Source organism: Pseudopipra pipra, chromosome 3 (assembly GCF_036250125.1).
Source record: "Pseudopipra pipra isolate bDixPip1 chromosome 3, bDixPip1.hap1, whole genome shotgun sequence".
In the NCBI taxonomy this organism is placed as follows: Eukaryota; Metazoa; Chordata; class Aves; order Passeriformes; family Pipridae; genus Pseudopipra; species Pseudopipra pipra.
In genome coordinates this window covers 16353537-16497715 of record NC_087551.1, presented here as the reverse complement: position 1 = coordinate 16497715, position 144179 = coordinate 16353537, and the positions used below count along the sequence as shown (strand labels likewise).

The following is a 144179-nucleotide window of genomic DNA, read 5'->3' as shown; positions in this document are numbered from 1 at the left end:
CTGTTAGCTTGCTGGCTGATCTGGTTTGACAAGCAGGGCTTGGTGACCCTGCCTTCAGACAAATTCCCAGCATTATAAGGTTACCAGGTGTGATAGGACAAGAGGAGATAGCCTCAATTTGTGCCAGAGGAGGTTTAGGTTGAATATTAGGAACAATTTTTTCACACACAAGGTTGCCAAGCGTTGGAACAGGCTGCCCAGGGAAGTGATGGAGTCACCATCCTGGGAAGTATTTCAAAGATGTGTAGATGTGGTGCTTAGGGACATGGTTTAGTGGTGGTCTTGGCAGGGCTGGGTAAATGTTTGGACTGGATGATCTTAAAGGTCTTTTCCAACCTTAACAATTCCATGATTCCAGGATTGTGATATCCCTTCAAACTGGCAAGGCAGAAATAGAAGTGAAGAACAGTTTTGTTTCAGCTAAAATGCATGCAGAGATGAGACCTGGTCATCATGTGCCTATAAAACCCTTCTCCTCAGCACCTGATACACCTTGAGAAGGTACTTGCTCTGCAGTGATGGGGACTCCTCTGACCAGAGCAAAGTGGGTATCCAATCATTGGAAATTAAATGTGTCAAATTGAGCTAGGGATGGATCTGAAGAGTTGAGAGAGGGGAAGGTGGGCCCAGCCCCTGCATCCTTTGTTGGTGTCTCCATATCACCCCAAGAGTTAATTGAGATGCAGTAAAAATTCTTTGATGTCCAGAGGTGAGAGTGACATTACAAGGGAAATGGAGCATGTGCTGATGTGAGATCATTTGCTAGATTGTTTGGAGCATTTTTTTTTTCTTTTTTTTTTTGACTGGTCAATGAACAGGACTGTTAAGGTGGAATAAACTACTTTCTGTTAGTTAATAACTGTGGGAAATCAATAGCTGTACGTGTTTCTGATCATTTGTGCTTGGGAAGTTATGCTGGCTCACCTTTTGTAGCTAAACTTCATTTAAAAGTCACTTGGTTACTGACAGGCCAGAAAGCAGAACAAGTCTGATCTTTGCTTATGCTGCGCCCTGGCTTGCTGCTGTGGCAGGTGACAGGGGAGAAGGCATCTACCTGAATGCTGGCCTTGGCTTTCCAAGCTGGAAAAGGGTCAGCCCAGCCCAGTGCAGCATCCATGCAGGCAAGGATGCTTGGATTTTTCCTTCAGCAGCATGCACTGGCCTTTCTCCAGATTCTTGGTAATCTCCGTGTCCAGGACCTGGTTTCCCCTTACCCTAAATTTGCTCAAAGCCTGGGTGTAATCCCTTGTTGGGGTAGGAGAGCATAATTCTATTTATTGAACTACTTTTCCATAATTGCATTTGCCAATGGTTAGCACTTTAATCTGCCTTTTCCCAAATCTCACACAATCATGCTGGAATCCGTTTATGGCTGCATGTGCAGGGAGGGGCCGGAGGAGGCAGCTGGGCACACGTGTGTGTTTGTGCCCATGCACATGTTTCCATGGAGGAAAGCAGAGCACTTGGCATGGCTAGTCCTGGGCAGTGACTGCCTCCAGCAGTTGCTGGGCTATGTCTTGCCTCCACCTGCCAGTGGCTCCCATCCCAAGCAATTATGTGGAGCTGCCGTGTGCCAGAGTCATCCATTCTGCTTCAAAAAAGGCTGGGCAAATGCCTGTCTGCACTATTTGTTCATACCTACCTCCCAGGGTGAGGTAAACAAACAGGATAAAAGGTAAAGCAAGACCAGATGATGGCTGTTCTGTCCTGCTCCATAACACCAGAATCTCCATTGCACTGGCAGGACACACTTGCAGAAGCTGGCTGCGCCTTCAGTCAAGGGTGCAGCCATTTGGCTTCACCAGTTCCAGTAGGGGAGGTCCAACTGTGGCTTGGGAATCTCTATCCCTTGCCCTGCCCACGTGTCCGACCACCTTCTGCCTCTGCCCCACGTGCAGGGCGCGAGGATGCTCTGCTGTGCGAGCTGAGTGCATGCTCCACGCTGGTGGGCATCCCATTCCCGGTTTAGCTGTGCTTCAGGCAGGGAAGTCAACCCAGGAAAGCTCCTCAGGGGTTATTTTTCCTGGGAGGTCTTTCATCTATTCCTGGAGTAACCCCAAAGATATTTTGCACAAGAGCACACAGCCCTTGACCGTGCAGTTTTCCTTGGATTGTGATGATGTTGAACAAAGATCACTGCAGTGCTCTGCTGGTCCCCCCCTCTGCGCCTCCCACAGTGACTGTTTCTTCCATCCTGAAGAGATCTGCTCCTGCTCTCCCTCTCTATCTGCAGCCCCATCAGTCCAAGAGCAAACACACCAGAAAGCTTGATATGAACTTGCTTGCAAGAACAATATCCTGCAGGGATGGGGCTTTGGTTGCTGGTATATAATGTTTGACTTCACAGATGGGTTTTTTTGTTTGTTTATTTGTTTTCTTCTCTTTTTTTTTTTTCCAAGAAAACCAGAGGGACAAGGGAAAAAGGGCTCTCAGCATAAAACTTGTTGGAAGCATTATAGTAAGCAGCCCTCCAACACTAGAGTTGAATCATAAACTGTGTTTAGAGGGAAAAGAAAAAGCACAGAAAACCCCCCCCAGTATTTTCAGAATGAAATGTTTCTGCTTATAAATTTGTGCTTCCTTAAATCACGTTTTTAAATGTATTTAGAAAACAAAGTCAGAATCAAAGCAAAGTAAGACAGATGATGTAATAAAGTTTTCAGAGTCTCTCTAGATGAGAAATTTGGACATTATCATATTCTAATTTGACAGACAAATTTTGTATGCCTGCAATTCTATGGGGACTTATCTTCTCATACTTTGCTTAACTCTTCTTGAAGGATGAGAGAGACACAGTGTGCAGAGTGAGCAGCTGCCATAAGGAACTGGTGGTTACGTGCCCTGTTTTAAAGGGGTTGGGGGTGTTAGAGATTTTTCTAGCGCACAGGAATCCAAAATGTGAAATTATCACCATAATAGAGCAAAGCATGGCTGTGAGAGGCTGAAGGCTTTGAGGGCCAGATGGGTGCTGGGGAAAGATCCCATAGCCTTGCTTTGTGGGGACACTTTCTGTTTGTCAGAAGGGAGCAACTCACCTGTGCAGCCTGGCTCTCTCACATCACCTGAGCCCTTTCAGCTTAAACTCCCTCCTGGCCTGCAAGCAGGAGAGCAAAAATGATGGAAAGGGTTCTCAGCAGTCCTTGTCTCAATCCACCATGGCTGTAGTGAGATGTATTCCGTGGCTTCATGCCTACACATGCTACAGCTAAGCGTTACTCCTTTTCCTGCAAAGGAAGATGAATGATCATGGAATCATAGAATTGTTAAGGTTGGAAAAGACCTGTAAGAGCATTGATTCCAACCACTAAATACTCACCCATCCATTGCAAAAACTACTTCTCCTTCCCCTCTGATGATTTGCAATCTAAACAGTAAATAGCATTTTAAGCAGCTTTCACTCTGTGAGGAGGATCTAACAACCTTTGCCCTGAAACGTGCCAGAGTGTTTTTGAACAGCATAATGAAAATCCTCTGAAGAACAAGGCAGAGCCTTGTTACATATGGAAGAGCCGGTGTTACACATGCCCTGAGACCCAGCTAGCTTAACTTCTTTATTGATCTTCCCTGGGAGCAAAGCGCTACAGCAGAGAGGGTAAGGGAAATAGATAATAAACATGAGAGACTTTGAACACATGAAAACTGAGATGACAGTTTTAGGGAAGATATCTCAATGGAAACACAGTGCCCAACTCCCCAAGCCTTCCCAGTAGATTAGCTAACAAGCATTAGTCACCATACACTAAACCCACTCTTTTGGCATCCAATCAGGTGGTCGAAGTGCAGCTCCTGCTTGTCCCTGCAGAAAGGGGCACATCAGGCAGCAGTTAGAGTGGGAGGGAGGAGGTGCATGTGGGTGCCAGACAGGACAGTCAGGGCTGGACTGGGCAGCTCTTGAGAGTTTGGGTCCTTAGGCAAGGCAGACCACTTAGCATCAGACTTTCACATTAACTCTGGTCTACGCTAGACTGGGACTAGTTTTGTGTGTGTCATTTGTTTCCAAAACCAGACTTTAAAATTCTAAAAAAAATTGACCATTGTGCTCTGCCGAGATACCAAACCGTGCCAGTCCCAGGTCAGAGGTGTGTGCCACTGCCCAGGGGAAGCAGGCAAGGACAGACCCAAGCCCCAGTGCTTTCCTTCTGCTGCTTGTCCTCTGTCTCTGGATCCTCAAGGCTTTTCCGAGGCAAGTGGTGGCATGTCTTTGCTCCAGAAATCTAGAAGTAACGCTGAGCTAACAGTGCCAGGAAAATACACTGCACCCCTCCTTTTGAATTGCACAGCTGCAGCTCTGCATTTTTGAAGGTTTAGTACCTAGAGAATGAGAAATGTCAGTTTTACCATATAGTTTTCCTGGGGTGATATGAAATCCTCCAGCTGTCAGGTTAATTTAAAGCCAAAAAAGAAATCAAGTTTAATCACAATTTTGTGATAATTTTTGCCTCTCACTGGAAAAGATCCCCTGGCTATGCTAAAAAGATGTTAGATGTTTCAAGGACATTGATTTGTTAGAGAATAACTTGCATTCCTTGATCTGAACATCTCCCTGAGCAAGGGAGAAGGGGATGTCCCAGGATCAGGTGCCAGGTTCTGCTTGAAATACGTGCATTTTAAATTTCTATTTTAGACCAAGAAACTGCTCTTGGCTTTCTGGTGGCCTTCAGACAAGCTAATGATCACCCTTGGGAAATGCACTTCCTGAAATCACCTCCAAGCCACCCCAACTTCTACAGGCAGTGACTCAGTGTAGATCAGCACCTGCCTTAGGGTTCTAGAACCTCTCCAAAGGCACCATCACCCATCATTCCCACCATGGCTTCTCCTTTGCAACCCATCTGGAGCCCTTGGGCACCAGGCCCAGGAAAGGGCTTTCCATTCCCCATTCCCATTTGAAGGGGAGGGACAAGGAGATTTGAAACAGAGAAGGGAGAGAAGATGCTTGAAAGGGCAACAGCCAGAAGAAATTGCAAGGACCTGTGAGATTTAGAGGGCCAAAGACCCCAGTCATCATTAACAAGAGGAATCCATTGCACTACTGTGGGGCAGAGGCAGGGCTATGAGTTTGCAGGGTGGAGGGCAAGGGAATGGAAAGGACTGGGAGAGGACATTAATTTTCTTAGAGGAAAAAGTGAGCAAGAATGACCTCAATGGAAAAATATTTTCTCTCTCTCTCCCTTTCTGTCTCACGGACAAATATAGCCCTACACGTTATGCAAAGGCAGTGTTCAAGCATGTTTGGAATGAGCAACTTGGGAGGCAAATTGCTACCACTTGTCCTCACCCTTGTTTTTGGCTTTTATTTCTTCTTTTCCCTTTGTCTTCTCCCTTCCAGCATGGTCCAGCCTTGACAGCTGTCACAAAACCACCTCAGAGCAATCCCCTGCCTCGAGAGGACAGGGGCGTGCCTGGGTGGAAGCTGCCAGCAAATGCAGTGAGAATCACCACTGGTTTTCACAAAATGACCTGAAAGGAAAAATGGATATTTTTCCTGGGGCTGTCTGGGTTAAAAAGGGAAAAATGGTTGGGCTGAATATTAGAAAGGTCTTTCCGACAGTAAGGAAATGCTGGACTAGGCTGCCTGGAGATTTCACCAACACCTATCCTGGGGCACCCTTAGGACCATCAATACCTATCCAGAAAGGCACAGGTACAGGCAGTCATTCCCCCTGACAGGCTCACTGCTCAGCAGCAGACCAGAACATTCTCTTACTATCCGATTTCTGCAAAATTTCTTCCTCTTTTGCTATGAACTTTACAGAACATTTTTGCTGGGAGTCGAAAGACTGCCGAGTGCCTTTAGCTGTTTCCATCATCTCCTGTTTCCCCAGTCCCAGCTGCGTTTTCCTGAAGGCTGCAGCTCCCGTGGACCTGCTCTACTTCAGTGGCTTCATGGCTGCTTGTCCTGGGTTTGGTCCCCAGCAGGACCCAGCTCGGAGGGGCTGGAGGGACCCTGCGACTTGCACTGCCCTGCAGACGGTGCAAACCACAGCTGGCACCAGCATTTCATGGGGAGAGCAGCAGAGGAAACACCCTGGGGCCACCTCTGAGCAAGGCTCCCATCCTGTGGTTACCCCTGCTTGTGTTTTACTCGTGGGACTGAAAATTTCAGCTTTGAGATTGCTCAGAAAAAATCCAAATGCAGAGGTGAGCGGCTGCAAGCCCATGGTTGCTCCAGGGGAAGGAGAAGGAAGACCCAAGCTTGGATGCAAAGCAGAAATCCTGCTTTTAATTGCCAGCAGTAACCAAATCCTGCCCTGTCCTTCTCCTCTAGGACTGCTAGAAACAGCTCCCAGCCCTTGAAGCCAACTCTGCAACCAGACCTGGGGCTGAGCAAATCAGGACAGCGCTCCTGCTCGCCCTACACTACTCCCAAGGGCCCAGATGGACTTTGCAGCCCAGGGTCTCCCAGGACAGGATGGCAGGGCTGGGAAGATCCAGAACTAAGTTGCCAAAGGGCCCTGGAAGAAAGCTGGAGAGGGATTTTTTACAAGGGCATGTAATGATAGGACGAGGAGGAATGTCTTTAAACTGAGAGTAAGTTTAGATTAGATATTAGAAGGAAATTTTTCTCTATGAGAGCGGTGAGGCACTGGAACAGGCTGCTCATAGAATCCATGGATGTCTCATCCCTGGAAGTGTTCAAAGGCAGGTTGGATGGGACTTTGAGTAACCTGGTGTAGTGAAAGGTGTCTCTGCCTACAGCAGGGGTGTTGGAACTAGATGATCCTTAAGGTCTCTTCCTACCCAAACCATTCTGTGATTCTTTGATATGATTCTACCTGCAGAATAAACCATTGGGTTAGTCTTTTTTATCCAAGGTGGCTGTACTCATGTTTCACATTTCTTTGTCACTTGCCTTGGCCAGGAGACCGCAGCTCCTGCCCATGCTCTTTTCTGACAGCTCTCCTCTGGCACTCACCTCAAATCCAGGACAATTTGGCTCTGCTCCCTGGCACTCCTGCAGGCTGTGAGCACTGGGGCAGTGCTGCCCTATCCTTGGGCTGCACAGACACCCAACACCTGCCAGGGGCATCATCTGGCTTGTCCTCTTACTCAACAAGTAATAAGTAGAAGTAGCAATACAAATATCAATAATAACAGCAACAGCAACTGCAATGCTTCCCTTCCAAATGCCAGAATAATCCCCATGTTGTATGAGAAAAAAATAAAATAATTAAGAATTCAGATGTCTTCCTCAAACTCAAACCATGAGAGAGCTGGAAACTGGCACAGATATACTTAATCCTACCACTCAGCACAGCCCCTGTGTAAAGAAGTTAGACAATATCTACAGAGCTATCTCTAGGAAGTGTTGCCCCTCCCAAGAAAAAAGTGGGAAGAAGCAGAACTGAAGGAGCTCTAGTCACCCCCCCATGGCTAATGCCATGTCCAGCACAGATGGTGAGGGCTGATGGTCTGGCAGAGCAGAAGTAAGAGCAGCCGCTGCCTTCCATTACCCCAGGGTTGCATTTCCCTCTTTTCTTGAAGGAGCATGATGGCAAGAGCAGTGGAAGAGGTCTGTCCTCCACAAAGTTAGTTGTGTCTGATTTCCAGGAAATCAATCAAGTGGGACAAAACTAAAGCAAACAGATTAATCTGCAAACAGAGAAACTTTTCTCAGTCTTTCATAAGCAAAAAAAAAAAAAAAAAAAAAAAAAGGAACAATTCCCTTCCCTTAAAAAAACAACCCACAAATGTCATCTGCCAGCACTGTTATTTCCACTCCTGGTGGGGAGGCAGACTGGTGCTGCTCCCAGATTTTCTGTGAATGGTCTGGGAAGCAAAGCAATTAGGCAGAAAATAATATACCATTCATCCCAACACAACAGCCAGCAGAAGTGCAGTTGTAAACAAGTCAAGCTTTCTTACCTCTTCACTGCTTTGATCACTCAGTGGTTTTTTGAGAAAAGCTGTGAGCAGTGGGAGGGGAGGTGCCACCCAGCCCCCCACTCAGCCCCCACTCGTGATCACCAAGCCAGACTCCTCAGGGAAGGTTCTGTGCCTGTTGAGAAGCATAAGGTGGTATTTGCCCACCTAAGGAGTCATTTGTGTTTGCAAAACATTAAAAATACTAAAATTCTCCAATCTTCATATGGAGTTTTTGTACTTGTAGCCTGCAAGAAGAATTGGTCTGATGCTGGTGGCTGGGGTCAAGCCAGTTTGCAAACCACCTTAGATTTCCAGTCCTTGCTGGTGCAATGCCTGTGCTACCTTCGCACTGTTAAGACAGAAGATAAACTCTTCCTTGTCATGACTCTGGGACTGGTAAAACCAACCTTCACCCCAGCTCTTAAAGAAATGTTTCCCAAACACTCTGGTGCAGCAGGCTCAAGGTGGGAGGCAGAGGAGAATCAAGGAGGATCCTGCCAGGACCCAAACCCTTCCTGGTGGCCTCATGTTGGAGACCTGCTGGTGGCCAAGGCTGCATTGGAAGCAAGGAAGGCTGCATCCTTCCTTGCTCTTGCTGCTCAGCGGGAGGAGAGAGAGACCTGCCACTGCCAGGTGGATGCAGGCTTGGCCAGAGAGGAGCCATTCAGGCATGATGGCTGCACCTCCAAGGGGTTCATATGTATTGGTACAACTTCCCAAGGGATAACAAATCTGTTGTTATCTACCACATTGTTTCCACTCATTGAGTGTTCTGGTGGAAAAGCTGCATTTTTCACAGAAATGCCACCTCTTTGGCAAAGAAAAATGATGTTTGCTGAGAAGTCAGTTTTCAGCCAAAAATATTGCATTGGGAGAGAAAATGCTCCCATGTGAGCAGTCCAACTACCCCTACTTGAACCATACAGCCTTGGGCCTAGGGCAGCCGTGGGAGTGGTGCAGAGGTACCACTACAGATGCTCCCTCAAAGAAGTGACTTGACCAAATGGGAGAGGACAGGATGGGAAGGAAATAATATATGAAATTTTGTAATATCCAAAAGAAAGATAGAACAAATTTATAGGAAAAAAAAAAAAAAAGAGAGAGGGGGAGACATTCTCCATTTATGAGCTTTAAAATAAGTGATGGGCAAGGGATGAGCAGAGAAGAGTTGTGCTACTCAGGTGTATGACACTGAAGAGGCTTTTTAAAAGCCTGCCACAGCCTCTCCTAGGCACATGTCTTAAAGGAGACAACAGTAATTTTGTTTAGTTTGGCACTTTCACTGCACCTGACAAGCAGGCATCTAGAAAGACTCTTTTGATTTTTGCTCCATAAACACAGGCTTCACAGGAGGAAATTTCTATGTGATGATAATCCCTGAAAAATATCAAAAAAGCAGATGCCAGAAGAGGCTGCTTCAGGGCAAGAGTTAACTCTTTGGCCACTGGGGCTGACTGCCCCTCTGGCATCAGATCTTGGGGATGCACATCTGAGCGACTTGGGAAAAAGCACCACCAATTTGGTATGCTCATTTTCCAAGTTCTGTACAATTTATTGTCAAATAAATAAAGTCTTGAAGTATTTTTTTTTTCTGTGAGCAAATAAAGTATAAAACATGGTGTTGAGTGAAAAGCCTGAAGCCAAACAGTGACGGATACCTTTTTACCACCATCAATCATGTGGAAGAGCTGTTTGGAGACTGCTGTCTCTAAATAACATCCCACGTGTTTGGAAAGTGATGTATACAGTCGTTCCATCTGTCTTTGGGAAGACAAAAGCCTTCAGATCAGTCTCCTTACAGATTTCTTCATCTGCATCTCCTCACCTGATGATGGGAAACCTGGGATACAAATCTCTTCTGGCTCTTTTAAAACACTTCGTTGCAGAGTTGGCAGTGCCATATGGATGAAACTTGACAGCAATATTTTTTATTTATTATGTATTACTTTATTTGCTTATTTATTTATTATGGTTGGCCCCTCTTAGATTTTGGAATTATTGGGACATGCATGGGTTTCCTGGCTGAGCCAGGGGACTCTTTTCCCTTTATAATGCACAGATGTGTAGACCTTCCACCTCTCCCAAACCACTTAGGGCATTGTCTGCTCATGAATGATGGCATGGACGGCATGGACATTTGCTAAGTGCCCAATCTTCTCATCCCATATAGCACAAGAAGATACTGGCCCAAGTCTGTAAGCAGGTGGCCCTTATCTCCATCCTTCTCTGAGCAAGGGCAAGTGGCTGACTGAGGTGGTCCTGGCCTCTCCCAGGACTGCCCTCTCCCTCTCTCTTACCCTGGTAATGCAGATTCTGGCCCATTAATGTCTTGCTGTCCCTTCCCTCTTCCGGGCTGTCTCATAGCTTCTTGCTTCTCTCCTTGAACCATACACAGCGTCACCAGAAGTATTTCATCATCTTCCATTGATCTATGTAGGACAAGCAGAGGGCTAAGCAGGCAGAAATGCATAGTCCAGTACTTTTGGAAGGATCTGCTGAATGATGGTAATTCCCCATCTCTAATTCAGCTTCCCCTGATTTGAACTATTGTTTTTTATTCCCAAAAGATATTCCAGCTGATGTTCACCACAGGTGACGGAGAGCCCATCATGACCTTAGAAGAGATGCCAGAGACAAAGCTCCCCATGTCAGCTTGGGATTGCCTTTCTCAGCCTTACCAGGACAAGCTAATGGAGGAGTCTGAGGAGCTTTGCTTTTCCTACAAGACCTGTTCTGCCTAATTTGTACATGTGCTGACTGGAGTAGGGCCCTCAGACACCCTCCTCTGAGAGCTGCCCTGGTTCCTTTGTGCCCTGTGGCTTTCAGGAACTACCCCCTGTGACCTGCAGCAGAGGGGGCTGAACAGAGCTGTCCAAAAGGCCGAGCATTTCATGCTAATTGAATTAATGTCTTCCATTAAGGTTCCTGTGTAGTAAAGTGCTAATTTGCTTTCCGAGCCTGAGGACCAATTTTCCAAAGCAAGGAATGTGAGCTCCTTACAAGCTACATCTAGCATCTTACCTGGGTCCTCACAGTAAGTGAACTGAGACATATTTAGCAGACACCTACTCTGACATCGGTAGATTCTGACCATTTGGCCATCAGCAGAGACTGAATCCTCAACCATCACTGTAAAGACATTTTTCTGCTCAATGTAAAGAATCACACCCTTAAGCAAGAAGGATGTTGCAGGCTTTTGCCATGTCACATTGTGTACAGAGATTTAATGTGACTGTGAACAAGGATTTAGTCTTGCTGTACTGCAGATGAACCACAGAACAGCTAATGGGTTGGTCAGCTCTGCAGGTACCTGGTCTGCACAAAAATTAGGCCTGTGGATTTCCCTGTAGCACTGATGTGCTGTCATGCTGTGAAAAAATCAGATTTGTTCACAGCTGCTTCGTGTCCAAAAACATTGTACCTTTGACAAACTAGCACAAAAATCAAGAAGGATAGCTTGAGACAAAATCACTTAAAGGTATCTTCTTGTCTCCTCGAGTCTATATTACACAAAACAATTACAATAACTACAAAATTAAGTACTATCAAGACTCTAAAAACAAGCTGTGCGTATTGGTGCCCCTGAGCAAGATAGTGCCTGGGATGAGGGCTCTCAGAGGAGATAATCACAGTCTCTTCCCCTCTGTGCACACACAAAACAATGATCTCATCATTCTGATGTCATGGCACGTCCAACAGATGAAAAAAAGCAACTAAACCCACCACAAATCTCACAGACGCATCAGAGGAGTGCAGCCAGTGGACGAAGCCAGCACACATATTACATCAGCCTGCATTGGGTTGCTATGCGACCGGGAAATCTGCACGTGTTGCCATGACAATGTCACTTCATCATCATTCAGTGCACAGTTCAAAGGAGTGCAGCGAGTCCTCACCGCGCACATACCGGGACACAGAAATGTGGGATCAAGCAAGAGCATCGCAGTGTGGTGGGCACGGGGGGTGCTGCTGTCAGAGCCTCTCACTTGGGTAAAGCGCACAGGGATGCTGGGAGAGGTCTTTAACCTTTTCGTTTTAACACGTTGTGGGTCAGCATTTTCCCCTGGCATTTCCCAGCTGATGCCATGTCTGCGACAGCCATGGACAGCATACAGATGGGCAGCCCATTCTATGTGAGGTGGCAGCATCCTCCTCCCCTCGCCACTCCCAGGGAATGGCAGCAGCCAGGGGAAGCTCATAACGGAGAGTAAATACTCCAGTTGGGAAGAGAGGGAGCTGCTTGTGTGCGGCTGACAACCCACGTTGCTTCACAAGCTCTCACGGCAATAGTATGATTGCTGCAGTGTATGATGGCCACAGTGAGTAGCACCAAAAATAATAAGGTGACAGTGTTAAAGACCAACTGGAATGCCACATACTGCCACAGTTACCCAGGAAGCATGAGTAAGCCGGAGCTTGTGTAGGTAACCTCAGCTTGGCATCACTGCCTAGATTTGGTTTGGGATCTTTAAGGTCCCTTCCAACCCAAATCATTCTATGATTCTATGATCCTGTAGTGTTGAACTTTGACTGGAAAGGAGGCATATTGTTAACCAAGCCTCAATATTGAGCCCACAGATCAGCAAAAGCCGACACCAACAACCATATTGCAGCATGCAGAAAGGGATGCTAGTGAACATAATCTCTGCCCCACCACGGAAAATCACTGTGTCCATCAACCCCCTCTACTACCCTCCTCCACACTCACCTTTTGCCATGTGGACCACTGTTCATTTGCAAAAATACATCAGCTGTCAGTGCCTCCAAGCACTGAAAATTATGGAAAGGTTTTAGAGAAGAAAATCTTGCCAGGTAGGTGGAGTAGTCAATTCTGGCCCTAAACGCAGTGGGGAGATTGCAAGTGGTCTGTAACCACCAAGCAGATGACATGACAGATGATCACAAGTTGTCAGGTGAGTTATTCACAGCTGACATTGGACTGGCCCTGTCAGATAAAACATAATGGCGGAGAGGGAGAAGTCCTACATGAAGACATAGCTGGAGAGGAGGATCTGAAACAAGTCACTCTGAGGAGCTAATCAAAAATAAGATTGCAGCCCAGTGTGATGTAAGAAGGGGCAACTGTTGTTGAACATTATGGGAAATGCTCCCTCTGCACTGGGATGCAAGGGAGAATGTGAGCCCTCAGGTGGTGGTGGCTGGGCTGGGACAGTCTGATGGTTCCTCTCTGCAATGTCCATCACCTCACCAGGGCTGGTGGACTGATTTCAAGACTGACTTTTCTGGTTTGAGTACCAAAAAGCCCTTTTCTTTCCTCTTCTCATACAAGGTCTATGCATTGCTGAATCCCATCTAAACTCAACAAGATTAATAACCAGAAACTGGACATACAGGAGTTTCCTATGAACTCAGGTGTGAAGGCTGTCTGGATTTCTCCAGAAACCCTGCCAGCCTCTTGCCTGCCTGCTCTGGCTGTCTGCGCTTGGGGCCGACTCATCAAAGTCACCAGGAATCATTAGAGGCTTCTCAGCCAGGTTTGGACACCACCAGGCACATTTCCTTCTCTGAGTACTAAGCATCTGCTCCAGGGTTGTACTCGGGGTGGAAGAGCTGAAACACTGAAAGTGGAAACAATGTGGGATACACTGCATCCCGGTCCTGCTCATTGTTACTCTTATTCTGGAGGCAGATGGACTGGCGATGAAATATCACTTCCAGCTGTTGCTCTGTCAGTATGTGTTTTGCCTGGATACCTGGCAAAATGCTTGTTCTTTTGCTTTTTCCCTTTTTTTAATGTAAGGTTGCAGCGCCTGCCTATGTGGTAAACACATCCATAGGAACAATATTAAGAAAATGGAAAAATTCAGATCATTTTCCAGTCTGTTCATGCTTGGAGCAGCACCCGGGGTTTGGGTTTGAAAATAACCTTTACATTTCATTTAATAACTGCTATCAAAACCCTATCTGAACACTAATGCAATTATTTTTTCTCCTTCCCGCTTTCCACATCCATCTAGTCTGAGGAAGGAATGACAAAATATTGTCATTATGTGTCCTTCATGTCTCTGTACAACTCTTTGTAATTTAGCTGGTATTTGACTCAGCCATTTGAAAGAACAGATCGTAACACCGCACATCCATGCAGCTCCTTTCTCAGCAAAGGGAAGGAAAATTGCTGGCATCACACAAAAGCTTCTGTATTTTGCTTTCTGTGTATATTTTTCCTTTTGTGTTCTGTGGCTTTTCAAAACTACCAGGCTTGCCCAACCAACACAAATCTATTTCTTTCTATTTTCTTCTTCTACTTCCCCACCCCCCCCCAGAGGTTGTGTTTGTATTTCCATCAAATGCCCTCTGGGGCTGATTGCAAGGGGAAGCAAGTGTTTGTGCCTGATCCATGCCACAAATGTCAAACTCTACATTTGATCCAGGGGCACTTACTGTGTAGAGCTGCAGTTGTGGTACCCCTACCCTTTTCCATAGGGAAAGGTAATGCTGTTCCTGCTTTGCAGTTAACTGTGAGGAAAGATGTGGAGAAAAACCCCTTTTGTATCAAGCCTAACATTTAGGTCATGGTTATGTTCGGGCAACATGGACTTTACCCAGCAAAAGTCTGCAGGATGATCTTGACAGTGATTTTATCGCATTTCTTGTTTCATAGTCACAATAGAGGTGGAAAAATAGCCAGTGGTCTTATGGAAGGATTGTTTGGTTTCCACATCAGGCCAGATAGAAGCTGGTCAGATCAAAGGTCTGCACAGCCCATTACCTGGAAAGGGGCTATTAGGAGAAGAATCAAATTAGGGCAAAACCAGAAGGGTTCTTGCTCACAAACCCTACACATCTCCAGCAGCATGTTGCTGAGGAGCTTGGCTCCAGAGTTGTCTTCTGGGCATTAACAAGTTCTCCAAAAGGCCTTCTTCTGCCAGTGTGCCTGCCCTTCCCTTGGACCCCTATGATAAGGTTTTTTGTGCCCTCAGCATCCTGGGGCCAAGCACTCCTCTGCTTTTTTGCTCACTACACAAAGACCCAGCTATTGTTGCTGCGGCCTCACAACCACAAGCAATGCATGGAGCCCACCTCATGTTGGAGGGACATGGGGTGAGCCTTGCCACACACACTGTTCCCACTGCTCCCCCTCCTCATCTCCTGCCAGCCCCCATCTGTACAGGATTCCTTCCTGGCCTCAAAGTAACATCAGAGTGGAGTGGTAGCTTCCTATTTCTTTGCTGTTCAGGTCCCAAGTGATCGAGTGGGCAACGAAATGGTAACTGTGGGATAGTGGGCAAAGGTATGGAGAGGGAGCCATAGAAATGGCTTTCAACAGCTGGCAGGGAATAAAAATAGCTTTGCTGGTGCATGGGTATAAAAAGGTTTATATGCTACACTTTGAAGGAGAAAATTGACTCCATTACAGTCAAGTGGCTTGGTGCCTTCAGCTCTGTCTGGACACTTGTGATTCTCAAGGAATATTACTTTGATACCTTTTGTTGTGCTCTTTTAGCAGAGCTATGCAACCGATGTGCTCAGTCACCTGCTCTTCACACCACTGCCCTCCCTGTTGCCCACTGGGCCCAGGGCATGCAGGAATAACTGCGTACAAAGTCTCCAATCTTCCCTTGGTCCTGCTAATGTTTTCCCAGCTACTTTTAAACCCATGTTCCCTCCTGTCATAGAATCTTCTCTCTCTCGGATGATGAGAGCGTCTTTTGCATGTGCTACGCTGGATTTCTGACTGCAGATCCCCCTGGCAGGCAGCAAAGAGCATTCATACTATCGATTGCTGGGGTTTGAATTTACACCCCCAGCAGAGATCCTCCTCCTCACCTCCATTTTTTCACAGCATCCCCTGTACCCCCAGGGGATGCTCAACTTCTCTGGTTTCTGAGATGCAAGAATCATGCCTCTTTGGGACTGTGCTCATGCTCCCAGTTGGGACCAGTGGTGCCATGCACCATTTTGCTCTGGAAACACCCATGTGGGTGAGGACCCTCTCATCAACTGTGCTGTAGGGTTGTGATTTTCATGGTGGTTTTCCCCAGCCTTGATGTATCCACTTCTCTGATGAGCTCTGGGGGCATCAGCCAAGTGCCACATCTCTCCAGCCAGCCCACATGCACCAATGGCAACCCTGCTCGGGCATTGCTGTTGCTGAATCTCGACATCTGTGAGCCAGAAAAAGAAAAAATATTTAGCAGAATTTGTCAGATTAGACTTGGGATGGGGGCTTCAACTTCCAAGGACATTGAGCTGAAGCCAGCAGGGCTACATGAGTTAATTGCAGCAGAGAATTTGGCCAGATGTTCAAGTCTCATATGAAAGCTCAGAATTTTGAAGTGATTTCTGGCTTCGAAATATCCTGTGTGTTGGCTGTTTCTGACTCTTGTTTTTTTACAAATAACTTGTTTTTTTACTTTCACATATGTTTTAGATACATGGGCCCTTCTGGCATACCTGTATTCCCTGAAACCCATATGCTGATTTTCCCCTGTGTGGGCACAGCCTATCAAGCAGCTAACGGGGCTCAATGGGTGGTGGAGAATGAAGTTTTCATCCTCTTTTCAGAGCAGCAGCCCCAGCAAGCAGATGTAGCCAAGTGACGCTGACATTTAAAGCAACTACCGAGATTACATTACGGAGATTATATTTAATATGGATGGCCAAATCTTTCAAACAAAATCAATGTTCTTTTACTTAATAATACCCTTGCCACATCTTAATGAAGGCTCCTCCAGCCCAAGGCCCTATTTTTCTGCCGTCATTTCGTTGCGTGACATCGTTGACTGCATCAGATGGTACATAATGCTATTTTCATCCGTTTCTATTGGATTTTATGCGTTCCCATCCTTGATTTGTCAATTGCCAGATCAATTAATCAAGGGACTCTTAGGGGAGAAACATTTTTATTACTGAGAAGGAAGGGGAATTCATTTAAATTCTGCATCTTCCTGCAGCATCCAGCATCTATTATTAACTCTCCCCACCAGGCACAGACAGGAGGACGACAAAGGATCTACAGAGTGGTCTATGGCCATCTGAGTTATTTGTAGAAATAAAAACCATGCTGAGCTGATCCCTGGTCTGTCCCTCAGTTCTCACACTAGGACAGGCACCCAGGCAGTACCCCTGAGCCCGGCCAGCCCCAGGGAAATCCAGGGCTCCTGCAGCAGGTCCCTGCACAAGGCTGAGCCTGCCATGGGCACAGCCCAAGGACCGAACAGGCTGTGCTGGAGCCTGGGCAGCAGTCACAACATCTGTGGGTGAGAGGAGAAAGACACTTGTCATCCCAGTAAATTCAATTTAATTAGCGATGCCTGAAGAAATCTAGTCGAGACAGGAGCTGTACTAAAACTTTGTGCAATTACAGAGCCCAGCATCAGCTTTTGTGAAAGCTGGGGGTGAAACCACTTAATTTATGTGTCAGCCGGTGCCTGTCTCAGGGTGAAGTGTGCCCCAGCAGGGACTCCTGAGCATCCTTGTCAAGCTTTAAATTTGCTGCAGGCCCAGGTCTAGTGTATACCAGAAAGCAGATTCCTGGCCCCCAAACAACCACCAATGACTACACTTTCTCCTGTCACCCCAGCATGGACATGATTCCTGCCTGTAAGCATGCTCCCATCACTGGGTTCACTGTAATGTTTCAAATTGGGATTCCCTCTTTGCATGTACCAATCTTTGCATGTTCTCTTCCAAAACGCAACGTGGCCTTTCCACTGGGAGACTCTGCAGCAAGTTTTGTGGCTGAAGAAACCAGCTGGGAGCTTGTCCCAGAAGCTTAACACATTGAGTCCAAACACTTTTGAATGCTTGGGTATTTAGGAACAAATCAGAGTGGGATTTGCTCTGGACAAATCAATATCCCTGCATGATCCATCCCTCTCCCCAAATCTTCTCTAAAAGCAGCCTTGTCTGGAGGTCAGACTCAAATTTCCCATGGACACCTCCTCACACCCAGCTGACAGAGGGCTGGTGGTCCTCCTGCTCTGAAGACATCCTCCCTCAGAGTGTGTGCTACAGAGATTAAAAACAGATTAAAAAAATGATTATTTCAATAATGTATCCAAAGAGGATAATGAAATTGCATGGACCATAATGCAGTTTCCCACTTTTCTGTCCCAATAACCCCCTTTAATTTTTTGTCAGTATAAAATCTGGCAGAGCTGGGGTGAACTCAGTCCTTGCAGCCACCTGCCCACACCTTGCAGTCAAAAGGCACAAACTCACCATTTCTCCTGACAGCCCTTCTCCCCGCTCCACAAGGAAAAGACCCCCTGTATTTTGCAGCCACAGAGAGCTGGGACAACTGTTGGCACACCAGGGATCCAGATCCCCCCCGTCTTTGGTGCCTGTCAGGTTCATTTGATGATCAGTGGTTACTTAATGAGGATGTGTGGAGCTGCTGAGACTGCAGGCAAATGATAAAGGTAGGGCTTTTGTGTCCTGGGATTTAAAAATAAAAAGCAATTTCAGCAGCCACTGCAGGAGAGGAATGTGCCTTGTGAGTCTGTCCAGGAGATGTGGGGCTGGGGGAGGAGGAGCTGCTGTGGCAGCTGAGTTATCTGCAGTGAAGACTGATGGGAGCAGAAAAATGTACGCAAAGTTCTCTGCCAGGACCACCTCTTCCAAATAAATTTCCTTTCTCAGGAAATAAGCAGTGGGCAGACCAGCCCCACAGCTATATTTTAAACAATCCTTTTCCTAGTTTGCTGTGGGACTCACTCCAGAGAGGCCAGGGATGCTGACCAATGCATCCATGTGGTGGTGCTGGGTTGGGTCTCTGAGCCTCAACCAGTGACATTGCTGGGAGCAGAGAGGAGATGACACTCAAGTGTTTTGTCAGGAAGAGCCCAGAATGACTGATCCAGCGCCACCAGTGGCATGGGTGGACTTTGCAGTGACCACAGAGACCCCATAGACAAGAAGAAGTAAAACTGCCAAGGTTTAACACTGAAGGCACCTTATCCAGTGCCCCAGGCCTACAGCATGGATGTGGCCACTGGTGTTGACCTCCCCATCCTTCTCCAGAGGTCTGTCCTCCCCGTCAGGGCTGCCAGCATCTCCAGGCATGGGAGATGTGCATGACACCTGCAGAGCTCCACATGGAGCACCTACACAGTGCCTGCAGCTGCCTGCATTCCTCTGTCCTGGGCAATCCCTGAACTGCTGAACCCTCCTCTTCCTCTGACCTCTTGCTGTACTGCCCCCAAGACACTGCTGCTCCTCAACCCCCAGCTCAGCAGGATCCTCCTTTCAAGCTGGAGCAGTCAGGAAGCTCTACCGTTCCCCTAGCTAACCTACACCCTGACATTCATGGGAGAGAGCTGGCTTCAGAAAGACACAAAAATAGCAACGAGAGAGCACTTTGTGATCAAGCTTTTACAAACCATAACAAAGCATGGAAGCTCCAGGTGGATGAAAGTGAGCCCCTGGGACTGAAGTACTTGAATCAGTACCAGTACTCTGCAAATGCCACTGAGAGGATCAGCCTTGGCTGCAATGGGTCACTAACTCAGCACCTCTGTGCAATTTACCCCTCTACAGTTTTATTGTTTGCCAAGTGGTGGGCACGGATTAGAGCCACACGAGCCCATCCATGGTGGCCTGGCCCTTGCATGGGGCAGGCTGCTGAACTGTGAGAAGCCAAGGACCAAAACATTAGTGGGGATGTGACAGGAATGCACAGCCATGGGAGCGATGGGGCAGGCGGTGTGTGGCCAGGCTCTTCTCTCTGCCTTGGGCAGGCAGGTCCACCAGCTGGTCTGCAGGAAGGCAGAATTTGGTCCAGGGCACAGTATTTAAGATCTTAAAAAGGTAAATGATGTGTGTAGAAACTGCACAAACACAACATGGGGCCTATGGGGCAAGGACCACTGTTTGCCTATGCTGCTCTGAGTAAACCAGGGCACTGAGCTGTGCTTTTCAGCACCACAGGCAAACAAGTTCACTTATAACAATAGAAACCAAGAAAACAAAAGTCTATCTGTCATTTCCTTCCACCCGCTCCAGTTTCCTAAAAATAGCTTTCATTAACCATCTTTATTCATGCAAGACAGCATAAACCCCCCTCCAGCTAGCCGCTCACCTCAGTGCCTCCACCCTGATGTGGGGTGACCATGAACCACTGCTGATGTGCTGGAGCTTCCCCTCTATGATGACAGCTTAAGGAGTGTGAGGTGACACAGTTGCTCCTGAAGGCTGGGCACTGAGCATGAAGGAGACAAACCTGCCCCCAGTTTCCCCAGTGGAGAGGAGGAGGCACAAAGCACATGTACCACTAGCACCAATAGCAGGGCTCAGCACAGGTAGTACACACCAGCCTCCACATTTGGTACTAGCCAAGGACTACCCTGATCCTGAATGAAATCAAGCATTTATAGTGGTTCTATGCCCCATAAAGGAGGATAAATCCCATATGTGTTCAGGTTTCACCCCTCAGGCTCACAGGGAGAATGGTGCAAAAAGGAGGTTGACTTTACAATACAGTGGTTATGGCACGGACCTTTCTCCTCCTTTAGGCACAGTTCAACAACCAACACCACAACAGAAGTTTGAAAGGAGGCTTAGCACAACGTGGATCCTACGTTTTCTGAGGCAATGAGCATCTGAGCATAGCACAACCCCAGCCGGAGCTGGAAGGGCACATCGGGGCCTCCTGACCTTGGCTCCCTCAGCAACTCAATGATGCCCTTCTGCAGCCGAGTTGTATTTTTAGGTCCTTCTCCCCGCTGATTCATTAGGGGAGCTAATGTTCTTCAAACTGCTGGGCTTCTGACCCTCGAGGTGTGTGCGCCATGCACTCCTGATAAATATAGACCACTTCAATTACATAACCTGTCTAATAAGCAGTGCCTGTCCTCCCTGCGGGCACGTGGGGAACCAGGAACTGAAATGCCTCTGCCAAGGGTGTGAATGGATGCCTCGCCCTTCATTTTATTTCCACTGTCTTCCATTCCCGATGACTTCCTGCTGTACCATCTTAACGAGTGACTCAGTGAGGTTGGATGGTCTTGGAAGTACTCCAGGTTCAGGGTGACCTCTCTGGTCTGCCCACTGCCACCAGTGTGCGGGGTAAGGTCCCCCTTTCTAATCCTCCCCTTTGCTCAGGGAGACATGGCAGAGTGGGATGGGATGATTAGGATTCAAAAAGACTGAGCCAAAAGATGGATTCATTTCCTAACTGTATGGTGTCAGAGCATTTGGCAGGCTAGAGGTAACCAAAGGACTTCATACCTAGGGGTACAATGGTCTGTCACTGGAAAAGGCACCTGGCTTGGTTAACAGAGCAACGAAAGCACCTACCTGTGTACTGTTTCAGTACAGAAGGCTTAAAAAGTCCATGTGCTTGGTAATAAAGACATCTTGGTATTGAGTAATGAGTCATCAGTGGAGTCAGGCTGTGACCTTACAAGATAAATGTCTGATAACTTTAGGACCTGGATGTAACTGAAACAGCTGAGTTGCAAAATGCAGAGTAATTATTTTAAAAAAAGCATTCAAAGTACAGTGTGAAGCACATTATTAATAGACTTGACAAATGCATGCACAAGTGGGGGGATTTTTTTAATTTTTTTTTTTTGTGCAGTGGTTTTTAACCCCTGATCTCTGGTTCCTTGTGGCTCTTGCAGCAAGAGCCCCATGGAGAGGACCTAGGGAAACCAGATCTGCCCCACAACAGGAAGTTTCTTCCCTTGAGAATGCAAACCTTGTATTATTATTCATAGAGAGAAGTAGCTGTTCTCATAAAATGCCCCCCCCTGCTCGCCATGGGTTTGGCATTGCCCCACCAGACTGGCTGTGAGCAGCATCATGATGGCAGAGGGCTGTCAAAAGGGCTTGAGTGATATTTATGACAAGGACCATTCTACCTATATTTGTTGTTCCTGCTGTGCCAGCATTCCAGCATGTCCTGTAATAACTTTAATAGCTTTTATGCAATGGCTAGGAATGATGAAGCTAATTCAAGATTAGGTATTTAACCTCCCTGTTTTTATTCCTGTCTTTATCTGAGAACCAACAATCTGATCCCTTTCAGCTTCCCTTGCTCCCAGATTCAGCCTGAAGTGGGGCAGAGGGCGGGTCCCAAAGTGGGGGGCTCTGCTCTGACCTTCACATAAGCAAATAGCTGTGCTTTTGCTCCTGGACTGCCTCTCTTCTGATATGCCATGGCCTGCCACTGGGCACCACCTGAGGGAAGGTGACAACTGTGACCATATTCTCATGGGGCTGGAGCCCCTTTTCACCCACAAAAAGGGTCTGTGGCACAGTGTGGTGTGTGTCCCCAAGCAGCAGCATACCCCCAGGAGATGTCTCCAGTCCTGCTGAACCACCTGGGATGCAGGATGTGCATGACACACACCACTGGACAGTGGCAGACCCAACAGTACAGCCCAAAGTCTTTGCCCCAAGGTCTGCAGTGACAGAATCACAGAATATTCTGAGTTGGAAAGGACCACAAGGATCATCGAGTCCAGCTCTTAAGTGAATGGCCCATATGGGGATCAAACCCCCAACCTTGGTGTTGTTAGCTCCATGCTCCAACCAAGGTAACCTCAGGGTCCACCCGTGGGGCCACAGGTTTGGGGTCTGTCCCAGCCTGCAGCAGAGGACACCATGCCCCATCACTCCTTGCCTGCAGTGCCCTCCTCTACCTCCCGTCCTTAAATGATGTGCAAAGTCTGCTAAGGACTTTCCTGCTGGAAGAACTCAGCAGGAAACAGCTAATGCAACCTCTCTTGTTCATCTGCAGTACTTGTGTCCAATGGGTAATAAAACCACAGGCTCCTTTCTCATTAATCCCTAATTAGGTTCTCTCTCACTCACATAGCACTTTCTGTCATTAGTGTTGGAAAGCTGAAAGCCTGCCTTTAACCTTCACGTGTTGTGAGGAGGTAGACCCGAACACCTTGCTGTGATCTTGCATAAAACATCTCCTTGTGCTGGCTCTCAGGGGCTGCTGGAAAAGAACCTCCCTTTCCCCAGCATGGGCAGAACCCAAAACCTCTAGGGGAGTGCAGCATCTGCAGTGAGGAGGCTGGAAACGTCCACTGGGTGTGACACTTGACCACTGAGTGACCACAAGGTCAGGTTTGCCCTTGTACCTCTGCAAGAGCCCAAATGATGGACTGCAGAGGCCTGAGCCAGCTGCCCTGCTGGTAGCTCATGGCAGTGTGGGAATAGAGAAGGCAGGCACACTTCTCCTACAGCTTCAGCATCTTAATTTAAAGCCTGGCTGATCATGAAGGTATGTGGGCTGAGGCACTCCATGTTCTGAGACCGTGCAAGCGTCCTTCACATGGTGTAGGAGCAGGAACTGCAAGAGGAGAGCAGAGATCACAGCTGAACATCAGCCCTTCTCCCAGTTGTGTCAGAAAAACCCCCACCAAATTATTAGGATGAACAGTCTGGGGTGGGTGTGCTGAGCACATGTCAGGGCTGGCAACTGAGTTAGTGTATCTGGAATGTATGTGCCAGCCCTCACTGCTGCTGGCAATGTGGCACTTGTTGCTGTTATCCTGGCAGCTGTGGGGCAGCTGCATCCTGTGCTGTCCTGCCCATGATGGTGGGACTTACACCCAGCTAAGGCCTCAGGGGCCAGGAATAATACCTGTCCCACATGGACATGCAGCAAACCCATTAGGTGAGTGTTAGAGCCTGATGCCAGGCACATCCCTGGCTTGCAGTAAGTGGTGCCTGTTCTCTGTCCTTACCCTTAGCCCACATTACTCACAGCATCCTTGATAAGACCACCGAGGACACCTGAGGGCTATCAGTCAGCAGGTCCCTTCCCAAGCAGCTGCATCTTTCCCAAGTGCTCCTCTCCAGCTTCCCAGCTGCTGGCTGAAGCACTGGGGAGCTGTAGGATGATGCTCCATGTCCCACTGTCCTTGTGTTGGCCATGAGGATCTCACATTGTTCACGCAGTAACCCAGCAAGATGAACCAGCTGGCCTGTGCTCACACAAGAGACGAGCAGTGGGTGAGGAACTGGATCCAGTCCCTCTCTTTGTGGGTCTCTCCAGAGACAGACAAATGCAAGGAGCTTACAGTGTTGAGCAGTCCTCAACTCCTGCCTTGTGAACCTGCCTGGCACAGCTCAATCCACACAGGACAGTGGCTTCAGCATCATGTTCTGCTTTAAGCAACTGTAGCACAGGTGGTGTCCCAAAACTTTCTCCTCTCTTTCTCCTGGGAGGGAGAGGAGAAGGAAGGCACAGAGCAAGAAAGGAATCAGAAGAGTTATGTTTGCTGCTAAAAGGGATTGTTTAGAACATTAAATGGCTGGTTCTGCTCCTGTAGGGATTGGTGTTAAGGCCTGTTAGAAGCAGCATGACTTCACCTCCTGACCTCCCCATGTCCAAGACTGTGCATGGTATTCTGATCCAACCGGACTCCAAGTGTTGGAAGGGGATATCCTCCTGCTTTTTCAGCAGAGGAAAGGTTTCCTCTCCATGACCTTGAGACTGACCCACTGACTCTGATGATTTGTGCCCATCACAAAGCAACAAGGAAAGCCCCTGGCAAAGTCGGGAACTTTGCTTAGGTAGCTATAAAAAGGGCAGTTCTCAAGTGAAAGAGTTCAGAGATGAAGCTTCAGAGAGCTCTTCAAATAGCATTGGCAGGGAGTGCAAAGCTGTAGGAAGCAAACCCGGGGATCTACCAGCACGCACAACATTTCCACTTGAATCATTTCAGTGGATAATCTGGAAATAAAACTAACTGCAGCGGTGGTGAGGGGGATGATGAGGCAGCTGCTTGCCAGCAAGGTGAGGGAGCACCTAGCTGCCAGGCAAAGCATGGATTGCATAAAGCAGCACTGTGTTACAAGCGATTTTGCAAGCTTCCCTGGAAAGGTGGGTAGCTTCCCAGCCTGCTGGTGGGAATCTTACTGACAGTGAGGGATTATTCTATCCTTAAAGAACTCAGGGTCTTGTACAGCTGCCAGGAAAAGGAACAGGAGGAGCTGTTTGAATGTCCTGAAACACAGGACATCAAGTGAGAAACCTGAGCACAGAAAGAGAGGAGGTATCACCCCGACTATCTACAGGCACACACAGGCAATGCCAGCATTGGTGGGCAGCCTGTCAGGTAAGAACAGAAAGAGGCTGTTTACCCACTAACTGGACCAGTTAGTGGGTAAAGCTGTGAACCACCCCATGGAGGATGTTATTTTCTCCCCACTTTATCTAAAGATGTCTAAGAAGAGAAGTATTTTAAAACACAGACCTTTTCTTTCAGACTCTGAAGCAGGATGACATGCTCCCAACAGCTGTACCCAGTCAACACCTTCCGTAGCACTTCTGTTATCCGTAACATTCCCCACCTCTATCCTGTTATCCCTAACATTTCTCTTCCCTTTGGGTTCAGTGTCCATCAACATACATTTCTCTCACTCAATACCCAGGAGTTCAAAGAGCAGAGCAAGCAACGAAGGCAGACGAAGAAATAGTGCAGGGGAGCAGAGGGCAAAACCCGGCAGTGATGTCAGTGCCAGGTTACAGATCTGCTGTAACCTGCACTGCCTCCTACTCCTCCCACAGCATTGCCTTGTGCTCTTGCACCCTGCACAGCTTATCCTTCTCTGCTAGGTGTCCTGGGGATGCAGAAGCAATGCTGAGGCCTGAGCCCCTCTAGCTCTTCCCTCTGGTAAGGCTGAAGGTGCTTCTCTGCTGCCTGCAGATGAGGGTGAAAGGGCTCTTGCCTTACGTCTCACACGAGCAAGAGGACAGAGAAATCTAGGGAAGAGGCTGCTGACCACCAAAACTATTACACCAGCACCTGCACACCTGCCTCTCTCATGCAGCCCAGCATGAAGTATTTCAAACACCCTTCCCTCTTCTCCTGAGAGCAGCTATGATGGTGGAGTTTTGCTCAAATGCCTCCTGTCAGTCTTCTGCATATCCCACCACCAGAGAAAACAGTTACTCCAGATGAAGACCTCCAGAAAAAGGGATGACAAACCATATGGAGGCCCTACTCTAATAGAACAAAGACATCTACTTAAAAACTCAGGGCCTTAAATCCACTCCTGATAAAGATGCCTGGACTTTTGAGAGGCCCAGCAAGAACAGAGGCAAGCGCTCTCTGCCTCTTGTGTGTCTCAGCAGAAACCCTCTCTAGAATGAGAGTCACCCAACCACGTTACATGCACAGACCATCCTCCCCACTCCCAGGAGCAATTGAGATAGCTTGTGGTCTGATCCAAAGTCCTCAGAAAATCAGACCTTTTTCCTGTTGTATGGAACTGCAAAGGAGGTGTTTAGGGCAGCTGAAGGGTGAAAGCTTTGGCCTCCATTACTATTATTTTCTGTAATGACAAGAAAGATAAATACATTTTTTCATTGCATACTTGAGTTCTGAGGAAACCAACAGGAAGGGACAACCATCTTCCCAGAGTGACAAGCCATTCATTTTGACTTCGAGGGACTGATTTGAATGCTCTGAGTATACACAGACATGGAAAACATCCTCTCTAGCTGCAGAAACTGCTACCAGAGTTTCTGTTTCTTGTGGTCTTTCTGACACATGCTACCTGCTGGAGCTGCAGCTGTTTTGCTAGGGTTGTCACAGCAAGGCTATTCCCCATCAGGTAACGAGGAGCTGAGAAACACAGCCCTTGTACTTCCACACCGGATTAGCATTCAAGCAATGGAGAGAGAAATCAAGGAGCCTGTGACCTGAAATTACATTAAAGACAGGTCCTCTAAGAACAGGAACCTTGCCATAGATAATTTCTTGTGTCACCAGTTCCACAGACAGTAAAAGGATATAGCTACAATGGAGGACTTACCCAAGGATCACTACATAACACAGCTTACTCTTTAGCAATCCTGGTTAAGCAGCACAGCAAGGCTAAAGCTGAGCTGTACTTCTTGCATGCTCTCAGGTTTCTGCACCCCTTTACAGGAAGAAGTTTGAGTAAGGGTACAGTCCCCTTTCCAACTTCCCAAGGAGAGAAGGGGAGTTCTCCCCTCGAATAGTCACAAAACGTGGGTTGAGCATCCAACTGGACACCAGTCTGCCCAATACAGCCAACTATGCGACTGAAGACAAGGTTTGTTCCTTTACAGGTGCAGTAGAAAGGAAACAGCAAAATTAAACACATGCAATGCTCCAGGTCTTTATTGTTGCTGTTGAGTAACTGGTACATGGTTAAAACATTCTAATAATATTATCAGTGAAATCTGAAAACTAAGGCTTTCTGTAGGTTTGTAGTATCCTGGTGTTTCCTTTCACATAGTGCACATATAAAATCAAGTTATAAAAACACGGATCTTTTTTAAACAACACCGATTGATGCAATGCACAAAACTAAGAACTACATTTCGTATGACACCTTACAGACCAGCTTTGGGCCTTGCAGCTTTGAAGTGAAGAGACTTGGTCTGAAATCCTGCTACCCAAGTGAGCTTGATGACACACACAGATGGCAGAATTTCAAACCTTCTGTTCTGAGCAGAGAGAAAGAAACCCCCCAATGCTGAAGAGGAAACATCTGATTGAGCAAATGGGAGCAGCATCCTTAAAGCACGTCACTGATCTCAAATAATGTAAACAAGACCTACCCAGACCTGTAGGTCCCACAGACAGAGCAGTTGCTGCTCAGCAGTGCAGCTCCTGGGACTACAGGAGAAGGTGAGCTGTGACAAACCTAACAATGAGTGAGATGAGTCTTGGTGCCAATACGTGTCCCATGAAAGAAGAGTGGGTGATTCCTGGAGTACTAGCACCTTTAATCTAACAGCACTGAAAACATTTCAAAGTGATTTACCCAGCAGAGAATCATAGAATAATTTAGGTGAGAAAAGACCTTTAAGACCTTCGAGTCCAACATAAACCCAGAACTGCCAAGATTGAGACTAAACTATGTCTCTAAGTGCCATCTTAGTGTTCTTTAAATAGGAAAACAGGGTAGGAATAAAGAAGCCTCCAAGAAATCTGTATATTAGAATCTTTTCAGTAAAAAGCTACATTTTGACCAAAGAGAAAAAAAAACATTCACAGAACAATCTTCCCTCAGTTCCTTAACCACTTTTTAAACAAAGAAGCTTCTATATCCACAAAGCTTTTAGTTTTCATTCAGTTTTTCCCTGTCTTGCATTTCTAATTGAGCTGAAAAATGATGCACAGAATCTGAAAATTTACATGAGACACAAAGCCAACACCTCCCCTGGGAGAGGAGGATTCTTCACTGACCACTTACTCCACATCGTGGAGTTGGGCATTGCAAAAGTGACATTAGCAGCTGACAAGAATATTATTCTTTCTCTTTGATCCGAACACATGAGAGAGGAGGATGAATTACAGATTTGCAGGATGTTTTTACCACATTACAATAGGTTACATGTTTGGCTCCTGCTGGGAGAAAACCCCTTGAAAGGGTCGATGATGGATTGCATTTGACTTCACTTTCAAAGCCCAACTTGAATCACACACAGATGTAAATCTTTTACTGCTCCATGACCAAGACTCACACTGATGCTTCTGATACATTTGATGACACCACAAAGTTCTCTGAACGACTGAGAAAAGCACAGCTGGTATTTATGTCACCAACACATAGAACCTGTTCTTTGAATTCACTCCTGAAGATGATGTTAAGGCTATTGGAGTAGGCTGGCCATGGTTACTCCTGGCATGAAAGCACTTTGTCCTAAGCCATGGCTTAGGACAGACTAGAAGAAGCCTTTTAGGTCTCCTCTGCATTAACCATAAATGCAGTTTTTAGGTTTTCCCTTGCAGTGGATTACCTGGATGTGCAGGGAACTGCACCAAAGTAGAGCATTAGGTGAAGAAAAACCAGGCTATGTAGATTTAAGCTGCAACCATGCCTGTGATATTACAGAATTGTGTTAAAAAAAGACCTCGAGGTGCAGAAATGACCTCCTTCCACTCGTGACAATGAAACACCAGTTGTCAGTCGTCAGGTACTCAAATACAAATATGAAAAAATCATTAAGAAACAGAACCCTAAATATAAACCTAGTTTTATTTATTTATTTTTAAGAAAAAAGGGATTAAAAAAATTGGAGTAAACCAGATGGCTTCAAGTACTTTCCGCATAATAAACAATTAGTTATTATAAGCATAGATTAAAAAAGACCTGTCACCTTGCAAGGGACAGTTGAATAGAGGCTGGTGATTTGTTAAAAAAATGGTCTTTGAAACAAACACATAAGACAACATGCTTAGTCGTAATTTAAAAGCAAACAGGTGTGTCCACCATGCCAACCCAACGCTTGAGACACCCAGCACAGTACAAGATACATTTTGCACTCTGTACTTTCACATTTCATGGCAATGCCACTCAAGACACGGAGCCAGGCCATCTCAGTCTGGCTCAAACAAGCTGTCATGCAATAAACACAAATATTTAGTAAGTCAGGAAGGTTTTGCAGCATTAGAATTGATCAGGTTGTTTAAAATTTTTGAGGTTGCAGAACAATCTAACCTGAAGACCTGAACTGTCTCCTAAGTGCTGGCAATGTTTTTGTCTTTTTCTGTGTGAATATAACATTACTTTTACCGTATATGACAAGGAATACACTTGAAAGTGCCTTGTCTAAGCTTAAGCCTTCGGATTTTCTGAATGTCATGAAAAAAAGTGAACGTGTTATAGTGGGAGCCCCAAGAGAACCTCCCAGAAACTGTGAAGGAGGTTAAAAAGGTAATGATGTCATCAAGAAATCAAAGCCAATACAGCAAAGGGAAGATGTAGCTCTTCCCTGTGCTGTGATAAGTCTAAAACCCAAACCCATCTCTTGTGCCAATAAGGAGACAACCACTGCATCAAGTGCATTTCAACAGGTCTGTCTGACATGCCTGGAACAAGCAGTCTTCCAGCTTATCTATAGGGACACGTGAAATGCCAAAAGAAGCAATGTGAAAACCAAAATTAATGCTTAAAAAAGAAAAAAGATATCTTGCCTACTCTGAAAATTAACTAAAATGTTTTCAATCCAAGAAGGTCTACAAGGAAACTGTTTTGAAAAACAGCTTCCAGCTATTTGGAGACAGACACTTTTGCCTCTGTGAGAAAAAAACACCACTAAACCAACAAAAAAACTCAGTTCCCCTATCCCACAGCTCTGCATACTACAGTGGGAACAACTCTCCCAGAGCTAACAGGGAGACTGAAACAGTATGAAACAGTGAGAAATCAAAACTTAGCTGCACGGGTCTATTAAATAATCAGCAAAGACTTAAGTGGAGGCAGAGCCAGCACTGTTCTCTGTACTATGACACAAGACTACAAGGCTTAAAAAACCCTCGGAGTGACCAAGCCAGAATGGCTGAACAGTGGTAGGTTCAGTAGTGTTTGAAAAAGCTTATGCAAAAATATTATTTTAAAATAAGTTTGAGTATTTGAAATATAAAAAAGAAACAGAACAACTTCTTCTCCAACTTCCACCTACCATCAAAACATCACTAAACTTACCAGCTTTCCAAATCCGACGCTTACTTCACAACAATGTGATTATACAGAAATCATACATCTGTCTCTCTTAGCTGAACAGTTTGGGTTTCTACATGAAAGTCCAGTGCATGTCACATTTATTACCGTCTTTATGATTGTTCAATAATCCAGCAATTTGTTTCTTAATGACAGCAGAATGCAGTTGCTAGCTGCTTGCAAGAGCAATGTTGAAATTACATTCAGAGATTAAAAAACTATCATTTTCACATGTAGGAATAACTAACATTTTTCTTTCTCTTCACAGAATCATGTGCAAATGGCTAACAATGGCGATAGTAAAAGACAATTCTCATGCAAAAATTGTTCCCTGTGCATAAAATTCGCAGGGCATCTCAAACCCCTCCCCTTTCTCTACACCAGAGCTAATCGTTTTTTATTTTCGTGTCGTGAAATTTCTGGTGCTTTTTAAAATATCGATGACAAGCAAGTTCAATTAGTTCCAGCCCACCAAATATCTTTTGCTGCACAACAAAAAAGATGACCATGGCTGCAAAATACCACTGAGCAAAGCTGTACAGGTACAGCAGTGAGAGCATACCCAGTGGGAACACTGTCCAGTACAGGAGTGAGATGCACTTCACCACGAGGACCCTGAGCTCGGATTTACAGGGGGGAACAATGCCTTTCCCTGTTGCACTGAAGCATTTTCCACCTTCGTAGAAGTGTCGGAGTCTCTCCTCTTTCTCTTCCCAACGCTTCCGGCACCAAAGCTGCAGCTCCTCCTTAGAAGTTGGCACTGTCTCTATCGGATATCTCTGGACGTGGAAGTGAATCTCCTTTGGGAAGTTTCCATTCAAAAGGTGCTTCTCTGTCTGAGGAATGTTTTGGGGGTATGCCACAGTTATGTCATGGATAGCATCGAGATTGTCACCTAGAAGAAAGGTTTGTGGGAAAAAAGATCAATACAGATCATGCAATGGTCAGAACACTAATTTGCTTCAAGGTGTGATTGAAAACTGTCCAAATTGTGGCAGAAATCCCAGAGATACATTAGCTATGCAGAGCATGTTTAATCTGCTAGAATCTTTTAAGGCTGAAAGGTCAAACTTTTCCCAACCATTATCTTTTCAGAAACTGAACAAAAAACTTTGTGAACAAGATTATACACAGTACAAACCAAAGCACAATAACAACAATGAGCAAGAGATTAAAATCAAATTTAAAGGAGAGAAGGCGCACATCTGGTCTTGGATAAAGAGCACAGTATGTGAGTCTAATGTTCAGTTACTCCTAGCTGTGCTGCACGCTGAAATTGCTTTTCACTAATGAAATACAACTTAGTCTATGTTCCTGTGAACACTGAAATAGATTCAGGTTGATCTGGAGCAAGCAGCATTCACAATCCTAATTCACTGAAGACTGAGAAAACATAAGTGAAACATATACCAGCTAAATCTCACAAACTCATTAAATCTAGGGTATCTCACAAAGGATGAGGAGTAGCTCTGCAGCTCAGCCAGCTTTGCAGAGCACTCCAGTTAACACAATTTCTTTAGACCTGAGCAGCCAGTACTGTAAGGAGGTGAGCTGCTGTTCGCTGCACTCCACATCTGGGAAAGACAAAGTGCAGCCTAAGTGGGGGTTGAAGCCCAGCATTAAGTAAACCACATACAGTTAGATATTTGGGTAAAGTGAGTGTAACCATTTAAAAGGCAATTGCAGATTAGAAATTCAGGGGAATATTGATGAAAAAACCCCCTGCTCTTCATTAGTATGTCTGATTGAGCCAATGCTCTTGAAAGGATATCAGTATTGCCAAAGTGGGGCTTGCTAGTGCGTCTTTGTACTAAGTATTTTTATATTTTGCACTTCCTAAATACCTTCTTTATGCCCCGGCCCCTGACCAGACATTCTTTTTAGATTTCATAAAGTAAATTCTCCTAGTGTAAAACTGATCTAAAAATAGGCATGTGGTGCACTGGACGTTGCATAACTGTTAAGTTCTGCCAGCAGTGATTTATGTCGCTGTTTTTATTTGGCTGGCTGGCTGAGGGCAAAATAGAATTGGAGACTAAAAGCTGTCTCCTGTTGCAGCAACTGAAGACTTTTGTTCTCACAGATGATGCCACTTCTTGCAAAGATGATCAAAACCTACTGTTTAGCCCCATTCTTCGTTTTTATTTGCTCCCCTTCCCCTGGCATTTTGGCTCTCTTTTAGAGGTCTAAAAATGACAGGGCAAGAATAGAAAGTTACTTTAAAAGGCCATGTTCAAAATGATGTATCTAAAGTTCAATTCCAAATATCACAAGAGGGGGAAAAGCCCTATTCAGCCTCTCAGAGTATTTTATAACTGTTCTGCCTTATAACGATCTCTCTTGGGCAGCAGCAGATTACTCGGGTTTTTAAAGAGCTATATATGGCTCCTAGGAGGTCTATCAGAATGAAACTCAATATTCCATCTTTTCTCTAGCTATGGTATCACATCCTGTATAAGCAGAGAATCCTTGTATTCTGCACAGGTAAAACCTTTCAGATCTCCTATCAAGAGATGCCAAAATTGAACATGCGTTAGAAACCCAGCCCCTACAAAGGGAAACGATGGCCAGCCTGCTGCACCTGATCACAAAACATTTTCATTTTGGGAACAGCTCGCATTTTCTCCCCACTATTCTAAATATTTCTGCCATCAGAAGGAATTACAGTCATCCTACAAGACAGATATCCCACAGTTCCTGGCCCAGCCAGGGCAAGAGCTGTTACACATACCTCCAAGAGATGTCCATCTCCTGATGGACAATCTGTCTTCCTCCTGATCCTCCATAGTTCCCCAGGTCCTAGTGACACATAAAACCTACACACTCTACCCTAAGAGGCAGGTCAGAAAAGTTCAGCCTTCCTGAGATCCTTGCATGAAAAAAGCCTTTTATAAAAAAAGTTTTTGGCTAGATGAGTTTCTCACCCACCTTTTGGTCACTTGTGTCTTTGCAGCTAAACAGTCTGCCATTACATGCAAGTGTTCTTGAAAAATCAAGGCTTTACAGGACCACTGTCAACTACAGACTACACGTAATAAATCATCAGATTTCTTGACTCTGTGCAAGTAGGATTGGCAAGACTCTCTGCACTCTCACAGCTGGTCTGACCTCTCCAGCATGCAAGTATATTTCTCCCCATGAATTCCTGATAAGAAATAGGGAAGCCTCTACTCCTTACCTATGGATCCGTGGCATCGCCAGACAAGAAACCTTCCAGCAGGGCTTTCTACCAAACTGCAGAAGGTCTACACTACATTATGGTTTCAAAATTAGTTACCCAGAACCAAGCTCAAAGAGCTGCATACAGGAGGGTGGACATTACTCTTTCAGTATTACACATGAGGATGATTACATGACCTGCTCTGCGTGTCCAGCTGGAACCAGTATCTCCTAATTCCAGCTGCAAGGTTCACCTATTAAAGTGTATTTTACACAAGAAGAAATGAAACTTCAAGGGTTGATTTAGCATATTTGAAAGAACAGAAATATGAGAAAGAGAGAAGATCAGAATACCAGGTTTCATATGCAAGAGGATTAGAGCCTTTCTCAGAAGCCCCCTGGTTTGGGTCATACATATTTAAGAACTCCATGCAAATGGCAGCCTGGAGCTTTAATTCCCTGGCAAGGCAAGCATGTGGAAAGGACCAGCTCTAATCAGTTTTCTACAGCTGCTGAAAGAAGCATGCCCTGCTAGTGTGACATGCAGTAGAACTGCAGGTTCCACATTCCACACCTGAACAAAAAGCTTCTGCATCTTCTATGCTGATTTATCAATGGATATGGACAGTGTCACTGCATCACTACCAAACATGCTACTGGAGAATCTGCTAAAAAGAAGAAAAGTTACAGCAACAGATAAAGGTAGACCATTCATGAGCAGGGACAAAATCCCTTTAGGCTAGGTTTATTAAGGCAGTTCCTGCATTCTTGGCTGGAGCCATCTTTACTGTCTCCCTCTGAAGTTAAGCTCCTTGTCTCTGCAATCTGGAAACATCTAACAGCATGTGTTCCAAGGTGCCAGTCAACCAGAAAAAGAAAGTGATCCTAAGTGAAGATGCAGGGCAGTCACTGACTTTAAAGATCTTTTTTCCACCTGAATTTAAAGATTAGCTTCAAAAACCTGTTTCTGCATATCTGAAGAAGAAATTGCACTAAGGGAAACCACATCATTGTAGTGGGTTAGCTCAGAGAAGCTGTTGGTGGATAAAACACTTCCTTAAATGTTTTTAGTATCCATGTCCCACTGGAGAAGGAATGAAGGACAGAGGAAATCAAATAATATTCACAGATTTGCATCTGAAATCTAATTAAGCTAAAAAATTGCCATTAGGGCTAAAACATCAGGCAGGTAGCCCAGCTCTTCAGGACAAAGAGACACCAGTTTCAGTAGCTTTACAGTTTCATGACTTTCTTCTCGCAGTAGTAGAACTATGTATCCTTCATAAACATGAATAATATTCTGTCCTATATATGCTTTATAAAAGCACCTCAGAAAAGGAAAGCTTACTGCAGTGGTCAGGAGTGAATATAAAGTTTATTTCTAATCATTGTTAAGTGGCTATAAACTGCATAACATGCAGACAATCATTAATCCACGTGGTGGTCTTCATTTTGGGGTGACAAAATGCCTCAAAAGGAGAATTCTTTTACTTACTAAATTTTCAGTGCTCCAATCAAAGTTACTTATATTTCAGGCTCCATTGATACATGACATTACTTCAAGCTATTACATTGCACAGCTGGTTGCTTTGGGCACTGTACTCAGAGGTGGCACAGGGAGAACTTAACCAGGCTCATGACCAAAATATTAGCATCAGAGAAAGATACTGCCTTTAAAAAAACATTTCCCCTCACCCAGGAAAATAGAAATAAGGTATATTGAGAAGCTGGGACAGACTGGGCTGATGAGGCACAAGGCATAGCCAGGCGGGTGTACTGACCAGCCCCATTTAAATGGGATCAGCCCCCTTTACCCCTTATTCCTCTATTTTCCAAAACTGGTTTCCTCCAAAGCACCTTGAAGCATCCCTTTCCTCACTTTTGGTTCCTCCCCTAAACATCCCATAGTAAGTCTTGTCCCCCCAAAAGCTCACTCTTCGGTATCCTGTAGCAACTTCCAGAGCCCTGACAGTAGTAATGCCCCTCAGTCTGTAAGGTGATGGACAGGGTCCTCTCCCGTGGACTCATATGATGGGTGTCACTCCTGGCCCACAAACCGATGGCTCCCCCATGACAACCCTCAGAGGAGCCGTGGTAGAGGCTTTGTTCCTCCATCTGGCTTTTGGGGCATTGCCTGCCTGATCTTCTGCCCCTGTGCTCCTTTGCATGGGTGCAGACAAACCTTTTATCTCATCCCTAATTATAAAACCTTACAACCTGAACATTACTTTTAACTGTGTGTTCAATAATACCATGCCAGCACAATATTTTAGTTCTAGGGGAAAAAAAACCAGCCTGAACACAAAAGGCAGGATTAAACTATTTTCAGCTTCTTTCAAACACATTCACAAAGAGAATATTGCGATGCAGATGCAATTGGAGACAACTGCCAGAAGTGATGCTCAGCCCCACAGCACAGTCCCACATAAGTGGGCTGGTTGGATGGACCCATCCCCTCTGCCATAAGTATCACTTGGGAGATCAAGCACAGCCCATTCCTCAGTTATGATTCACACAAATGACAAGGACACTTCCTTGCTTGCACCTGGGACTGAGCAATGCTGAGCAAGCTCCCTGCGAGACAAAAGGATCTGTACAAACAGTGACTTCAGGGCCAACATGATGATTCAGAACAGGAGCTCTGAAAGCCAAAATGACCATCAGTGAGCCAAAAATGAGGATGGTCCCAGGCAAACCCACGCCATGAACTGCTCACACTGTCTGCAGCCTAGAAGGTGAACAGGCAGCTGAGTCTCCTTGGTATTAACCCATTTCCATCCCTAGCAAGGATCTCAGCAGCTGTAATTTGTCCTACTTTAGTTATCATTGACATTACTTTAAATCTTACAAGGATTATACAGTCTCTCCTCATGCATTGATCCAGCAGAGAAGATGCTATTCTTAACCACAGTACATCACAGAACAGCACGCTGATGAGCTGTTGAGCCAGAATGGGGAGAGGCATACTGAGATGCTCTCACAACAGAATATTCATGATCACCTTAAATTAAGCTGCTCTGTTAAAAGTGGGACCAGTATGTGAGGCCCTTGTCCATTCCACCTCTCACCTCAATATAACTACTTTCTCCAGAGAAGTGACCTATCTGTCCCTTCATTGCACAGCTCCAGATACTTCATACATTTCCAGGCTTACATAAAACACTGGCTGTAGCTCACCCACCTATGCCCTAATATCCTCAACCCTACACACATTTCCTTAAGAAACATGAAAGAGTGAGGTTTGGCATTTCTGTAAATTAACTGATCAGCAACATAATTAAAGCAGAGATGGAAACAAGTAGAACAAACTTGTCAGGTTTTACACTGTGTATGTTAGCTTTGAAACAAAGATACATTTTTGGACATTAAAACAAAAGCCATCTAAAACTGCTTACTGAATAATACCACTGCCTTGGCTCACCAGATTTGAGTAATTTTTCTTTGAGAACACAGTATCAGGAGGGAGCAGCTTCAAGGATTTACAGCCCCTCCTGAGAAGTATCATGCTTGTGAGGATTTAAAACTTCAGGCAGCCCTCTTTAAAGCAGCAGTGTCAGCTGGGGTTAATCTAAATCACTTTCAACTCAGTAGTTATTGGAAATCTTTTTTAGGTAAGTGTAGCAATCAAATAAGCAAACAAAAAAAGACAGAATGATAATACTGGCCTTGATTAACAGAGAAGAGTGATCCTGCATACCAATTCTTTCTATGCCTATCTGATTTTCCACTGGCATTGTGATACAAGGAGAGAGGAAGACCTTCCACCTGCTGACATGAAGGAGTTAAGGATATTGCACCTCTAGTCCCTGAGGGTAGGAGCCTGGGGAAGGGACAACCCTGGCTTCTTCCTGCTTCTCAGCAGGAAGGAAATGTGCTCTGGCTGCTGCAGACTGGAGTAGAGGACTATTGGGATCTGATACCGGGTACCTCTGGCCTGGCTGGTACAAAGACCAAGAGATATAAGGATATTCTCATAGCTATCAGCAGTCATCACATGTGCTTAATTCTTTAGCTAAATACATTTACATGACATAGTTTTGCAGCCTGATGCTACATCTCATTAATGTGTAAACAACACCACTAACTGAAGTTGTTGTGAGGTTGGTGTTGGGAAGGGAGATCCGCTTTGACTTTGAAATCTCTGTAAATACCTCGTTTAATTATTTTAAGACCAGACCTAATGTTATCATCATCTAATCTGATCTCCTGAATGACAGAGGATCTTAATGCAGAATGTTTTCAGTTTTGCCATGGGATGTGGTAAGACAGACATCCCACATTGCTTTAAAGCTTTCAACATGAGATAAGCAGTTCCCCTTATTAATCAGGGGTGTGTGTGTATGTGTCTGTGCACATTATTTTTGTTCTTTTACTTCCTGACCATATAACTTGGCTAAGTTAATGAGCTGTCTGTGCTCATACAGGTAAGTGGTTGTATGATCTGTCAACCTAGGAAGTTGCTCCTGAACAAACTAAACCTACTTAGTTTCTGAAAACTCAAAATGCAGCAATTTTTAAAGCTCAAATCTCTTTAGTAGCTCTCTGAATCTCTTCTAATATTTCAACATACTTTCAAAGCGTGGGTGCTGGAACCAGGTAGAATTTTACAAAATGGCCTCATTAAGTCCATACACAGGCATTTAGTACTAACATTCCTACTTGCTTTTTGTTTTTATGCCTCCAAAGACTACGTCCTTTCTTGTAGCTACAGCACCACTGCAAGAGCTGATATTCAGCCCTGTTTATTAAGCATTATAAAGCTCTTTACCATATCCTGGAAGGCAACAGAGTCAGTAAGCTATGGTGAGCCTGCCAGGATGAAACTGGGTAGGTTTTGAAGTGACATGCAACAGGGCTGAAATGCAAAACCCACTGTTCTCCAATGCAAAGTCCTTTGAGATGCCACAGCTGAACTGGGCAGCCACTTCCAACAGAGATAAGACATTGTTGAACTGGTAAGGTGGAGCTAGCAAATACCACTCCCTGTTTTTTTGGGAAATTTTTTCCAGGCAATCAGACTGGCACATCATCTGTGAAAAGATGCTGATCCCCAGTTGTGTCAGGGCACACAAACAAGCTATGGAAGAGTTTTTCCACTCTTACCTGTGAAGAGCCTGAGATTCTCCTACTCCAGGCTGATATCTGATAATCACCTTCACCAACTGTACCTTGGGCTGCAGTTTGAGAGAGGGATTCTCCCCCTCTGCTCCACTCTCGTGAGACCCCACCTGCAGGGCTGCCTCCAGCTCTGGGGTCCCCAGCATAGGAAAGATGTGGACTTGTTGGAGCAAGTCCAGAGGATGCCACAAAGATGATCAGAAGGATGGAGCACCTCTTCTAAGAAGACAGGCTGAGAGAGCTGTTCAGCCTCGAGAAGAGAAAAGCTCTGTGGAGAACTTAGAGCACTTTCCAGTGCCTAAAGGGGGCTGCAAGAAAACTGGTGAGGGACTTTTTACAAGGGCCTGTAGTGACATGACAAAGGGGAATGGCTTTAAAGTGAAAGAGGGTAGGACTAGATATTAGGAAGAAATTCTTTACTGTGAGGGTGGTGAGCCACTGGCACAGGTTGCCCAATCACTGGAAGTATTCAAGGCCAGGCTAGATGGGGCTTTGAGCAACCTGGTCTAGTGGAAGGTGTCCCTGTCCATGGCAGGGGGGTTGGAACCAAATGATCTTTAAGGTCCCTTCCAACTCAAACCATCCTACGATGCTATGATTCACATTTATTGCTTTAACACGTCTCTCCCCTTGCCCTCTCCATGAGTCAAAATATAAGAAGGACTGCAGTTAAGCCACCCAGCTCCCTTCCTCCTCTCCAAATCAAATCAGAGCTAATACAGTGTAGTTCATTATGGTATGAGAAGTCAGTAGTGTGGGAAGCTTAAGAGCGGATCAAGCAGTATCTTATCCTGATCTGCAAGTTAAGATACATCAGGTGATAAACTGATTCTTGGTTTGTGGATTAAAGTGTACAAAAATACTTGGGCATGTGTTAGGCTGAAGGAAAATACGGAAGATTTAGCTCATAATTATTGCAGGCATTGTTTACACAGTTGTGCTTTACAGGATAAATACAAGGATGGGTTTTGGATTTCATGCATTTCAGAGCAGCTTACAACCTCCACTAAGGTTTTACAGCCAGAACTCTACTTGCCACCTCCCTGGACATGGGCCCTCTGACCCCACTGCTATGAAAGTCACAGCCAGCTGGTCTGAAACATCATGCATGGCTCCTGGGTACTGCTGTCAACATAAACCCTCTGATGACTTCAGGAACTGAGGTTGTTTGTTTAAAAGAGGAATCTCGGAGCAGACGAGAGAAGGATGTGCAGGGGGAAGGGGGGACCCAGCCATTGCAATGTGAAAAGCACCGACCCAGGGGCTCCATCCACAAGACTGCCCAGGGGGCTGTTGCTCTTTGGTCTTCCCTCCCCAGCTCTGAAGGGTTATTTTACAAATTGCAAAGCAAAAGCTCGTCGAGCTATAAATAAAATATGAAAATATGTGGGGAGGAGGGAATGAAGGGATAAAAGGGTTGGAATAACAAGTTATTTTCGGTCACTAGAGATGACCAGGCAAAACTGACTCACCACTCTTTACTCTATAATTCCCAAACTATATTTATCAAATCCAGATAACAAAAATGCCATGTTTATTCCCCTGCCTGCATATCTGCTCTTTCATGGCCTCCCATACCACAAGTCTGCTCTACTTACACATATGGGATGTGGTTTTCACAGGTATGTTACATGTTAGGTAGAAGAAGCTATGTTGTTTCTAGGCTTACAGGCACCACTAGTTTTCCATATAGAAAAATTTTATTTCATATAAGGGAGACAGTGACGCACTGGTACGCAACTTTCCAACTCCACTGAGCTCTTACATGAATTTCCTGGCAAACAACCAACAAACTCAAACCAGAATCACAATTATGCTTGAAATGAAGATAATTTACTATACTTCAGTGAAATCCTTTTAAAAAGCATCGTATGTACTCTAGACAGGCAAATGTACCTAAATTAGGAAATGGACGATTTATTTTTATTTTTAAAAAGAATGCTAAACTAGTCATCCAAGTATTTGTGAAAAGCTAAGAATCACTACAATTAAGCAAAAACAAGACACCAAATACCCTTAAAATAAATCATACACAAACACACAGAGCTTATTCTAATCTTTAATATAACAGACAATCGACCCAATTCTTCTGTTACTGGTTGGGCATTTCAAATCACTGTGAATCTGAGAAAGAAGTAATCCACCCCAGCACATTTCTTTGCCCTCTGCTTGGATGAACAATCTCTTCCTGGTGTGGATGGAATAAAGCATCAACCTCTACAGCAGAAAACACATCCCTATTCTAGGTAATCCAGTTTTGCCAGAATTCAGCTTTGCATCTGCAGTTTCTACTGCCATTTCTGACTGGCCTCACTGAGTTAACAGTAAAGCAAAACACTCTGGAACAATTTACATACACAACTGTCATACCAATGATGCTCAACATTGCAGGATGTTACTGCTAGGTAAACAATGGAGCTGGCTTAAACCCTGGAATTTTAGGAGAAGAAAAGTGGTAATTTTTAAAGATGTAAGCAGTAGCAGTATGTATGAACTGCCATGCTGTAGCACAACAGCATATGTTAGCTTTCAGGATCCCAATGAAAATGCAAGCATTAAAGGGGTTTTCCTTCCCAATCTCTGAAGTCATTTTATTAGATGTTATTTATTTCCCCCAATTCTTCCACAACCATTGCTAACACTCTTTTCAAATACATCTATCTTTTTTCTGTAATTCTAGGATTTGCCAGAATATAGGGTAGGAATTTCCTCATAATTTTCTCATCATTTTTAATCACTTTCACATTGTCTTAGATAAACATTAGTCAATCTACAGACTGACCACGCTACTTATTTTGAGTCTTGTCCTTTGCAAAGTCACTACAAAATTACTGTGAGTCACTGTGAGTAGAGGAAAACAATTCACTGCAGATATTCAGAAGGAAGCAGTCCTGGCAGTTCTTGCTCAGTAATCAACAGATCAAAGTGCATCCTATCTCCTCAGAAATGCCATGGATTCTCGCTTTCCATCAGCCCTCATTTCAGGCCAATGGAAGCATGGTGCTATGAATAGTATAACACCATCCAGCACTGCATTGCAACAGTAGCAATAAGTAAACAAACTATGACTATTAGAGAAAAAACATTTCAATCCTGGCTTCTCGTGCATTACATCTATTCTTTTCTATAGTTCAGATATAAAGTTCAGCTTCCCTTCTTCACCTTACTCTACTTTTCTTTGCTTTTTCAGCAGTAACAGATGAGCGCCCTTAAGTTAATTCGGTGTACTTTGCTATCTGTCCTTATCACTACCCAAAGTCAACCGCTAGAGAGTACCCTTCAGCTGCGCAGTGACCTGACACTGTTTACAACCCTGCCTGCTTCAAACTGTCCCAGGCATCACTCATGGGCAGAGCAGCCTTCAGCAGCCCCAGGAAGAGCAATCTGGATTTAGGGGGCAACTCTGATTCCATGGGATACAAAGTACTGGCTAGATGATATACCCAGCACCGTTATATTTGGGATACACAAGAAGACACCAAAAACACATTCAAACTTTCAAGAGATTCAATATTACAAATACGGCCCATCCTACACCAAAACACTAGATGAAAATGTATCCTGCACCAAAAATAGAGTATGAACTGGATATTGAAAAAACACCTGCTAGCTGCCACCTCAAATATTTGGATGGAGTGCTTCTGCAGACGTCCTGAGCCGATCTCTTGCATTTCATGCCTCACCGATTTGTGCTATTGCCATTCTTGGTCACAGTGGTTTGTTTTCATTTCTGTGTACAAAGCAAGAGGAATGCAGAACAGCACGAGCAGCTCCACAAGAAGGCATAATTTCAGCACACAGAAATTGTGATGCTTATAACTTCTCTCTGATCCATATATATACTAGAGCCATATCATATTTTTGTTTCACCTTGATTTTTAAACCCAGGACAAGGATTTTGCTCTGAAAACATTTCATTCCCTGTTGCTACAAGAACTTCTGTCAGGAGCATCTGCTTTATTATCTGAATTTGCAGTGGAGGCATATTTACAAGGAAATTAGCTTATCTGTACATCTCAAGGAGTGAAAACAGTTTGAGGCAGAAAAGCACTCAGGTTTCAGTTGAACAGTAAAGGCCTAGCCATGAAAGAGCCAACAAAACAGAGCCTCTAACATACTTTAATCTTCCCTTCTTTACTGTAACCCTCTAGATGTGACTTAGGGCTTTGATATTCAATTCTACCACTACTAATTCAATTTCCATGTTTTTTTTCCACCACTGAGTGACCACACAAACCATAGTGACCCCAAAACAAGCATGTACAGCACTGTGCAAACCAGGCATTTAGAACCATGGCTGCCTGCACCGAGATATGAACTTATTGCTCCCAATCCCCTGGTGCTAAAACAGTTTCCACCAGACCATGATACACACAAGTGAACAAATCTTATTAAATTTAATCAGGTCAGTACTTGGGGGAGCCATCTTAATCAGAAAGGGATTTAATGAAAAGCCACAATGCCAATGAATACCCTTTAATTATGACTGACTAATATTTATCCACAAAGAGGAATTTGTTTCAGGATTAGTCTGAGACCTGGAAGAAGCCAAAGACATCAATTTAATAATGGAATGCCTAATTAAAGTATAATGGAAACCTAATTGTGATATACTGCTTTGTAGCGCACATGATTTATTTAGAACAATTGCTTTTCACTGGGCTCATTAGGGAAAGTTACACAAAACACAATAGTAAAAAAGAAGAGGGAAAAACAGACACAGTGAAACTTCCAAGATGATTATAATCAGCTGATGAAAGACAGTGACATATTTATCAGATAAAGCACTGCCATCCCTCCACAGGCTGTGATTAAAGTTTCTAAAAGGGATAATGATTATATAGTTCCTTTACTCCCTAACGACGCGGGATCAGACCCAAACTCTACAGCAGCTACTTGGTGGAGCTACCCTGATGGAAAAGATCCATAAAGTTAAAGGGTCTGATGGCCTTTGGATCTTCCCCATGCACAGAAACCTCATGTAACACATGCACTCTCCCAGCAACTATGGAAGGAGAGAGGGCAACCAATGCAGACCCTTCCTACCTGCAGCCTGCAGGTACGACTCACTGCTCTTGATCAGGATGCACTTCTTTAAGAAGAGGTGGTCCTACAGGTACCCATGGCACATAACTGAACCTGTCCTAGGTTTTTTTCCTAAATCAAAAACAAAAATCTGCTTAACCCATTGTTATTGTAAAACCAAACATCCTTCTGATTGCATCCTGATGGCACTGGCATGGTGGTCTCCCCAGGACACTGGGCTAGCTGCTACCCCCCCATTCACTCAAGCCAAGGTGAAGGACATGCACTGTTTATCCTACATCACATTTCTAGAGTGTCAATGCAAGCAGTGTTTCCTCTCTTTACTTGTAAAATGCTAGGAAAAATGAAGGAGGTGCTCCTTTGTCCTGCTGTGCCCTGCAGGAAGTAGACACAGGGAGGTCCAGGAGCAGATGAACTTCCTCTGACAGTGACTGCTGCAACACTGAACAATGCCCGTAGCTCCAGCTCACTTATGTTTAATTGGTGTTGTGAGAATGGCTGTACCAACAGAAGCTGTCATGACAGTGCCATAGAAAAGACAAAGGGATGCTACATGCCATGGGATCTGTGAAAACACAGCACCATGGCCTTACAGATGAATGAGGGATTGCAGCAATTTTAAATGCACAGCAACAAAAAGGTCTGTCTCTAGAGATAAAATGATTTGCTAATGATTTTTTCCCAACTACTGCTGTTCACAGTGATGCTTAGAAAAATTATACTAAAGTCAATCCCTTGAATGAAAATGAGCAAAGACTGCTGAGAGTGCCTGGACAGTCATTTCTGTGCCCAGACAGAAGCTGAATTCTGGGCACCCATCTTGTACTTCCACTTGTGTGATGCTATCAGTCTGCCAGCCTAAGAAGTAAAAACTGAATTCCTACTGCAAGGACAGCAAAAGAGTCAGATGCAGGCCAGCAGTTCATCTTCAGATCTGGTCTCAGTATTACAAGAACAGGGCTGAGAGAGACCCAGTATGCAATGGCCCAGCACTGAGCCAAATGTGCTGCTCTGCTCAAGGCAAAGACAACCAGGTTTGGGGTCATACTTTAAGCTTTGTACCTTCACATTAAAGACGTGTGCAGCAGTAGTCTGCTGGTTTTTATACCGATCAGAAGGCAATCTCATGCTGGGAGCTGAAGTCACAGATGAGAAATGTAAATCCTTGTTGTACAGGCATCTTTGAACAGAAGTCTAAAATTGGTTTCCTGAAAACATCTGCTATAAACTTCCATCCCCGAACTCCAGTGGAACATTTAACTCCACTGGCACTGCATGCTAGAAAGCTCTGAAAGCAGTCATTACAAATGTTTTTAACACTGTTTTTTGACACAAATAGGAATATGTACATAACTAAACCACAATGAATAGAATCAACTTAGGCAGTTCAATTTATTTCATAGGAATTACAGAAAGAAATGGCCTGCAATTTAAAAAGTCCATTGTTGTTAGCACACAATTGTTTTCCCTAAATATTTTAACTTGAGGAAAAATGAAGCCCCCTAAATTTCACACAGTGCATTGAGAGGACAATGCTTAATTAAGGGGAGAAACTATGTGTCACAGCAGAAAATCCTTCTGAGCTATGTTTTCCGCAAATACACTTTGCAATCTCTAACACATTTGAGTTCAGAAACACTTTCCCTCAGGATGGTCTGAGCAATATATCTGCACGTTGCTCTCCTGAGGCTTATCACTGAAAGCACAAAGACATTATGTAGTTCTCACTCCACAGCTTCTTCCACTGGAGGATCCCAAAGTGAATCGGAACAGCAAACAGATTGGAAACGCACATTGGGAGAGCATACCAGAAAACTCCACTTTCCTTGGAAAATCTTCGCTATTTTCCCTCAAGTACTTGTGTACATAACACTGTTCACTACAATCAACATCCAGCTTCGCTATTCTGTCTCAATGGCCATGAACAAGCTACACACAAGCTGCCCAGACTTTAGGTGAAGATTGCTATTCTCACTCATATTTGGTCTATGGACACCAACAACTGTGGAGAGTTTCAGCCAGGAGAGAAAGGACAAGAGCCCTCCTGAACACCAGTAAACACACCAACACTTCTGCTCTGAGTGAATTAAAGTCAATGAAGAGACCTGGCCCAGGGCTAGTGGAAAACTCTGAACTGCCTGCAGCAAAGCTTTGCCATGGTACATGCCATCACCCAGGAGCAACTGGATGTCTCCCATGTTTCATCCCAGTGGGAAGGAAAAAGGTCATCCTTACAAATGGGAACAAAGAAGTTGCTGCTGGTTCACAGGGCAGGTCAACAAAGGCAGTGAGAGAGTTTGAGTTTATTTGAAGAGCATAATCTCTCTTCTGAAGAACAGTTAAAGTCAGACTTTTCAAGAGCTGCCGAATGATGAACTGCCAGTTGGTCTTTAAAAAATAAACAGTGGGGTGATGAAAAATCCAGTGTAGTAAAGACAGTTTAGCTCTAAGAGGTAACTCTGGCCAAAACCTTTCTCTCTGTGGGCAAACATATGCCAAGGAGAACTTCAGTGGCTTTGATTTACTTTTTGAAACATGGAACGCATGGAATGTTGAAACCCCAAAGTCCACCACTCAGTGTATTTTCTGCCTAAGCAATGATAGCACAAACTAACTCCCACCAACTCTTCCATCTGTTCTGCTTCAAAGAGCATTAAAACAAGTAAACACACCAAACAATAAGCAATTATAGCATGAATATCTCTGGAACTACACATAATTAGCGACTGAGGCAAAAGAAATGCAAACTAAAAAGTAAGATCTCCTATTTTTATCCTCCGAAAGCCATGTCAACTTAGTCATAAGTCTATTAAGTGGTGACAGCAACTTTAACTATGTTGCTCTATCATTGAATTGGCCTTTCAAATGTCCAGGCTACAAGAGAATTCATTTGACAAACTGACAACAATTGTCCAAACACCTGCAGTAACTTGTGTTTAAGTGGCCTGCACACCAAAGTGACAAATTCTTTGATTAGTTTGTAAGATATATTGTAAGTCAAATCAAAACACAGTGTTAGAAGAGTGCATATGCTGCTGCAATAACAACTAGTGTCTCAGGTTACAAATGGAATATTTTTCTAGATCAGTCTGTGATCTGAGAAGTCGTCATAGTATCACTCCACTCACCAACTGCAGACGTGAATGAATAATTCTACCCATAGAGTAAAACCCTGGCACACTTTGGCATTTCAAATTGACTAGTACATTGAGTTATGGTACTGCCTGTGATGAAATAACATTGTAGGCAAGAGCCCCAATATGGAAATGAATTGGCTACTGTCCATCTGTCTTCACTGACTTTCAAAAAACTTCTCCCTCGACACCAAGAGTGAAAAATTAGGTACGAACATGTTTTTAGACTCATTGGTAAATTATCTTACCTAATATGAAATAGGAAACTTATGGAGGTCTGGAATGCTGTCTAACTTTAGTGTGTTCACACCTTTTAAGCTATTTGGGCTACTTGTCAGTTACAATTACAGGGCACATTTCTATACTGCTCCTGTGCTATACATGTTCAAGAGAACCAGCAGAGATGTACACAGTAGTAGACTGATACAGCTACATCTGTGCTGCTCTACTGGCAGTCTCAGGGCAGGCATGAGGCCAAACTCACTACCTGTTCCTAGTTACTTACCAGGAGCATCCTCCTGGGGCTAGCTGCAGAAAAGTCCTGCTGGGATTTTAGAGGGAAAACTTCAGATGTGTCCAGTGCTTAGGAAAAAACCCCTCCTTTATTTGTTGGATTGGGACTTGGGTGGTCTTTGTCATCTCCAGCCAGATTAACATCTGGCAGGGTACATGCATTATCCAAGGTCCTTCACAGAAAGCCCTTGGTACCACCTGCAAGTGGGGGCTCAGTGGGATTTGTACAGTGCCTCAGGTGATAGTATCTGCCAGGGTAGAACAGGAAGACCGTGCTGCTGAGTGCTGTCACTTGCCCAGACCCAAGTGTGTCATCAGAGCCCTCTAGCTGAGCACAGCACTCCTGAGTCAGGCAGCTCCATCAGCAATGGTTCCGGAAAAGTCCAGATCCTGCACTTTGGGTTTACCATCTGCAACAGGAGTAAACAGCCCATCCATCTATAGATACCACAGGCACACTAAAACATAATTAGAGTTTATATAGCACTTTGAAAAATATACAAGAGTGTTAGGACTCTTAAAAAAGAATTATATACAATAAAAGGGAAAAAGACAGATGAACAATTACCTTCTCTTGTTTTCCTGCGTGAAGACACACTTCTACTGCCAATGGTTGGACTCAAAATAGAACGTAAAATTTTGAAGTATGCTATAAAACAAGAAATGTATCCCCTAAAGCAAGATGAAGATTACTAAATGCTGAGGAAGTGCATATTATCAAGGAAGGATTCCAAAACTGAGAAGTCTATCATTTTGTCCTGACATCAGCAGGACCTCAACTAAAAATGTTGATCAGCTACAGCTGATCTACGCAGATGCTTCTGATTTACCACACATTGTTTTCCCTTCATGATCTACCATCTGAAAATGTCAGCCAGTAACAATACCTCTCTCATTTTTAAATACTGAAAAAAGGACCAGCAGAGCAAAATACCAGTAAATGTATGATGCCCTGAATTCCTGACTCTTAAGTATACATTCTCAAAGGGCTGTTTTAAGAAAATATTTACTCTTTGGTTGTTATGGTGATCATCTTTTCACAGCAGTTTATAAAAATAGGAATGGCTAAAAATAAAAATCCAAAGGAACCTGAGGCACTAAAAAGGAATATGGCATGCAGATTTGTCTGCTTCAGAATAAATCTGCATATAGTGTCCTGCAGCAGCACGTTTTACAAAAGGAATTAAAGCCATGAAATTAACATTTTAATGAAGTAGAGAGACCATTGACGTCAGGACTACTCACTGATTGTTGCTTCCAGGTGGCCTAATGAGATGAAAATGAAGTTTATATCTTCAGCTAGTCTAAGCCAGGCTTGTTTTGTGACTGTGATTGAATTTAAATGAGAAGATACTGCTGTGTGCAAACATGTCTAGGCTGGTAAGTAGCCTTATCAAATCTAGGCATAATAAATGCTTGATTTTAAATATTTTATGTTAAGAAAAGGGATTTCAGTCTTCCTTTCATAATTCAACATAAATGCAAAGCCAAAGTCTTATCATTAATTGTATAGCATGCCACATGCTTTTGTACTGGTTGCTCCAGGAATTCCCATATAAAATTTTTACTGCAAGATGGGCTCATTTATCTATCCAGACACAAAAAGCATTCTGCTTATGAATGTGAAATAGGAAATTGTAAATCCAACATAGCCGGTGGATAACCCACAGTGTGATGTTTTGGCACCAGAGGCATGTCAGACATTAGGTACAGTGATGGAAACGTGAGACCATCATGTATTGTGAAACACAAAAACCACAATAAACAAGGAACTGCCGCACATCATAAATTCTGTGTTCCTAAACGCCACTGAGAGCACTGCATTTCATTTTCTGTCTTCACTATACATAGTGAATAGACATGTATAAATATTTTTCATTATTTTTATTAGAGGAATGAATCGATATTGGTTTCGCTTTAAATACTGTATTTCTACTTAGAGAACAAGACAACCATCCTGCTGGGGACATACCACCACAATTTCTGTGAAATCCTGTGAATAGTTTAGTAATGTTTCACTTTCTACCCCTTGATATAATATCAATAAATAAATAAAAAACTAACCCAAAGCCAGACTCAGTTTGCAGGACTATGTGTATTCTTTAGGTCTAATTCTCACTTCATTCCTGGGTTCACACATTTGTAAAGTAGTCTTCAACAGTCCTAATTTCTCACGTCCTAAGATGTCCTGACATGCAATCTGCTACTGCTGTTATAATTGATCAGCAGTAGAGATTGGAGCAGGGCTAGAGAAACACAGAAAATAAATTGACTGACCCTGCAACTCAGCTCTTCTCCTGAGTCTGTAACCTAGAGTTAAAGAATAGCTATAAGGGGATTTATTTTAGGTATTCTCTATTTTGTCCATTATAAAATACATAGTTTTAGGTTGATAGCAAGAAAAAAGGTAGCCCAACAACAGCTTTTTGCTCTTTTTAAAATCTAAAAACTTCACAGGAAACCACTACTGTGGAAAACCCCTTGTTTCTCTGCAAGATGGGGCTACTAATGTTTACTACTTTTAGCAGATTGCTCATAAGCCTTTTATAGACATCAGCTTCCCAGGCAAGATGCATCCCTGGATACAATATGTATATTCACGTTCCTATTTTTTCCTTCTTTTTTTCTTCCTTTTTTTTCTTGTCCCCATGGGAACAAGGACTGTTGAACATGGATTACATTTAAGGATTCAACAACTAGGTTCAAAGAATAGCCCCTCTAGTAATTTAACAGTCATACCATGCTTTAGCTACCCCTGACCCCTACAAAGCATGGTCAAACAATCTTTGTGGCTGTCAAGGTGGAGATTTCCAGAAATATCTTCCTGTTTGAGATCTTGAAGTCTACAAGAAAGCTGGTGAAGGGCTTTTTACAAGGGCACATAGTGACAGGGTAGGGAGGAATGGCTTTAAACTGAAAGAGGGCAGGTTTAGATTAGATATTACAAAGAAATTCTTTACTGTGAGGGTGGTGAGGCACTGGCACAAGTTGCCTGGAGAAGTTGTGGATGCTCCACTCCTGGAAGTGTCCAAGGCCAGGCTGGATGGGGCTGTGAGCAACCTGGTCTAGTGAAAAGTGTTCCTGCCTATGGCAGGGGGTTGGAACTAGACAAACTTTAAGGTCCCTTCCAACCCAAACCATTCCATGATTCTGTGATCTTACTAGGTATGAGGCACAGAGAGACTCTTTGGAAGGACTTCATCAAATGTGCTCCATGCCCTGCTTCAGGAACTCATATGCAGGGAAAGTGACTGCTTGAAGCAGGAGGTACAGCTGGCAGACACATATTTGAGACACTCTTGCATCATCAGCACAATAACCCATGTTCTCACAGGCAAATAAACACATCTGAGCTCAGGACTGCTCTCTGGCCCCTGGGAATACCTTGAATATGGAGCCTTCTAATCCAGCACCTGTGCTACTTTAACTGTTGAGACAACTGTCCTGGACAGAGGGTTAGATATAAGCTGAATGTTCAGTATGCTACAAAACCAGATGAGTAGCCTGTTCAGTGTGATAGTAAACACCTTCCTCTACAAAAGGGGGTTTTAAGCCACTTTTATTATTGGGATGCAGGTGATACAGCAAAACCAATCCAGCAACAACCCACTTCTGAAAGGAATTATCTTGCTGTCTCCTGCCCCACACTGGACGATCCCTTTGCTCCCCTTGATGCTGCAGTGAGCCCTTTCAGAAGCTAACTGTGCCAAAGAGCTGTACTGGGGCTGCTGGAGAATCTGGACTCCTTGCTATCCATGGAAATGGGACACGGGTATTCCCACTGCTAGCCCAAGAAATCAGGAGAGTTCATCAGGCTGGCCCGGACGCTATACACGCAGTGTGTTTTCTTATTACAAACCTCTTCCTTCATCCACCTAAGAGGATAAGCACTTTCCATTTCTCCTACCCATCCCAGGTGTGGGTGCAGGCTTGTCTTCTTGTGGCAGAAGACCCAACCTGCAGCTCACATCTGTTGTGTCAGTAAGATGCAAAAGCAAGATTGCACAGAACACAACATCCTCCTGCAATTCATATGAATTCTGGGCCAAAGGTTGGAACATTTTTTCTTCATTATTCTACCATTGCCTAGAGTAGCATTTTCCTCTATTAGTTGCTATTGCCTAGAACACCATCTGGAACAAGTTAGGTAGCCAGAGGAGAGTAACAGACATGAGCTCAGTGTGTTCCCAGAACCTGATTTTCAGAGATACAACACACCTGCAGCTTTCAGCAAATTCATTACAGAGCTAAAGAGCTCAAAGCTATCTGAAAAAATCAAGCCCATGCTGCTTAAACCCTCCCAGGATGCATGCCACTGCTTTCTACACACCAGCTAAATGCCCTAGAGACTTATGAACATTTGCTCCAAGTATGGATTCAGCCTGGGAGGTGACAAAGACATGAATAACCTCAGCAAGATCCACATCCGAGAAGGATGTTCACAAATTCCTGGCTAGCAACAGATGGAAAAAACAAAGGCATGGAACCACAGCTGTTCCTTTTCTGAAATGGTGAAGGACCCAAGAGGACCTCCAAGCTACAAACTCCACCAGAACTGAGCGGCACTCCCTCCTCCCTCCTCCCCCCAGAGGTGTAGGCACTCACTCCACCCCTGCAGACAAACACACTCTGCCCAGCAGCTACACACGTCACTGCCATTCAGACCCAAATTTCTATACCACTGACAAAACACAAAAGAGTTTTGATTACAGAATAGGTACATGCCTTACATGCTTTATTACAAACACCCCCAAACTAGGTAAAAAGAAAATAGCAATGATGTACTCAAGTTGTGATAAAACTGTGGAGTTTAGCACTTTTTAATCCCTCCCCAGTATTCTTACGCATTTGTTTATCTAGAATAGCAACAGTTTCAGCATATTCCTGAAGTTAAAAACTTCCAGGGAGGAAGAAATCCATATTAAATATCACCCTGTGCCATCAGCTCTGACACAAAAAGCTTCCTGTTGTCAATAGGAGATATTCAAAAAAGGGTGCAGTGCCTCAAGGGAAGACCAGAAAGAAGACTGGTCTACACCACTGTCTCCAGATGTGCATAGTTCTGAACTCTTGGATTTTTGAATTTTACAGATTCCATCTTAAAAGCAAAACAAAAGCCCAACCAGAAAAAACCAAGCGGAATAGTTTTTTATTCCCTTTGACTAGCAGAAAAAAGCCAGAACTGACTTCAATTTCTAATTTTGGGTTTGGAGGTTCTTTGGTTTTGGCTTTTTTGTGTTTTCCCCCAGCTCCCCCCTCAAACTGAGGGTCTGTGTTTCAATACAGCAATTTCTACAAGGTGTTTCCTGCCTCCTATCAGTCACTCACCTCTTGATCTTAAGTGATGGGGAACTGACAAGGCACGTATATTCCTTATTACACTCCAAGATGCTTAAAGCTCCCTCTATGGCATATTGAGCTGATATTGTCTTAGTAAACAGCACATTTCTGGCTTTCAGTGCTTTTCAGTTTCAAAATAAAGATTCCTACTGAAGGCTTAATACATACATTTGTAAACTGACAGATGAAACACTGCTAACACTTGACGCAACATAATTACTTCTGTTACAGAAAGCACTGTTGAAGGCAAGTAAGCATGTTTTGCTTAGTCCTTGAGTCTTGCTTCCTTGACTTTATACTGTTTTACAAATGGCAAAGTGCTTGACAAAAGAATTAAGTGCAGAAACAGTAACCAAATCCCACCTAAGGTTGTTCATAAGAAACTGTGTAAGGCATGTACCTATCCAGTAATAAAACTCTCCATAAGCAACCCTGCAAAAAAATTGGTTCAGACAAAGAGATTTGCCATCAAAGGGGCATGAAAAAGACAAGCCTGAACTAGAGACAGGCACTCTCCTCCATGACTTTTGTTACAGCTATGAAAAATAGTTATAAAACAATGCTCAATGCATTTCCGCAAAACCAGGTTGTAGCTTGTGCACTTAATGTATAGAATTTACAATATTTTAGGAGACAGGAGTATTTTCTCCACACTCAATGTGTACAAAAAACATGCATGCTTAAACCTGTCTAATTATATTTTCCGCCTTTATGAAATGCAACTAGAGTTTCCATCCTAAATTACACGCAGGATTCTTTATTATAAATGTCGTGACTCACCCCTGTATTTGCAATCTGCCAAGAACTGCTTACTGCAGTCAAGTGCATGGCAGGCACATTACTGGCAACACTGGATGTGAATTACCTCAGTCCCTCCTCTCCCACCCACCACCCTAATCTCTGAAGTGTTAAAGTTCAAAGATACTTTGTGCTGCCTTTTGGGAATGCTCCCACCACATGACAAATAAGCCAAGTTCTGTATGGAAACAATTTTCTTTCAGGGAGGATTCATATCTTTTTTTGTGTTTTATCATGTATTCACTATGCTTGGCAGATATGAGTTCAAATGTTTGAGTCCTGGTTGGGACCTGCAGAAGGTTATTATAATACAGTTCATTACAACAACTTTCAGTTTTATGGATGAATCTCAAAACAATCCAGTGGGTTCCAGGAGGCTCTTACTAGGACAGAAGACATGATTTATCTTTAAAAATACCCCAACTGATTGCTGAAAAGTTTGGTTCAAGTTTTTTAAATAGTTTCTGTGATGTTTCACTGCCTGCTTCTGAAAATTAGCTTGTAAGTATAGTAGACCCACTTTTTTTCTGTTGCTTAACTGAAGTACTCAACAGTTTAAGGACTCAAACAGAACTTGAGTTTGTACTTTTCCATTTCTCAAGTGGAAACAAGATCACACAACCAAATGGTATGTTCACTTCTTGTTTCATGCACAGAATTGCAATTAAATGGTTATCTCATACATTTAGAGAGATCAACCAAGGTTTCAGAAAAGCTTTTTTTTTTTTTTTTTAAATTCCACTCCAAACGGCCTATTTGGAAAAAAAAAAAAGCAGACATTCTGAATTGAAAATCATTGTGTTGCATTTGGTGAGGTCAAAATCTGCATTCCTTAACTACATTATAGCACTGGATGTCCTGTGTGTGAAAAAGACCCCAACCCAGGTACTACACAAAAAGATGGCTGATTTTGGTTTAGAGAGAAAAGCAAAGACAAATACAAGCTTCTTTGGCATTGTGCAAATATATTTTCCATATACCAAAACCTACTAAGTTAGCCTAAAAAGGAATGTAACTAGAGGTTTTAAAATTTACTATTAAAAATATCGACTGCTGATCTGGAAAACTACATATGTCTATATATATGTGTGTGTGTGCTTTTATATATATATATATATATATATATATATGTAGCTACATCTGTTTATCTACATGTCTTAAAAAAGCAAGTTGAAGTTTTTATTCCTGTGGTTTTAGAGTGAAAAATTGTTCAAATTGGACAGAAAGTGACTACTGACAGCATTTTATTAGATGTGCAAAATACATTTGGAGGAAAAACACAATAAAACAGAAATGAGGCATGTTTTTTTTTGTTGACAGGGTAACTAATAAAATATATTGTGTTTCAACATGTTTGAAAGAAAGAAGATGCCTGCAGAAGATGAATTATATAAAGAATGCTGTTTGAGTTTCATACAAATTGCTTTATTTTTATTTTCAGAAACCTAATGTACTAATAGTCCTGAAATCAGATGTGCATAACTTGCCCTGTGTATTTGTGCAGTCCCTTGACCACAAATGAAATTGCTAGATTAGGATCTCAAATTTAAAGAACCTCCTTTAACCTCTTGTACCTGTTTATTCACACGCACAGCCGCCAGTGCCTTGAACAGTTTACAACCCCTCTGTGTATGCTTATTAATTTTCCCTGTGCCAGCTATATCTTTCATTTCTCCTTATTTTCTGCAATCCACAAACCACATTCTGTGCGAGCAGAGGAAGCCACGGAGGGGCCAAATGTGATTGCTGAGGCAGTGAGTGAGTGAGAGGAGCCCCGCACCACACAGCAGAGCATTATATAACGTGGTATTCTCTCCTCACATATAATATTTGATTTTCTCGGACAACACACGATTATTGAGTGAGGAATACAGATCCGATGTCACTGGTTGTTTGCACATGCAGTTGCTGTAACAGGACACAGGTCAGGTGAGTGCACACACAGACATTTTGGAAACCACATCTGCATACTCCAACCTACAGAGTTTGCTGTAAGCCCACCTATCTTTAGTGCTGTAATTTTTAAAACCAGCACTAAAGGTTATTTTGATAGATTTGACTTAGCTCATGATTAAAAGTATTACCTCTAACATTTACCAAAAAAGACTCCTAAGTCTTTGTTTTTTAAAATCTGCCAGTGAAGCAAGGAAAGCCTTAGCTTTTTTTTTACAGTTCTGAATTGAAAAGATTTAAAAAAAGATAATACTTTTAAAGTTGCGTCTCACAGACCCTTAGTCCTCACTGGAAAATGTTTATATAACATTTCCAAGTTATTCTATGTTGATATATAGACCCTGAATTTTATTAACAGAATTTGGCGTGATCAAAATCCCAGTAGGGTATGCTGACATTGCTCTCCCTCCAGCTGCTCCTCTCCATCTGAAACATTCTCCAGTCCATAAACAGGAAAAACTACTAAGAAGCCGACAGCATCATATGCTGCAGATACATGTATCCCTGCAAACGTGCAGTTTACAATATCAACAGCTGCATGGAAAAAAACCACCCAGAAAACAAAGAGGAACATTTCATAACAAGACTAATAAACCCCAAAACCTTAACAATTAAACAGTTTTTTGCTGAAGAGCTGAAGCTTATTACAAATATCCTGTCTAAAAGTATCAGATTGTCCAGATGCAGAAACAAAGATAATATAAAAAGACAGATGTCACTCTGAAGATGGTGCTGCATGCAAAAATATCCATTTTCACATCTACTAAAACACAACAAGGGGTATGCAGGACGTGGAATCTTTCAGCCAAATGGACAGAAGAGAAAAGGAATTTCAATATGGGATCTGTCCAGAGATAGAGGTCAGAGAGAAGAGAAAGGAGAAAAGGTCACATTCAAGCTTTTAATAGGCAATAACATTTTCTGGAGGATATAATTCCCAAACTATTTGGCAAAACTTCAGGACATCCATCAGCACAAGCAAAATGAGGGTCAGTTGGCTATTCTGTGAAATATTGAGCATTTTGTGAGTCATAAATTTAATAAAATGTGGATGTGCTAAATTTACTGCACTCCCAAGTCACACCCTTTTTTGGTAACCTCTGTCCATGATATTCTTCAATGCATCAATAATGGGAACCCTCCAAAAAAACTAAACTCAAAGGAATTAGGATTGAATAAAACCAGACAATACATGCATACTTAAGTCCCATTTAAGGTTACAAAAGAATAGGGTAAAAACTCCAGACACACACAGAAAAAGGCCCAATATGTTGTTTTTGCTATAGGGTTGTAATTAGTGATGGGAGAACCAACATTTCACAAGGCTCCCATAGCTAAAGGATTGGAATCTCATGAACAGTTTTGCTAGCCTCTGACAGACATTTCACAGCTATTTTACTGAAAATCTCATTTTTAAGCTAGGCCCTTTCCCCATATACTTGGTACATGACACTCCAGTGCTGCAGAATGTGTCCCTTCAGTCTGTCTGCCCATGATCTCACTGCCCCAGCTCACAAAGTAAATTTTGCTAGACACAGATTCATAACACGTACAAATCCAGGTTCCTCTCTGTACCAAACCAGTAATGACCTAGGTAGCAGACTCAGAACATTTACACCTTTAGGTGATAGGCTGGTTATTCCACAATTTCTTTGTTTCTTGTATCTCTCCCTGAAGCAGCTGCTGAAGGAGTTTGGATACTATTGATTTTTTTTTTCCTTTAAAAGAATACAATTTCAGTGGACAGTGCTCTGCTTCCTGAAGCCTTCAAAGGGAGCATGGGAGACTTGCTGCTACCCCATCCCTTGGCAATATTCTGCCTGAAGCCTCTTGTCTTTTTATTTTCACTGCAAGTTCTTTGGCTCAGCATTCAAAATTACACTGAAATGGAGGAAGAACTACTGCTATATAAAAAAATCCCAGAGCAATCTGCCCCAAACAGGCCAGACTTCACAAGTTACTAAGTGGAGACTCAGCCATAATTTGCAAAGGGCCTCACGGATATGCACCATTGCAGTTTTAAACCATTCCTGGAATAAAGTCAGTAGTGGCAAAGGGACAATCTGTAGATGCCAATACATTCACTACCTACAAATTAGCATGAGTCATGAAGAAAGCGCTGGGTGGAGTGGGAAGGCAGGGGAAGCAAGACCTAATTCAAGAAACAATCAAACAGAAGCTTTAACTCAACCAACATTTCCATGGTCCCTTTTCAGGAAAATGAGAGAAAAAAGAGGACAGGAGGCTAAATAGCACTGAAACTGGCAAAAAGTCAGGTTCCCAAATAAATCTACATGTAAGAAAACTGTATCAAAACCACTGATGGATTAATGGACCTTTAAAGACATTTTTTTAAGGAAACCCTTCCCTGGCTGAAGCTGAATTTCAAATTCCAGCCAAGAAAGAAAAACAAGAAAGTGCCTCTTTTTCTTGGAAATTCAGAGGAGAAAATAGGTTATCACTGTTTTACAAGGATGATTTAGCCTGTCTTTTGTTGTCTTTCAAAAAACACATTTGTTTTTATATTCACTTATTACAACTGACTGCATATTTCCTCAGGAGTTTCAATTCATCAGATGTTCTCAGAGAAGCTACAGCAGTCAGTACAAAATGAACTGATTTCTTAAATTGCCAGAACAACAGTCATCACAGGTGACAGGTTTTGTATTACAGATACACATAATTACTCTTCAAATCTTCAGAGCAATCTTCTGAAAATACTCCTGCTTAAACTCTTGGGATGGTCAAGAAAAAAGGCACTTGCTCCTAAGACAGTGCCTGCAGATAGGTAGGCTCCCATTGTTTCCCTGAATTTGGCTGCACCCAGAGGTTCAGCTTTTACAGCTCCTTTTAAAGCACTGGTGTTAAATTATGCAATCTCTTGCACAAACATCACTAAAATTGCAACTGCTGGTAAGGCTACAAACAATCTCATTAAAGTACAAAAAGTTATTTTGTTTCCATCTAAGGGTTTTTGTTTGTTTGTCTGGGGTGAGGAGGATATTTGATAATTTTAGAATGATCTGTCGCACATGAAGTACAGCAGGCCATGTCGTGATTTTATCAAAGCCATTTCTTTATTATTGTCATTCCAACACACAAGCCACTGCTGCCTTATTAATTTCAAGTTAAGTAGTTTTAAATACAGGATAATAGCCACATTTAGTGGAATGTTTAGTTTCTTTTCTTATGACTCCTGTTGTTTAAAAAGCAAAACAGGAATTAAATCAAACTATATCTGTAATATTTGTATATGAAAGAGCATACATAAAACAAAAACAAGTGATGAAGCTCCATAAATGCTCCATGAATCCGTAAAATATACACAAGTATCTTATTTCTAACACATTCATTTTCAAAGAGAGACTAATCTGGAAATGGAGACTATCAGTATTTTACTGAACTTATTTTATATCAAGTATGGTGTTTTTGTTAAGCTTTAAAAAAAACCAAAAAAAACCCCACCCACCCAACCTAAAATATACCTTACCAAGGAAAAATGTTTAACTGTTCCTTGTTAAATATTTATAAGGAATTGCACTGCCAGGTTGGATGGGGCTTCGAGCAATCTGGTCTAGTGGAAAGTGTCCCTGCCCATGGCAGGGGGGTGAAACTAAATGATCTTCAAGGTCCCTTCCAACTCAAACCTTTCCGTGTGTCTATGATTCTATACTTTTTGGCACCCAATATGGGGCTCCAAGAGTTTGAGGTAGTAACAGACTGACCGGAGAGTATAAGAAGGCATTTATACTTGTTAACAGCTGTGGGCCAGGATATTGATTCATCTGTATCAACAAGGCATAAGCAATTTAAAAAAGCAATGTTGACACCTAATATTCAAGCTGACTTCTAATGAATTCATGTTTTTTCCTCGATCGATACTAATAAACCATTAAATTATCTGCAACCTTTGCCTGTATACAGGAGCAGACAGTAAATACTAAATTTCAGGAGATGAGGGTCTACTGGAGAAAGAAAGAACAGTACCCCAGAAAATGGCCAATGTGCCAGATTTACCAATTTATTCTGCAGCCCAATGAATGCATGAGTGCAAGGAGAAGATTTTGCAGAGATCTGGACTCGTCACGTGCCCTCCTCCCACAAAGGTAAAAATGTTCAATATCCCAAGGTCTTTTCAGATGTATCAAACTGAGTCAGGTGCCTATTCATACATGTAAGAATCAATTATTTTCTTTTGCCAACTGGTCTGATTACCCTGCTGCTTTAGGGTGGAGCTGCAGCACTTGAGCTGGCATTCTCCTCTGTCAGCAAAACAAAACAGCTTCATCCACCTCCTTCACTTTCTGGCTCTGGCATTCCAGGTTTGCTCCTTCCCCCTATGACCACTGCTATGACACCAGGATTTGCAGGCCAGATGGTGAATCACTTAAGAAAAATTATCCTGTTGTACAACAATCCTTTTCCTGTATTTTTCCCTGGTGGCAGTCACTGGTTTACATGCACATAAAACTACACAGTTGATTACGAAGCTTTTGGGTGGACTAACAATCCCCCATCCCCTCCATCCCAGTTATGTAACTTGTTCAGAAGCAAAGCAACTTAAGATCAGCTTCCTGGTTTATTTTTACTAAAGTTCAGATGGGAAATAAAAACCTGAGCTTCCAAGTGCAAATCCAAACATTCTAGTTAAAAGAAGTGCAAATACTTCACTGGATGTACAGCGACAAATCTGTATGGATTTCAACAGAGCTAAAGTAATTCATCCGAGCTAAAGACTCCTCTGCCTTTGCAAGAGCAGGCAGGCAGAAAAGCAGCAGATCTGCACTGAAGTCGGCAACAGCTACATTCATCTTGGAAGGCAGCAAAATAACTTTACCCATAAACGGTAAGATGATATTAATAACAAAATTCTTCACGTTCTTTTCACAAAAAGACGTTTCATATTGCAAGACTATATCCTAATAAACCAGCCCTAGATGGCTGGATTGAGTCTGCACAGTGGCAATGCCAATATATCACACGTTCTCCTGATCAAGCAAAAAATCAAAGTAGGACAAGTTGTCCAGTCCAGATTGGGCTATTTGGTCTAAAAATAAAGTTCCTGAACACCAATTTTATGCTAGTATGAAACAACTCAGATGACAACAGCCAATTTCTTTTACTATAAAGCAGGCTTAGTACCTCCACATTACAATTTCCCACTCTTTCATTACAAGCCCCTACTGTAATTGCTATGTACAATGTCAAGTTTAAACCACTTGCACTGAAGTGGTTTAAATTTCCAGGCTTTTTCGAACTCAGATTCTTTTTTTTTTTTTTTTTGAAGGGAAGAAGGAGCACCACAATCTCAGCTAAAGCAATTCAGCTATATCAAAGACTGAGGCTATGGAAAAAATGTTTTTGTTACTTAAAAAGTCACAAAAAAATTTCAGATGGTTTGTTCTTTGGAAAGGAATAACATCCCCAAGCCTTGGAACTGGGACTTGAAGTTTGGCAGGAGATGGTATTTGTGTCAGTAATATGCCTTTTGCCAACTTTCAAGAAAACATCCCAAATTTGGCCAACAACTACGAGCCTTTGAAGAATCTTAATTTTGCACATGCTCAGCAAACATTTTATAGAGTTTACAGCTCAAATTTAAGAAGAATCTGTCCTTATTGAGTATTCCCAACTTCTAGCCTTCAGTGCATGCACCATTCCCTCTGAGTAAATGACCATGTTACATCCCCTCATGGCTCCTGCCTGTGACCACCCATGCAGCATGGGGAAGGAAGTCATCTGATTCAAAGGCAAATGGGACAATTATTTAACAGTTCTGGAAGGGAATTTGGAAACCAAAGCAGAGACCCAGCCTGTGGAGGGATGGTGGCAGTATCTGTTGCTTGATTGGCTGTTGATTTAGTGTTTAGAAACATTTAAAATAACAAAATACATGAGTAGTAAAGAACATTAGGTTGTAAAGTTCAATACTCAGATCTAGAGAAATGCAGATCTAAAGTTGCCTCTGCCTATATAATGGATATTATCTTTAGTTCTGTGATGATATACTGCTTTGCCCCAGGACCTGAACTTGCAGTGAATCAGGGTGGTGTAACAACTGAATGCAAGAGCTTTGCTTCATTTGCTACAGGACCAGGAAAGTCTACAACAAACAAAACAGAGGGAGGGGGGACGAAATAGGACAATTTCAACTTTAGGCAGACGAGTCTCAAACCAATCTTCATGCTAAATAAAACCCAAGAGAACCACATGTTATTTCTGCCTTTTCCATAAACAGAGTTTAATTCCTCATCTTCTAGTTTGACTCACTGGAAGTTTCTAGGGTCAGTTTTACAGTACTGCTGAGCACCCTCAGCTGCATGGAAAGCACTACAACTGGAAAATAAGCCCACAGGTGTCTTTACACCAGGCAGTAGACTTGACCTTATTCTTGCTGCACTTCAATTTCCCACACACATGAGATAAATACAGGCATAGTGAAAATAAATTCTTTCAAAATCAGGAAGCATTCTAGTCCTAGAGCAGCAAGCAGCAGAGATAGATGCTTATATGGAAAAACTGTTTTCAGAGAGGAGTTTGAATAGTGCAGCACATAAACCCCGGGGCCACACACTGAAGATGAGGAGAAAACAAAATATTTAAAAGTTGCTCCTTCAGTGAGTGCTCAATGAGGCAGAGGACGTGTGTGTGGGGAGGTTGGCATGCAATCATTTAGCTAAAGACCAGATCATCTCATATATACAAGTAAGAAAGCCAAATTAAGATTCCACAAACAGCTTTGTGATGTTTGCTGACTTCTGAGTGTCAAATTTTCCAAACATTGTAATTTTTTTTCCCCTCTCTTTTTAATTTTGCTTTCATTGTTGGTTTTATCCAAATAAAATTACCAGTCCTCCAACTAAAATAGACCTGTGAGATTTAATGACATTGGATACTGAAATGTGATAGAGAAATCTGGCCTCAGCCTTAAAGAATACATTAGACCTTTAAATACTCAGTTTTGCATCAGCTTTTAAATTCAAAGCCCAAACCTGATCTGTGAAGGAAGAATCAAATTTTGCAATGTTAATGATCAAGTCTTAGTGCTTTCCATATGTAAAACCAGTGCTTGTTAGTAACTAAAGATAATTCACTATGATTTTTCTGATTCTCTTTCTCAGAAATTATTTTAGACTTCAACTCCATGTGAAAGTTGTAGAGCTGGAAACAAGCTAAGGAAAAAAATTAGAATTTTGTCATTTTGAGATTTTCAGCTTGATTGTTAAAACCTCATCTACAAATTTTGCACATGTAAAGAGTTTGCAATAAGAGCATATTTTTATTTTGTCCATTGTAATATGAACTCAGTTGATGCTTCTAATTTTTCTCAATTATCCTTAGTACACTAAGAAAACACTTCTCCTCAGCGCTTCCAAAGCTATTCAAATCTTTGTAATGCACAGCACTGTCTAATACAGAGGTAAAAGACTGTGCCCTGTATACTTCTGGCAGTTTATTTATCACTGATTAAGGACTCCTGTCTTACAAGAAGCTGAGTGGTGGCTCAACTAATCAAATTCAACAGTAGATTAGAAAGAAGGAATAGCACTGAATTTGCAGCTCCAAGCTCAACTCTCTGTCATGACAACCTATTTGACAGGAACTGATCTAAATGCTTTGGGATTTGTATTGCAAACTTGAATAGCCATATGCTTACCACTGAAACGTGCCAAAGGCATCTGTTATTTCACAGTTTTTGAAGTTTGTTTACCAGTGCATATTAATATACATTTAATAATTGCTTTAATACCCTCCTCCCTCACCCTCAATGACTTACAGCTCCAAGAGAGTTTTAAGAGGTATATACATCTACATTTGAACTTTTTATGTATCCATAGACGATTCTGGAATGAAGCAATAGGAGCAGCATAAATAAACCATTGCATAAAGTCATGATAAGCACTGCCATCTATCAAGCAATCTGCAGCAGAAGGCTAAAGACATATGCACCTTCTTTTTGAACTTTTTCCCTCTACCCAGTCCTCCTCAGTTCTTATTCTACACTTATTCACTACAAGTGAGTTTTCTGTCTTCCAGATAACAGGCTGCTGCCTCTCATCCGAATTCATGCTGGAGCTGTTCCCCCAAGGAAGCAGCGTGGTGCATCTAAACCTGCCCTTGGAGCATCTCCATCTCTGCCAGACCGGTCTACACCCAACATACTCTCTTGGTACGGAGCACCTCTTTTCATTACTTCCACAAAGTTTTGGAAATAAGCTAGTCCTTACACGATCTTGGCATTAACTATGCCTTCTTATCACATTGATTCAACACTCGCCCCTTTAATCATTAAAAGAGAGAACACAGACAGGAAACCCACCAAAGAATTAAATTAGCTTTTAAAAGGCTAAATTGTCTGATTGTTTCTATACAAGATGATACCTATGAAGACCACGTTTTTACTATGAATAAAGCATACATTAAAATATCTATCCAGGAATAGACAATTTAAGAAGAAAGGTTCTATTTCAAGTGTGAATTTGCTGCTTTGTTCTATTCAAATGCAAAACAGTGTTGTTGCTTATTACATTGCCACATTCAATGTTGCTTAATTTACATAAAAATTAACTAGATTCTTCTTTTGCATGCATCAAGTATTCATGGTTAGCTATCTATGTATATTTAATATATTTCCATGTCATCATCCATTGCTAGGTAATTAGTTCCTGGAACTCTTACTGTGTTTCAAACAGTGAAACATAAGAAGATCTTATTTAACATCAAGTTTCCATTCAACAGATGAGTAGCAATTTCCCACTCATCTTCACCTCTTCTGTGTTTTGATTCTTTTTTCCAGTGTTTTACACTTAAGGGGGATGTACACTGCAGTTTCACTCAACTGAGTGAGCATTCAAACACACACATCTATGCTGACTTTCTCTCACCTCCTTTATATTGCCTTTTCTCAAAGCCATACTACCTATCCCAACATACTGACATACAAGACAGCTATGCAGAGGAAGCCTCACTAAAACAGAATAAACACATCAATATCTATTTGACACACCAGGATGTTAAACATTGCTGTATATAGACATTATACAGGTTTTTTGTCACATGCAAGAACACACGCAACCATCTTTCTAGTACAGTCAGTATGAAATTTTCTACCAACTTCAACAAGTGAGGGATTCTGCAAGGATCTGGTAGCCAAAACAGAACACTTAAAGTTATCTTAACACAATCTTGAACTAAAAGCCACTGAAATTCCTGCAAAGGAATTTCTACCTTATGACTAGATAAGACAGAACTGCTATATTTAAAAAAAAACCAAAACATTAAAGACGTTTGTATTCTCACAGTACACTAAGGCTGAGCAATACTGAGGTATTGCAATAGCTGGGGCACAGGTTTGATAAAAACAACTTTTCCATTTCCCTCCCTGTTACGATACTTAGAATTCTAAGTTTGCAGTTCTGAGATCAGGTTCCACTCACATCTGCTACTCTTGGACTAGACACTTTGGTCCAGATTTCACCTATGCTTAACAAGGTGACTACCTGCTCTTTGTTTGCTAACAGAGGCTTAATAGTTTTTCCTTTCCAGACTTGATGTTACAGCCAATTATTTTCAAGCCCAGTCAAAAATTCATGAAAAAGTTACAGCTGGACACCTCACCCCAAGTCTCTGCCTTCTGCCCAGCATGCCATTTGAGGTTCTGGTACAGACCTTCCTGTCCCTCGTGGAGTTGTACTCACACATCCTCTGGGAGCTTGAGAGAGGGGCCCATCAAATTCTGTTTCTTTCAAGAGAAGAATAAACTGAGCATAACACACAGAAATTACTAGCAATTAATTGCACTGTAGTGAGTGCCAGAGCAGGAATGTGGTGATAAGAGCAGAGAGAGTAGAAAGCAGAAATGTCCAGTAGACAAAATCAGGAAGGTTTGACATTTCTTAGTTCTCTTGAACTTCAGAGTTTTCTCCCTCTGCTCTCAGATGAAGACAGAAAAAAGGGTAAAGTGGCATAAGAGAGAAAGAACATCAAGAATGAACTGTCTTCTGCAGAACTGGTGATGTCACTTAGGACATTCTTTCAGGCCAATCTGCAGAGGACGGTCCCACAATAACTTAGTGAAGAAGGATTACATGAAAGTATATTTCAAGTGTTTAGAGCAGGGAAGCGTAGGAAGGGATCCCCCACAAAAATCCTGATAGTGTTCTAACCAAGTATGTGGAAAAGACTAAGAATTTCGATGATCCTGAGCTATTGTTTAATGATCTTACTGGCTGATAATGATGTAGCTGGGCATAAGGCTAAAATCTAAGCACATAATTCAGGATGGGGTACACTGGCGAAGGCAGCAAATTCCAAAGCTGCTGTAGGCTGCCAGATGGTCAGCTCCATTTTAGCAGAATCGCATACTCTGTTATGAAGGCTGGACTAATTTGACCATTCTGTCAAACACAAGTGCCCTGTGGTCTGTGGTGACAACAGTTCCAAAAAGGCACTCTGCTTCCTCGTCTACCCATTCATCGTCAGCAACTTGCATCTGATGGCTTCCAATTAATCACATTCAGTGCCAAGGTTCTGCTGATAAGCATCTGCTCCTCTGGACTGGATTGCTTCAATCTCATTTTACCTTGGTTGATAAATCAGAACATTTGTGATCTTCATGTAAATTTGCCCACAAATATGCAAATACCTTAGTTACTGCTCTTTGGTTTTGACCAAAGTAGACTATTACAGGAAAACAACAGAAAGAATAATTTATTGCATCTATGTCAGTATTTTGTTTCTCTTGTAACTTTAACTAACTCCTTCGGTTTATTCCAATTTAACCAGGCTCCCTAGTGTATTTATCTGGTTCTGAACATTCTTTTGTGTAATAAACACTGCTGAAAATAACATCTTATGAATTACAATAACAGCCTGAGAAAGACACTTTATCCTTACACTATACTAAAAACAGTTTCTGAGAATAATCATATTTAGATACACTCCAAAACTCACCAAACATTTTCAAACATGAAATTTGCTTCCCCAAACCTTTTTTCCAGTGAGTAAGAATACCTAGTTCTCAGAGTTCATTGTAATGCTAATGAAAACCTTTTTTCATACTGACTTAGTTGAAGGATATCCTGTCCTTCTGCTGCATTATTAATACAGCCAAACCACTGGAAAACTAATTGCAAATGCCAATTCACTTAGTGCTATCATTCGGCTCTACAGAATTTTCCATTTTAGCTACAGTGTGTGCTAAGTAGCAGACAAAATATATTTTACATGCAGGTCTCGATAGTCTTTGTTTATTTTGTGACAAAAGCCTGACCAGAATATTGCTCATGTTCTTATTTGTTTAAAATTGGTTTCTTAGTATGTTTATTTTTTTTCAGAGAACAATTTTTGTGAAGTGTCATACTTCTGGGATTAAAACTATGCTGGTGTTCCTTTTCAAGATAACTCTTCATTTTTTTCACATCAAGTATACATAGCAAATTCCAGGGAGGAAAAAGCAACATGACATTTCTGCTCCATAAAGCAGAAGTAAAATCTAGTAACAAGCCAATGAAGAAACTTATCACTTGAAAATTAGAAAAAACTTTTGTGTGTTCTTTTGTTTGCTTGTTTGTTTGGGGGGAGTTTTGTCCTTTCCTTTTTTTTCCCTAAGAGAACAAAATCTGAGAGCTAGAAGATTCTTATTATGTAACCATGTGCAAATATCTCATTTGACATACACTGTTCCCAAAGTGTAGTCTGGATTACTCATAGGTATAAAACACATTATTGTATTTATAAGATGTGGAAGCATACTCTGCTGTCAGACTATACATCTTCAAGCCTCTCATTTCTTTCATCTATCTCCACTACTTACATCCTTTTGTATTTGCCACAACTCTTCTACTAAAATAACAAAAGTATCTTAGGAATCTGTTTCTGGATAGCAATATATTTTGAGAAAATAATATTGAAATAACAGCTGTTAAAGAGTTACTATAGAATTTTTCAAAATAAAGGCAACATTTCTGGAGATATAACCCAAATTCCACCTTTCTCCTAAGAAGAAACTCTGTTTATTTCCTCAGGTTCACCCTTCTTGGGATCCTCCAGAGAACATATAAACTTGCTTTATTCTTTTATAGCTTCTCACATAGCAGATCAACCCCAAAGCCCTGCCAGTAAAAGCTCTCCATTCTGACTTATTTTACCGTCGTTTGAAATGAGAATGCATGAAATACATTGTTAGAAGTTTGTCATTCTAAGCAAAGAAAATACCAAACTGGCAAAACACATTAGTTCTCTCTCTCCAAAGTATACACCACAAGAGGGCTGCATTCAATCTCCCTTTTTGAAATTCCCATTTTGTCAGTATTTAGTTATGCAATCTGAATGCCTGACACTTTCCTACTGTTTTACTTTGAAAGGATGCAGCCCCTTATGAGGCCATTTCACTTGTAGATCAAGACAGAGCATACCAAGAGCAGATCCTTGAATGGTTTCAAAGCGATGTGTAGTTACTCACTTGAGTTCCTCCTCTTGCCCAGTCAAGAGGTGGCAATGGACCTTCAGCAAGAGGCCAGTGAAACTCATTCTGAATAACACTGCTACCCTGGCCGGGGGATGCCTCAAAATATTTTGCAGACTGAGTGACCTTGGTTTGCTCACAGGCTTGACTAGTTGAAACCCATGTAACCACAGCTTCGTAACCACAGTTCTTCATTTGGGGTATAAAGCAGCCCTTGTCTGGCCACAGTGCTTTCAGTCAGCTTAGAGGGAGTGGCAAAGTAAAATAATTTTCCTTATAAAAAATCAGGGGACATATATCCTCACTGCATAAATTCACAAAGGCTAAGTAAGATTTGTTTTCTGTAACTATATTAATTAGGTTTTAGAATATGATCCTCATCCTAGACAGTTTGCCAAGACAGAAATCATTAATCAAAACTCCTCTAGATACACACATCTCTGTATGTAAACAACATACCAGACCTTACAGGAAAAAACCCCACCATTTGAGTTACAGGTGCATTATATTCTATAAGCATTTTGGCTGTTCCGTTTTAATGAATTCTGTGCTGTCCACTGCTATCCAAACAAGAAGACATGAAAAAGAATATGCTGCTGGTTGATTACAACACGTGCCAGAATACAGAAAAATGCAGGACTGCAAGTGAGGATTATTTATACCTTCAAGGAGGAGAATAATCCTTTGAAAACATTCTATCCTAATGTATGACACTGCTATTATAAATCAGAAATTATGTATGTATTTTAACACTGAGTGCATGCTTACATCTGTGTCTCAGTGTGTAATGTCAACTGAATTTGTTAGCACCACAGGTAGCATAAATCCTGATGAATCTCCATAGCTGCTCAGTGTGGTTTGGAATGTATTATTAACAGGTTTATTAAATATTTGCAATGCTGTGAACATGCAGAGTGCACTATTTGAGACAGCTGCAGCTTAACTGCTACCTGCTTCAAAAAGGCTAATATATCAGTGAGATGGGTGTTTCAGATGTACCAAAGTGAAATACCTGCCTCAAAAAGACACGAGCCTCACAGATAGTGTGTGAACAATGGGGAGAAAAGCAGGAGCCACATAGCTGCTGAGCATATGTTTCATTTAATTCTCTGATACGTGCTACAAGAGCAGCAAAGAAAAGGGCTGAAAGAGGAAGCCAGGGAGCTTTCAGATCTTTCGGAAGGAATGCTTTTTGGATAAGTGAAGGCAGAAGTCAACTGGTTAAATCACAATGGTGCTGCTGACAGGATGAACCTGGAGAGCACTTAAGGAAAGAATCCTTTTGAGTGACGATTTTTCAAAAGCATCCAAGCAGATATAAAAGAACACTAATTCTTATAGGATTTTAAATGGGACTTATGTCCCTAAGGTCTGCCCTGTGTGTGTTTGGCTTTTAAACATCAGTACCCATAGCAACTTCCAGGCAACGCAAACGTGCCATTGCTCACAAATTCCAAAGTCTCTGAAGCATTTTGAAAATGTCTCTCTTCTTTTTATTTATTGTGCATGCTATGCTTTTCTCCTAACAGATGTCATTACCGTCTATGTCATACCAGAAACCATCAGGTCAGGTTGGCTCCTTCCAGAGCAGTGCAGTGTAGGACTGGTGATTAAAAGGTTGCTCAGATCTCTGCTTCTGGTATTATTTTAAAATCATCAAGAGCACTTACTTTTACTGTTATACTGCAAGGTCAACAATGACAACAAGCACAAACAAAATGACAGTTTTGCGTAAGTCTAAATATAGATATGACGCATTTCAGAGATGCTTATTTTAAGATATTATTAGTTTTTAATGGTATGAAATAAGGTTAGGGAGAGACACTACCAACTTGAATGCATATTAAAATAGTTCTCCAGTTCTTAACTGGTAGCCATTCCACAAATAAACAAATTTATGGGAAAATACATTCAAACACCATAACTGTAATATACTTCGTTATAACACCTAATTCACGTTGTACAGCACTTCGAATAACTGGCATGGCGCATAGGCAGTAAAGGGAAACCCTTCCTATATCCTACCAATGTTTAGTGAGAACACAGAGAGCCAAGACCTTATTTCCTGCCCTCCAGAATCCTGCAGTTCAGAAAAAGGTTGACAAAATAAGTCCCAAAGACAGCAATATTTCAGATTACATATATAGTGATGAATGAGGTGTAGAGTTGAATTTATGCTGAAGTTCATGTTTTGATAAGAATCTATTTTAAAAAGCATTTATGCTCTACTACAATTTTTCCCAAGCTCCTCTGCCCTCTTATGTTTTTCGTTTTTCAGTATCAGTCTCATAGCAACATCCAGGATTCATGAATGTGGCACTGCTCTCAACATCTCCGGAGCAGAGCCTTGCAAATGATTGCTAAACTCAGGGATCTGAGTCAGCTTGGAAAAGTATGATGGTGGGCTAATTTTTTTATATCCTGAAAATAATGGCAGGGGACTGGGAGGAGGGCAAAGGGAAGGAGAGCTGAAGCTGCAACAGCAGAAAGGAATGAAAGAAACAAACTACTTAAGGTTTAATGATACATAAGCAGCATGTTTTGCAAGTAGATGACATTGAAAGTTTTATTAGTATCTTACAGATTTGGGGGCTATATCTGAACAGCTTGAGGATTCCAACATTTCCAGTAAGTGAAATGATACTCCATGGACCTTCTCCCCTGCCAGCAATTACTCATATAGAAAAATGATATCAGGAATACACAAAACACATTTGCAGCAACCTTAATGCAGCTGGAAATGAAAACAGCTAGCATCTGCAAAAAGTGGAAGAGTGGGAAATCTAACAAATATGACTGAGAATCTCCTCTACAATGGGACTCTTGATTTGGGATTAGTCTATTCAGCCTGTAGATGCTGCTATTTTTCTAATAAAACACATCAGGAAACATCATCTCCTAACGGAAACTAATGCAGTTAAAAAAAAAAAAAAAGAGTATGGAAAAAGTATGTTTAGGTTCCTCTCTCCTCAAGACTGCTTGAAGCAATTATCTGCCTTACTAATAAACAGAGCTGAGAAATGGGTATGCTGTGTAAAGCATCTGGAAATAGCATGTGAAATAAATAGATGTCAGTACTATTCCTTTGTTTATAGGAGTTAATTTCAACTTCAGCAATAATTAAATATGCTACCAATCCAACCAACATCACCTGCAAATTCTTGGATCACTGAATGACAAGAATGAGCAGTAATTAATAAACTTGTACTTTACCTGAGGCTCACCTATTGTCTGTCATGAAGCCATAAGTCTTTAAAAACAACCATAACTCTCAGTACTCTGACACAAAAACCCAAATCCCCTTGACAATTCTGACAATATTCAGTATACTTTATCAGTATCAAGCCCATCACAAGGATGTAGGGAAGAAGCCCACAAAATGGGCTGTTTGATGCTTTGTGCAGGCTTGGGGGAGCACCAAGGGTATTGCAAGACTCTATGCTAAGCTTACTGTGCTGCTGCAAGTTACACTGTAGCAAAAAATCCAAACCAGATAAATATTCCAATCAGATGAATGACCTTTCAAAACACATAGCCAGAGAGATGCTGACCCAGTCTAGCCTGGCAGACACACCTCTTAGTCCACCACCCAGATAAAGTACATTAAGAACCAGAAAAACCTTTCTTAAAAATATTTTCAAAAGGAGATAAACCATAGATTAAAAACAAAAAGCAGGAACATCTTCTTAATTCTGAAGAAAATTATTCTAGTTTTTCCTGAGCAATCATTTTCCCTGAACTCCTCTGTGGCCAAGCTTCACTTTTACATATGCAATCTGATGAGCTAACATCGTTCCAGGCCTCCAGTTGAAGCAATTAAAAAAGTCCACACTCGCCAAACATTACCACATCGTTACCACAGATACTGTGTATTCTGAGTTAAGGGAAAACAGTGGAAACCTCTAATACCACTGTGGGGTAACTGCTGGCAAATAATAAGTTTTTAGCATAGTTACCACTGTGACTATTAATTTCCTGTGAGGAGGTAAACGGAAAATTATCCACTGCATGGTATATCTGCTTGTCACAAGCCATGACTGACACGTAAGAGACTGTATGGGGATTATTTCAGTAGGTTGATCTTGATAGGCTCAAGAACGTAAACCCTGAAATATTTCTGATGAGTACCACAGATGTGTGGTGACACAAACAACAACATGTCAACCTGCAAACACTAAAGGGGGTAGCGATTCTAATACCATAAACCCTCCAGTGAAAGGCTGTGCTCCCTTCTCAAAAGCAGTGGAGGATGGACAGAGGAAAGGATGGGGGCTGACAGAAAAGAGTAATTAAGGAAAAGCAAATCCTTCCCAGGAGGACTAAACAATGGACTGTCTGCCACAGAGGTGGGGCAAGCCGTGCAGACTGCTGCTCTAGTAAGTCATGAAAGGAGAGAAACAGAAACTTCAATGTGTTCCAAAGGCCAAAATATATCTAACAGAAAGCTGGTGTTCATTCTGAGAAGTGCATCGCAGCCAACACGTGCAGATGTTTGCGAGATATGGTAATCATCAATGGTTAACATGAGTCTGGAAAAAGTCGAGCTGCCCTTTCCCATGTTCCAGCATACAGAGACAACTGTCAGCATTCGCAATAAAGCACAACAGCCTGCACCTGATTTTCTGCGTTGCTGAATTTCACAGACATGCCTAGCGATAAAAGTGTGCTTTTGAACGAGGTCTCTGCTTTTTTTTTAAAATAACTAACGTTATGAATTTTTTACTGACACACAAAAGGCATAAAAAGCATGCAAGCTTCAATTTACATACTGATATTTCTATATCAAAGGCTATACTATTTAATGCACAGGATCCAATTCTCATAAAAGCACAAGTTCAATTACAACAGCCCATGAAGCTCTAATACTGCATTTTAAGCTAAAAACTTGCTCAAAGCTCTTTCACAACAGCTCAGTAATTTCAGAGTATCAGTCTACTTAGTAACATGACTCTGGGAGGAACACAAGCACAGAGGGGGGAAAAAAATCAGGAAGAAAGAATTTCCTTGCATTAAGAAATGATGGTTTAGAGTTGCTGCTTAATCTCTGCAGATCTGATGGACATAAGGGTGAAATTAATTGATTGAGGACCTAGAGTTAAGGCTCATGTGGACACTTAAATTTTCCTATTTTGAAAACAGGCTGGTTTTGGTTTACACAAGCGCTGAGCAACCAGCACAAACAGGCGAGGGCTGCTCTGAGAGATGGCAGTGCTGGTCAGTGTGCAAGGTTTGGCCTTGCCAAAACCCATAGAAATTTTGGCAGTGGCCCAACATATCATTTTAGGAGTCAGGAATCTCTTCAGTCACAATGTGGGAGGCTAAATTTTGTTAAAACAACAGATCTAACCCTTTCTGTCATTTGACGTGGAGCCTTTCTACGTCCTGTACCTCTGTTACACAGAAGACAAATTATGCACAAGCCTGAAAACTGCTGAAGTCATGTACACAGTTCTGTTGGAGCACATAAAACCTCTGTAACTCAGCAGACTTCTGTGATCAAGACCCGCATGCCTCACCCAATATTTATGTGAAAAGGAAAGAAAAGTTGTGTAACAAAATAAAAAGCAGTATATTTAATATGTACATCTGTTCATTCATATACCCCAACCACCATAGCCTGAGCATTTCAGTCAAAGAACAGACCTGATTTTTACACTTGCATCAATTTTCCCTTTAAAAAGCCCAAATAAAATGCACTTAGAAATTGGTATTGCTTTGCTTTATATTTGAAAGAACGAATGTCATCTGCCTTGTAAGCTGTAGGTGCTTCAGACATAACTGCACAGAGTAGAAGCAGAAGACAAGTATACCAGAAGACAAGTCCCTGGCAGTATCATGGTAACATTCCTCATTTCATCCACTCATAAAAGCATCCTCCTCTCTCTCTTTCAAAGTCAGAGTAAGAAAAAAGCTCTGGGAGCTAATACAGTCTGGCTCCTTCAAGCCAAAGGATCTCATTAATAAATTACTAAACTGAGAGTCTCAATTTTAAACATCATTTACACAAATGTCTCAAATTTGAGTCCCTTTGCTCTTGAGACAGTTGCAGGGCTCAAGACAGAATCATCTGCTAAAGATGGTCCATAAGCTACTTAGGGATTTATATGGGAGCTTGCTGTATTCTCGATGCACAGCGAGGACACCCAGATGCCGCTCACAAAGACCCACAGCCTAACTCCCGGTTCCTTCACACCCCAGCACAGTGAGCCGACCCTTACGTGTCAGCTTTCAAGAACTGCTCAACATCATCTCCTATTGACTGTCTTATATATTAATCTGCAAATCACAAACTGTTTCCCTAGATTATTAGCTCAGAAGTGCCATATAAGCAAATTGTACAATAACCCAAAGAAATGGCATTAAGAGTTAAGTAGGATAATATGCATAAGTGGATACTCCACGTATAAAAACATACAGAATCTGTATAATAGTCATTAAGCATCACAGGATTAAAACATTTACATAGTTTTATACATAGATATCCTGGATTGAACACCTAAATACAACTTTACTGCCCTAGCAATGAAACAGGTTGGAATACCTGCATTTAATTACTGAAACGTTGTACAAGTGCAAAACTCAGGTATTAACATTAGAAAATACAGCCTAGTTTCTGATTTTGTGTGTCTAAACATTACTTTTAAGGCAAAACTATCAATTTTGAACCAGTCATGAAAAAAGGATGAGAATCATGGTGTCATTCCATTGGTAAGGATGTGCATTGAAGTTAAATTTGTATCTTTGTTTATTTTAGGATGCTGCAGTTGGCAGCTGTTATCTGCAATATTTTTTTCAGTTGACTAATTATGAACCAGAAATAAATTCAAAGCTGAAATACTATAATAAGGCAAATAATTCTGACTGATCATCATACTGTAAACGTAGTAAAATACAAACCCCATAATGGGAACATCCAATCCCATGCATACAGATATTTAAGACTGTTGACGACTGTAGAGGAAGTGTCAAAAAGAGGTCAGTTTAAATTTAATGTTGGCAGAAATGAGTGTCTGCAAAAGCATGAATAATCTTCTAATGATGCTTTAAAGCTTTAGTTCTGTCTTAACACTTACTGTTTATTTAGTCCTGAGAAAATACTTAAAAGCCATGAAGTAATTTTAAGAAAACTTTTGTAAACAGCTATTTTCTCTTGACAGACTATTTGGCTACAATTACAGATATTATGCCAAGATAATATATGTAATTCAATGAATCCAGACAATATTGAATCAAATCAACCAGTATTATTTTCCTTCCCTTTGAAACTGAACATTCAAGCCATCTGAACTTTCAATGTCATTTGGCACTTCAGAAAAAAACTTTATAAAATACAACCAGGCTTGAAAACCTATACTTCATTTCTGAGTAACCTCCTGACCTTTTATAGAAGGATCTCACAAACTGGATTTTCAAGAGCCTTCTGTAAACCACAAATGTTTTCAATTAACATTGTTAAAGTCTTATTTAAATTCCTGCACATTACGGTCCTTTTCAAAGTCACACATTTTGTAAAAGGAGATGAGTTACCTTAACCCAAGTTCTGCCAAAAATTACCCCATACATAACATCTATTCAAAATTTTAGGCTTAAAAGAAAGGATTAAACATGATTTTAGGAGATGGTTAAAGAGAGGTAAAAAAAGTCACCAATCCTCATTTTGGTGCCTAGAGTTCTTTTTCTGTTGCTCATTTACATGTTCTGACCCTATCTTTCAAAAAATTCTTGCCTTTGTTCCCCAAAGAAATACAGCATTTATCAGGATTCCAACCAGCTTAGGCAAGACAACTGATATATTTGATCAAGTGAAGAGAATTAGAAAGAAGCAAATCACCTATTTTATTTCTCTTATCTTTCCATCAATAGTCAAGCAACAACTGCAGTCCTTATTCTCCTGAGTATATTATTAATTATACACCTAAAGCATGTTCACAGTCTGTGTTTGCTCTTGGGGGATTCCATGGTTTCTATGGATGAGAAAACAGTAATATGACCATTCACAGGTAAAATAACATTTTCACTGTTTTGGCACCTGAGCATAATGAAAAGGAAAAACGTTCAGCTTTTACCTGGGTTTCTGTTTAGAAGAGTCAGCTCAGGGGGGAAGAGCTACCACTCATGAAGAACCAGAATGGGGAAAGAAAGGTACGACTCAAAAGCCAAGGATATGTATGGCCTAAACAATTTTTATTGCAGGTTAAATAGATCTTTTTTTTTCAGCTCACATAATCTCAGCAGTGACTTAGAAACCACCACTGCAGCATTTATGGGCAAATAGTTGAAAGAATGACCATATAAGAGCGAGAAGGCAGCCAGAGGAATTTGAGTGTTGGTCATCAATAACAAAAATCCATTCATACGGTTCAGAGATTTTTGCCACCTATGGAAAGCAAAGGTAACTGCTCAGATAATACTGTTAGGATGCAGACAGTGCCTCCTCTGGGAAGAAACTCCTTTGCAGAGATACTGGCAACATTTTACTGAAGGTTATTTTTGCTTGATTCTTCATTTCCTATTCAGAAGGGTCGCTAATTGTTATTTTTATATAGTAACAGGTAATTCTTTCATGCTACAGCTTGTGATGCATATTAATCAGGGTTCTTGCCAAATTAGGTTAGTTTCTTCAACATTTGAAAAGCAGTTAAACTTCTAATGACATTTTCCCCCTCTTTTCATCAACTTATTCTTGGAGCAAAATAATGTACTTGAGCCTGAAGAAAAGACACTTGAGCCTCAGGAATGGAAGACAGCCACAGGCCAAAATGTATTCACTAGAGAGCTCTAGGGCAATAGGGTTGTCATCTATGCACAAAAATACTTTCAAAGACGTAAACATGATGTTAAAATCTCAACCACTCCCTCCTGCATGTTAAAGTCACACACATTGCTTTGTGCTTGCAGTTATGAGCAGTATAAAAGGAAATAAGTCTATTTTTATGATTATTACTATGATTGTAGCATTAAGACAGTTCAGAAACAGGAACTCAGGTTTACGCTGTATCCTTGACAACCCTGGTTTTCTTTATTACTGTTAGTGTCAGAAATCAGAATTGTAAAAAAGACATAGTCAATAGCTCAAACCAGAGCTGCACAATAACACTAGGTACCAACTGGGCCATCAGCATCTGAATATCAACCTGAACATCTATATTGTATAGATGAAAAGATGAAGACATTTATTTTAAAGTCCAGCAACTACAGCAACACAAATGGTCCACATTTGGCACATTTGCAAACAATTGAAAACCAATGATAAAATTAATAAGTGATAACCAAGTACTTTAAAATACTACTTGAATTACCTTTTTGCACATAATTTACTACATAATAGCATACAGTTGTAATATATGTAGTTTACAAAGCTTATCAAGGTACAAAATACCTAGTAAATTCAATGCTAAAGGGACATTAATATTTCACACAATATTTGCCTGCCTTAAATAAAAAGAGGATTTAAAACCACTTGAAAGGCTGGACAAAAAAATTATCTGGGAATGTTTTTGGTTTTTCTCCAGCTTTCTACTGCATAAAATCAGTTAATCAGCCTCAACTATTTTTCTTTTTATAATCCAACAGCCTAATTTGCAAAGATCTTTCATAGAGCAGTGGAAGAGAAAAGCATTTTTATAAAATTAGAAAATTACTGTATAACCACAAAGCTTGTTTCTGCAGCAAATGCAGAATCATTTTTTTTAACTTGTTAATATTTCGAGTGGAAAACATTTCTTTAACTGAAAATCTATTCCAGGCTTGAAATATTTTTATGCAGTAGGCTAACTTATTGATGTGAAAATTTAAGTAAAACACACTTTTGAAATTGTGTATGTGGCAAATTTTTTTACTACAGCAAATTGAGTAATAAACATTCAAGACAGATGAAAATCTAAGATGTCTGGCTCTGAATGTCCAACATAAATAGGGTCAAATAGATATGTGGTACAGCTGGGATTGTCCACCTTGACAAAATACCAAAGAGTTTACAGCAATGTTAGGATATCTGTTTAGTAGGAAGCAGGTAAAATGCAAGCCAGGTCTGCTTTTGAAATTCAAGCAAGGATTCCAGCAAGCAAAAAAACCTACCAGCAGGCCCTTATTCTTTTTAATAATCTCAAACTTCTTCCCTTGGCAGTCAAAATAACCAGCATGTGTTAAAGATCTAGAATTGCTTTCCCCTGAAGAACTAGCCTATAAAAAAGTCACTTCATATCTACTGTACATGTTTATTTTCCTCAACCATATATCCTGCAAATATTCACTCATCTGTACTTGAACCTCTGCCACATCAGTACCATTTAAAGGTTACATCCTTATGTCCTCAAACCTCATCAAAATGCTCATTCCCAAAACCCACAGACATCTCAATCTAACGAGCAATCACATCTTTATACTCAGTTCTCCCGATAACAGAGACTCAACCTCAACTCCCAGATTAAGAGAGGATGGAAGACCACTTCTAGGTAAAAAGCAAGTATCACATGCTCTCTTACCCACCACCCTGCCAAGCAGCACAACTTCTATTTTAGAGAACTTCTCCAAGTCACCATCGCCCAAAAAAGCTGACAGCACTGGGCAGCCAACTTGCTGCATTTACATGCTGCTTGTCCTTTTAACATAACAACTTGTATTCTCAGCTCTAGGACTTAAAATCAGAAGCCTTTTCAGAGAGGGCAGTGACATAATTGCCTGTGTGTTCAGCGTCAACCACCCACTTGGGGTAGAGGACAGTACAGGCAATAAGGCTAAACTTTCTTAGGATCTTTTCCACTAGTTTTCTGAGGTAATACCACTAAACAAGCTACAATATTAAGAAAAAAAAAAAAAGGTCGTTTTCTTTCACTGCATACTCCTGATGATATTAGTGTCTCTTATCAACTCTCTCAAATCTCTCCATGTTACAATCATTTAAAGTAGGGTTGCAAACAAGGGCTTTCTTTGTGATCAGTTTTCCTGGAATTACTTCTATCTGTTTTGTGAACATCAGCTTCAACAGCTTGGGTGAGATTTGTTTTCTTAAACAAAGAAAAGAAGAGAGCAGGGTTACCTTCCCTTAGACGCTCAACCACGAAAGTGAACCCGGTTGTTCGCGGGTGTAAGACATACTCGTATTTTTGAAATCCGTTCTTTTCAGCGAATTCATTACTGCGGGCTTTGGTGTTGGCTGAGGAGAGAATAAAAAGCACCATTTTCTGTTAGTGTGCATGTAGACCACAAAATAAATTTAATGATCGTACGACAGGAATGGTTCAACAGCAGTTCACACAGTACAAATGTACAACAGCTTTTTGGGTGGGAGGCAGACAGCAAGTGCGCTTTCAGTTGGCCATACCATGGTATGAGGAAGAGCCACGTGGATTGCAAGAAAAGCCTTTTTACCCGTTCATTTATCTTTGAAAATAATCAGCAAATCTCATATCTATCAAATGCAACCTGAAATCTACAAATTAAAGTCTGTTAATAGTTCCCTGTAGACTTCAATACCCATTTTACAGTAAAATGTGTCAACTGGCTCAATTGCATTTCAGGGGGTTTATAACTCAAAAGGCACAATGTATAGTAATGTAGGTTTAATACTATGTACAGAAATACCTTGAGATCAGTGTTTAATCACATTAAACTTATTTCAGAAAGAAAACATTAAATGGAGAAAAGCAGTTAATCTAATACATTAGAATTGTATTTTACATCTTCATTCTGAATTCGCCTCATTTTATTCATCAACCTGCTCTGCACGTACATACCCTGTTTTTTAATTTTTTGATCAAGTGACTCAGTGTCACAGCATGTGCCTGCTACTGTAGGTAGAGTACACACAAGGCATCTGAAAAGCAGGATGGCTAAACCCCGTGACATACGTGTTTCAAACCTCTGGTAAGAAGGAACCTCTTGCGAGAAAGCCAGACAAAGGCTTTCCAGAGCTGGTTGCTAACAGAGCCCACTAAACAAGGAAGATGGGGACACCAAAGCAAAAACTTCTGAAGACAGGCAGAGAGGAAGCAATTTTTTTCCCAGGATGTGCAGAAGGCTCTTCCAACCAGCCTCAGTCAGGAGCCAAATGGACTTTGCTGGCTACATTTAGTCCTTTACTGTGGGTACTGCTGTGCCTCCCCTGGAGCCAACGGGCAATGGACACATGCAGTGTTCCCTTGGCAACATGGTAAAAACCAATTTGATCAACTAGCTTATTTAATAACTCATTTATGAAGTTTTGCAGGTGTTTTAAAAGACAAAATCCCACCAACAGATCTATGGAACAAAATAACTGTTTAAGCAATATATCATGTTTTTCAAGCAGAAAAAGGTCTTTTTCAAGTGTTCATAGTTAACAGAGATGACAGATAAAGTAATGAAAAACATGTTGCTGTTTAATAATCTAACAGAAGTGATAGATTGTGATTCCCCTTACAATCCTCATAATTTTTTCCTGTAAAGGCACAGCAGCGTAAGTGAACAAATCAACAGTAGTGAGAAATTTCCTTTTTGCTGTAATGCAACATTCCTGCATCCTTTTTTTCCCTAAATTACAAGAGCTCTATTCATAAGAAATGCGGGTGCCCCCCCAAAAGATTATCTACCAATTAATAAATGCTATATTAGCGTGCTGAGTATTTTTTCCCTGTGACCTACTGTTTCCAAGCATTATGGTGCTGCTTTTCACATATATAACCCTTAAGATTGAGTGCACAGATTTCCTGACCATGTGATTTCGAGGAAAGCTGTTGCACAGTAGCCAAGCAAGTGATTCAGCAAAGAGAATCCAAATATTTAATTCTTGCCAAATTGCCAAAATGTACAAATACTTGAAAAATAGTACAACTTCAAAAAGCATTGCTAAAATTACAGAATGTGTGAAACACTAAAATTACACTTGGCTACGTAACTTATCTTCCCTTGGACATATACATTATGTCTTTCACCACATGGTCAGAGGATCTATTTTTGTCTCCTTGACTACTACTCCAATCAATACTGCAAATGGACCATTCTGAATCAGTGAAGGGGACTTGCCTTCTGCACTCCCATTGCAATGGCAAAATTTGCAAAGTGAGCAATGGGAAAGACTTGGAATGGCAGAAGAGGCAACAGTAATCTGGTAATTATTAAATGCTCCTCCAAAAAGCCAGGTTTTATCTCTTAGGAATACTTGTATTAGCTCAACAACTAAAACTCTTTATTTTTTAAGAAATTACACTGATGACCAAGAGTGTTGCTATAAAAAAATATTCAAATCAAGAGTTCTTTTCCAGATTCTGTAGTGATTCAAGTAAAATTTTTTAAATTAATTTATCACAAAGTTCTTAAGCTAATATATTGTTGTTTCCAAAGGACAAAAGTATAATCTTCTTCATTTTCTGCATATCCAAATTGGGGTTTCACTGTGGAAAACTTAATCAAGTCAATCAGAGCTTTGAGACACAAGTGCCATATAAATCTACATAAAGTCAAGCAGTTCTTAAGCATCTCAAAGTGCACACAGTTAATGAGCACTCAGAAAAACTATCTCCTTGTGTCTGCTCACTAGCACTTTGCTTCAGAGGGAGTATGAAAATGAATTCCTCGGTGTTTGTAAAACACTCCTACTTGAACCACAGGAAAGCCAAAGAGGGAATGGGCACACTCATTCTCTGAGTAAGACCTAATTGATACTGCTAAAAAAAATTTGGGACCTCCAGTGCCCATTGCCTTGAAACAATCATCTTCAAACCTCCTCTTAGTGCACCTCCCTGTACTTGGAAAGAACTCACTGTAAACATCTGCAAAACATCTTCCAAATTTCCCTTTACTACACTGCCATTCTAAAAACGTGTGAACAGCTGGACATCACCACACTGGCCAACACTATTCAGCTATTTCCTGACATTTGTATCCCTGTCTTGCCTCTGGATTGTAAGTTTTATATAACAGAGACTGTTCCCTTCCCCTTTTGCATTACCCTAGTGTAATGGGATTTTAGAACTAGAGTAACGCTCCCAGCTAACACAATGATCAGTGTCATCTGGAAAAATCATCTCCCTCTTCCCTTCCTAACAACTATCAAGCCACAGGTCTTTGTGCATTAAACATGATTGTTTATTACAGCAAGTCAGGAAGGTCAATGGGTTTTGATGCCATACTGAAAGCAAGGGTAGGATATGCCTTCACTCTACAAAAAACCTAAGAATAATGCCCTTCCTCCCTCTCCCTTTAGTCTCAGCATTTGAAAAAACCCAGTTTCTTACTCTACTACTACTTATGAACAAATGCTCTGACTGCCATCATGTCAGTCGATGGAAGCACCTTTGTGCCCATGGGATCCTTGTGAGAGACACCAGTGCCCAAAAAGCCCTGGGGGGAAATTGAGAGCAAGTCAGCTGCTCAGAAATGGATTCAACAAAAGGCACAGAACATGCGATGCTCCTCATTACACGAAACCCAGAAGTTAGAAAACTGATCCAGGAAATTAGAAACCCATTTTTACATCCTCTGCAACTTGAGGGAATTCGTACAACAAACACCTCTTTAAAATCCCTTAACCAGTGGACCAGGCTACATTGTCAGCACTGCCAAACTTAACGCAGATCCCTCATTGTTCTGCTGGCCAGATTATAACATTCACAGATGAAAGAATAAAAAAAAGTTAAATATGCCTAAAAATTTCCTTAAAAAGAGGAAATGTGTTCTCTTCTCTCAACCTACTAAAACAAATAGCATCAAGAAGCTTTTGCGACAGGGCTTGGAAATAAACTTGGTTTGGGTCTCCTCAATCCCAAAAGGTCACTCACATCATCTGGCTACAGGTAATGCCCCTTAATGCTTACTCTCTCTGAAAAACATGAGTAAGTGTTGCTTTCTAGAAACAGGTTATTTTCTTTCTTTCACTGTATTTAAGTCAAAGCAAACGTACTCCCAGAATTTTTGCTCCTCATTCCTGTTAGGAGTATTTTGCATTTTAACTCCTTCGTTCTATTTGCTTATAAAAAAAGACTAAGGAGAATAAGTTATTTTTATGGAAAGCAGCCAGTTTATCAATAGAGGGTGATGTGGGGCACTTACGGAAATGCTTCATGGTCTGTCTACTCGGGTCTTGCACTGACTTGCCTCTCCTCTCCCATCTCCTTCAGCTAATACCTGCAGCCCCTCAGAGCATACATTCATTAGGATGGTGGTGACAAGCGCAAGTAGTTCAATTTATTTGAGTATTTAAACATTTCTGCAGAGCGACTGTCAAACAACACAAAAGTACAAGATTCTAAGGATTCTGGCCAAAACGTCTTACTTTTTTTTGTTCCTGTGTTGCCTTTGGTAATTAATTTGATTACATTTTTTTTTCTCATTTATCTCCAAATCATGTGGGCAAATCCCATTTATCACATTTTAAAATTACTGAAAAAGCTCAGAAAGCCAGCGCTTTCTCGAAGCACCACACTTCAGAATTTCATTTAAAGTAACTGGAGGAAGAGCTGATGCTAACACATTTTCTTGATTTTTGAGTTACAGATTTTAAGAAGTTAAATTGCCTTTTGCTCCTGAAAACTAGTGGAAAAAGTGAACAAATTTAATTTTTTTAAAGTCAAATTACATTTTTAGTTTGTGAGCTAATTTTGAATTAAAACAAAGATCTCTAGGATTTCATCACTTTTATGATGAAAGCCGTAATGCAGTAACAGCTGCATTCATCTGAGTCTGAAGTGTATTTGGATCTAAAACTCCAAGATCTATACCCAATGAAAAGCTAAGTGTTTGTTCCCTACGAAATATGTATGCAGCATTAGCTCCTCTCAAACAAACAAGCTGACTTACTTTTACAGAGTCAACACCATCCAGGCTGATGTATTTTGCTGGGTGTTACCCAAAAGAATTGTAAACTTCCCTCATCATCCTATTTGAAAACTGATTTGGACAACTTTAATACAAGTACTTCTGAACAACTCTCAACTACTACTTTTTTCTTTTCTGCTAGCACTGAAATTTGACTATTAACTACTGCCTTTTCCTTTAATTCCACTTGGGATAAAAGAAAAATGATAAAATGATGCATGTACATGATAAAAGCATGCATGAACTTCTATGACTTCAAGTACCTTCAAATTATATTAGTGCCAGACACTGAAAGAATAAATGAGAACTCCCAAAGTCTATCTTAATAAATAAATAAATAAACCCCTCATTTATCTATTAGAGGTTTGCATAAAAGTGAGAAAAACTACACTGGCTCACAATTTTAAGAAAAAAATAAGTAATTGTCCTTACTTGGGTTATTTTGAAACTATTACACATTAGATCAACCCCTACCAGTGCTTTTGAACAGTATTCTTTGTACTGCAAATTTACTAGAAAAGTTAAAAATCCAACTGCAGTTATTGTTACCTTCTGTCATCCACAAGACAACATTCCTGCCAAAACCTGAGCTCTAGCTAGCTTTCCTACATGCTTTTCAGCTGTTCCTCAAGGAAAAAAGGTCTGTGCAATCACACTCTGTCCACCTGTTTGCTCCCCTTAACTTTTGAAGCTATTGCCACCTGCAAACAAAGTTTATCAGGGACAAGAGATTCAAAGATGATTAAGCCCAGCAGAAGTTTTAGAAAAAAACAGTGGCTGAGTGAAGGGGAAGCTTCTGAGAGTAGAGATCCTAATAATGGGAAAAGCCAGGGAAGGCTCCATGGGTATTCAATCTGTCAGGGCTTTCAGCACAGCATGCAGCAGCCCATCAGGTAACACGAGTACAGCACGTGATGCCTCTTGCCAAGACAGTGGAAAGAGCTTTGTGGAGGAAATGTCACACAGAAGGAAACATAAGGAAAAAGGAGAAGCTGGAGTGAAAAAGAGACCATGAACAGGGATGCAGACACAAATCCATAGGAAATGAGGCTTTACCAGGCACAGAGCAATACAGTAACTTTTTTTTTTTCTGTCATTGCTTTCTGAAGAATTACTACAAACAGTTTTTTAAGGAACACCAAGAAAAACAAAAGAATAGGCAATATGGTGGGTCATATTCCAGCTTTCCAGAAGCAGGAGACTTATGGTTGCTTTGTTTTCTTTAGGGCTTCAGAAAGTCTGGCTATATGTTTATCTGCTGAGGGCTTCTTTTGAAGCAATTACAATAAAATACCTTTGATGCACTTAGCTTTAACCTTCAAGTACTCCAGAGTAAAAAGATGGCCAACCTATCAGAAATAAGTATATAATTATATAATTATTACCTCAGACCCTATTCATCCAGTCTGCAAATACAATGTTCAGGGTTCATGACTTTACTATTTCTAAAATTTATTCATGTAGCATCTTCCACTGCAAAGTACTTCACCAACATGAAGTCAGCCTTTGGCCCATGCATAAATACAGTCATACTTCACATTTCTTTGAAATCTTTCATTCTTGAATACCTGAAAATATTGTCCAATTTTTTATAAAGAGGAGTAAATCTATCATTGCCATGCGGCCACAGAGAGGATAAAAAAATGATAGCAGCACAGAGCTGCACAGCAATTCTGCTCTTCAGTGAAGTGCATGTAGAATGTTATTTTTCATTTTAAGCACCAGAAAAATTCTGTTTTCAGAAGTAATTAGCAGTTTTGGAATTTGGTCAGAAAACAAAAGTCATTGCCTCTATTTCTGCAAAATGTTCCCTAGAATTTTGAGTGACTGTTCAGAACAAAACCACAGTTTATTTCTTATTCAAACGGATGGAACATGAGTTTACAATAGGTCCTAACAGGTCAATAACATAAGTTTTCTGCAAATCACTTTTTCAAAATGTTACATAAAATAGATTATTATGTTCTAGCATTCTCATATGGCATAAATTTATTGCTTGGTCAGGATTAGCTTGTCAAGGGATTTTTCCTGGTCTCTTATAATATTTTTAAATATATGAGGTAATGTTTCCTGTGAAGACAATTAGATAGGGAGAGCTATTTACTTCCACAGAAAAAATCCCAGGGTTTCGTCTGTCTCTAGATACCTTTTTATGCACAAATATAATATCAAGGTGGCATTCAATACTTGATGGCAAGATACAACTGCTAAACGCAGGACAGTTTAATGTGTCAGAAGCCAGCACAGCAGTGCCCTGTTGTCTCCTCTATCCATCACTCCATCCTTTCCCCTGCACTGCTTCCTCCCTGGGCTGCCCAACCACCCATCAGCACAAGTGGCTGTCTCAGTCCTCAGCTAAATCTTCTTTTTTAAAGCTGCAGTACAAAACTTCCTCAGTTCTTTAAAAATCTGTTATCTCTGGGGAATATTGGGAGACAACTGGGAGTTTAATCCAACTGGATTGGAATAAACCATCCCATTCTTTCAGTCATCTTGAGGTGGAAACACCTATTCAGAAAGAGAGTGTGAGTGCTCTAAGGAGGAGTCTTCTGATTCCATGAAAAAGATAAAGATTGCACCTCATAATTTAGAGCTAGGAGTTCTTCATGAATTCAATGAAAAAAAGTTAGATAATTTTATAGCATCATAGAAAGGTCTGAGTTGGAAAGGACCTTAAAGATCACCCAGTTCCAACTCCCCTGCCATGGGAAGGGACACTTTCCACTAGATCATGTTGCTCAAAGCCCAATTCAGCCTGGCCTTGAATCCTTCCAGGCATGGGACATGCACAACTTCTCTGGAAAACCTGTTCCAGTGCCTCACCGCTCTTCCTAGTGAAGAAAATTCCACCCTTCTTTCTAACTTTAGATACAAAATAACCAAATCAACAAAAGTTATCATGTAAAGCAGTCCAAGAATGTTCAATGAATTTACCCTCTTTCAGGAAGGCCGATAAGTGATGACAATTCCCTACAGTGTGACAGCACCAGGATAATATACATATCAATTTTAAGGATATTTGGAATGCAGAAGAAAAAATAGCAGAATATGTTACTTATTTTTATACCGTGTCTAGTACTTACTGATGTGGCTTTGCCATAAAATATGATTTGAGAATATCTGCAATGCAAAGTATAGCAAAAATCTTCTAAATGAGCTTAAAGTTAGAAGCTTAATTGTAATTGATTTTCTATTTAAAGATAATGCTTATCATACCATGCTGCAGCCATGAACCACCACAGAACATTCATACAACGTTTTCTTTAAATGGTACTTGAGTCATCTTCACTGGTTAAGAGCTTGCTACTAATGCCATAAGATACCTGTATAAAGCTGGATATTTGATTAAAAATTAATAGTACAGGTTCAAACTCATTAAACTTATTCCTATGATAATGTCAACCTTTGTTTTAGAGAGATATTTCTCTTGTAGAGGCAGATACAGACTGCTTACACGACCTAAAAACAAGAATCTCCATGTTCTCCTCTGAAAACATCAGGCAAGAAGTCAAACAGAATTATTAGTCCTTTCCAATCACTCATTCAGAGATATGATTTTGCCACAGTAATACAGGAAATGGGAACATGCAAGTGATATATTCCAGGTCTTTAAATCTACTCTTGCTAATGCAATGTATATAGAGTACTGACCAATAAAAAATTATTTCAATCATCAGATGCTTTGAAATGTAAGTTCCTTCAGGCAGATTGGCAAAGTCTCTCAGTGGAAATATGTTTGTGCCTCTCAAATGAATCACCACATCATTTGATTATTCACTATAATTTCTACTGTCCATGAGAACCAAGTCTTGCTCCTGCCTTGGACTTTTTTAAACTCTTCCCATAAACAACAAAGAATTTCCACGTTGAACATTCCATGAGAAGATGACAAATGCAGCCTACCTGTGAGATCAGTTCCTTCTGGAAAGATGAGGAGTTGGAGTGGCTCACGAATGTCACAGAAATAATCCAGCATTTTTTCAAAGTGACTCTTGTCATCTTCCCACTTTCTCTGAATGAAAACAAAGGCAGCAACCTGCATTGCCCAGCCTAAAGTTTAAAAAAATATACCTTTAGTAACATTTCACTCTTATACTTCCACTGTGTCTGTTATTCCAAAATATTTTATAAACTGTGTTAGACACCACCTTTTATTTGCTGCCCACCTGTCCTCAACTGATTAAGAGCACTTACTTAATTTGTAAAAGGAGTTTTGGACAGGAAGAAAAAGAATGCATAAATGTATTTAAAATGCAAAACTCAAGTTACCAGAGTCCGAAAAGTTTTCCAGAGAGCAAGAATAGGGTCCATGCTGTCACGAAAGGAGGTTGTAGGGAGGTGGGGCTTGATCTCTTCTCCCAAGAAACAAGGGACAGGATGCAAGCAAATGGCTTCAAGTTGCACCAGAGGAAGTTTAGATTGGATATTAGGAAAAATTTCCTCACTGAAAAGGTTGTCAATCTACCCCTAGGAACAGGCTACCTAGAGGAGTGTTTGAGTCACCATTCCTGGGGGTATTTAAAAGCCATGTAAATGTGGTGCTTAGGGACGTGGTTTAGTGGTGGGCTTGCAGTCCTGGGTTAACGCTGGACTCAACGATGCTGAAAGTCTTTTCCAGCCTAAACAATGATATGATTCTCTGAGGTGAAGCATTTAAAACCACGGGCCTCACTGTAATATCCTTAATCCCTGCAACTCTGATCTGCTCAGGTGATGGACATCACTACAGCAATGCACTGCAGGGTAACAGCTGTGTTATGTAGAGATCACTGCCCACTAACCATGTGCAGTGTGCAGGAAATATCTGTTGCTTTGGGGGCTTTATTACATCTACCTTCCTATAATTTTCATTACTCATAGAAGAAAATACCAAGCTTTTCTTTACAGTTAATTGTAGAAAAAAATGTGTATGCATTTATTTGTATTAATACACAAGAAGATTTACAACCTGACATCAAACTGACAATGTAATGCAGCTAAGTAAGGGAAACTGCTGCTGAGCCTGCAGTTCAGGGGTCATACACCATTATCTTCAATAAGTATTCTTGGCTTTTTTTTTTTGGCACAAGTATATAGTATACAGTATATGACATAATATTAGAAGTTCTGTCCACTAGTTCAGGCAGCAGGACAAAAAATCAGGACTCCAGTCTCACCACATGCCAGCGATGCTCCCTTCCTAAACAGGGCTCAGAAGAGCATGACACTGCCTTACCACTGTACATGGCTAGCTTGTATCTCATCAGAAAACCTGCAGACAGATCCTCCACATCAAACAGAAAACATCAAGCTTCCCATTCTCCTCTTTGCTCACCACAGTTCTCAAAGCTTGTTTTTCCTTTGCTGGTGACTTACAATATGTTATTCTTGCACTTTATTTCAGCTTCTCTTTACAGGGATTCCTTTCTATTCTGTTCATAGCAGTATCTCACAAGAAGCATATGCTAGAAAACCACTTATTAAAGTCACTCATTTTTAAATCAGCTTCATAAGTCAGTCAGCCTGGATAATGCATTAACTGAGCTGCATAATCTCTCTGTGTTGGTTAGAAACATTAATTGTATTTTAAAGATTTGTGACCTGTATCATGGGGTAGATACTTTTGATTTTTAAATCAGCTACACAGATGGAACATGCATAACCAGCATGCCTTCTGCAATCTGGACATAATGCATCTCAAATATCCAGATAATCAATGATATCCAGATAACTGAATACTGGAAGTAGTTATATGAATTAAGAAAAGAAATGCCCAGAATGCAGTCTTAGCAAATCTTTTCCAATTTGCATGCTATACTTATGAAAAACCCTTTGCAAAGAAAACTAAACTTTGACCAGTACATTTTATCTGCATTTATGCACATATCACATTCTCACATCTGCAGTGTCAAGAAGTATCAGTACAGCTTTATTAACAGAGGTTATCCATGTTTAAACGAATTATTTGAAGGGAAAAAAATAAAGGTAAGTTTTAAAGTAACTTTAAAATAACTTATATAATTTAACTATGCTATCTTCTGGCACGTAATCATCTCCTAGTGCTATAATACATGGCATTAAAATGCTACAAAACCAGTATTTTAAATTGAACTAATCAGGGCTTCATACATACAGATTAGGAAAGTTCTGCTGTGGTTTTGGGGTTTTCCAGTCATTCTTACCTCTCTGCCCAGACCTTTTGTATATTTTATGTAGCTAGGACACTATGCCTAAAGTAGAATATGGAAAATTTTAACTGTGCTAAACCATTTTATTCTGTGGTATCACACATCAGGCCCAAATTATTCAGTCTTTGTGTTCCCATTGCAACAGAGCCTGTAGGTTGAAAGAAGAGAAACAAGAAGCTGATACTTTCCCAGGTCAGAAGCTCCTTAGGAAGAGTGATTTTGGCCCACAGCAGAGGGAGTATGGAAAAAACCTCACTGCCAGATACCATCCTCTCCCCTACCTTTCTTCACACAGCAGAAGGTTTTAAATTATATGGAAACTAACAGTCTAGTTATCGTTCTTCAACAGCACTGTGAACATCAAATTATAAATACCTTTAGCTACTACAAAAGATGCTGCTTGGGTGATTTGTACTTTACCTGACTAAACTGCATAAAGCAGAGGATACAGTGCAGTAGTTTCCCATTCCTGCTCTAAGTGGTAGTGTTATATGTGGACTATGAATAATTAAACAGAGCCAGTAATGTAATGACAGTAGGATGTCAGGGAGGGGGAAGAAAGAAACAGTAGGAAAGGAGTTGGGAGGTATCCAATTTTTAAGATAAACAACAGGTTTGATTTTCTAACCTTTCCAACAGATAATATTCAGTGTTCTGGAAGAATTTGTCTATCTTTAAGTATGTATCTAATTAGATAAAACAGTCCTGAGTGTTCAAATAAGAACAGATTATCTAACAGATAGATGACTAATAGTAAAGGACCCAGGTTTCCTCCTGGCTTACCCCAGCACAGCACACTGCACCAAGCTACTTTACCATCTGTGAAAGTGGAAGAAAGAATCTTCCACATTTGCTCATGCTTTTAGGCCTCCAGTGAAAGGCAACAAAAACATGAAATCCTGGCTTCTACCAATACCCTGGTCCATGCACCAGCTGGGGAGAGTGCCTGCTGTACATGTGTCTTACCATCCCACCAGATTCAAGCAGGAAAGAAAATGCCACACAGGCTTGCAGACGCCTGCTTTTGAACAAAGCAAGAGCAGCTCTTGCTTTGATTTCCATTCCACAGTGTGTCTGCATTGTGCTGCTAGAGAAACATGTAACAAGTCCAAGGCATGACATGGGAGCCAAATGGGAATGCACAGAGAAATGGGAGGAATTTAGTAAATCAACGGGCAGGATGAAAGGTTTTGCTAATCAGCAAGATTTATAAGCAGCAGAAGGCAGTACCTTCTCACGTGCAGCCTGCAGTGAGACATGCTGTTCAGTTAATTACTTTTAAGTTTAGGTCAACACATTGTTCAACAAAAGTAAATATATTTTGCTCTTTTTGCTCAGTATTTTTGGTTGTCTAAGAGCTCCTGGGCAACAGGAATTTTCCTAGGAAAGGCAGCAATTACTTGACTGCGGAAAAATGGTTGCCTTTTGATTTGCAGGTTGTTGAGAAATCATTGATTACAAAAACACGGCAGAGAAAGAGTGAAGCTAAAGAAACCATAACAATGCAACTCTATTTCTTTGCTAAAATAATCTTACAGCAGATGACATTTTGGATAAGTAACATTGCTTGGGAAAGTATATAAACATTGAACAGTTCTTGTTCAAAACTGCAAAACAGCAGTGCAAAAACCTACCAGACAGAATAGCTAGCCACATTGACCTTTAAATCAACTTTTCAGAGCTGAAAAAATAAACAAGGCAGCTTAAAATCTCTAGTAACACATACACAGTAAGGATATGTATTCTATCAGGACATAATTCTACACAGAAAAAAAATGTGCTTACACAAAAAGGAAAGCCTGCTACTGAACTAGAGAAATGTGCTCTACATTAGAATTTCTTTACTGCCTTGGGGATAAAGCAAATTATAGCTTACACAGGTCAAGAATTTGCAGCATTGTATTAAAAATGCTAGCTCCAAGTCTAAAGCTTTTTAAATTCTAAGACCCTGCACTTCTATTTTCCTCCCCCCAAAATCCTTTAAAAGAAAATAACACTTGAAGCTGAAATTTCTTGAGTGTGTTTTCATTGCAAAAGGTAATTCGGAAGTAAGTAGATACCAAGGATGGAGGTGGCAATGAACAAAAGAGAGAAAGAGGTGAGTTGTGCCCCCCAAAAAGGTCTTTGTTTTGTTTTGTATCACAATATTATGTACATAAACTCGGAAATCAGATATCCCCCCAAAATGTCACATCTCAAAGAGGAATATTACATCTGATACTGAAAGCAAACATACACATACACATCAAGAAAATGGTACCTATATATTTCCTATAGCAATGTAACAGAACAACTAAACCCTCCTCCAAACAAATTCATTAAATGATTCAAAGTTATAAAAACAAGTAGAAAATAAAAGGCCTAACTATGGGATTTTGTTACTATATTAATTCATCCTCTCTCTTTTCTTTCACTGTATTATTCACTGTTTTTTTCATGCTATTATCTTGGTCAAAAAAAAAAAGCCTTATTCAGTATGCCTGTATTCCACAAGGGTCTGGTCCTGATCAGGGCTTTTGAGGCATCAGGGAACCAGACATCTAGGCTTAATAAGGGAAATCACTCGGAAGCTCATGATCCCACTGTATACAAATAATTAAGCCCATTAACAGTTTGTTATTCCAAATGTTTTGCTGCATAAAATTACCACAAGGCAACAAGCACGCAATTCTGAATGTTCCCTATTTCAAAGATCTGTAGGTATGGAAAAGATGTTGGCACACAGAAAATCATGCAGGAAGTCAGGGTGTAAAGTTCCTATGTATATACATTGTTGAGCTGTCACCAGTATAGACTGATTAGCAGCTTTCTGCAAATTCAGTTAGAGCTGGCCAATTTACTATTGTTGTTTCATTTTCCTGGATAGTTTTATGAACCCCAAAGCAAAGTAAAATATTTTTTAAATTTAATGTAATCATCTGAGTGCACAAACTAGGAAAATAAAGAAAAAAATGCTTCTTGAAACAATCTTGTGAAGTAGAATCTCTGCTCCTGGCAAGTTTTCTTTACCCGTGCTCATTTCCAATAATGTAGTTAATAGATTGAGTATAATGAATTGAACAATTACCATCTGATTGGGTGAATTCTTTGAGCAAATTACAAAACTAGAGATAAACTAAGAGATAAAATTTACGAATATAAATTCACAGCAGTGCTCCTAATTTTATAGTGTAACAACTGATTCATTCTATTTGTTAATTTCATTTAGTCTATTTGTAAGGTGTCTATTTAAAAAACAGTATAACTTTGCTATTGCCTTGCCCTATCAGACTGTGACCATTACTTTAACCTATGTCTGTTTTAAAATTACTTTTATGGTCATGTCTAGTTTATGTTCAGACTATATATTTCATATATGTCTATACCATGTTGTCTACTAAGTATTCTACAGAACATCATTTCTTCCAATGTGTGTGAAGCCTAAACCTTTTCTTCTTACTAAAACTCAAATTAAGAAACAGCAATGTGAGAAACATAGATTTTTAAGGTAACTGAAAAAAAGAAAAATATTCTGGTTTTGCTCTGATCGCTTAGTTTTACCTTTGACTTCTCCATAGTTCTCATGAATTTGTTTCAGTATGAAATTATTCTGAATTTTATGTTCATTTAAATCACTTCCAAAAATTAATGCTTTCTGTATTTCCTTTGTTCCGCTTCATTCTCTTGTGGGACAATACAGGATGTGCCAGTATAAACCTCAAACAAGGTTTACAATAGAAGATTTCGCTGTCAGGGCAAGAACAATGTTGTCAACAAGCTAGTCAGATACATTGGCCTACCTTTAGGTGTGAAAATTCAACTGTGCAACCTTCTAGAAAGGATATTCCATTGAAGAGTTGGTGTCTCTCAGCCAAGGCGCACACACAGAATGTGTGAAAGTATGTGGGAAAAATTCACTACAGTAGTAGCAGGATATGCATGTACATAAAGCACCCAGACAAAGATATATAATCTTCTTGGAAAGAATTGTTTCAATATTCAATCCCTTAATCACGGTTCAGAAGGCGGCTATTAGGACACTTCATACTCAGATATTCATTCTGTTTCCTAAATTATGCCATTTTTATAGAATATGGACAATTAGATGATTAACTCTACCATTGTGTTAGTGCAACTTACAAAATGCTATAAATGTCATTAAGGACTATTAAACCTATTTAGTTACAGTATTCATCTTAAAATAATACTTCAAATTCGATTTGATTTGATGCGCTGTGTAAAATCAGAATAACATAACATTACTCAAAAATAAAGCAAACTAAAGCAAAAGCTTCAGGGTCTAGGATGGCTGGAAGGTTGCTTTATCTAATGCATTTTAAAAATACATCAATACAGTGAAACAGTACATGAAAGCCTAAGCATTAAAAAAGATGAGTGTTGCCCAATACGTGCCTGGAGAAAAGCCCCACGTCATTCCAAAATCTCCAAATACATAAAGAAAACAACCTCTAGTTGTTAGATTGTGAGGAAAAACACCCAGGCCCTACCAAACAGTGTGAAACTCTCCCACGGATGTGTCATCTTACTGCAAGTCAGGAATGGCAAGAGATTCTGCGATGAAATATCTCTTCCATAGGCCTACATCCTCTTCAAACACTCCATCTCCTCCATGAAGGACCATAAAAGTAAGCCAGCCTGATGAGCTGAGCCATACAGATGCTTCCAAAAAATGAATGTAATTTGGGAAAACATGCCATCCTAATTCTGCTGTTACTTGTTTCGTGAGCTTGGAGAAAATAACCACTCTCTGTCACTTGTAGTTTACAAAATGGGGAGAATTGAGAGAGGTTAGCATCTGATCTCACTCTTTTGATGTGTATTTTGGAGGGGCAAAGGCATGTAGAGAAAATGAAGTCCTTATAATATAGAAAGGATAAGGAAAGTTTAAGGGAACACAGGCTAGTTGAGTTTTGGCTGTGTTTTTTTTATTTTTCCCCCCCTGATGGAGTTGGGAGAAACCTATTATGCCTTTTCTAGAAGAGACAAGCAGGGAAATAGACACCTAAATCTTTTCTTCCCTCCAAAAAAAAAAAAAAGGGGATGTAAAGTTACAGCCAACTTAAGCTGCATTTCTGCTTCAGAGTAATAATCCTTCTTTCACACTTAAAACTTCTTCAAGAGAGTCTTCACCAGGAATAAGTGGTGGAATAACAATTTTGTTTTCCATTAGAGAGCATACTTTTACAACTTCTACTTTAAAAATCATGCAGGATAACAACTCCATGGTAATTAAGCCTGACAGCTCACAAATGAATTGCTAGAAGACATCACAGCTTCTCAAAACTCTCATTTCAGCCTACTTTAATGTAAGATACTTGACACGTGAGCTATACTAGAAAGTTCAGTAGGTTACAGTTTTAATTTTTTAAACCAATATCCTCTACTGGTAAGAATTTGAATGTAAATCCAACCATAACGTGAACAAAGATGCTTTATGCTGAAGCATTTCTATCCCTACCTGTGGCAGTAGCTGTGACAGCACAAACGCTTCCATGCTAATATAAATGTGTACAGATTCACTGCAGCATGCTGCTTTAGCTATATTCCAATTGAGATAAGTGTTAAAATTTTCTAGGCTTAGTGACAACAATATTTTACTTCATGGTAGCTGATCCATCATAGCTGTCGGTGTGCATGCTCTTAGCCCGTGGCAAAGGCAGGATAATTGGAGTTGTTTTGCCCTGCTTCATTGAAAACTAAGATGACTCAAATTACTTTGAGTTTGCTTCAGGGGAAGCTCGCACACTTGGACAGCTACAATGGATCAACTGACGTGTAGTAAAAGATTGGTGGGGTTAAGCCCAGTGCTGAAACAGAGCAAAACTCCTTTTTTCTTTCCCCCCCCAGCACTTAAAACAAGGGCCAAACCTAACTTGAGCCTTCGAGAGCTACAACACACGAGTGAAAAGATGAATGAAAAACAACTAAAAAGCTCCTACATCTTGCAGTCTTCTTTGAGAGCAATGTTAGCCACAGAGTAACTTGAATACAGAGATGAAGATCTGGACAGAGTTACTAAGTTATCTCTGCTTCTAACTACTCCGGGTTTGTCAGCTTTGTTTTTTCTCCTCTTTTTCCTTCATCACCTTGTCCTTTCCTTTCCTGATCCCGTCCCAGTCAGCTTCAACTACAATGCTCTGCTTCAGTAGTCTCAGTGAGCCTTTTCAAAACAGGTAAGTCTACAAGATATGTCCATCAATGGTGCCTGTTGCACCTGCATACTTTACATTTGTACACTGAATTATGACGGTATTTCTCTTTTCCATCTGCATTAAGCAAAACTAGGATTACTATAACCCCATGTAGCACTGACACTAACCCCTTACCCTATTTCAGTTTTCTCTCAGTTATTCTGAGATTGCTCAAATGAAACCCAAATTCTGATTTATTTTTCACATACATGTTGAGGCACTTTCAAGTACTACAATCCAAATATTACTGTAAGCCCACCCAACATATTCGAATTGTCCATCATTAAAATATATACCTATTCCCAGTGAAGTCTTATTGATTATCACAAGACTTCCACAAATGAAACTATTAAGAAAAGAATTAAAACTATCTTCTAGTCATTACATGGTCATCTGACATTACTGTCTATGTCCCTTGGTACCTACTTGAACAGTATGTACTCCACGACACGTTCTGAACACAACTGCACCATAACCTGTATCACTTCCAACATAACTCCTTATTAATTGAGAGTAGACGAGAATATTAATTGTTCATATCTATTACAGGTACTGTAGAGAAGTCCTATCATGTCAGACTACGCAGGAAACTGTCAATGCCATTAGAAATTCTCCTTGAAAACTGATACCGCAGAATGTGTCAGTACTTTCTGATGATGTCAGATGAGAAACTGCAGCAACAGCTAAGAGCAGAGTAGTGCTCCCTCGAGACGCCAGCTTTGGCAAGATGTACTGAAATGCTGCAAGAATGTTTCTGAAATTGAGATTACTGAAATGTAATATCTCTTTTTGAAAACTTTACTGCACACAATTCATCAAGCCAAAGCTGCGGTTCCAGGAAGAACAGACCATCTGTTTTTCTTTGGCCTTCTTTTTTTAAAGCTCACCTTTAATCAGTTTTAAGTTTTTTTTCATACACTGGAATGCAAAGACTTAATAACTTAAGAACTGGATAAATGACTCAATGTGTCTCCTTGAAACACTGAATCCTCTGATTTTAATTATAATTAACTAGAAAATAACTGCCTACTTGTAATACAGACTCATTAAATCTGATATCTTTAAACTTTTAACCCACAAAGGGGGCAACAAGAACTCTGGATCTATTTCCATTACCAGCTTTGCCCTTCACGTACCTTATATGCCACTTGAAGGATCCTAACCTCTCACAGACCTATTTTTACACCCCAAATGGGAAACTACTTACAATAACAAAAGTGCTATGCTGAATACTGTCAAGGTTTTCAGAAACATGGAAACAGAAGGCTTGCAATATAAACCTTATCTTATGCACAATTTTAAATTAAATTCTTTTAAAAAGCCTTTGAAAGATCAGAAACAAATGCACTGAAAGCAATGCAGTATATTCACTCAAATATTTCTCAAGCAAAATTACCATTAGGTTAAGATTTATTAAAATTTATGTTTAGCCAATGTATCAAAAGTTTCCTAATCCTATACTTTTAACTATGTATAACTAATCCATACAAATACATGAAAAGATAAAACTGAAAGACATGATGAAAATAGCTGGTCGAATTTCCACTGATATTATGTCTTAAATGATCAAGATCTAAAAGTATTGATTACACATGCAGTGCACTGGAACTGTCTGGTTGATTTCCAAGTGATCTTCTCGCTTTTACAAGCTCATAAAATAAAACTTCTAGGTAAAAACCACAGGACACAATCTAAAAACCCAACCCAAAACCTGACAAACACTTACTAAAGGTGTATCAAATAACACAGCAGAGCTGAGAGTGGTAAGTAAGAGAAATTCTACTGTTACTGCTGAGATTCAGGGTTGTCCTCTTTAGACACCATTTTCTGCAGTGATACTGCCCCAACAAACTTTACAGATTCATCTTTTTCTATCAATCTTCAGTTAATCCAAGAGTCTCACTTTGCAATGGTCCCCTAATTATGTGGCTATACAGAACACTTTTATTTTTGCAAGGAACTGCCACTCAAAACAACCTGACTGAACACAGAGACATGTATTTCTAAGTCCTCCTTTTAGATACACTATGATAAAACAGAAGCTTATCTCTCATAATTTTAGAGCATCAAATCATGGCTTGAGTGAAGGACGTAAGTTTAGCTGAATTCCCTTCCTGTGATTAAAAACACAACATTAACAGTGTACTGAAAAATAACTGATAATTCAGAACATTACAACCAAAGTCCTCAAAGCCTATCTATTGCAGAGAGCGCTTGGGGATCTGGCATTAAAAGTAGTGGGTTATAGCACTACAGATCCAGACATCCACTCTACTTTATGACCAGAAATTTTCATCCTATAATGCAAACAACAGGAGTAAATGTCTGCCTGTGTCACCTCTACATCACAGCCCACAAAGCACAGTATGAGCTCAGAATTTTGTTAGTGGCTTAAGCTACTAAATCATGAAAAAAGAGGGCATGATGGTCTGCTAATATTGACCTGCCACAGATCCATCTGCCTGAGCCTACTCATCAAATGTATTAGATGTGCTCAGTGTATGCACAGAACTGAGAAGGGAATTTGAAAACAAATTTTAAAAAAAAAAAATCAGCCTCTAAAAACTCCTAATACTCTTTCAGGAATCAAATTTTGCCAAGCATAACTTAGCATCCAGGCTCTTGGAGCTAACCTTCCAATTTTATTAAAGGCATTAACAAGCATACATACAAATGTTTTGTTAATAACAAAATATATGCTGCTTTTGAAGAGGCAAATCTACAATCTTCTGTACTATACTACTGACTTCATCTTCCATTATTGCTTTAAAAAGTTGCAAACTCAGCTGATTCCAAGATTTCAAAACGTGTTACGAAGATAAAACATTTATCTAAATATGTATTTTCTCATTTCCTGTCACGTTAACAGAGATGTCTTTTGTCAAGTAAAATTGACCTTAATGTGTGGCCGCCAGGGAGGAAAAAAAAAAACCATTACCTAGTTGCAGGTCTTACTAAAGGCCCAGCAAGTGAATGCAATACAGTGCAACAGTATGAGAGCTCCTCAGTATGGAATCCTGCCAAAATTATTTGTTCAGATAAATGGCCTGACAAAAGGGAACCATAAATAAGGTTACTCTTTCAGCATCATAAAGTTGACGCATATCCTGCCCGAGCTAGTTTTGTATAAAACAGCAAATAAATCTAAGAGATAAATAAAATGCAGAGATGTTTTTATTTCAGATAAGTCTGCCTATTTATTCAGAAACCATTTGCACGACAATCTTTGGCCTATCTGAAACGCTTTCTCTGAGTATGTGCAACTCAGACCTGTTACCAGCCTACATCACTATAAATCCTGATTATTTCATACCCTGTACAGCATATTTTGCATAGCCAGGTTCAATTTAAAACTAGTTATTAAAATCAACCGGCAACTTTGCAATTGCCTACAGAGCTTTTTTTGTTCATCTTCACAATAGTATATGCTGGATAATGAAAAAAGAAGCTTGATGAGAGCATGTGCAACGTGGGGTGAAATAGCACAAAAAACACAGTGTTGAAAGAGACTTTGAAAGAACTGGTAAATAATTTTTCATCATTTTGAAAAATGCTTTCAGTACTTAAAGCAGAAATATTTTTACCTACAAGCAACAACAGAAGCACATGTAGTATCTTAAAAAAGAAAAGCTTAAGCATGTAGTCCAAGCGTCCTCTGGAGATTTAAGGTTTAATCGCTCAACATGCCACATATTTTACACAAGTGTGTTTTAAAATACTGAAACAGAATTTAAACCTACGTCATTTAACAGGTTATGAACAGAGTTGGGCATCATTGAAATATATTTTCCTTTCAAATTAAGGGGTCTAGTGACATACCAAATCCCGGAATGCTTTTGAGACTGGATTTGAGACAGATTTTTTCAAGTCTGAGGTAGCTGTATCGCAGCAGGCAGTTCCACAGGAACATCCAGTCCATTCGTGTGCGATGGTTCATGATAATGACACTCCTTTCTCCAGGAACAAATCCGTCTCCAGTGACAACCACCTTGGCACCAAACACCATTTCCAGCAAGGCCTAGAAATATTATCTCCGTGTTATGGCTTTACTCACAGAAAAAAAGCATCAGCCCATTAGCAATACAAATTAATTTGAATTGTATCATTTCACTTATTCACTCCTATCACCACTGGTAAACAAACTTCTGTTTTCTAATAAAGCAGCCAGCTTTCCCGCAGTAATAGCTGTTTAATGGAAGAGGAAACAACGATTAAACAGCACTTCTTAAAAAGCACTCCACTACAATCACTGCACTAAACTTACCGTTCCCTGATTTTCAAGAATACTATCACATAAGAATGTAAGTGAGTCAGTATGGATTATAACTTGCCAGGTAATCTAAGGAGAGACTAGCTGCACAAATAATCTATTGCTCAATGTTGTCGGGGTTGGGAAGGCATCAGAAGCTGCCTTGCTTTCTGCTTGGGACCAAATAGTCAACATGTTTCACTCCCAAAGCACAGAATAAGCCTCAAACTTGGAAGGACACAGACATGAGCCTGGGCAAACAGCTGTCTCCATTTTGCCTAAACAGCCAGTGATGCCAGAAGGTCACGTAAAAAGCATGTTTCTTGCTTTACCTGTTATATAAGGTTGTGAAGGGTCAAGTTATAAAGCATAGGTCAGTGGTTTATCAGAGGGAAAGAGCAGGCAAGAGCTACACAGTTAGTTTAACAGGGCCTGGTTTCATAACCTGGACAGTCAGACCATAAGCACATAACCAGATTAGCTGTAGTAAGTACAACTGTGGAGCCCAACAGCATGCTCTGGCCACATCCACACCATACCAAATTGCCTGCTGAAAATGGTTTCTGACCCATGACCATTCCCAAGTCATACAGGGAAGTATGTGGGGGAGTGTTGGTTGGTTACAGCAAAAGACCAGGACTAGGAAAGAATTAAAAAATATGGATGACTGAACCTGCAACCTTTTAATGCCTAGTGGAAACACAGTGGAAAGGTACAAAATCCCAAGAAACAGATGCAGACAACAGACATTACCTAGAGGTTTGACTTGAGTCCCCTAAGGTCAGGGTCACTGGCAGGACACTGTCCAACCCAGTTAGCACAGAAAAAGAAACCAGCAAAACACAATTGGACATATGGAGGAACAAACTTACCCTTTGGTCCTAACATAAAAAGCACTTCAAATTACCTCCTTACCTTATCTTCCCCATTCTTCCTCTAAAAAAGTACAGAAAAAGAACAAAGACTGGGGATTTAAACAGAGCTCTATAAAGTAAACCAACTCTCTGTTCTGTTCATATTTCTGCCAACTCCGTGCCAAAGAACACAAGTTTCCCAGGTTAAGTCACCTGTAAAACTAGAATGACATTCTCACAATTGCAAATGGCTTGAGATCTTAGAATGAAAAGCATTATATTTGCCAAGTATTAATACTATTAATAAGTCAGCTCATTATAATTCCAGAAAAGGTGTTGCTATCAAGAGTAACTATGGGCCCCTCCAAGAGTGGTACAGGCAGCACAGCTCCAAATGGCAAAGATATCTGCTTTTCAGAAAGAAAAAAAGTAGCCTTTTTTGGGTAGTTTAATAAGAATCATATTACATATTTAACATCTAGTTAAACATAATAATGAGTGGGTGCCCCGTTCTACATACTCTAACCCTAATATAAGCCAAACTAAACTGAAACAGTTAACACCCACCTCACTGTCCCGTCCTGCTGACTCTCCTAGAAAGGAAATAAAATGTGATAGCAGAGTGAGGAAGGTGGAAATTTCTTACATCACAGAGGTCAGGGTCAAAGTTTCCCTTCTGGAGTCCAACTGGTACAACAGCACTTTATTGTTTGGAGACACAAACCAAAAACCTGCTTTTCCTGACTAAGAATGGAGTAAGTGTAAGGACAGAAAACTAAAGCAGACAAGGTCAGAGCCTCAAAAAGGTTGGGTGCAAAATCTTTTTGAGACTCCTTTTCTGATATGTAATAAAGATTAAACTTCTTTTACGCCACAAGATACATACTTCTGCGTACCAATATGGCATTTTACTTCAGAAAGTGAAACAAATCTTCAGTAGTCTAGAGGAAAAAAATCCTTTAGCTTTTAGAGAACAGATGAAGAAGGACACTCTCCTATTCATACCGCTTTTCCTCTGGAACAATTCAGGGAAAAGCTTTGTTATTGATTTCCAAACTCATATAGTTATAAAGTTGATAAAGGTGAAGCTCTTCTTTTTCAGTTGAAATCATTTACCTCTAATTCAACTACAAGGACTAAATTCTAAGAGGATTAAGTAACAGAACTGTGAAGGTTGGCAACAGCGTACAAAATAGTGGATAATTTTCCTAATGAGATAATTGGAGTAAAGTCCAAAGAAAGAGTTTACAAGACGACTCACTTAGGAAGTTTGCAATTAAAAAAAAAAAAAAATCTTCTGTTTACTAGTATTTCACCTACTCTTCTCTGCATCTGAGTGACACTGGATGAAGATGTCACAAAAAGGCCTTTTCAAGCATAAAATTAAGACACAGCATTAGGTTACATATAAATTAAACTGTGGAAGAAGAGAGGGACTGTAAACAGGCACACAGTTTGCAACTCTGAGCTAAAACCCAAGTTTCCACAGATAGTAAGTGTGTTAGGGCCCGTTTCAACAAAAGCATAAATAACTTAAAAAAAAAAATAAAATCAAAAGTGTTAGTGTGCAAATTAAACTGTGGGATTACAGACAATTACCAGAACTTGGCTCAAACTGCAACTTACCACTGGGAGTGTGAACCAAGTGGCCACGATGCAGTCGGTGATCCAGCGATACCAGGCCGGTGAGATGAACATCAAAGGTAGAAAAGGACCGAGCATGAATATACTCCCAAAGAAACTTCCCAAGAATAGTGCAAGTACAAAGTATATCCCTTTCCATGACACCATGGCTCTGAAAAAGAAAGTTGGCATTATGTTAGAGAGACAAACTGAAATTACATAATTCTTCAAGTCTGTAAGCCCAGTTTGAGGTAATATTCCCCCTTTTTTCCACAGCTAACAACACATGATGATAGTAAACACAATCAAAATGTTCTACTTCACAGGCAGCAGCAAGAAAAGGACTTCATAAACACAGTGATTTGTAAGGTGAATTGGGATATTAAAGGGGCCATAAAAGTATCGGCTACATCATAATTTCCTCCACTTATTACAATATGCAGTTACACTCAAAAATTCTCAGCAAGCTATTTTTATTATCCAAAGGTACAAAAGAGCTATATAAGAGAACACCAGCTACATTAAACTTTTCAGCCATTATCTTTGTCATTGGTGAAGCACTAATGTTACCATTTTCTGCAGACAGGAAACTTCGCTAAACATAGGGTTGCAGAAAGTCATCTTCCCCACCTAACAAGGGTCTATGTGTGACCTCCATCACAAACCACTCAAGCCTGATGAGCGTGACCAGCCATTTCAAATGCCAGTTCCCTTTTCATCCCAACAGGGCAGGCAAGCAGTGGCTGAAGCCTCCCGATCCACCCTGGCTTAGAGAACTCATCACTTTTTGAAGACTGACGTACTTCAACTGTCCTTATCAGTTATTTTCCAACTTAACTGCACCAAAAAGCCAACAGCCTTCGGTTTTCAAGGCAGTTGTCTAGACTTGAAATATTTCAGTGTCTGTGCTATCAGCTACATCCCTTATTATAAATTGAAATGTACAGTACACTGAGCTTCTTAATGCATTACGGCAGAACACTCAGCAATCCTCCAAGCATTTGTAATAGCTACAAGCTTTCACAATTTAGCAACTACTACCAGCTATGACAAAGCAAATGTGGAAATATCAATTCTCTAAATTAGGACCCAAAAATAGACTGTTTTCATCTATTTAGGACTCAGCCAATTGTTTATAAAATCAAAGGTTAAGTAGAAGTCACTTTTTAGTCACTTTACTGAATTCCTTTTTTGACAGGCTATTTTAGAAATTATAAGAGCTCAGTTAGACAGGACTTCAGGACAAGAAAAACAGGAAGCTGGTGGTTTTAATTTTAAAATGAGCAATGGAAAAGTAATCCATTAAGCCTTATGTACTGTAACATACATGATTCATCTCAAGCATGGTGTTGTACAATGTCCATAGCAATAATGTTTGCACAGCAAAGTATTTGAAAGACAAGAAATGGCAACACTAGTGTTGCTAGCACACGAACTTGCTTCTGCTACTTCATGTTGACAAGTAACAAGAAAGTAGCTCTATTTTGAGATACTTTTAGGTTTAAACAATTTCCTAAATTGTATTTGGAGAAAGGCCGAGAGAAGAGGTCATGCAAATTTGTTAATGCAAGAAGGATACAGGAAGTTGTATTTAACTCGACTTTTGCAGCATAGTAAAACAAGTAACATTAAATACAAATGTTTGCTGATAGCTATATCAGAAAGATTTTAACACAATGAAATTTGAATTCAAACAAATGCATATTATTTACGTCCTGGAGTACAGAGCCCTCGCTTTTCTACCAAAAGCAGAAACTAAATAACCAGATGTCTACACATATGCACAAGCAGGACCAATTCTGACACATCAAGGCTTGAAGAGCGACGCACTGAAGTAACAACGTTCCAACTGCCTTCTTGTATTTGTTATTGCAAACCTCTGTGGGGAAAGTTCAAAATAAAGGCAGAAGAGGACAAAAAAACCCCCAAAACACAAACCCAAAGAAAAACAGAAACAAGAGAAAGTGAATAGAACCCCCAAACATTAGTTGCAGAAAGACCAGAAGAAAAAGCCTTCTCCTGACATCAAGATTTGAGACCTACTGCAAAAGGCAGCAGAGAGGTTTAAAATTCGGTGTGCTTGACCTAATCAACATTTTTTGAGGAACACACTGGAAAACAACCGGAAACATGTAGGCACAGTGCTCTCAGGCACCTGGTGTGATTCTTGGAGTGTCCCGTGCAGGGCCAGGAGTTGGACTCTATGACCCTGACGGGTCCCTTCCAACTCAGGATATTCTATGATTCTATGAAAGACCACTAGTAGACAGAGAACAAGAGTTTTTTAAGCTTTAGCCACCTACTCTGGTCCTCTGTGAGGCTGCTCAGAGCCTTTGGTCATCGGTCAGATAAAATGACCTTCCCCAGGCAGACACCCCGGCTCCGACAGGCTGCGGGCAACACGGAGCTGACGCTCCAGTCCCAAATACCTGAGTACTGCACACAGGTAACCACAGAGCTAATGAGACGTCGCTCTGTCATCCTTCTAGACTCCTAGGAAAGCAATGTGGGTCATTTATTTACAGGCTGCCCTTTTCACAGTTTACACTAGTCCTTACCTCAAAGTATTGCACACAGCAAAAGAGTTAAGGAAGATTATTATTTTTTTTTATTTTACGTGAAAGACTGTCTCGTAAATACTTTTTTTGTTTGTTTTAGATGAAGGTATCTGAGCCATGGAAAAGACCTGATGAAGTTCTGAATTTTCTCTTCTTCAACCAGCACTCCAGCAGTACTTTCTTTATCATTACAGTATATACATATGTGAGTTATACTGCATTCCAGCGGGCAGAACACTGTGGTGTTTATTTCTAGACACAAAAGATACCATGTGTGTTTTCAATTGATGCCATTTATCACTCTTGAAGCCAAATTTTTAGCGTGATACATACCACATTTCAGTTATTGCTTCTATATAATACATTATAGATCTTTACACATGCACATATGCATTTATCTAGAATAATGGGTAGACTTTGCCTCTGAATTACCTCTACCATACAATAAAGCACCTACCATGCTAAGAGGTATGAAAAACAACTCCCTCTGAATGAATTTGAGCAAAACTGCGAGCTAAGAAGCCTGTGACAATGTGAAGAACTTACAGCAGAGAGTAACCATCCAGCTGGCTTTCTGAAAACAGTAGAGCAAGCTCATTTTAGTAAAAAGGTCAAACTGTTAATACACTCAACCCATTTGTTTTCATTTGTGGGTTCACATGCTGGAGTTACAGCCTGGACAATAGTTTACATGATTTAAAGTACATCTGCCTACACACGTCAGTTGAGAAACATTTACATATACTCTCATTTTAGCCAAGAGTCGAGAATGGATAGTCATTACCCAAGGTGCTGCTGGGCACCTTTGTTGCCAAGATCACATGTCCTGGGCTGGCCAGCAGAAGAGTTGTTCTGCACAGGGAGGGCAGAGAGGAGGCTAAAGCCCCAGGATGGATTTGACACACCCACCAGACCAGGTGCACTGCTGAAACCTTGTGCACTCTCTAATTTAAATGGTGCACAGAGACAAAGCAGCTTCTTGGCTGTGAGTACAGTGCACAAGTTTGTAAACTCTGCAGAGCCAGCTCTGGGCAGACAAAATACTTAGTTACAACTCTGTGTCCTACCAAAGCTTCAGTACAGTTTGGGAATTGCCCCGTCTCTGAAGCAGTACAGTCATGTTCATGCAGCGCCGCAACCTGCCTAACAAACCCTCCCCTGCCTTCTCCTCTTCCCAACAGCAACCCTTCTCCCAGCTCTGCATCCCACATCTCTCATCCCGACGCTACAATACCCCTCCCATGGATTCCCCCATTCCATCCCCCTGCAACACCAGCTTGTTTGGGCAGGTGAAGAGCAGCGGGCTCCAAGGGGCCCTCCTGGAATGGGAAGCTGCGGTGCTGAGGACTGCAGACTTGGCAAGTGGGGTCAGCTGTCGGGTCCTGCTAGGCCAGGCCATGCTCTGCACACCCGTGTCAACTTGTGTTGGCACTGCAAGGGCTGTTGCACCCAGTTTACCATTCCAGAAACCTACCACTAGAGACAAGAGGGAACTGACTCTATTATCATCCTTTAGCATCCCTCAGCCCCTTAAATACCTACCTTAAAAACAAACTGCCTCTAAGATATGTCACCCATCCCAAATCTAACATCTGCATTCAACAAGAGAAGTAATAGCTACAAATCAATGCAAAATACATGCCTGCAACTTCATAACATGATTAAAAACCAGCCAAATAATCTCAAAGAAGAAGGAGTACTTAATGAGGACTTGTAAAATGATCTAAAACAAATGTGAAAAATCTCAAAACAAAGAAAATTGGAGCTGACTCATGTCAGAGATGAGACACCCAAGAAATGAATTAAAGGATTCAACAGGAAGTCTGAACGAATCCAAGCATTTTTTAAGTACAGAAGTATTCTGTTACTGTTGCTGGCAACTATCACTTTCTAATCCAGCAATCACTCTCAACACTGGATTTAGCATGTATGATGGCCTCTGTGTATCTTTAAAGCCGCTTTCCATTTGCTGTGTGGGTCAGAGCTCAGGAGAAACACTCAAAATTATTTTACAATTCAGACTGAAAGCTGCAAACAGTGAGAAAGACAGCACCCTCATACTGGGCTTGTAGTTCTTCATCTATTTCATGGCAGAACTCCAAGTTATTGGGGTACTGTACTTCACATGTTCTCGTTGCCATAGCAGAAGGAAAACATGCTCTGTCTCCAGGTAACTAGAAACAATAATTCTTAAAATACAATTTTTGCTGTCTATTTCAGTTAATTTTAAAAATTCTTGGCTACAAGGGGACAAATTACTTTCCCAAACAGTTTTTGTAAACTTCATATTTATTAGACTATTTACTTAAAATTATTTCAATATTCTGTACAAACAAAATGTTTGCATAGTAACATAAAGCAAATGCACCTTCCTGTGATCCGATTTAGGCTTGTTTTGCTTAACATCTAAATACTTTTATTGAAAGTATAGCTGGAAGGACAGACAAACCACAGCTTTTTGTGATGATGACTTCAAAAGGTTTTAAACAGCCTGCTCTCTACATCAAAACTTTTTTTTCGCAACTGCTTCTATGGCTTGTAAGCGGGCAAAGGATGCAAAATAAGTTTATCTGCTGAGAAACAAAAAAATTCTAAACTTAAAGGTCTAGAAATTTCAGAGGAGTCAGGACTCACCACAGGATTCACGTTTCCTTAACAGCTCCTGGCTAATTCAAAGTTCTTGTACAAATGGGTTAATTTGTCTTCCAGGTTCAATGTAAAACAAGATTTTAACCTCAGCACGGCATTAAGCAATACTACCTGACAAACAGAGCCAGCTGCCTGATAACTAGAGAGATTTTTAAAGGCTTAGTACTGTGAAGTGAGCAAATCAGGTTTTATTATACCACTGAAAAGATAAGAAATGCTCTTCAGTGCCAATAAAACAACAGTGTATTATTACTGGTCAGCATGTTTCCATTCAATCAGCACAGGCAATACAACTGTTCATTAGCCTTCAAAAACTGAATGGGGACTTCTATGCACTGGATTTAATGCTTCTTTCAGTCAAATACCAATGGAAAAGGTAAATGTTTTCTTCAATTAAAATCAAGCAGAAACTCACACAGAGAAACAATTATGGCTTTTCCCTGACAGTTCTGCAAAGAAAGCAACCAGTTAACTACAAACTGACTTCACTTTCTTCTGCATTTCTTCTAAGCATGGTAAATGAAAGAGGTGAGCTGGAAATTCCAGCTCCCATATTCAACTTTGCATTCTGAAACATAATTCCCAAATCATAAGACACAATTTTTAAAACCTTTGATCAGGGTGAAGTGAATTGAACTTCAAGGAGGTAGGCAAGAGGGGAACAAAACCTGCCAACTTTCCAGGTGTCTATTAAACGAGCCATCAAATCAATAACTCAAACTTTTACTTGTTCAGTGTTTTTAAGGTTCCTAAGCAAAATCATCTAGACAGGAGAGTGAGCAGGCGGAGGGACAGCCCTTCCCAGCTTGTGAGGCAAATAAGAAGGGGTCTCAGCAACAAGTGAGCAGTGGCCAAGTGACAAAACATCAGCCAGGCAGACAAAATTTCAGTGGAAATGACCCATCCAAGGCAGAACATCTCAAGTTCAACAAAATCACACTTTTCTATTTGAGCATTTTATGTTGTTCTTCTATATCAGCATTTAAAAGGAAATTTTTATCAATTCTTGCACTCAGAGCAAGAAACTAGTTTCTATGTAGTACCATATTTAAAATGAAATTTGTTCACAGCAAGCTTTTGTAAGCTGACTCCATTGTATTTCCAGATCTAAAACTTACCCCATCTCTTCTCACTTGTGCCTCAGTTAAAAGAACTGCAGAAATAGCAGAGGTTATAGGGGAAGCAATGACAGGAGAAAGCTGAATTATTAATTGCAGAGATATCCACTCTAATCAGTAGCCCACACAATACAGACAAGATGCTCCATCCATCTCAATAGACCTCTCTATGAACTACATTTTACTTCTGATCCTTTTCTTGGGCACTTCAGTATTTTAAGGAACATACAAATACGGCACAAATCACTATCAGGGAAAAAAAATATGAGAAGAAACAGTCACTTGACCATTAAAACCACTTCCTTTTTATTCAGTTTTTGCATTTAAAAACCTTAAAAGATTCACGTATCATAAAACAATACAGGATAGGGCAATAAGAGCTAATAATCATCACAAACCACACCCCTGACCCTGTCTAACAGTATAGCAGATATTAGCTTACACATGCCCAAAATAAAAAGTACAATACTTAATGAGCAATTTCCGTAAATATTACCAATAAAATATGATTACTGCTGCATTTTACAACTTATTTTCTCTTTTATTTGCCAAGACTTAATCTGACTATTATAATTCAATAAAAAATTTAACAGAATATTGAATTCACTCTTCCAAGTAATTGTGTCTTTCCAAATGCAAAAACCCTGGCTGAGATCCTTTGCAGTACAGCCTTTAGGTACTGTAAGCGGGTAATTCAGTCAGGGTACAAACATCAAATCAGTCTGATGCTTTTTCACCCTCTTTTACCTGTACTCTTTCCACTGTTGCTCCAGACAACCATTAGACCAATAAAGCCAGAATGAGAGCACGAGCTAAGGTATTTGAAATCATTTGTAAGACGGAGTCATGCAATAGCTACAGCTGCTTCCTGAAAAAAACTCCAATGATTTATGGAGAAGTAGCTTGCTTCTGTTCCTTACTATAATCAGAAAATTTAGATGAATTGACAAGTTTGAGCTGCTGTAGGAAGAACTGCACAAGAGTTTTTTCTAGCAAAAGCTATCTCACTTTTTTATTACGCCTATTGCACAGACACAAATAATTTTGAATTAATTCTTCTGACCTTTCCATGCATACAGTTGTTCTCTGCAGTATCCATCAAGTTACTGAGACCTCACAAGCCTGTACTGAACAGCAACCAATATAAAAAGAATGCCCTGGTTGACAAGTCATCAAAAATAGGTTTGGCAGACAAAGAAGAGCTGTTTTATTTCCCCCATCCTGCCTTTAAATAAAAGAAACAAAAAAACCTCCAAAACTTTGCAACAAACATGGAACAGTGGTCAGTTTGGGGGGGTTTATTAGATACTTCATGTAAAACCGGCAGGTCAGCTCCAGGCCCAGTCTATTTTTCAAAAAAGTTACATGTGATCAACAGCTGCCAAATCTAAGTCCCCTGGTTTTCAAACTCTACAGCAAATCAAAAAGCTGACCAACACTGATGGGTAAGAAATCCAAGAGAAAATTATGAAAAACAGATTAAATGTTCCACTTTGTAATTCGAGATGTTACAAACAAACCAATAAATCAAATTTATTTTTTCCCCTGCATAAGAGCACCCCAGCACCTTAGTTCAGAGCTATTCTTCATAGGGAGGGGTGGCACTTATAACTTCAGAAGGACCTATTTCACAATAAAATCCTCATCTGGGGAACACAAATAAAGGACTCCAATGCTGAAGAACAGTTACTCAAATACAAAACTAGTAGTGTTCAGTGGAATATCTTTAAATCTCTGCCACTGGCATTAAACCAAAATCACACTCAGGGAAGGACAAATCCATGAAACTTCTAATGGCTTTTCTACCCTCCTCTTGACAGAATTTTGTCATCAACTTAATTCAAAAGAAATGTAGGAGTGGTGTATGAACAAAACTCATACAGCCTGTTCAGCATGCTATGAAAACCTCTGAACATCACTAACAGCATGACAGAAAGCTTATGCTGACTCACATTATTCGAAGAGTGCAATTATGAAAATACAGAGGGGCAATGCAAAAGCAGACTTCCAGAAGCCCTAAGCAAGCTACTCAACCTGAAAAAGTTTCACTGAAACCTTTGTATTTGTGACCAAAGAGCTCTCTCATTTCTAGAACAGATTATGTTAACCCAAACAATTCATCCTTTTCCAGCTATAATGTGTGGTACAAATGAATTTGATTCTGGGTAATACTACAGCATAGTTGGTTTTTTTTTAACCAACACAGCCTTTTTCTTTTAGTATCTTTTATACTATGACAGGCACCACCTGTAGTGCAACAGTGATTTCTAAACTGGTTTATACCTTTTCCCAGTAGCATGTTACATGCTATAAAAGTTCAGCAGGTCCCCAACAGCAAACTTACTGAAGGCAGTGAGTCTCCACCTAGAATCAGTTGCAAGATCAGATTATGAATTTTATCTACTCTCAGAACTTGTAAAAGGCTGAAAAGAAAGACTAGACACTTATCTTCATTTCTCTACCATGTAAGTAATTCTGGTTCAACAGCACTTAGATGAGAAATGGAGAACACTGTCCACAGACAAATTTGTGTTACTATATTTTTTTAATAATAATAAAGATAAATTGCTATTATCAATGGCATATAACTCAGCCAAGCCTCTGAGCCTGTGCAACTGCCTCAGGCTTTTTGAAACGCATTTCCAAAACAAATATCAAAGAAAAAAACCATTTGCAAATAACATTAAAAATGTCCCAGCCATTTAATTGGAAAATTCCATTTGAGAACTTGAAATTTTGCAGGGCTGCCTTTGTGTCAGTACACAGCACTGAGGCATACTTACACGTCAGCAAGTATCACAAGTTTATAACAACTTTAAAAGCCACATAAATTGTAGTTTTCTACACGTTGGGCTTACAGCCTGGCTGCTTTCCAAGGTAAGCACAGAAGAAACAATAGATCAGTTACCTGGGAGGCTCTGAAGCAAAAGAAGAAAAATACAGTAGTTTTGCAGAAAACTGACAAACGTTTCATTCCCACTGAAAGCAGCAGAAACAGTTTATTTGCATTTGCTCCATTTCCGGACATGAAATCCTGTTTTCAATCTATTATGTTTTGATGTACATCAACATCCAAAGCGTTATAGTCAAAAACCACATGTTGCCAAACTACTGTCCCACTACCAACTAATAAAATTTCTACTTCAAGACCTTACAGTAAGAGAGGAAGTTCTGCTGTGCTTTTCAGAGTGTTCTAGACAACAGCCTTCAAACCTCTTTGGCGACCTCACCAGCAGGATCAGTCACCAGCGTATCTGGATATTTTTAAGGTTACATTACAAACCACTGCTAAGAAGTGTAGCTTTACCCCCATCTTCAGCTCTGTAACTCTTTCTTTCCACCAGCCACAATGGGAAGCGTCTCTCCTCTGACAGGACTCCAAAGGGACGTCCCCAGGGCTTTGAGTGGACCCAGGCCTTCAAAGCCATTTCTAACAGAGCACTGCATTTCACAGTGTAAACCACCTGCATGGTGCTGTGCGTAGATTCAAGCTTTGCCCAGGAAGATGCAGAACTGAGTTGAGTTCATCTGTACTTGAGATAATAAAGCTCTGTGTCTCAGCAGGGACTCTCAGCCCATGCACAGCAGCAGGATGATGCAGACATGGTGCCTCTTGTGCCAGGGCTACTGAACCTGATTTTATAAAACCCATGCCATTTTTCTTCAAATCTAAATGCTCTCAAAGCCAGAAAGTGTTTTATCAATATAGTATAATAAAGCAACTCATGTTCCTTGTTAAAGCTGAATGGCTTTGGCCCCTCAAACACCTAGAAAGATATGTGATCATTTAATTCTTACTTGTAAATTTTTTTGCATTTACCTGCAAAGGATCCAGTGTTATTGACAAATGAATAACAAAATATTTTGCATGAACATTTATCAAGGTCATTTTAGCCTGTAACAAATTACCAGTATAAGCAGCTAAATAAAGTAATTCAGTGTTGAGGCAACCAGGGGAGTTATCTGCCAGTGCTTATGCAATACTTTACTGAGTTGCCAGACAAACTGAAAAAAACAACATCTAAGACCAAGACTTTTAGCTTTTTATTATGTAAAATAGTAGCTCATTTGAAACAGAAACTCAGTTTCTAATAAAGTTTGCCAGAACTGAAAGGAGCTTATAAAAATAATTAAAAGTGGTTTAATAGGTGTATTTCCCATCACAAAGACCAAGTGAATGTTACAGTAAGAATGGGTTTCAAGTCAGCTGCAAATACGTTTGGCAGTTGCAGATTCATCAGACAGACATGCTGTGGTATACACATAGATGCAAGGCAATCCAAGAACAAAGTATCCATGAAATAATTACAGAACAGCAAGTGACCTAGTCAGGGAAATAACCTATTACAGCTATTCAGGGACTACCAGATTTTACACATGTGAGCAATCCTCTGCTTAAAAGAACAGGGAGGAAAGAAGGAAATCCTCACAAGAACTGAAGATAAAGAGCCTCCCAACACGCACTTGGGGCATTGTTACAGACCAACTGACCCATTCCAGTCTCTTACTCAGTACCACCAATATTGCTATGAAAGTGCCTTAGAAGCTGGAAAGTGATAGGGGAAAAGAAGAAAAAGACAGAACAACTTTTAAAAGACTCTGATCACTGAAGCAAAAAAATTGTTTGGATCATTCAGAAAACTACGCTGCTCACACCTAGAGAATGAGAGGCCAAAAGATAAAACCCTGACCTACACCAAAACTGTCACGTGGAAGATAAAGGAGACAGGTGACAAGGTAGAAATAGTCTCGAGAACATTACTGATTGGCACACACTCTTCCACTTAAAATAAATAAAAATGAAAATGAATTCTAAGAGGAAATGCAATGAGTCAATCTTTGCACTAGGTAAATCATATCCAAAAAAAGGAAGATATTATCCAGAAATACCCAAATCGGGAGTCTTCTCATAGCAGTTTCTATAGTCATGAAACATGTTCAGCATCAGTTGTATCTAGATTTTTCTTCAGGGTCAGAAAGATTTAGAGTTAATGACCTAGCAATTCATTGTAAGGATTTTTCCCCCCCCCCCTCTCTTGCTACAAGAATCTGTCTTCCAAGATCTAGCATTCTCTCAGTTATTTCCAAGTGGGAACACACCCTGTCATGTGTTTCCCCTTTTACCAAGTGCCCTGATCTTTCAGGAAAAAGATCATAAAAACCCACAGAATTCCTGGAAAGAATCTGTTCTTTCTGATTAGCATACTAGTATCACAGACACAGAAGAAAGAAAGCTTACCTTCAAGGTATAAAATATGCTCATTAATAAGTGAAGTAACTGGGCAACTGACTAAGGATATATATGAGAAAGCACGTACATCTTTCTAGCTGCATTTGTAGAAGAATTCTCAAATTCAATCACAGCTCTTGAAATGCATTTAATGAGTTCATTGCAATGGGCATTGTGGACATGATATTTTTATTGGGGAAATTATAAATCATGGACTTGTCAAAAATAGATGGTTATGACATTCCACTCCCCTCTCTTCCTCATCAGCTTGAGGATTTCTCTCCCTGTGTTTTCTGAAAATAAACACATTGCTGAAATTCTCAGTGTGATTCCAAATAACCAAAGGACTGTATGCTTTTACTTACTGGGACACTTTTCATTCAAACACTACAGCCTCCAGAAAATGAGTCCACCTCTGGTATGACTGCAAGGCATGCTGAAGTTAAAAAAAAACCACAAAGTTAAACACGGAAGCACCAGCATTAAAATAACAGCACTGACAATGAAATATTCTTTTGTTCCAAAGCTACGTGACATTTTCATCTAAGCAAGGAAGAGACAACTATCTTATTTCAGAGCTGAACATCTAAGTATAGGATATTTTTGTTGCCAGCATGACCATCAAGCAAACAGCTGGACAAGCTCTTGATAAGAGGAAGAGTAGTGACAGGAAATGATGCAACACAAGAACCAAAGACCTGATATGACACAGTCTCACTTGAAGCCTATGAAAACCATTCCTTTATGGTATCATAAGTAAATACTAACAAAAAAATGGAAACTATTTAGACAAACTGTAGAAACATAATCTTCATCAAACAAGGGACAGTAAAATTGTTCCAACTCTACTAAAATGTTACGAATTAACTGGCAATTGGGTCAACTTCCCATCTTTCCCAAAGGTATAAAACCAAGATGACTTGCAGGGATGCTGCTTTCCAAGCTCACAGGCAGAATGAATAGCATGGGAATTCCTATTCTAGTAGAGGCACCAAATCAAGATGCACTCACTCCTGTATGTCTTAACTCATACTGGGTGTTAAACCTAATTCTCTACAACGGCAGTGAAATAAGAGCCCCAGTGACAAGTAAGGTCCTGCCCTTCACAGTTCTGACTTCTCCCCTCAGCAGGTCCACCTTGAACAACAACTGAGGCAGTAACACCTCTGAAAGTTAGCTGTGATTATTAAGTTAAAAACTCCAGCTTTCACAGGGGAACATATATGGACACTTCTTCTGAGTGCTTCCACTCTTAACACTAACATAGTAAGTATGTACTTTGATATGAATTTCTGTAAGAGCACTGGCTTTCCATGAGGGTAGCTCTTAATATGCAGTTGGCCCTAAAACCTCTCTACAGAAATGCACAAAGAAATACATTGCTTAATTTAAAGATTAATAATACATTTGTCATAGCTTAAATAGAAGATAAAAGTTTGCAACTTCTATTATGGTATCTACAAATACACTGTGAAAAAAATCCCTGGCTGCTATAGTATCAGTTATATATTTGGATTAACATAGATAACTTAGAATAAGCCTACTTTTCTCTCAAGGCTAAAACATATAATTTTTAATTTTATGTAAAGTTGCTTAACATTCAAAATTTTCTTCTCATACAAATCATTTTCACCTGCTCCTGCTGTTTTTCCAGATTAACAGCCTGAGAGAGAGGACAGAAAGAACCAAAACAACACAGAGCTGGGAATAAAGGAACACAGTGTCAAAGAGGAAGCCTAGAGCTATTGGAAAGCCCTGTATTCCACTTAAACAAGGCAAAACAACATGCCTTCTAACAAAGACAATTTGAAACAAATTACAACCCAGAAGATTAATGCACTGACTCAGGCGTAGATGAGCCTGAATTTTCCACCGCCCATCTTTCCCAAGAATCCTTGTCTAACTCGCAGAAGGAAGGGTAAAGCTGGTTGTAAAAGTTTTCAAAATGCACTAAGGAGTAAATTTGAAAACAACTTGAGGAAACACGGATTCCTGCTGAGCACAGAGTTTTCAACAACAGCTAAGATTTATTATATTGAAATTTTTTTCCAACAAGCTACAACAACGTGTGTTTCCTTTCCAATTCAGCCACAGCTGAACATTTTATTGAACCATTACAGTAAGAAAAGAAGCTTTCACAATAACTTTAAAAAGCTCTCTTCTTTTGGGATCAAACAGATATATTATTAAAATAATGCCAGTAAGAAGAATCAATCATTGGACTAACTGATGTCAAGGATTGCTGAACAATTAAATCCGATTGCTGACTTTGATGCATTGATGCAAACTTCAGAACAGAGTATTCAGGAAAGAAAACTGAATACAAATGTTCATGAAACAATTCTTCGAGTCTTTACTTTCCCTCTGTTCTGGATCTGCATATCAAGAAATGCAAACAAACTTCTTCATCAATATTTAGAAAAGTTTTACAGGCAATGCACAGTAAATTCAATTTTTAATAAAGACATTACTACCCATACTTACTATGCAATCAAAGTTTTCTTTTCATTTGTTTGTTTGGGGTTCTTTTTTGCTATAGAGAATTGGAAACAGGAAAAACCTCAAAATTGACATCTTTGCTAATTTCCATTGTAAAAGGTAAGTTAGCAATAGTCACCAAACTCAGCATTTTTAGATTCTCCCTCACCTTCACCAGTTTAATCATATGACAAATTAACACTCTTTTTAAAGAGAAAATACATAACCAATTCAGTACAATTGCAAAGTAATACAAAACCAATGAAATAACCATATAAACTCTGTTTGGAAGCACCTGTCTGGTCCTGTACTAGTTCCAGCATGTGCTGGTCTTTGATATATTCCCATCCCAAAGGATGGGGAGGCAAAGCTGCAGTTGTTTCTTTGAAAGGAATACCATTAAGGGACAAAAATAAAAAAATTCGAAGTGTCAAGGTTTTATTATGGAACAACCTATTTTCTAACAACATCAGATGAACATTCCCACTGATTTCCTTGCAGAAAGTAAAACACTTTTTGTAGAACACTACAAATACACAGTATTTACAATCACAAAATCTTTATTATTTACATAAGCCCTTTTTAAAACCTCTCTTTGTAAATCAGATCTAACTCTAGTACTTAGTTTTATTTTATCCTTTTCCATTTTCTTTTTTCTTTCTTCCTTTTTTTTTTTAAATTAAACTTTTCTCCACAAAATCATCAGCAATTATGCTTGGTGGAATGGGGTAAGAAGTTCACACAAAGCTCTCTCACTGCATAGGCAGTGATGACAGGCTTTGTTAAATATGCGTTTTCTCACCTTAAAGATATTTCACTGGAAAGGCCTGAGCACAAGAAGAAAAAGAAATGGTCTCTTGGCAGTATGTATAAGCTGCCATTATTGTGATGAAACATTAAACCACAAGCAGCTTCCACAGCGAGACCTGCTTATGTAAAGCAGCACATTTCTTCAAGTGTTTTAGCTTAAATAGATATTAAAATACTTTTAAGAATTGACTTATAAGTCAGCTTTCACCTCTTTTGTATGTATATTACAACACAATACTGTGTTTTTGGAGTAAGGGCTTGGTTGTTTATTTTTTTTCTGAATCTTTTAGAGAAAAGATTAAATTGAAAAGAAATTAGCTGCCTTCTGCTTCCTACCAGCAAAGTAGTACAGACTTTTTAAAATCCTGGATCAAAACTACCTTATGCAATTTTGCATTTGCCAAGCCTAGTACCAATCCATCAAAGGATTTCTTTCATTTCATTTTGGGCATTTACATAAGTACCTTAAGTTAGGTCACTGGAATTATTCCCCTCATTCCGCATCCCATCTCCCTCCATTCAGTAGGCTCATCCTATAATCTAATTTCACAAAAGAAAACTTCACTTTCTCTTCCTGTGAAGCAGCAAATATACACACAGCTTATTTTCCTGGAGGCTTGATCTACGGGGGGTTAATATTTTAGATCTTCTAGGTAAAATTTGCAATCACAGTAGGAAAAGCAAAAGAGACACTTAACCTCAGGAATGCCTCACTCTCCTCACATCTTTGTGACATTAGAACCCTCCAAATGGAAATTACTATGCAGTCAATATTTTTTCAAGTTCTTCTTCTGAGAAAAGGAAGTGAAGAACAATGTACAAGATGCACTGGAGGAATTTCCTGTTAGGAATAAAAGGTTTACTAAAAGAACATGCAACTATTCCTGGATTTCTAAACAGAATTTCAGCAAATAATGAAGTTTACCCCTTTCAAGCTGTTTTAGAGTTCAGTTCAAGAGCCAGGTCATCAGACTCCCTAACACTGACATATGAAAAGGATAAGAAGTGACAGTAAATTTACCAATTTTCTCCTTACATACAAGAAATGACTAAACATGCAGAGTCATAACAAGCTTCAGTGACTGAAAAAAACCTGTTTGTAAAGTGAATTGCTTCTGCCAAATAGCTCCCTCTTCAGTTTTCTTTCAATTTGATACTGCTGATTTAAACATACAAAAGAAGATCCTTCCATTAACGCCACCAGTTTGGAAAAACTGTGTTAAATTGAGGTGCTATTTTCATTATCAAGGGCTTGTCCTCCTCAAAATTAAAAGCTGTAAGATCATAAGTCAGTTAGATCATTTAATCAAATGTCCATGGAATGCTATTGAACAATGGTTGGTTGCCCTGTTTGAAAATACCAGCATGTGATGTCTCACATATCCCAGTATTAAGCGTTGGCCCATATTTTGATATAGTAGTTTTGCTTCTATAAAGAGAATTGCAAGCTAACCATGAAACATCAGTCTTCATTTAGATAAACTGGACAGAAGTAGTAATATATCATGAACAGCCAAGGAAAACAGACTACAAACACTACTACAAAGTTTTCATATAATCATATGTATCCAAAGACCACTGTAGGCCAGATGCACACTGGACAAGCATTGCTGTGAGAGTTTCAGAGTTCTATTTTCAAAAGGAATTTTAAATGAAAATAAGTAACCTACAAATATAAAACACACACAACAAAGATTCTTTACTCTCTGTGGTGTGAGGGTAAGCCATTACCCTCTAACAGACCCAAAAATCTAATATGTTACTAATGCCATAAGCACTCCAACCTCCTGCTCCATACACTCTTTATATACAGATATATATAGTACTTTATAATAGGTTCTACTAGTCCTTAATAATGGACTATTTAGTACAGTCATCAAAGTGGTAACATCTTAAGTTTCACTTGGACTCCAAAAATCTTGTTCCTTTTGTCATGACAGTTATGTTCAGTGGATAATTTTTCTCCTGGCTCAGGAACAGCCACATTTGACTATTTGTAATTCAAAAGAGCAAACAGTGACCAAGCCCCAAAACTGAGTTTTCCTAGTTTAACAAGGGACTTTCTGAGCATGCATCTAATTAAAGAGAAGTTGACTTCTCAACAACTACTCCTTACATCTATTTGTACATTCAGAGACAAGAATATAAACAGAAGATTGCAAAGCTTTTGCTCATGTCTCCTATCTGGTTGAACAGTAAAATAGCATCTATCAGTACTTAGATGTGCTGATACCCCAAAACAAGCTATGAATTTACTTTTTACACACGGAAACGCAGAATCAAAAGTGAGCTGCAATACATCAACTTATTCCTGGATGGAATATTCACTTCATTTTAGAAAGGGGAACTAAGCCAGCATTGCTATAGCTGAGGAAATTGCCACTTTCTCTCAGTATTTACAAGATCCTATTAGGTAACAGATGTAAGTTAATGCAGGGGAGATTTTTCTAGTTATATGGGGGTGGGAGGGTAGGTAAGAGTAGTTTTATATTTTTCATTATTTTGCTTTAATCTTATTTTGGATCTCAGTTTTCAGTTTGTTTTTAAGACACCCTTTAAAGTACCAAACTTGCCTCAAATATAGTAATTTATCCAACTAGAAGAAATTATGCTATTAATGATATGAAAAGAGCCTAGCTAAGAAGTCAGCTTAATTTCTCTACAAAATAAGCTCCTTTATAATAAAGGATGAAGACATTAAACCATGAAATAATCAACATTAGGAGGACTGCACTGCTTATGAGCAGAGCAGATAGGTATGTTTCTAATTCAAGGTTCTCCATTTGGTTGCTTATACATTTCAAAAAAGGAAACAGCTAGTTATAGAAGAAGTAGTATGTGTTCATGATCTACCAACATGTAGATCAAAACTGAATTAACTTCTGCAGGCAATTTTACAGTATTTACGCTTCATTTTCCAGTAAATTAATAATTTGGAATTTAAATAATTCCATTGGTTTCACTAGGGACTTCACATGAGTTTTCGAAATACTCAGATCTCGCAAATAATACGGTTTATCTGAACCCTGGAAGGGGGTGAGGAGAGGAGGGGCGTTAATACACTGCGGGGAGCACTCAGATAGTTTGGTGATCTGATCATACAAACCTTTATGGAATCAGACATTCCAAGAAATGCTGCCAAGATCTTTAAGAGTTTACAACGCTTCAAATGCATTCAAGTGCTATACTAAACTCCAGCTGCACTAGAGGAACACATTTTTGTGGATATTTCTAAAACAGAGGTAAGCCCTATCTTACAGGTACTACAAGAACCCGGAAAATCTTGGGGGTTTTTCCCTTGTAAGAAAAGTTATATTGTAGAGCTTTAAGCATGTCCAAGAATTTGGTCAGACTAGATATATTCACAGTAAACACAAGTATTTATGGATTCCATTCATGAGTAGCAACGACTGCGGGTTGATGAAAGACTGGCACTCTATCAACCTTTTGCATCTCCCACATTGGACAACAAAAAGCAGCTAGCTACACAAGTTTTCAATCCAGAAAAGGGCTGCCTTTACAACTTAGAAGATGGCAAGCGGCATTTCAGGGAATGAGTTCTAGAGAAGTCTATATCCAGCAGGGAGTACACATCAGCATGAAATGAAAACTGCAAGCCAGAAGCTATGAAGCCATAACAAATTCCCTCACTGACCTTCTTCCATCACAAGATCTTTGCAAGCATCAACAGATTTCTGTTAAAAATAAAACATCCTACTTCCCACCATCTCTTCCCTCACACAATAGATCTGATTAATATCTGTTTTCTGTGGAAGTGTATTCCTTGCCTCCCGTCTTTGTGAATGGTCTGCACAGAGAAGTTAGAGAAAAGAGGGAATCTGTCCCTATGGATAACAGACTGCAATGTCCAAGCACTCAGAAGACAGAGTAAAACTTCAACACTGAATATATACCCTTGCAAAATCCACGTCACACTGTGCAGGAAAAAGCTACCAACTAGTCTTTAAAAAAGAAAGAAGAAAAAAAAAGCCCAAATTATGGACTTAAAAAGGAATAAGAAGGAAATGAGTCATGGGGAAAATTTCAGGGAAATTTCACATGAAAAGGAAACCCATGAGCAATTTCATAAAGTTTTCCATGCTCAGTTGTCCATCTCCCCACTCCCCCTCCCGCCTCTGCCCTTTCTTTTTTCTTCCCCAGAGGCTTGATGGAAGAGGACAGACCTCAAAATACTTTTATTTATTCTGCTATTAGAGGGATAACAAAACAGAGAATAGGCCACAGTGTGCTCTGACACTCCAAAGATTTGTCTGCTGCATCTTTTTATTCATGGAATAAAAAAATGTATTGCATCAAGAACTGGCAACTACAAGCATTCAAAAACTATGAATCAGATTGCCAAAACCCAAACACATTAAATAACCATTCCGTTTCCAGTTTTCAGACATGCTGTCAGGAAATGAATGGTTTCTTTCTTCTCCTACGTCAAATGGGCAGGTGGAAAATTCCCAAGCACGTTCTTCTCATGGCTATGTTCTCAATCAGCTGGAAAGCAAATGTGTCAAAGTCCCAATAAGGTCATTTGGATTTATGTCTTAGTTCCCTCCCTGACACTTGGAGTCAGCCTTCTGTCTTTGCTCATGCACTAAAGAAACCAGAAACTTGGGACTGTTCAGATGCAGAAGGCAGAAAAAGATCCCTAGAGATGGAAAGAGGTCCTCAACATCCCTACTATCAACTGTCTTTACTTAAAGAAATTATCCTCTTCCTTCTGTAAATATCTTAAGTCATCACCTAATTAAAGAAAGAAAAGCAAGCTGCTTTGCTGTTCCAGGTCAACATACATTTTTTCAATGGAGAGCACAACAGTTTGGAGAGCAGATGGAAACACCTGCCGGAAGCTCTAAAGGGCACTGATCTTCCTAGCTCCTCAGAAGACTGAGGCACACTGCTCTGATTGATACATTTACCTGTTCACATGCTTACAACCTTTCCAGCTTCTAAATATTACTCAGAGTCAGTCTTGACTCTGAACTCGGCCCAAGAAAAGGCTTTCTCAAAAAAAGTTTACCACAAACATAGTCTGCAGGGTAATTTGTCTGAATTAATTCAGAACAAGAAAAATTGAGACCTCATGCAAAACATTTGTTTCCAGGAGGCTCACAAAGGGATTCTGCTACTGAAATAACATTGTGTTTGTCTTGAATAAGCGTGGTTTTCCAGGAGTCTTCCAATGAGACATTGCCTGGACTCAATGAATCAAATTTTCTATCTTTTGCACTTTCCAAAATAAATAAAAAATGAAACTATATTAGCAATCAAAATAGAAGCAAAAGCACAAGAACTGAGAAGCTCTTTTCCTACACAGACATAGTCCTCAGATTCCAGACTATGTCTCAGTTCGAGTGGCTGTTCCCTCTGGTTTGGGAATTCTAGTCTGACAGTCATTGACCTGGAAATACTTTATAGTTACTTAACCTTTGAGGAATGGTCACAATCAGGATCCTCAAAAAAAACATTTTAAGGAAGTCACAAGTCGCACCGTGATTCACACACGTAGAGATGGTTTCAAGGAATCAATTATTAGCTCTTTAGTTGTGTCATGGCACAGTTCATACACAGTCATTGCACTATACAGATCAATTGTGTAGGTCTGACAGATCAAAAGGCAGCAATCTCATATGGTTTGAATGCACAAATCCAGGCAGCAGAACTACCTCTAGTAAAGCCACTGATGAAAAGTTGTTCTGTCACACGTATGAACATGTTTAAGTTCAAGGACTTGTTGATAAAAAACACCTTTGGGGAAAAAAAAGAAATCTCTTTAAACTCTCACAATAATGAATTCACGGTAACCCCAAGAATTGCAATTAAAATAAGAACAACCTGTAGAGAACAGCAGCACATGTAACTCGAGACAGAAGCTGCAGTCAATCACCAGCATTCAATGAGTCAAAGAACAGACCTGGTGAACCCCATCAATGGTTGCCACACACTTTCAGTACAGAAGAAACCCAAACAGATATTCTGTAGCTGCAGGTAACATTCTGATTATTGCTCTAAAAACCTGCTTCCTGTCCCTCTTGCTGTCCTTCGGTCTAAGCTTCTGATCCTGTTTTTCAGCAGTGGCCTGTGGCCTTTCAGTTGTATTAACTCATCCTGCCAGCACAGCCTTGGTTTCTAATTCCACCTCTTGTCTGCTTAACACTGATTCCTAGATGTCATTGCCTACCATATCCCCTCACGCCACCTACTACTTCTCATCCTATCACTGACGCTGGAGGAGGAACCAGCAAGCATGGATCAGAGAACCCCTAGCCTAGGATCAGTCTCTGGAGCTTGCATCCCATGTTTTTTCAGCTCTTCCTAACAATATTTCACTCCTGTCTGCCCTAAACTACAGAACCTATCCACTCATGGCCCAGTTAAGATTCCTCACTAACAAGTAAAAGAAAAGCAACTGGCATCAACCGAATCAATACCCTAGAAACAAGAATAACAAGAATAACAGCTGAGTATCATCAAGGACCTACCAGTTGCCCTAGAGTTTCTTGCAACCTTAACAGATGAGGAACAAAATCTCAATAGTCAGATAAAAAGTATGCCCTTCACAGTACTTGTTCTTTAGCATCTTCATTGTAGCATCTACTCTGAATTAGATCAGAGGCTGGAAAAGAGTCTGGTTTATTTTGTGGATTCTTTGGGAAGTTCTGCTATTATTCTGGGACAGGGAAGGAGAGAAACATTTACAAAAACTTGGCAAGAAATGACAACACCCACTTTTCCTTTGTTATTTTGGCCCCCATCGCTGATATTTTTGGATTTTCATTCTGGAAAAAGGAGAAAGATGAGGAATTGTCTGAAGTACTGTTTGCTGGGCTGCTTGCCCTCAGAAAATTGGAAAATAGCCGAGGCTGAAGAAAGAAAGCATTCTGTAAACTCAGATCTGACTTGTCTTGAATAGAACAACATTTATGGAGAATTAATATGTACAGTGTCTTGACCTAAGAGACTTTTTTATCTTGTATGATGTCGAAAGAAACGACCAGTGGGAAAAACACAGAAATGGCCAAACTGAATCAGCAGTAGTCCAGCCAGTCATCCAGTCTGACAGTGTCTTATCAGACACCTTGATAAGAAGGTGCAGGGAAAAAGCCTGCAATAGGCAGTAATGGTGATTTTATTCTTAGCCCCTCTTAACATTTATCTTATGGCATGAAATACTCAGGCTTATATTCTTCTCAACATTACTCATTCATTAGCAAGCCGGTTTTGTCTCCTATATAAAAAGAACTAATCCCTTTGTTCTACAAGCAACCTTTAAGCCACCTTCACTCTTGCTGAGTACTCAAATTCATAAAGGAAAAGGACTGACAGCAGCCAGACAACTTTCCCATTCAAGCAACAAAGGTACAAATCACACCCTCAGTTTCACTCAGCTATCAGTAGCAGGTAGTCAGTCAGAAGTCAGATGATTAAAATCCTGTGAGTTTTAACAGCAAAAAACCAGTGATTCTCATCACCACCCTCTCCTGTAATCTTTAAAATAAAATAAAAAAGTCTAAACTCTGTATCTTGTTCTAAGGCAAAGTTGCCATTTTATGGAATATCTTACTAGAAAGCATTGTCAGCAGTGAACGGCAGCTCAGACTGTGTAGAACAGCTTAAAGGCTTCAAGAAGCACAGCATTAAATAAGAAGAAAGTAGCAAGAAGATTAGATCTCACATCTGGGATTTGTTCAAACAGTTGTAATAGAGCAAGGGATGCTCTTGAGAAGCTGTCTCTCCAAGCCAAGAAGGTCTGGTTGAGCTAGCCAGCTGTCCAAGGTGCCAACTACTAAGATTTTATCAGCCTTTAATTGTCAGAGGAAGTTCCCGTTCTCCTGTAGCAACCACAGAATAGGAACTGGTGAAAGGAAGGACACAGCCATATTAATAGGCACCATTGGCATGCCCTTTAAAGCACAGCTGGGAGCCACCAGCTAAGACAGCAGAACCAGTACGAACTGTCATGTAAAAAGATCAAGTCTGCAATGACTCCTTGTAAAACAATTATTTGTAATCTTATACAGCCTACGTTGCTAACACCACAGGGGGGTAAAGAGAAGGAAAGGTGCCAAATGGAGAAGTCTAGTCTAACATAAAAATATGAACTCCTCTTGCCTGCATTATTTAGAGTATAATTTATTCATCACCACCTCAGACTGAAATGTCTGTGCAACTTCCAGAGCACAGAGAAGTTATTTTTCCCCTCCAAAATATGAGGAGTGTAAGAAACACAACCAACAATCACTGTTTAATATAATAATAATGCAATACTATGATTCACTTGCATTAAGTCTGACTAAATATGTCATTATCTTTAAATAGAAAAGGCAACTAATAATTTTCAAACTAAAATTAGAAAGACATGTGATGTGAACTCAATGTGATTTACTCCTAATCTGAATATATTATGCTGTCTTTCAAATGTTTTTGTAGGTGCTTTCAGCTTCGGTAATTTTCTTCTTTTTCACACATTTGTTTTGTATTTCTTTTGCTTACCAAAATGACATTTACTTACAGAAAATTCTAGAATTTGATACAAAAAAGGGCTACATCACTCTACTACTACAGAAACCATGCTGATATGAAATGTAGATGCCGTTGCAGCTGAAGAAAATCAAATGGCATATTTGACAATGAAATATGTGGAAGCAAATACACAAATAAACCCTTTATAATGAAAGGAAGTAATGCTAAAAGTCTTCTAAAAATGTCAGCTAGGGGAACTCAATAAAGGTCAAGACACTTTGAAAAGGAGAAGTTAATCAAAGACTTTCTGTATTTACAGTCTTCTGTTCCATAATTCAGTACAATGTACTCTAGGTTACTTTAAAGCTGTGACCTTTGCCAACATTCACTGTTCATTACCACCAAAGTCCCAAGTTTTGCTTGAAGAAGCCAAACCTGCTGATGTGTAAATTGTCTAAACCTACACCTTGATGTCCAGTGGTGTATGTCTCCAAAACCACTACTCAGATGACAGAACTTCACCAACATGATTACTTTTGACTGTTCTTGCATAAACCAAAATAAACAACAGGTGGGGAATGACCCCAGAACTCACTTCATATATTTTAAATAGCCTTTAATGTTACGGTTCCCACCACTAGCAAATGAAAATAGGTGGGGCAAATATTTTTCTGCCAATAAAAATGTTTCATTTAACAACAAAGCATGAGTAAAGGAGGCCAATTAAAATGTACAGGCACGTTTTGAAGTCAGCGAATTTAGAGCCACTCCAAAGTTGTGAAAATAAACAAGTATTTCAAAATGGGAGCATTACAAAAATGACAAGCAGATTTCCATCACGCTAAGGAAAGACACTTTTATAAATAATTTTCTCTAAACTGTCACTCTCAAAAGCAAAAATCAAGAACAAGAGAAATTGTTTTTGATACTATGCACACTCTTGAAATCTCTTCTTATTTTGTGGCTTAACAACCACATTTTCCTGTGCTTAAAGTGCTTCTTTCCCTTCTTATAGCACAAGACCATTACAAAAAAAGGAGAAACAGCCTATAGCAAAACAGACTACACAGCAAGTGCTTCTGTCCTTCCTCCCTCAGGAAAGAGTATTATTTTCCCACAGCGTCTTAGTTACAATGTACATTTAAATTGCTCTAACAGCAGCTAAAACTATCACTTCAGTTTTCAATTCACACGATTCCTAGGACTTAAAAGCGGAAATGAAGCTTTCCCACATAACACCCCTTATTCTGCAACTTACTTAAAGCTAAGTAGTTATTTCCTCTGAGACTGATAAAGAACGCATATAAAGTAGCTTTTTATTTTAAGGAGAATCATCTTCCCCTGTGAATCACCCACAGGTGATCTCAAACCCGTAAAGCCTGTATGATATTTGCACAACAGAACCACACAGGATGGCTGAGGTTGGAAGGGACCTGTGGAGGTCACCTGTTCCAATCTTCCTGCTCAAGCAGGACCACCTGCAGTCAGTTCCCCAGGGCCATGTCTAGTCAGCTTATGAATATAACCACCTTGGGCAATCTGTCCCTCACAGTAAAAAAAGTGTTTTCTGATGTGTCTCAGTTTATGACCATGGCCTCTGCTCCTGCCACTGGGGACCACTGAGAAGAGCCTTGCTCCATCCTCTTTGCACCCTCCCTTCAGGTAATTGAGCATACTGATAACATCTCCCTCCCTGGGGCCTTTTCTTCTCCAGGTGAACAGTCCCAGCTCTCACCCTCTCCTCTCATGTCACATGCTCCAGTCCCTTCATCATATTTGTGGCCTTTCACTGAACTCTGTCCAGTATATCTAGTAGGTGCTTGTGCAGGGTCTTAATCCTAAAAACTTCTGGAAGAATCTAGAGAACCCTGATAAGCTTGGAAGTTAAGCCTTTAGCTTAACTTATTAAAATTGCCCCTTTAGCTACTGCAAAAGGTTTTACAAGAAGGGAAAGGGCCCTCCAAATTCACCATGAGGGGGTTTCTGTCTTTAACCACTAGTATAATTGCTTTGGTACTGGTCCTAACTCAGAACAGACTACTTAAGGTCAATTTTCAGGAAATTCTGAATTATGTCTGAAAATATCTCCCTGCTAGATGCAAAATTAAGAGATTATGAAGTCACTTAAAAGTTCATCAGTCCTCAGCTCCATTTCAAACAGTCTAAACTTCATGAAGCAAATAATATAGCTGATAATGTTGTTTTGCAATATTGCAAGGCTGAGAGAAAAACTAGCAAGAGATTAAAGACAAAACATGAAGATCAAGACAATAAAGGAGACATTTTTATAGCAATCATTGATTAAAATAAACGAGAAGAGGAAAACAGGTGAAACTGTTTCCAGTTTTGAAGCTTTTTATAATGTTTATAAGGTCTCAGCAGCACTATGTCATGGTATGGCCTATCAAAATAGTTCAGATTACTTAAAGAAAAAGTCAATATATTCCACAACAAAAAAGTGCACCAATCTTCCAACTTTTCTCCCTCCACATTTTGGTAAGAGAACCCAATACCAAATATCTAGGCAAACTAGAAGACATGAGCAACAAGTGAAAGTTCCTTTACACCTCTTTATATTAAGCCATGATTTTCTTGTAGTGCTTTCCAGAGCAGTTTACAGTAATCTGCAGTATGCAAAAGGGATATAATAGACAAACAGAATGAGAAGTTATGTGCTTAGCATTTCTTAGGATGTCAGAATTTTCAGTAACTAACACTGTAGGAAAGAAGAAAGAGATTAATGGTGACAGAGCAAGTAATAAATGGGATTTTAGGTATTTTAGGGAAAATAAAAAATTGAAAGTGATCTAAAACCTCTAACAGCATATTTCTAAGCCTTTTTTACTGGTAATGTATTCCAGGCTTCAAATCAGGTTTGACTGCATTAGTCAATAAGGAAAAATGTAATAATTTCCTGATAGTGCACTGAAAATCTTAGACCAAACTACAACAAAAATAAATAATAATCTCTTTTAGAAGGAATATTAGAAAAGGATTCTCCTCTAGTTGTTCAGGAACGCCAGGGATTTAAAGTATTTCAAAATATTTGGCTACAATTCAACACAACATGGCAAATGGGACTCAACTATCAACCCTCCCATAACAGTTTATCCAGTCAAATAATTTCTCTTTATAACTTTCTATCTCTAGCTTCTATACTGTCAGATAAAGATATCAAGCATGTAGATGGGAAATTACCTCAAGAGATATCATAACAGACTCTTTTAAACTGAAAGTAGGTTTTTTCTATACTTTAAGAACCACCTCAAGTCAGCTGCAGGATGCCCTATTAAATAACATCTACAATCTGCAATTTTGATAGAGTTGTTACACATTTTGATAACACAATTTAGTTACTTTCTATTACACAGATCAGGTAAGAGAAATATACTTTGAAAAGATAACAGTTTTTCCCACCAAAGTTCTTACTTTAAGCATTCTTAGAGGGATATTATTTTTTTACTAGTAGGGAATTCAAGGCATTAATTGTAATTTGTCATCAGATATATCCATGAAAGTTATCACTGTATTCTCGATCAAAAGCTGAAAAAAATATTTAAGAGATCATCAAATAAGGTAAATCAGGATGAAACTAAAACTCCAATCTTCACACCTCATTCAAAATGCATCTCCAAGTTATTCAACTGCAAAGATGTCTGTCAGTTCACCAAAAAGCTTTGTGTAATTCTAATTCCATAAAAGTCTAAAGTACGTTTAGATAAAAAAAAAAAAAGTACATTTTTAGGCTTAAATGTGAAAGCCAACAAAGATTAGGCAAAGCTGTCTACCACCAATTAGACAGTAAAAGTCAGTCAAAGCATAGAGATTCAGTATTAATTTCTCGGCAGAAAGGCATCCCAATCAACATCCCTCATCTTGATTGCAGAGACATCACTCTGAAATTGAAAAAAGTGGTCCTAGATGGCTAATACAATTTTCACAAGAGTTACTATAAAAAGAATTTCAAAATGTGAGTTGACAAATTAGAAGAGGCTATTATCCTTTTACTTCTCCTTGGAACAATAACCATATACTCAATCATGCATACGTAAATAGACAAGGAACTATTTCACTTTGGACAAAAGCAAGATTTAAGTGAGAGCCATAAAGTATAATTCAGTCAAACTGCAGAATCATTTACGATTAACTTCTTTGTAGAAATAACTTGGAATAGTGACAAATTTTTTTTTCCTGGCACTGATATGGTTAGTGATCTTGATACTATATTCAGGAACTCAATCCATCGACTTCTCTCTGGAGTCAGCATTGATCTTGGCTATCTGTCATTTGCATACAATAACACAGACTGCCAGGAAAGCACAGTCTCAGACTACAGATGAAGTGATTCTGTGGAAGCCTAACACACAATTGTTAGTTTCAGCCTGAAGAGCATTTAGGCCAGATCAGCACCACCAGAATTTACTTGAGGAAGAACATCACCTTTAGCAGGGTAATTATCCTCAGCATAAGTACAGTTTGCTCAGGGGACGCAGCACCTCCCAGCACACTCCTCATAAACTGTCACCTTCATGTTATCCTCAAAAAACATTTGGGATACTGAAGCTGCACAATGAAACATACAGAAATCATAAAACATCAGATTTAAGGTTGTTGCTTCCTGGTTGGTTTGTTTTTTCAAACAGGAACCCTGCCTCATCTAATGCTTCAACAGCAGTGTACTCCTCATAGTACAGTGCTAAAATTAGACTAAGCTATTAAAATCCTAGGAAAAATATCCTTTTTTTCCCCCTCTATTTTTTTCTGTTTTCTCCATCTTATGTTTATTATACCACTATCTGAAAATGTTATATTTCAGTAATTTATTTTCACAAAAGATCCTATTTACATTTTTATAACTCAAGGCCTACAGCACACAGCATATGAATTGTGTCTGCTTAATCTGGAATGTTTCCAGACTAATTTTTTTTAGAATATTTGTCAGTGTGCAGTACATCACAAGCACAACTCACAGTTGCTATCAGCTTCAGTTGCAGCTGCAAAAGCTTTGCATTCTTTATTTTATAGATGTCTGACCTGAAATCTTACTATTCAATACAAGGATCGCAATTAGTTACTGTAAATAATGATACATATCTTGCTTTTAAGTAAAAAATAAAATCTAACTCTTCAGTGGCACTTTACAGAAACCTTAAGCTGATCATCTTCACTCCTTTATTTAGTTCAGGATACGACATCAAGCATGAGCAACAAGTAAAATGTGTTCTACAGACCACATTCTTTAAATCTTTAAGGCATTCCTAAAATACAAGCCATGCTGAACAGCAAGTTTTCTAAGGGGAAAAAAAAGAGAATGTGTTAATGGAATTACAGCCTATCAATTCAAATATGGAGATGTGGGTGACATTAAAAAATTTAGCCCATATATCATTTGGTACTTATGTTTCTGTTGGTATTTTAACAAAGGCTAAGATCACAAGCCTACTGTGAAGAGAATCTGGGGGAATAACAGCTGCTCATCTCTAATAGCAATCATGTAACTTGAGAAATGTCATTTTAATATTTTCAAGGAACAAAGGAAAACACTCTGATGAGAAGGTAGGATATCTTAAACTGAGGAAGAACTAACACTCCCATGCACAATATGTATCCTTTTCAAAAATCAAAACCTCGACATTTAAATCGGTCACATAACCATAACATCCTAAGCCTTCCCTTCAAACTCTTCAGCTAAATTTAAAAAAAAAAAAAAAAAAAAAAGTCAATTGGAACATCACCGAGAAAGGTAACAGACATAACTGTTTTTGCATTTGCTACATTTCAGGGTAGATCTGACAGCATCAACGGGTTAATGGGCAAAAGAGCAAAGTGCTAATTAAACCAAAAGCTTGTATTTCAAACCATTACAGTAAATCTGTATATTCAGTGTACAACTCCTTAAAGCCAGCAGGCTAGACTGGGTTAAAGAAAGACCAAATCCTATCATATTTAATGTCTCACATGCCTGATCAAGGTACATTTTTGAGTACTTCACTATTTTCCTCCACAGAAGCAAAATAATCTCTTCTACCGCTATTAAACACTCGTAAAAGAACTGATTTTCAAACAAAAACATTCCAAAGGAAAACAAGTTACGTTTTAGGGCTTTCATATTAAATAAATTCTGTCCACCAAGAAGAATCAACGAAAGCAAGCTTACAGAATTTGAAGGTAATAAACTATAATGACTCCAAGTCTTTTTTTTTTTAATTTTATTTTTCCTCCTAGTTACATGGGAGTCAGAAAATTTCTTTATTCTACATTAAGGAGCAACTTATCCAAGGTAACTTCCTTCTAAAAAAATAAATTGAGCTTTTAATTATGATTGCATTTAGAATGCTTATATAGAACTTTTCTAACCTTCTTCCAGAGCAAAAATAGTTAAAATGTTTTAATTAATCCACTTTTCCTTGAGAAATATTTCCTTTAAAATGTTTTTAATATAACTCAACATTGGCTGCATCTTTCTTGACAGATGGTATTTCCTTAACAGAGAATGTCTCAAATGGTTTATGTATAACATTCTTTCTAAAATTCATTTCCTTTCTGTGTAAGAAGTTAATACACCAAGAAAAAAAAACAACAGGAATGTTTCATGCCATGTGGGATATAACAGTTCTAGAGTTTTGCTTTAAATTAGCCGACTAATGTTTTTGGAGAAATATTATTAACTTGGTTGAAGCTTAACATTTGGAAAACGGAAAAATACTTGCCCACAACTTTGCTTCTCTCCAGATCCCATTCCAACACGAACTTCACTTTTATGTTCTACTCCTCAGTACATGTCTGGTGGAAATCTGACAGATCTCAGTAAGGTTCAGCTTAGGGGAGTGATGTTAACTAGATGGTTGGTTTCTTCTTAAGAACAAGTGACTGACAGTTGTATAACAAGTATCTCCCAAAACAGAAATGAAAGCTCTTGATAACTTCACTCTAAACATTAAAATCACTCAAGAGATTGAAATCAGCAAAAAAGCACAACATAACCTTTCTCAAAAGAAGGACAGACAGTGAGGTCTCACAGAAGATACAACTCCAAAGGCCAGGCCACTCCTCCATACTAACACCAAAACACAAGTTCTGAAGAGCTGGGAGACGTGTACCAGCTGAATGCAGAAGAACTAAGGTTCCACATGAAAAAAGATCCTGGGGAATAGGATCTTTACAGGATATTGAGACCAAAGGCATTTGCTCTGCAGTTTGTAATACTTACTCCCTGTAAAGGTTGTAAACCCTTGGCTAAATTGCTGGAAAGCTACAGCAGTAACAGCAGTCTTCGAGTGATGAAGAAATACCTTCAGACAATTTCCCTTTCCTCTTGTTATGCTATAAGCATTAATTAAAATATTACTTTATATAATTAATAACTAAGTACTTAAAAACTTAAGTACTCAACTAAGTACTTACTAAGTCAATTATCACTTACTAAGTACTTACTAACTGTAAGCAACTAATTAATATATTAGTCTGCCAGATCAGATAAATTTCAGTACTGCTGAAAATTTTCATTCTGTAATATTCTGCAGCCTATGCAACTCTATGTACAACAAAATTTTGCAAGTACTATTTTCCCTTTTTGGGGCATCACCTAGCCAGTATGTCAATTTGTGATACTGCTAGTAAACATTATCATCTGTGTTAAAACTGTACACAGAGAATCTCTTGCACTGAAATCCAAAGCTATGACCAGAAAATCTTGCTCACACGTGACTGAAAGGACCAAACTTTACTAGATCCTCTAAACTCTTCATAAGGTTCTTCCTTCAATTAAAACTACATATTAGTACGTTTTCAAAGATATCTACTGCACAAGGGTGCTGTGTATCATGTCATATTGTTCTTCAGTAGATCAGCCTATTGCAATTACTTTAACAAAAACCACATCACTTCAGCTATTTTTCCCTTTAGACAGAATACGTATTCCTATGTTATCAACAACCATTTTAGCAATATGCCTATTGTGACCACTCAAGCCACATTTGCTTCTGCCTAAACCTAATTTCCATCCTTCCATAACTACAGAGCCATTGTCTCAATTTTACAGATCAGTCATCTCTCACGGTCCTTCGATGACCTGCTGTAATAAGAACAGACACAAAAAAATAGCTCTTTGACCCTTGACATCTTTGCAGGCATTTGTCACTCAAAAACTATTAAGGTGGTAGATAAGATAAACATGCTGCTTTTTTACTCACTGTCAAAATCTAAATAAGATGTGCCATTCAGTTCAAGTATTGTCTTAGAGTGTGATTCTTTTTATTGCTTAGTGGAGCTGACGCTGTCCAACATCTAACCCTGTATCCAAGAGAGGTGCAAAACTAAACGCTTCCCAATATTTACGAAAAAAATCAAGACTCTTTCTTCAGAATATGACTGAGATACAAAAAGTGCAATGCCTACCTTTAGTACAATACAAGTGAAAACGTTCTTCGAGATATGTTTTTACAGAAATTATCATTCCAAGTAAATTGGAATTGGAAGTATCTAAAGATAGAACCATTTATCACAAAATAATGAAATATCAATTTTGTAATGCATAGTAGACCCGTGGAAATAGTGGATACTGTAAGGATTTCATTTAAAACTTGGTATTCAAGTGAAAATTCAAACCCAATGTTCCTAATAAAAGAACACACTTCTCTGAGCAAAGCCATAATTTTGGGAGAGACACACCCTTTGTCACTTCCAATGGTTAGAAACAGACGAGTCTGCAAAAGATTTACTGTAAATCACATTGACACACAAGTATTTTTCTAAGGAAACTCTAGTGCAAAATCTATCCATCTGATGGAGAAAGTAAAAAATGCAGCAAGACCAATCCTTTTCTGAAACAGTCTATTTCCAAAGGTTAGAAAGATCAAACATAACCAGAACATTACATTCCATCTTCCTAGACAGTCTGCGATTATTTAAGAGAGATTAAAACAAACCAACACCCCCTTCCCAAATGTGAAAGGCATGCCAATTCCCAGAACATTAACTGTTTCCACTATCTGATGATGAATTACACATAAATAGTTCACTGGCAGTGCATCATTTTTACTTGTCCCAAGGACAAATGCACTGACCTGGGCAAGAGACCTTAAAAGAAATTGCTAAAACTGTTTTATTTTTAAGGGAACTCACTAGTTAAGTTGACAGATTAAGCATTGTTTTCACATGGAAGAGGGAAGACCAGAAGAAAGCTACTGTCTATGCAGGAGGCTGATAGGAAATTATTAGCTTTACCTTACCAGAATCTATGAGTTGGCTCAATAACCTTGAGTGGTATTACCTCGTACTTTCTAAAATATGGTACTCAAGAAAAAGAGGTTTTCCATGAGTGAAGAGTTAAAAAAAAAAAAAATTAAAAATAAACTGGCTCCCAACAGACTTAACAGGTAAGTATTTCTTCTACTTGTTTTGCTCTTTGAGAAACTTTTTGTAGTTTTCCTTGGCTTTGTTAAAGAACCCAGCAATGACTTCCCTGGCGCACATGGCCTCCAACTCCAGCTGATACACAATCCCAAAAATTTACACAGCAGAACCAGAAACAAGCTCCAAGTTCTGACCATAGCCTGAAAGCCCATTTGCAGCTTGGCTCACTTTGAAAAGTTATCTTCCATGGATCAGCATGTAGTCACCACTGTCTCCTGGCTTACCACACCAGAAGAGTTAAAAGCTGTTTTTCAATGAGCACAAAGCATGTAACTGCTATTCAATGAGCAGAATAATTGAGAAATTCCCACTGTATCACATGAATTCTGGGGAAGAGTTAGTCCTGTTCATGGGAAAAAAAAGTTGACTGAAATTAAAAAGTGTTTGTTTCACTTAAGTTTCTCAAAAGCAACAGCATAAGCTGCAGCAATTAGAAAAAAAAGGTACGTTTTACCAGTCATTAATAAATTTGTTATTGCTTATTCTTCCTATAGTACTAACAGCTTTTTCAAAACCATTGTTCTTGGCATTTTAGCAGATCACTAAAGTCACAGTAACAAATGTGATCTTGACAGCAAATCAGCTGAACAGATGCATGATTACTGTAAGTATTAAAAACTAGAAGGATCTAGTCCTTCTAGTGTCTGAATAATAAAATAAAGCACCTGAAAAACTAAGTAAGCTTTCTCACAGTTCCATGTCCAAACTAGGACAGAATTTTTTTCGACATTATTTTCATTTGAGAAACAGTGTATCAAAGGTAACCAGCACATCTCCTGTAAAAACATCCTGCATTCCATATAATGGAAATCCACAGAACTCATCATTCTCTTACATTTGTCTTCACATTTCTCCGTGAAAGGAATTCACTCTACCTGCGATCAGAAGAAATGAAGAGAAGCCTGCTGACAGATTGACTCCCTTGATCTCTGAACACTCTGCCAACAGGAAAACTTTCTGGGTACAGCAAAGACCTTTCCTCCTGCATTTGGGTAAAAAACAGGGATATAAGATTGGTAACAATTTTGGGGGTCTTTTTGCTTGTGAGTTTTCTTAATATTTTTCTAGAAACTGAAACTACCAAATGTTTAGCAGTAACTCAGAGAGGTGTAATAACCACCTGACAGATACAATTCAGACTCCTTCCCACTTCTATGTGGGAATATATACAATGTTGCCTATCCTCTACACAAAGCTTTACACTTGCTATACATCTATTTACAACTTTAACTCACCAACTGAAAATGGTAACTATACCCTGCCTGCAGATGTACAAGATGACCAGTGAAAACTTCAGTAATCTCCACAACAATGCTTGCAGGGAAGTCTGGAAAAACACCGGCATTTTACTTTGGTCTGATGTTGTAATTTAGCTCTTGATGAGTGGAATTTACAGTTTCTTTCTGAACAGCTACCTTTCAAATTTCAGAAGCACAGCATGAAGTGCTTTCAGTGGTATTTCTTAAAGAGGCTACTAGTATCATCATATTTGAGCCTGTCTATAAACATTTTTTGCAAACAAATTGCAAAAACACTTCAAAAGCATTAATCAGCTAAAAACCATTAATTTCTGCATACATTTTTCTACATAAGTTAAATCACATTAGGAGAACATACTTTTTAAAAGATGGCTTGAGCTAATTTTAAAGATGGTTGGAAAAGTTTGGCCTACGCTGATTAAAATCTATACTTAAATGAAAGGAAAATTTAACCACAGAAACTGTTCTCATTTTAGAAAAACAAGCATATCACTGCCAAAGTGCTGTCCTAAGTTTAGATTGCTGTCTGACTAAAACATTATAATTATGAGAAACTGAAATGGATTTCTAAATGTTTCAAGATGAAACAGCCATTGGGTAATTTGCAAGATATGCAATTATCTTCTGAATTCAAAACACATAATGCTAATACTTGCTCCAAACAAATGAAGGCTGCAGAGCGCTGCTTGTGTGAAGACTGGGGAAATCAATGTTAAACATCAATACCAACACTAGATAAGAGTAACCATAACGAAATCTAAGAGCAAAATTACCAAGTGATGTGGAATTAATTACTTAAAGAATTTTCTTTGAGGGGAAAAAAAAAAAGTCATGGAATCTTATCTGTTGCTTCTGTCTCTCAAAGAGCTGATCAAGCTGAACAGATGATTTTCAGCACATTTATCACTGGTAAAACTGCACCAGTGGTCACACGAGGCATTTCACCCAAGTTCCCATATGTAGCAAGGCAGTGACATTTTTACCTTCAAACACCAGAGAGGGTCTTCCAAATAGACATTTGGGTGGAATGATTATCATACTGACCATCCAAAAGTTAAAAGGAAACAAAAATTAAATAGAATCACACACTAATCCCAGATCTGTTTGTTAATGTCATGTATAACCATTGTGAATTCCAGTTACTTTGAACAGTAAGTTAAATCTTGACCTGCAACAATCATTAGCAGTTTGATGCAACTAAGAGGTTTCCAGAAAATCAAAGTAACTCCATTACTGTTTAAAAGTTATGATTGCAGGTACTTGTCAGTACCTACACTGCCTTTCATTGTTTGTCTGTAATTTAGCAAGAAAAACTAATGGCTTGGTTGTGTTTTATTTCTTGGTCTCCTTTAAAAGCCTGGGTGTTTGGTTATCTTTTGACTCTTCTGACTGCAATCCAGTCTCTTGTTTCACTGATTTGGTGAAAGGAGTACAAAACAATCTGTCATTCATATATGAAAGCACCAAGGAACTGTGAGCATGTCTAGGGACACAGCAGTTCATAAGAACATCATAAATCAAACAGTAATTTTATAAAGGACTAGAGAAATTTTTCAAAAAAAATTAATTCTCTTTCTACAAGCAGTGTGTGGTGATCCACATAGCTGCTTCATACAGACTCTTAAGGCAGTCTCTTCATTTAGCCTTCATGGCACCTCTGAAGCTGCCATCAAAAGAGAAGAGCAAATAGATTTCTCTCAACCGTAAGAGATGCTGGATGCCTTAAAAATAACAAAATCATTGTAAGCTTAATGAGAAAGCACCTGAGATTAAGCAATACTTTCAGAACCACTGCAATGAAAGCAATACCTACTCTCTTGATACCTAAGATAACATCAATAGCAGGTTTTATACCAAAGGATGCCCAAAACAAGCTCCTCAAGAGTCATAGGAGTTTCTGTAACACAGATGCAAAATGTTGGAAGAGCACACTTAAAAGCAAGGTGAAAAAAAGCAGGGGGGAATCACCTAAGCCTATTGTCAGATTAAAGGCAAACTAATTTTCTCAAACTCAAGAAAAGATAGTGTGTGAACATAGTGAAGCAATTAATTTTGTACTGACAAGTAAAGACTCTCCCAGTTTTTAACGCCCAAGCATACAAGAAACCCTAATACAAACAAATCAAATTAAGTAAATTAAATTCACTTTATTCAAGTTCAGAAGTAAACTAGCTCAACTAAGAGAAAAAGATGTAGAAAAAGGAGAGACATCTTGTCTGTGTTTCAAGATTTCTGCTAACACAGCTCTCTCGCATCTCGCTGTGCCCTGCAGCAGCAGCAGCAGCAGCAATGGACTTTACAGTGCAGAACTGCCTTTCAGGAGCAATTTATTTTTTTGGCCAAGTCAACAAATAGTGAATTCAAACTGCAAGCCTTTGCCCACACTCAGCTGGGACCTGTTTAAAAAAAGGCAACTCTTTAAAGGTTCCATCTCCCTCCCTCTTAGCTCTGAGTGCAGACCAAACACCACGCACAGAACACAAACAAGCCAGCTCTCCTCAGGCCATTTCTAATAAAACATTAAATCAAACTGTGGAAATCAATACCTCATACAGAACATGAGGAATCTTGTTTGTGTGTTCTCAGCACCACGACCTGAAGAAATAAGGGAACAAGGAAGGGGCAGCCCTGAATAAGACTAAGTGGAGAACAGGAGAATGAAATAAGGAAAGAAGGACAGATCATTTGTAAATGATGACTAGATAGGAGGAAAGCATAAACTGACAGAAAACCTCTGCATGTCCCAAGAAGCTGGAAGGAGTGGCCAACAAAAGTAAAAAATGTGGTAAAGCAGAGTTGGGAGCAGTAAGGGGTAGCAGCACATTGAAGGACGGGACAAGTGGTAGGAAAGAAAAGATGCATATGAGACTGTTTAGACAAAAATTAAGAGAAAGAAACTCTATAAGGATAAGTCTTGGACAGAATCAGACAGAAAGCCAGCAGCAGGACAAGAGGATTTATACCTGAGACAGTTCAGATGATTAAGAATCTAAGAATTGAGAATCTGGATTTACTAAAAATAGCTGCTGAAGAAGTAGAGATGCTGTAGGAACAGATGAAACATATGCCACCTGAGCAACTCAAAAAGGGTTACTTGATCCAGCAAATCCTAACACCACTAAAATCCTATATCCAGCAAAATCCTAAATCCAGCAAATCCTAACCCCAGGTGGGTGTGAAGAAGACACCTTATTACACTTCCTATTTTCTTTTCAGATTGCTTTTGTGAAGAGGGCAGGCAACTCCATGAAAGCAGAACTCATCAAGGCTGAGGAGCTGGACCATATCAGAATCAAGGTTTCCCTGCACAACTTCAGTGTGGCTTTTACAGCAGGGTACAACATTATTTTTCCTTCAAAATTCTGCCCCACTGAGTGGACACAGCAGACCAGCCCCTGAGATTGAAAGAAGGCTTTGTGGGTGACTTCCCTCTTTCAGCACAGAAACACTTTGGCAAGCAGCGAACAGAGAAAATACTCTGGAAAGAGTCCTTCCCTTCACTGTTACCACATCTTCCCTACACATGGCTGACTTTTTTTTTTAATTGAAGCTTTTCAGAAGTTTTAAGTATAGTTCTGATTTTCTGAATGACCAACTTAAGATTTGGTTTCTCAAGGTACAGTTTCACATTGTACTTGACCCACAGCTGGTTTATATTAGGGCAGAAGGAGAAGTAGCTTTCATTCATATCAGAGCAAGCACTCCCTAGAATAGCTTCCATCTGACAGAAAGCCATCCCCATAAAACTGTTAGATCAACTGTCCCTGAAATCATCCAACCACTAAATCCACTACAAAGAGAGTAGCAATAACTCATGACCAGTGATGGCAAAGGAGTGAGACCACACTCCTCAGCTGCAGCCCACACACTGACCAAACTATGTATTCACATGTTAAAGTGTACCTTGATTTGCTGAGGAGTCAGACAGTACAGCTGCCACTGCAGCTTTGCATTCAGAGTATTAGATAATACCATAAAACATTATTACAAACTCAACCAACTCATTTTAGATTTCTGTGTTCAATTTAAGACATACTTTGGCTTTCTGTTTTTTCCCCTCGTTTCCCCATTTCGTAAAGCAGGAAGGTGGGCGGGGAATCCATCTGTTGATCTCTGTGTTACAGTGGAATAAATTTATGCTTGAGAAACATTAAAATATTGCTGTACCTATTACTGAAAAGTCCAATCTATAAAGCAAGAAGGAGGACAGGGAAGGGGAGAACCCATCTGTTAGTCTCTTGCAGCAGAATAAGCTTATGCTTGAGAAACATTAAAATATTACTGTGGTATCTCCTACTGAAAAGTCCAGTGGTGCAAAAGCAGAGACTGGGTGGTGTCTTGAACAGAAGAGCCAGCTGCTATGAAGTCAGTGAGATACAGTGATACTTTCAATCAATAAGCTAAATACACTACTCATCAGTGTAGTCCACGCTGTGCACTGGCATAAGTAGAGACTAAAAAAGTCCAGTGACCACCGAGAACACTGAATGCATATAAGCGCCAACGTGAAGTTGCACACACAGTTTAACTCCAGTATTTATTTTTATTATGCAGCTCCTTGCAGACACAGCTATGTCCCGAACAGCTCAGTTGTGCAAAGTTACAAGCCTTGTTCTGATACCCACCCTGCACTTCTTACACAAGAGACCATTCAGGTCAAAGTTTAGCTTTGCCAGAGGGCACAGCCAGCCCAGACAGCAGCACACGCCAACACTAACGGGAAAAGTGACACAGTAACCAGGGAAAACCACCCAGCTACAGCTGGAAAAAACCTGACTGACTTCTGTGTACGTGCAGGTCTAAACAAGAGACTCCACTTTTCCCAATAGGAAAAATATTAAGGATGAGACTATAGCAACAGGCCTCCGTTTATTCCTTCAAGTGCAACAAAAACAGCAGCACTGAAACCGAGGTTTTGGGTACCGTACACGTCTCACACACGCGCAACGCCTCCGCAGACAGGCTCAGGGGCTCTCCTCCATCGCCGCGGCTCCCGCCCTCCTACAGCGCGGCGACCATGCCTGGAGAGAAACGGGAGGCGGGTGAGAGCCCGGCGGGCGAGAACGAACCGGCGAGGCCAGGGCAGCGGCGGAGCCCTGGAGCCGCTGCCACCGCCAGCACCGCGGCCCGGCCCCCCCTCCCTTCCTCACCTGGGACGAGGCAGCGCCGCGGCGGGGGGAGCTCAGGGAGCCGCCGCGCCGCCGCCATCGCCCATCGGCGCCAGGGCCGCCGCCATGTTCGCGCGGCCTCTGACCCGGACCACTTCCGGTCACGGCTGTCACGCCGTTGCCATGGCAACGCCCCTGGACCGGCCTCCTTTAAAGGGACCCCGCGGGGCTCTACCGGGAGCTGCGGCCCCGGCCTGTCTGGAGAGGGGGGCACGGAAGAGACTTTTGGGGTACACGGAGCCGTGGTGCCGCTCCCCGGGGGCTTTGGCACTCGGGAAGGCAAAGCACTCGTCTCAATTTAGTTACCAGCTGAAAAGGGATAGTGATTCATCAGCCCCACGGCGCTGCACGAAGGGGAAAACCCTACTACTGTTTAGCTGTGGAATTTGTCATAAAATAGCTTGTCGGGTGTGAGAGCAGTGGAAAACGACCATGGCATGATTTCCACTGCCGTGAGGAGATGGTTTCTCTTAACTTTCCCCTGAAACGGGGTGTATTTTCAGCTTTTATTGCACCGCCTTTACTGCCACTCACTGTTGATGCAATTAACCCCTTTATACTCTTTCCACATGCATATTTTTATAAGTAAACAAATGTGGTGAAACCCCCAATCCAAGAAGGGAAACTCCAGGAGGTTTTAAGTAAAGTTTTATGTTTGTCTAAAGCCAAAGTGAGTCCATGCCTGGCTGACAAGAGCTGTTGGAATAGGACCAAAGCAACCAGACCTCTCTGACCCTACAACAATTTCACATGCACAGACAAACATGACCCTCTGCAAAACTACTGTAAAGTGCAAATACCAAGGCAGAACCTGATCCCATACCCATTTAGGGATATATTGCCTCCTCTGGTGGGATCCCTCTTTTCCACTGCAGTTAGTTTTGAGAACAACATTGTCTGTTCTGATGTGCCTACCATCATCCAGTGAGAATCCATTGCCCTAAAGAGTACCTTCGCAGAGCTGAGAACCAGTCATCAATTTGGTCAATACTTGAAATACAAAAAAAAAAAAAAAAGGTAGGGAATGAACCTTTGGGTTAATTTGTCCTAAAGGTCATAAAGATGTTGGAAATTCCACTGTCATCCCTTTTCAAGGGATCTTATTTGTTCCTTAAGCCTGGAGGACTGGATGCTAAAGGGGGAACAGCTGTTGCCTTCCACTGGTGGAAGGCTGTTGAGAAAGTGGAGCCAGACTCTTCTCAGAGGTGCACAGCAAAGAAATGAGAGGCATTGATCCCACGTTCCAGCAAGAGAAATCCCAATTAGTTAGTAGGAAGGAATTCTTCAAAATAAGAGTGGTCAAGCACTGGAACAGGCTTCCCAAAGACCTTGTGCAATCTCAAAACCTCAAGAGAGTGAAAGTACCTATAGCATCCCAAATCCTTAAAAATGCCTTAGCTGAAGAGACAAAGACGAGTCCCTGTTAGATCACACTGCCTCTTGTGTCAGGAGGCTGTTTGTTGTGTGATTCACCTCAGCTGACTTGTGCTAACTAGGAAACGGGCATTTAGTCAGACTTAGTCACCAAGGTTCCCTCCTCTAGGCAGCTCCAAAAAGTGATTTGTTCCATCCCAAATTGGATGTCTAAAACAGCTCAGCACACGGTGAGCTGAAATGGCTCACCTTGGGATCACTCTTGCTGATTACATAGTTAAAGCTTGGTGAAATGAATCCTCACTGGTGCCTCATGAAAATAAGGACAAAAGGAAAGTAAAATGCTGAATTTTAAATAGCTAAGCATAAGAACTTAGGATGAAAGACATAACACTGGAAGAATGTCTCCAAGGGTAACATGTGTTGTGGGCTGTCAGCTATAGACTTGAGGCCAGGCTCCTGGGCAGCCTCAAAAATTTGAATAGAAATAGGGCATCTGCAGTGATGGCATCTGATTTAGGCCTTCTGGCACAACCCTGCAATGCTAAATGGAAAGCTGTCCCCAAATTATTACTGCTGTTGTCTATGAAGGCAAGCGGGTGAAACTGCAGTCATATCTGTGTGTGGCTTTTGGTGTTTGTAACATAGGGCAGTCACAGCTCTTTTCATTAGTTTGATGAACTGATAATAGGCAAAAGTGCATATGGCTAATCGTCTCTTGGGTTGAAGCTCTCTGTATGGTAGAAATCCATGCTAAAATGGGTTAATAAAATCTTGAAAAAGATTTTGTAATTAGAGAGCTAAGTAAGTACAGCTTTGGCGCACTGTACACCAGAACACAGACCAGAATCTTACTGGAGCCCATTCTCTAGCACCTTCAGATCTGGACAGATCACTCTCCTATCAGTGTAGTGGGAATAATAACACTTTCCTCTTGCTGAGAGTGCTGTCAGGAGACAGTAATCAA

General features: G+C 40.3%; 1 protein-coding gene across 7 annotated transcripts; it reads right to left on the bottom strand.

Moving 5' to 3' along the window:
* Window positions 1-26918: 26918 nt before the first annotated feature.
* On the bottom strand, window positions 26919-141956 carry LCLAT1 (lysocardiolipin acyltransferase 1). Of its 7 annotated transcripts, XM_064648023.1 has the most exons (9): window positions 141821-141956; window positions 141599-141691; window positions 136287-136393; window positions 102683-102851; window positions 101624-101649; window positions 99773-99971; window positions 87499-87645; window positions 78842-78958; window positions 26919-31171 (listed from the first exon to the last, which is right to left on the bottom strand). In XM_064648023.1, exons 4-9 carry the CDS (start codon window positions 102837-102839, stop codon window positions 30663-30665), a joined length of 1155 nt encoding a protein of 384 aa, XP_064504093.1. In that variant the 5' UTR covers window positions 102840-102851; window positions 136287-136393; window positions 141599-141691; window positions 141821-141956; the 3' UTR covers window positions 26919-30662. The 7 variants fall into 7 exon arrangements, with proteins under 7 accessions (XP_064504093.1, XP_064504095.1, XP_064504092.1 ...); XM_064648025.1 differs by lacking the exon at window positions 101624-101649; XM_064648022.1 differs by lacking the exon at window positions 136287-136393.
* Between the last annotated feature and the right edge of the window lie 2223 nt (window positions 141957-144179).

Bases quoted from the DNA above. Each gene is read 5' to 3' on its own strand.
- LCLAT1 (XM_064648020.1), bottom strand. The intron at 99,972-101,623 runs GTGGGTGTTAAC...TAATATTTCTAG, and splicing joins CAGCAGGACGGGACAGTGAG to GCCTTGCTGGAAATGGTGTT. The intron at 31,172-78,841 runs GTAACCCTGCTC...CCTTTCTTCTAG, and splicing joins GGTTGAGCGTCTAAGGGAAG to GTGACAATCTCGATGCTATC.